The sequence below is a fragment of the Amphiura filiformis genome, chromosome 9 (assembly GCF_039555335.1).
Source record: "Amphiura filiformis chromosome 9, Afil_fr2py, whole genome shotgun sequence".
Classification (NCBI taxonomy): Eukaryota; Metazoa; Echinodermata; class Ophiuroidea; order Amphilepidida; family Amphiuridae; genus Amphiura; species Amphiura filiformis.
In genome coordinates, this window is record NC_092636.1 from 42,125,960 (window position 1) to 42,270,138 (window position 144,179).

General features: G+C 37.8%; 2 protein-coding genes across 5 annotated transcripts; one reads left to right on the forward strand and one right to left on the reverse strand.

The window, feature by feature from the left end:
* The first annotated feature begins 12,412 nt into the window (after positions 1-12,412).
* On the forward strand, positions 12,413-26,241 carry LOC140161015 (uncharacterized). 3 transcript variants are annotated; one of them, XM_072184395.1, is made up of 2 exons: positions 12,413-12,756; positions 24,510-26,241. In XM_072184395.1, exon 2 carries the CDS (start codon positions 24,599-24,601, stop codon positions 25,562-25,564), a length of 966 nt encoding a protein of 321 aa, XP_072040496.1. In that variant the 5' UTR covers positions 12,413-12,756; positions 24,510-24,598; the 3' UTR covers positions 25,565-26,241. The 3 variants fall into 3 exon arrangements, with proteins under 3 accessions (XP_072040496.1, XP_072040495.1, XP_072040497.1); XM_072184394.1 differs by having other exon boundaries at positions 12,413-12,745; XM_072184396.1 differs by lacking the exon at positions 12,413-12,756 and adding an exon at positions 12,826-12,844.
* A 1,690-nt stretch (positions 26,242-27,931) lies between these two features.
* On the reverse strand, positions 27,932-77,311 carry LOC140161013 (uncharacterized). 2 transcript variants are annotated; one of them, XM_072184392.1, is made up of 10 exons: positions 77,163-77,309; positions 59,956-60,120; positions 59,459-59,737; positions 58,615-58,776; positions 55,997-56,275; positions 46,345-46,506; positions 45,391-45,669; positions 42,354-42,443; positions 41,145-41,210; positions 27,932-33,024 (listed from the first exon to the last, which is right to left on the reverse strand). In XM_072184392.1, the coding sequence occupies exons 1-9, from the start codon at positions 77,221-77,223 to the stop codon at positions 41,170-41,172; spliced, it is 1,518 nt and encodes a 505-aa protein (XP_072040493.1). In that variant the 5' UTR covers positions 77,224-77,309; the 3' UTR covers positions 27,932-33,024; positions 41,145-41,169. The 2 variants fall into 2 exon arrangements, with proteins under 2 accessions (XP_072040493.1, XP_072040494.1); XM_072184393.1 differs by lacking the exon at positions 46,345-46,506 and having other exon boundaries at positions 77,163-77,311.
* Between the last annotated feature and the right edge of the window lie 66,868 nt (positions 77,312-144,179).

Below are 144,179 nucleotides of genomic sequence, written 5' to 3' on the forward strand. Positions count from 1 at the left end.
CAATTCAAACAAACAATTGCCTGTGTATAGCTCCTCTGATATCATGAGTGAACAGTTTTCCAACTTTTCAAGAGTAAAACGGACAAGATCCGTAGGGACTTAGATGCTGTTGTTATGCCCAATTATGACATTGATTACAAGATTGAAGGTGATGAGCAAGCAGGGCACAGGTTGAATGTTTTCGAACCTACGTCTCTGGAGGAAGTTGAAAAGGTCTTGGTCAAACTTCCTAACAAGACCTGTTCTATCGACCCGCTTCCCACATGGCTCTTGAAACAGAACCTGTCTCTTGTTGTGCCCATTATCACCAAAATTGTAAATGTCTCTATGTGCACCGGTAACTTTCCAACTATTCTCAAGAATGCTATTGTCACCCCCATTCTTAAAAACCGTCTCTTGATCCTAATGTGTTGAAAAATTACAGGCCTATTTCTAATATCCAATTCATATCCAAAGTAATTGAGAACATTGTTGCAGCTAGATATAAAGATTATTTGTCATCAAACAAACTCAGCGAGCCCCTTCAGTCAGCCTACAGGCAAGGGCACAGCACAGAAACTGCTTTGCTCAAAGTTAAAAATGATTTTATGCATGAGCTGGATGAGGGTAACGTTGTGCTGCTGGTCATGTTAGACCTCACCGCAGCTTTTGACACCATCGATCATGCCACCCTCATTCACAGACTTCGTACTATGGGTGTCTCTGGACCACCCCTAGAGTGGTTTCAATCATACATGTCTAACAGACACAGTCGTGTCAACATCGACGACACTTTTTCTGCTGCTGTCTCCCTTGACTGTGGGCTGGCTCAAGGATCTGTCATGGGACCATTGTCTTTTACAATTTATACTTTACCTCTTGGCATGATCATTCGTAAGCACAAACTTTCTTACCATATTTACGCTGATGATACTCAGTTATACACCGCTTTTAACCCTAAACAACCCATGGATCAAATTAATGCTATAAATCGGCTTCAGAACTGCATCCTTGATATTCAGTGCTGGATGACTCATGCTAAGTTGAAGTTGAACATGGAGAAAACAGAGTTCTTTGTTGTTGGCTCACCTCATAACCTTAAATCAATTAATGCTCTTAGTCTTAAAGTAAGTACAACTACCGTTAAATCTATTAATAAGGTCCGTAATCTTGGTATTATTTTTGACAGTACTATGTCTATGTCAGATCATGTAAATGGGTAATGCCGTACTCCTAATTTTCAACTCCGAAATATTTCTCGTATAAGGCGGTACCTCAATGAAGAAAACAGTACTGTCATCATGTTGTTCGAGCCCTTGTGAGCTCCCGCCTTGATTATGGTAACTCGCTGCTTGCTGGTATCACCGAAGCCCAACTCGCTAAAATTCAACGCATTCAAAACAAAGCTGCTCGCTTGATTTTCGGTATTCGTAGGCGCGACCATATATCACCTTACCTCACCCGTCTTCACTGGCTCCCAGTCAAGCAGCGAGTTAACTTTAAAATCCCTGTTCTCATGTATCAGTGTATTAATAACAGTGCCCTACCTACTTGTCTGAGCTAATTTCAATGTACAACACCCATTCCAGCAAACGTAATCTTCGCTCATCCAAGGACGTTACCAGACTTGCTATTCCCAAGACCAAAAGATCTGCAGGTGACCGTGGGTTCTCAGTGTACGGTCCTCGCCACTGGAATTCACTGCCTACTTCCATCAGAGAGGCCCCGTCCTGCAGATCTTTAAAAGGTATCTTAAAACCCACCTTTTTGAATTGTTGTAATTTCATTTGTTTTCTTTTATGTGAAGCGCTTTGAACTGCGAAAAAGCGCTATAGAAATATTGTATGTATGTATGTATGTATGTATGTATGTATGCACCAAGTGAGAGTGTACCTTTCGCGCCGCTCACAATCGCGCCGCTCACAGATTCCACAGAATTTTAAAATTGGCAGCAGAGGAGCTTGCCTCACCCCTCTCCATTGATTTTCCAGAAATCTCTGGACAGTGGAGAAGTACATGTTTCTTGGCTGAGAGCCAACATCACGCCCATTTTTAAAAAAGGAGACAGAACACACCCAGCTAATTACCGCCCCGTTTCATTAACTTCCATCACTAGCAAGATCCTTGAACCCATCATACACTCCAACATTATGCATCATCTCAACAAACATACAATACTCACTGACAAACAACATGGTTTCCGTCAAAAGCACTCTTGCGAAACTCAACTTATCCTCACAATACAAGACCTGGCAAGTTCTCTCGACAATAAGTCCCAGGTAGACATGATCATTATGGATTTCTCCAAAGCTTTTGACATAGCCCCCCACAACAAACTCATCACTAAATTACACAGATACAAACGGCATACAAAACACCACACTGACCTGGATCAGTAGCTTCCTCAAGCACCGTACTCAGAGAGTTGTCGTCAGCGGCGAGAAATCGGCCTGGTCTAACGTTCTTTCTGGCGTCCCTCAGAGTACGGTGCTGGGGCCGCTATACTGTTCCTGGTCTACATCAACGACCTTCCCGACAACATCCATTCATCCGTCCGTCTCTTTGCAGAGACGACTGCATCATCTACCGTGAAATAGCAAATGAATTTGACGCTCGCACTCTTCAGGAAGATTTGCATACACTTGGGGAATGGGGGATAAAGTGGGAAATGAAATTCAATTGCCAAAAATGTTTTGTTATGACTTTAACTCATGCTAGAGCTCCTAAGCAGTTTTCTTACACACTCAGCGGTGTCACATTGTCTGTTGTTAGTAATCATCCATATCTTGGTGTATCCATATCCAACAAACTAAACTGGAACAGTCATATTCAAAATATCTGTGCAAAAGCAAACCGTTCATTAGGCTTCATAAAACGTAATCTTTATTCATGTAACCAATCCACCAAACTTAGGCCTACTGCATACAGATCACTAGTCCGGCCGCAAGTTGAATATTTCTCATCCGTCTGGGATCCGCACACAAAAAAGAACATAGACCAGCTGGAGAGAGTGCAGAAAAGAGCGGCACGATTCATCCTCAATGATTACAAATCTAAATCTCCCGGTTGTGCGACCCAGATGGTCAAAGATCTTGAACTAGAACCACTCAGCACCAGGAGGAAGGCTAGAAGACTCTGCGTATTTCAGCAAGCAAGACTAGGTGACCTGTCCCTGCCCATCGGAAACCGCTACAGCCCGTCCAGCGCCAGTCACGGCATCATCATCCAGAATCTTATTCAACCATATCAGCCAACAAAGACTGTTACAAAAACTCATTTATACCAAAGACAATACGTGATTGGAACTCTCTTCCACCTCACCTAATCAGCATCACAAAACCGGACTAACCTTCAAAACTGCAGTAACAAAGTATCTAAGCAACCAAGACTAAGCAAGAATTTCAAAAACCACAGCGCAGATCACACATCCTGGCCGTTTGTCTCCATTCTGGAGTGTTGGACAGTACCAAACTCAAGACTCAAGACTGTTGTGTACTATGAAGTTGATGGCGGGGTTGATGGTAATGGCACGTGCCCGGAGGATTTAAACCATAATGAGATCTGGGCGACCAATCGCAAGCAGATCCATTTAAAGATGCATTACATCATGGCCAATTTTAGTAGGCCAGAAATGTGTCTATAGAGGGAGTACGGTGACTGAAAAGATTAGAGTAAGTAAGACTAACTTAGGCTGAGACCATTTCATGGTTCAGCAACTATAAACTCAACTATAATTACAACTACAATTATAAACGCAACTATAATTCCAACTATAACTACAACTACAATTACAACTATAAACTACAACTACAACTATAAACTATAAAAAGTTTAAACTCGCAAAAATAGTATTATTTTGAACACGATATAAATATATTGTATGAGTGGAAAACTCGGAGTTGACTATTTGTGTTTGAGAAATACAACAATCTTGTTAGACTTTACCAAGTGTTGTGCTGTAATATAATAGCAGATATTATGTGCTTTTAAAGTTTAGTATTTTGAAACCAGCTTGTGTTGCGTATAGCCAATGAACTATACTCATTTTGCCACTGGATGAGATTCGTGGATTACACCAAAAATGCGCATTAAAGATTTAATATTTGTTGACTTTACAAACAGTCTTTCCATTAAAAAGATTTATTTGGAATGTTTTACATTACTTTATACGAGAATTGGTCTTTTTCCAGTCTTTCCATTAACAAGAGCAGTTGAGTGATGCCAAATCAATTTGAAAAAAAAGAAGAAGAAAAAAAAAGATAAGAAAGAAATTGGTCCATCTTATTGCCACTAATCCTAACTTTCCATGCATATTGTCCCCGTGATAGTTGGTCCCTTTGGTGAATTTTATTTTTTGAATAAGCTTACAGGCTCATTTACCCATTCACTCACTGTATTTGTTATTTTAATTAACAATTAATGGTGTGGTGACAACTAATAAGATAACAGATGCATAAGTGGAAAATATGTGGATATTTTGGAAATCCAAACAAAATTACCTGAAAAAGGGGTCAAAGTGTGTAAAATCAAACCGGATTTTAACAATATTTTTAGATTAACTTTTCAGCTGGATTCTAACACAAATGTGCCGAGAAATTTCACTTGGATTGAGAACATACATGTAGATCAATGCAAAAGCACTAGCACTAGGAGTGTCAATTTTAAACAATTTGACCATGTTCAATATTTTAATACATGTAATTATTCTAATACATGTAATTATTTTAATACATAATTATTTTAATATATATAATTATTTTAATACATGAACTTTTCAGTTGCTTAAAAGCAAACAATGTCCAAATAATTATCATATACGGATATTGTTCTATTTATAATAACGCTATCGTACCTGTACATCTAGTAGTGTGGACTTTGGCAGGCGGTGATGGAAGCGATATCGCCAATTTTGAGGTCGCCATTGGATTAACACATAATCATGAAATCGTCACAAACAATTCTAAATTTGTTATGTGGTGTCAAAGCAAAATTATCTTACTCTAAAACCGTCGGGGTACGACAAAGTACCCCACAGCAAGTATGTTAATTTTCCATTTGTAATTGCTAACCGTGTATTTTGAATGGGGCTGTCAGCCCTGTATCTTCGCCAGCCTCGTACGTCACGTGTTGCGCTTCCTACGCCGCCTGGACTTTGGACTATCATGTACATAAAGTCGTGTACGTGAGACCTCACTCAAACAGTTTCACGTTTTATCTGTAAAATGAGGGGGTGAACCACGTTCCTGTCATGTCTGTGGTCCATGTATTTGGCATCATGAAGGCATGCTGAATTGCTGATCAGGAACAGTGAGTCGCAGTTTTAAAATTTATGTTCTTTCCACCCTGTGGCCTGTGTAGGCCTACAACTACTATATTGATACAAGATGACAAATTCACTCGCTACACAAATACCAAAAATATAGTTAATAGTTTAGTTTAGTTTAATCACTATTAACGTTTATACAGTCTCACATAGAGATAAGCCAATTCTGGCTAACAAAATGTATGAAAATGTATGAGTGACAAACCAATAATAGTATCATAATATTGATCATCATGCAGTTATTGTTGCCTACATGTATGCACACAACACAGGGGCACTCACAATATGCAATTGACACATACTGGTAGCTCTGTGTTGTAGATATAGGAGATGAACTAGTTAGCGTCATATATCCAAAAGTATAGAAACTATGATTTTAGTACTTGCTCTATGTTTCAATTACTTATTCTTTTCCAAATATCTGAATTTTCAAACCGGTACAAGCTTTAATAACGGGGGACCATACATTTGTATGAGAAAGAAATCCTACCAACACCATGACCATCTATCCAAACTCCCGTGTTATTCCAAGTGCACATTTTGCTTCACCGGGCAGCCCGGATTTGGAAGATTGGTGTCACGAACCCGTAATAGGTAAAAATCTAGTACTTTCTGTCAAACAAGTATGGTTTATTTTCTACATGTCGATCTTTAAATCATTAGCATAGTCCTTATAATAACGGGGGACCGCATTGATGAGTAAATGACAGCAAACCAGTGAAAAATACCCCAAAACTCGGTCAGTGGAGCTCCGCCCGTACATGTCAATAGCGTCATTATCGATTGGATAAGTCGACCGTAGCGGACAATTCGAACGCGCATTGGATTAATATTATCACGTGGTAATAAATTTTCATTGGACAATAGATTACTATAATGGTTTAGTACTGCATATATCGGTTTAATCTTCACTAAGCGGGTTTATGGATGGAAAGTACACGATGATTTTGCCGTGGACAAAACTGCACTACGTAGCACACATATGAGGTAGCAAGGTTTTCAAAAACAACACTCATTAAAAGAAAATAGCACAAGGAAATATTCCCGGGAAATATTAGCTGAATCCTAGATAATTTTCCCAACGAACCACTCTCACGTGCACTTATCCTTAAAATTTATATGTCATGTGCTGATGTGCAAGAGAGGGGGCAGCAACGATTTGTTGGCATGCCGGGGGGCATCCAAGAATTTTTCACGCCTTTCTGAAATCCCCCCGGGACTAATTGTTACACAGCCTCGTACCCGGCCCCGTATAACAAAATGGTATGTCTGGGAGACTGGACGTGATGGATGTCCACAACGAGCTGGCAACCCACATTCGAGATCAACGACTTCCGCAAAAAATGATGATCTTGTGCAAGACAGACGTGTTTGTGTTGCTCTGCTAATAAAACCTGCTTTTCAGCTTCAGTTCTACATTTAATCTCACCATCTGCCGCCATAATATAGTACCGAATGTGTCAGCTCTATGTTTTTTCAACTGAGACTTCTGCTTTTGGTCGCCAATTATATGTACTTTGGAAGCTTTTGGAGCCAGTTTCACCACTGCACTTGTGTTGTATTTTAAGCTTACTACTGACCAGGTCGCTGAATTTGGATCCAGTGTTCCCGCCACTGCCAACTAGCCCTTTGTTTATCTACTCACCTCCACCTGACGACAAACTGTATGTACCTTCTGTTATTCTATATGAGCCATCATGAAGATTCATATGAAGTATAATGTTACTCTCCACATAATATTTTTGTGCTCCCTGAGAGCTGGGAACATAACCCATGTCTTCAACAGTACTGACCCGGTGCCACGCCCATCTGATCATGGGCACAGTTTCCCGCCATCGTCAAACTTTTTTTACTTACTGGATAGAAATGATGGGTCTTCATTATGATAGCGCTTCAACCACCCTCTCATCTATGGTTGTTGAAGATAGGAATGGTTCGCCATGTATTTTCAACTCCTATAAGCTTCAGCCATTAAAGCCTTCATTTAAACTCAAAAACACTTCCACTCATGTCCTAATGTTGCTCTTGCTTGCTGGAGATACTGAAATCAATATGCAAGAAAGCCGCAAAATGGGGTCAGCATTGCCTTCAATGCGAAGAGTGTGAAGGATGGTTCCACATAGAATGCATGAGTATGCCAATGGATGTGTACCAATCATATGCCCAGAGCAGTATTACATGGTTGTGTTCTGAATGTGGTCTTCCTAACAACAGCAACTTGCCTTCAATTTTTGACATCTCGCCTGACCTATTGTCTAACTCCTTTAGCCCTCTTCAGGATTCCTTATCTGATGAGATGAGGAAGATACTAGTATAGGCCAACCTGTTGCTACGTCATCGCCTAACGAAAACCGTTATCCTAGCCGAAAACCTCCACCAACCAAACACAATAACCAGAAGCTGAAAGCCATTGTGGTCAATTGCGATGGTTTATACAATAAGTTACCCATTCTCGAAACAGTCATTGATGAACATAAACCTGATATTATTATTTGGACAGAATCGCACCTCAACAGCAACATTTTTTAATCTTAACAGCTCAGGACCTTGCCAAATCCATCGATAAACCCGAACAGGTCGACGCCATTGTCTTAGACTTTTCAAAGGCTTTTGACCGGGTACCCCACCAAAGACTACTACGGAAATTACAACACTAGGGTAGCTGCAGGTAATATGGGACAGCAGGTAATATGGGACACCTGTTTTCATTTTAACAAAAAGTAGCTTAGAGAAGGTAAACACTTTAAGTTGATTTGTTAAGTGTTTAGAGACATCAATTGTGCTTCTAGAAATGCAGTTTTGGAGTCTGTGTATCAAACTCTTGGAAATCAATGCCAAAAAGAGTGAAATTGCCAAAAAAATTATGTCGTTTTTTTGGCCTGATATAAAATCAATGACGTCACATTTTATGATTGTGTATCCAAAAACTCTGGTACTGAGGGGGCATTTGTCATTGTTTATGATCTTTAGGTGATGGGTTAAGCTTATCAGCAGGTAAAATTCCACTGACAAGTGGCACTTTCCTTTTATAAATGATTATTTTCTCTGATTTTCAACTGAATGGGTGCAGGTAATATGGGACACATAGGAAATTGTGTGCATTGTCAATGCGAAAAGCAAAACTATTTAGAAAATTGAATTTTCTTGTAGAAATTTGCATTTAACATTCAAAATCATGTAACAAAAATGTTTTTAGAACAAAAGAGTGATTTTCTGAACTTTTTGATTTTCACCATAGAGATAACACATTATCATACCACTAAGGGAAACATCAAAGAACACCGCTAACCTGATATATTTTCGTATCTAGTCAGTGAGTGCGTATTTTACGCTTTATATCTAGTCAGTGAGAGCGTATTTCGCAAGCCCGATACGCGTTTACGGCGAGGTACGCGTATAAAGGCGATTCGCGTAAACCGGGCGCGTAAAATGCACGCAATCTGTAATACGCGGAACAGTCATCTATTTCTTGCTGAGACGAATATTCTTGTAATGTTTTTTTTCCAATTTAGCAGCAATTAAAATGTTTAAAAACGTAATTATTTCAATATTTAGAATGACTTAGTGGTATGATAAATTCGTTATTAGGTTCAGCGTCGATATGGTACGGGAAATTATCGTGCACTCAGTGTCATACTGGGTTCAGCCTTCGGCTTCACCCAGTATGACACTTCGCGCACGATAATTTCCCGTACCATACCTCCGCTTCACCTAATAACTAATAGTGTCCCATATTACCTGCACATGCAGGTAATATGGGACACTTGACGATGACGTCATTTTGACGTCATAGCGTCCAAACAAACATAAAAACAAGGTAACATTGCCTGTTTTATTAATCTTAAAGGACAGGTTGTTCATCATAACAATCTCTTGTGGGCATATCTTCTTTAGTTTTTATGCAAATAAGCTAAACGTCCTTAATGGTCCCATATTCCCTCTCTCCTTCAGTGGACTAATCACTTCTTGACCCAACGTAGCCAGCGTGTGGTCATCGATGGACACGCATCGGAGTGGGTACCCGTTACATCTGGGGTACCACAGGGCACCGTGCTGGGACCACTTCTGTTTTGAACATATATAGGCCTAAATGATATACCAACTGGCATTACTTCCAATCTGCGTCTGTTTGCCGATGACTGCCTTTGATACTATTAGTTATTAGGTGAAGCGGAGGTATGGTACGGGAAATTATCGTGCGCGAAGTGTCATACTGGGTGAAGCCGAAGGCTGAACCCAGTATGACACTGAGTGCACGATAATTTCCCGTACCATATCGACGCTGAACCTAATAACGAATTTATCATACCACTAAGTCATTCTAAATATTGAAATAATTACGTTTTTAAACATTTTAATTGCTGCTAAATTGGAAAAAAAACATTACAAGAATATTCGTCTCAGCAAGAAATAGATGACTGTTCCGCGTATTACAGATTGCGTGCATTTTACGCGCCCGGTTTACGCGAATCGCCTTTATACGCGTACCTCGCCGTAAACGCGTATCGGGCTTGCGAAATACGCTCTCACTGACTAGATATAAAGCGTAAAATACGCACTCACTGACTAGATACGAAAATATATCAGGTTAGCGGTGTTCTTTGATGTTTCCCTTAGTGGTATGATAAAAGTCAATATCCAACATCAGTCACAGCATGGATCTCCAGAAGGATCTCGACCGGCCGTCTTCACTTGTGGTCCGTTAATTGGCAGATGCGGTTCAACACAGACAAGTGCCATCTGATGAGGTTTACCCGGCGCCGTAAGATCACCAATGCTCATTACCACCTGGGAGGCATCCAACTAACATCAGTCAGTGACTACCCGTATCTTGGCCTATTGTTTTCTTCTGATTTGTCATAGCAAAAGCACATCGCCAATGTTACCAACAAGGCTAATAGGATGCTAGGCCTGCTACGCCGGAACCTAAGATCAAGTTCACAGAGGATACGGGAGCAAGCATATTTTGGCCTGGTAAGACCTCACCTGGAGTATTGCAGCACAGTCTGGAGCCCCCACCACAAGAAAGACATCACAAAGGTTGAATCCATCCAACGGCGCGCAGCCAGGTTTGTTCTCCAACGCTACCAACGTAGAGACAGTGTCACCTCCATGCTGCAAGATCTGAGCTGGAAATCCCTGGAGTGGAGAAGAGATGCTGCAAGCCTGGTTATGATCTACAAGATCCAACACAACATAGTCGCTACCAACCCTGCCATCTATCTGTCTCCAATGACTCCAACTGTCACCAGATTGATCGATTGATCCAATATTGATATTATGGAGTACCCGCGGGCGCCCTGTTAGGCCCCCACTGTATTTTCTTCTTTCTCGCTTTCATTTTCTTTATTCTTCTCATCACGAGATTTTTTTTCGTTTTCTTCAAAATATTTTTTATGTAGTTCTTTTCGTTTTTATTCGATTTTTCATGATTTAATTTGTCATATTGTCTTCTCTTTTCTTTTGCTTGTATCTTTTTCTCTTTATTCATTTCTTTGTACGCATTTGCCTTAGGGCCTATTTGTTTACTCTATCATTTTTTCCTCTTTCATTTGCCATTCCACTAATTCTTTTTTTTTTCTTTATATATTATTTTTCTTTATTTTAATTTAGATTTTCTTTTTCTTTTCACCTCTTCTTTCTGTCTGTTTCTATATATGGTTCTTTTCTTCTTGATTTCATGGCCTTCTTCCTTTCCTCTTTTCTTCATATTTCTTTTCTTCATATTTTTTTATTCATTCAAAATATCTATTAACTTTCCCATTTTTTCCTTTATTTCCCTTTTCATTACATATTTTTGGCCTATTTTAACTTTGACCATACAGTTTTTCTTTATAAGATACAATTACTTTATTATAAGTAGGCCTAGGCCTATAATATTTTTACTTAACCTATTTTAATAGGCCTACTATTATGATATATTTCAGCTTATTTTATTGAATGTAATTTAATTTTCAGTGTGTTTGTTCTATTTCAAGATTTGTACAAGGATAATTTAGGGCGGGCCTAATTCTATTTTTTCTAATGTTTATTTTCTTTTAAATTATTAATTAATTAAATTTATTTATTATTATTATTTTTATTATTATACATAATACATGTATTATTATACATGTATAATATTTATTCATCATTTTATTTTCTCTTCTTTCTTTGTTTCTTTTAGAACTTTATTTTTTTCCAACTATTTCGGCATAGTCCGCCCAGCAGCCGGTACGTGCTGCGGGATACTGGTTTGGTTTGTGAAATTGTGATCCATCGGCCTATCAATGCATCGTGACCCCGACTTCCGATCGATGTTGATTGAATGGATAACGGTCACAGGCACAGAGAGAGAACAATAGCTGAATGCTTTGACCAGAGAGTAGATATTCTTGAGAGGGCACTCTATTCACGTGGTTTCTTTTCCAACGCTAAAAGATCACGAATTTTGGTGGTTTGCAAATGAAAAGTGTCCGCACTATCGATTGATTACGTAACTGTTATGAATAATTTATTAGGTTTTTCAATGCAGTCGCCTCGACCCATTAATACATATTATCTGTAATATCAAAGTACTTGGAATAGCAATCCGGTGAGTTCACTGAACTACGCCCTAATACTGATGGAGTTTTAATGGCGTTCGGGCGCTAATCCTCTCCATACACAGATGAACAAATACAATAGATGAAGGTCAACACGTATGACCTCCTATGTGACATGTCAGTATATGTGATGTACAAAAACCTGAATATCATAAAGATCAGTATTCGTTTGTGCATATGAACTGCACATTTACGTTGCTAAATATTACTCATTATATATAATGACAAATATTGGTATTATGACAATACGGTATATAGGGCCTACATTGTATATAAAACGACTAATAGATCCTACTATCATGGCGTCAGGTCAATGTTCATCATACCCCGTATGTTTCTTAAAATTCATTCATATTTGAGACAAATTGTTGTGCCAATTTTATTGGTGCACAGGTAGATCCGTGTTTTTTTAAATTTTCATTTCCTTTTAATGAAAGAATTAAGGTTTTCCACTGCACGGGGGCCACCGTGGGTGATACTAATTTTAATGTTATATTTTCAAAACGAATACGTGCTCGACTATAGCGATTTCACAGAAAAGGTATTTCTAGTGCAATGCAGCGTCGGACTCTAGCTGAGAGCGTAGCCTAAGTCATTCCGGACTCCAAAAAGGGCTCTCCATACACAAATGAACAAACACAAAGGAGGGTAGTCTCCTCCGTGACCAGCTTGATTTCGATGGAGCGGAACCAAATTGGCTGCGGAGGAGACGGGTCATTTGGATATGCAAATTAGGTAGTGTCGCTGCCCTGCTTTGACTGACAAGGTTACCTGTCGTCCCGTAGCCGCTTGTGCAACAGAGTGTATGGATTGAATCTGTAAGCTTCTGTATGAATGTTTGGTTGCTGATATTGGATAAGTAAGTATACCGTACGTATACAATGTATTAAAATTGTCTCAGCGAGTTGGGGTGCGTGTGTAACAGCTAACATTCATATATATTGCGTCCGAGGCTCGGGTATTAAAGCTTGGCACAATATATTAATGAGCGAGTCTAGCAGAATACAACTTTTATATGATAATCCATCAGCCTGAATACACAGTGTAGCTTGATAAGCAACATACACTTCCAAGTAAACTCACAGTACAGTCAGTCTCACAAATGTAGGCCTATCTTCTAAGCAAAGTATTCTTGTTCAAGTTAATAGCAATTGTATTTTGTAAACAGAGGCAAGTCATTTTACAAGTTACACTGACATTCATGGCATTGCATGATTTAAGTATAACTGTAGGTACGCGCCGCGCGCGATATTTTTTTTCCTAGTCAACATTTGCATCACATAATATATTTACATGATATAGGCCTATATGAGGCTGGATTGAGCTGTGTTCAGTTTTATACGGCGGATTTATTGCCACAATTATTACCTCTTACTTAACAAAATAAAAACAAATTTATTACAATTAAAATTCTACCAGGGTTCGAACCCACAACCTTTTGATTAACAGTCGAGATCGAATACCACTACGCTGTGAGTGCTTCTGCCAGAAATGCGTTTGTTCATCATACTTATTGATTACGGAATAAATCGCAAACACACGATATATATATATATATTACTTGTCTATTACTAATAAATATGTATATAATCTCCAATCAATAATGAACCTTGCCTCCGACTATGCGGTTCCTATGCAAATGTTGACTAGTAAATTAATATAGGCGCGCGCGCCGCGCCCAGACAGACAGGGCAATATCGTGTTTCGCTAAACCGTGACGTCATTCACTTCAGCTCTTGGGTAATCGATAGTATTTGATATGTGCGAACGCATCCGGTGCATGCAACATAATAAGGCCGTATAAAATTAATGTTTTGGTTCTCGTCCAGAGGATTTTCATGAATTGATGAGGAGGAGGTGTTTTTTTTTTTTTTTTTTTTCCAATGTAAAATTAGCATTGTCAGTAGTTTTCGGTCTTTTCCAACAGTGCTCGAGGAAACGATGAGGCCCTTTTTTTTTTTTTTTCAAATGTGAGATTCTGAGGATAAACCCCTAGAGTACCACAAAAGACTTGGAAGTGATGCTTGTTCTCTAATAAACTTATTTATATACATGTATGAAGATTTCATAAATCATTTCAAAGTCTAAAAAAATCTAAAAATCTAAAAAAAAAAAAAAAATCTGACAAATCCCAGAAATTGAGGAGGGAGGGACGAGAACCAAAATATTAATTTTACACGGCCTAATATAAAATGCTTCTTAAAAAGAGACAGGAGGTAACAAATAGGCCTATGTTTCAATACTCTCTGTAAATAATACTAATTGTGTTTAATGTCATATCAGTTTGGTTTATTCCGGGGAGGGTGCACTTACATTACGTGATGGACACCATGCTCAGGGCTAGGTATGGACTCTCGAAACATACCCTAGACAAGTATTTTGCCATTTTTTTAACACTAAGAAAGTAAAAATGCCATGCATGTTCAGGTTCTTGTTTAATATAAGTACTAGGCCTATAAGTAGTTTGATGTTTCTTAATGTTTTACCCTACGATGTGTTCAGATAGAAGCCAAACATACTGAGCCTATTTCACCCTTTTTTATTTTGCCATTAAACTTTGGTACCCTAAGCAAGTATTTTGCTTGGAAAAGTATACCCTTTTTCCTGATTTTTGACGTTTTTCGCCAGCCCATAGGGCTGGTACCTAATTCTGAGATGGGATTTGTGTACACTAAAGATTAGCTAAGATTATAGCCTTCTTCTATTGGTATGAATTATTTTTTTTATTTCTTGTGGTGGAAATGTTTTTCATGTCTGCTAATTCGATTTGCAAGGAAAAGAAAGTATGTTTTGCCGTTTCAACGAACGAAAACGATTGAGTATTGCCAAAGTTATGTTTGAATTAATTATGACTTCTTAAAAAGTTATCATAGGTTAGGCCTACACATATAAACATAAACTTGTTCAGCAATAAGAATAAACAAAAAATGACATGGTCAACAATTAGTAATTAGCGGGGAATGATCACTGGAACAAGGTCATATCATGCAGTGGACTACTGAGCATGATGTTTGGTTGCCTGTGAGTGCATAATTGATGTTGATAACAGATCTAATAATGTTGTAGAATCAAAATCTTCATTATATGGACCACATATATCCTATCCTGTATCGTTTTATGGATAAAATTGACTCAAAATGTTATTGATGATATTATTGCTATCTTTAACATTAGTTTTGTCTTTTCAACGGGAAAAATCCGATGGAAAATAAAGTTTTTAGGGGTTAGCTATAATATTGAACAATATATCCCATATTTTGGCATGCACTTATAGAAAATAAATAAATTATTGTCTTACTTTATAAATTATAAATACTGTAAATGACACATAACTAAAGTGAGGCCACTTTCTATCTTTTTTATTTGATTCATAAAATTACATTCAACAAAATGATTGAAGACTGAGAAAACACACAATGCAGACTATTACAGAATGGAGTAGGTAAGATGCCATGTCCATAGCTTTGCAGGAGTTTCGGACTAACAATCAACACATTCAAAAAATACAGTTTAAAAGTGAAGATTGTAGTGAATGATCAGTCCTTTTATCATGTGCTTGCCACTATCTACTTTATAGTAAACTATACATTGCGAAATAATATAAAATCATTTTAAAATAAAATGTGCATGTAAGTTGAGTTTACATAGGGAATTAACTAACAACTGCAGTGTATTTCTTGATTTTAATAATAAGCATGGGTAAAAAGCCGTAAAGACAAAAATACAGAACAATTTGGAGTAATGAATTAAAGAGTTGACAGGAGTTATAGGAGTTAATGTTTTTGCTGTTTCAGTGTGCATGTTCTCACTATTGATGGTTTGGTGAACTGTCATGTAACATGGATGTAAGCGTGATCCTAAACAATGCCTTTCACGGTGACCCAAACTATTTACAGACCTCTTCTGCATTGAGGCTGGCCTTCCCTTTTAAAGGGAATTTTTATTGACACCCTAAACAGGTACAGCGCTGTACTTGCCCAATGCTGAAAAACAACCATTTTTACTTGTTTTTTTACCCGAGCATGATGTCTACCTTGAAATACAAGTGGCCCCGGGGGTTTATTCCGCTTTCAAGACTATAGGCCTACTGTAACGTCGGTACCTCGCGATTAGGCTACAAGTAGGGGTACACTAGGATGTATATAATAATACTCTGCAACAATAAGAAGGCGGAAACTGTGCATATACTATTTGCTATATCTTGGTTATTTATTAGGGGATATTTCACATAGACTGGTGGACTATGGGGAAATCTTATATGTACTGGCTCTAAGGGAGGCGGGTGTATACCATTTGTCGGCCCTGTATCCTTCCCGGGAGAACCTCCGTAATATTAGCCTAGTAGGTCTTTCGGTGCTGGTTCTCCTGTTCGAGGGACTGGATCCGGGGACTGGATACTGTGTAGACTGTGGTATTAGACCGCCTCCGGAGCTGGGCTTGACTGTAGTTGAGATGCAACCGTGAATGCATGCTTGTTGGTTAGTTAGTTAGTTAGTTAGGTTCGCTCTCGTAGGAGCAGGGTCACTGCTTAAAAAAGCTTGTCCCTCTGGTTGCAAAAAACTGTTCAAAAGAACAGGAACTGGGTAACTTTTGGTCGCTGTATAAGCCGACCCACTCTGGTTGGTCAATCTGAAGTGACTTCTTGAAGACTTGTGTTTCAGCGTAGCCGCTGTGGCAGCCATGTAGGGCGCGTATCGGTTTTATACTAGCTCGCACTAGTCCGAGTCGTCGGTTCCCTTATAGCAAACTGCCAAGTCTTGTGAATAGTAAATTATCCCCCCAGTCCGTTAACCGGTCAAGCCAGTACAACGAACCATAATGGGATAATGTTACTATTCGGTATAACTTTGGTTCGACCTTATGCTGCTGGAAAGCTCGGGATAGCTTGGGTGCTTCGACACAACAGGTAGGCTCATGTGCAGTGACACGTCGGTATGCACATTCAAACGTCTAGCTGTCGCCGCCCTCGTCACCATCCTTAACCTTCTTAGCGCAATAGGTCTTGCCTCTATTGTACCTTCACGTGCTCGTACCGTAGTCACTTCCCGACCGCCACTCACGACGAGTCGGTGACTGAATGATTGATTGCAATTTCTGTCCCTTTTTATACACTTTTATTGACGTATTGCGCAAGCGCAGAATGACGTACTTATCATCCCAAACTACTAGATACATTGCTCTTGTGATTGGTCTATTGACCCAAGTACTTCTCCGGGAGTTTGTAATAATAAGCAGGTCATGTTTCTGCTAGTTACCATAGGAACCAAAGTTAACTAATACTGACCCTTAGATGCATTGCACTAACTTGACCGTGCATCATAATATCGTGCTTAACCATGTTAAGTATACTACCGGTGAGCGTTACATTCTCCCCACCTGAGTTCGATGCTCCGAATCGAAAAACTTTTTAAAATTAAAAAAATTCAGAAACAAGGCCTACTACATGAAAAGCCACAGTGTCTGTTGGTCTTATGGATAACCCATGGATCGTCACAGTGTCTTTGGGTCTTTTGACTCTCGCATGGGTAACCACAGGGTCTGGTGGTCTTATGACTCTTCAATTAGCTTAATACTATTAATTGGATAACATTTGCAATTTTGGTTTTTAGCATTATATACACACGTCCAGCATAAGCCACTGTTACGATAATTTAAAGACTGGTATAACTTTAAACTTGAGTGACTGGTCAATTCCTGACTTGTCAGTACTTCGAGCTACTCAATTTTCATTCATATCAACAAGTGGCCTTTGCTGGGCTTGCTTAATGTTTACTTTATCAAATTTTAATCATAACTGCTATTCCTACTGATCACCGGAATAGTATTTAAAACCTTTTACACAGAATAATTTTTTTTTGAAAACATTTAATAACAATATTAGCGGTGTAGTGACACGAATTGACCAAAAAAATGTCCTCAACTGACATGGCAATATGGATTCTTTTTGGCAAGCTCTAAATTATGTCATTATGGTTGCAATTTATTATAATTTGATTATTTAAACTTTTTCCTGTGTCACATTTCCACTGAAAAATCTGTAACATATATCCAGTCAATACTGCCAATAACCAGATAACATAATATTCAACACACCATTTAATTACTGGTAATGAAATCTTGTCTTAATTCTTCAGTCAGTTTCACATTATAACTTGCGAACATGGTTCTTCACTTGGTAGCGTGCGCGTGATCTTCTAGTGATCTTTAATTATTACATTAGAATTGGGCTGCTCCTAACACCACCGAGCCTTTCGTCGTATTAAATTTCCGACCTGTTGGTGTACCAATAATTACATAACTCCTCGAAGCGTTGGATTAGTACCTCAATGTCTTTACTTAAACACCCGAACTGCTACTGCTTCCTGGGGAGTCTTCTATGGCTGTACAGATCTCCTTGCTGCCTTAGTTCCATCAGACTACCCTGGGCTTCACCCTCTAGGCTAGCCAGTAGGAATAATGCCTTCTCGTTCACGTCCCAACCGTTAATGGCTGAAATTGTTTCAAAATGTATTCTGTAGTCTTCCCACGAGGTTTTTCCATTATATTTGTTTGCTTGTATTTTGGGTCTTTTGCCCCTATTGTCTTGTTGCGGCCGAACTGGTGATCTTCCACGAGTGACTTCAGCCCCATCTGAGGACTGTCTATTAGCCCTATCATCCAGATCGTATCCGGCATTATGATGCGAGGTTTGGTAGCCGTGGGCCTGCCGAGATCGAGAGAGACTGGAAGGTCTACTGCTTCCCCTTGCTCTCTCTCGGCGCTCTTCCTCGTGATCGCTATCCGAATATTCGTATGCCGCTTTTCGTGGCGCCATTCTCCTGCCTAGGCTGCCTCTCTTGGTCTCAGGCGACCTCCTACTGTTGTCACGGGAGTCGGATCTAGTTGTATCAGGGCTAGGCCGAGGGTCTAGCCGCAAAATTGGCTCTGGAACCATCATCGCTCCTACCGAGATTTCCGGGAACTCTTCTGGATGATGCACACTTCTGCTCCGTAGCTGCTTCGGTTCTGCACTCGCACCTGTGCTCCTTTGCCGCTCCCCTGGGCGGGTGATCATCCTTGCTTCCCTTCCCCGTGGCTCACCGGCTTCCTCTCGACGACTCCCGCGGCGTTCCGTCCCCAAACCACTGTCCGGGTGTGTTGTCATACTGATAAAGTCGTGGACCTGCCTCACATCACGCCTCATCTGCTCCAGAGATGCAGCGAGGTCCATACTCATTTCTATAAGCCCGTCCATCTTCCAATCCCTCGCCGCTGCTCCTTCTGGAGTTGACGTTCGTGGTCCTCCGTCCTCCTCCTTTGCTAGGCGAGAGATTTCTTCTAGTACCAATCGGAACTTCTCCGCATGCTCTTGTAGGCACTCCTCAATGTCATCATATCGTATTTCCATTCCTTATTCGTGATCTGCTTCCATTGTTGTCCTTTCTCTGCACTCCTACCCGCGACGGTTCCTGGGTTCGTTATCTGGGACTCTGCTAGGCGTAGTATCGCAGACTATGCTTTACCGTAGAATCCCAGCCAGCTGCCACCACTGTAACGTCGGTACCTCGCGATTAGGCTACAAGTAGGGGTACACTAGGATGTATACAATAATACTCTGCAACAATAAGAAGGCGGAAACTGTGCATTTACTATTGCTATATCTTGGTTATTTATTAGGGGATATTTCACATAGACTGGTGGACTATGGGGAAATCTTATATGTACTGGCTCTAAGGGAGGCGGGTGTATACCATTTGTCGGCCCTGTATCCTTCCCGGGAGAACCTCCGTAATATTAGCCTAGTAGGTCTTTCGGTGCTGGTTCTCCTGTTCGAGGGACTGGATACTATGTAGACTGTGGTATTCGACCGCCTCCGGAGCTAGGCTTGACTGTAGTTGAGATGCAACCGTGAATGCATGCTTGTTGGCAATCTGTCCCTTTTTATACACTTTTATGGACCTATTGCGCAAGCGCAGAATGACGTACGTATCATCCCAAACTATACGTACATTGCTCTTGTGATTGGTCTATTGACCCAAGTACTTCTCCGGGAGTTTGTAATAATAAGCAGGTCATGTTTCTGCTAGTTACCATAGGAACCAAAGTTAACTAATACTGACCCTTAGATGCATTGCACTAACTTGACCGTGCATCATAATATTGTGCTTAACCATGTTAAGTATATACTACCGGTGAGCGTTACAATACTAATCGCGTTTTACCACCCGTTCCCTGTATTCGCTGTATATGAAGGCACTAAATCTGACAATAGCAACAATCGCGCAAAGTAGCACAAGTTCATGTGAAAGCGTGATTCTTGTCATAAGAGCACAGAATAGCGCAAAGTAGCACAAGTTAATGTGAAAGCGTGATTCTTGTCATAAGAGCACATAATAGCGCAAAGTAGCACAAGTTATTGTGAAAGCGTGATTCTTATCATAAGAGCACAGAATAGCGCAAAGTAGCACAAGTTAATGTGAAAGCGTGATTCTTGTCATAAGAGCACAGAATAAATAGAACAGCAATTCACGCGATTTTGCGTTTTTGTACATCATCTTCCGTACGGTACCTCAAGCTTGTGCTATTCACGCGATTTTGCGTTTTTGTACTACCGTACCTCAAGCTTGTGCTATTCACGCGATTTTGCGTTTTTGTACATCGCCTACAGTACCTCAAGCTTGTGCTATTCACGCGATTTTGCTCATCTCGCTGATTCCATCACCTCAAGCATGAACTATTCACGCGATTTTGCGTTTTTGTACATCACCTACCGTACCTCAAGCCTGTGCTATTCACGCGATTTTGCGTTTTTCTAAAACCTCCCTAAACCAGATTTAGTTTTCAACCCCACAATTTAATTTTATGAAACAGTAAATGAGTATCTATTGGCTCCTTCTAATTTTATCCACGAACACCTCTCCTAAACATTATCACCTTTTTAAAATTGTCTGCAAACACCCCAAAACCGTCCACACCAGATTTTAAATTTCTCATTGCCGAGAACCGCTGTGTCTAAAGTCGCCATCCTCTGAAAGAGTTGTCAGGACGAGGATGTTTAGATATGAAGTACTTACCGACAAAAATCCCTTTCCCGAAAACCGCCCAACACCAAACATCACTTCTCTCAAACCAAAAACTCTGGATCGCACTGGGACAATATATAATATCAAGTGCCAGGATTGCCCATCACAGTATGTCGGTGATACTGAGCGTCCACTGTCCAAACGTGTTTCTGAGCACAAACGCGAAGCGTCACCTGTTGGTGCACACATGAGAGCCACCAAACACACCTTCGATCCTCAAGAAGTGCAAATCTTAGACTCGGACCCCCGATGGTATCAGAGAGGAGTGAAAGAGGCTATTTATATCGCCGCCACTAATCCAGATCTCAACAAAGACTTGGGACGGCACCCCCTCCCCCCCCCGCCTACAAGAAGCTGATCGGGTCTAGTGATTTGGGATCAATACCCAGGTCACGTGATCCGATTCGCGCTACCACGTCTAGTACCAGCAAACCATCAGAGTGCTGAAGAAGTGAGCTTGGATAAGTCACGAAAATTACACGTAAGTGTAAAATCAATTTGCTTGTGTGAATCAGTTAAAATTTACAGCAATATTATTATCACTAACTTAAAAAGCATTCGCAATTTGACCATTCACAATTTGAGCATTCACAATTTGAGCATTCACAATTAAATTATATGAAACAGTAAATGAGTATGTATTGGCTCCTTCTTATTAAATACAAAGCATTCGCAATTTGAGCATTCACAATTTTAATTATATGAAACAGTAAATGAGTATATAATTGACTCCTTATTTTATCCACGAACACCTTTCCTAAACATAATCGCTTTTTTTTCTGAAAACCGCCCCAACCCAAAAACCGTCCACCAGATTTTAAATTTCTCTTTGCCGAGAACCGCTGTGTCTAAAGTCGCCATCCTCTGAAAGAGTTGTCAGGACGAGGATGTTTAAATATGTTGTACTCACCGACAAAATACCCCTTCCCGAAAACCGCCCAACCAAACATCGCTTCTCTTTGCCGAGAACTGCTGTGTCTAAAGTCGCCATCCTCTGAAAAAGTTGCCCGCCCACCCCAAAACCCGCCACACCAGATTCTAAATTTTTCTTTGCCGAGAACCGATGTGTCTAAAGTCGCCATCCTCTGAAAAAGTTGTCAGGACGAGGATGTTTAGATATGTAGTATTCACGGACAAAATACCCCTTCCCGAAAGCCCAAACATCACTTCTCGCAAAATCGCGCGAATAGCACTACTTCTTAAGTACGTACGTAGGGGAAAATACCATAATCGCGCGAATAGCGCTTCAGTGCTAAGACATTTTCCCCATCAGAATGGACCAAAGTACAAAATCGCAAAATAGCGCGAATAGCGCACCCCCTATATAGATCTATCAATCAACCACCAAAATCGCAAAATCGCGCGAATAGCACTCTTTCTTAAGTACTTAGGGAAAAATAGCATAATCGTGCGAATAGCGTACCAGAGTTAAGGCATTTTTCCCATCATAATGGACCAAAGTACAAAAACGCAAAATAGCGCGAATAGCGCACCCCCTATATAGATCTATCAATCAACCACCAAAATCGCAAAATCGCGCGAATAGCACTACTTAGCAAGTACTTAGGGAAAAATAGCATAATCGCGCGAATAGCGTACCACGTTAAGCCGTTTTACTGCTGTAGAAATATTTTAAGTTTGAAAAATATAAGTGTTAATAGCACATTAATAGCAATTCTTCAAAATCGCGGTGCGATTATTGCGATTATACATACAAAGTAATGGCAGAAACGCGCGATCGCAAGGCATGTGAATAAGAGTGCTATTATTGCTATTGTCAGTTATAGCGCCTTTCTCTCGCTGTAGTAGACCTCTGTACAAAAGGATATAGAGCTATATAGGACGGGTGTTGAAACACGGTTAGTATAATACAGTCTCAAAAAAATTGTGCAAGTGAAAAGCGCCCTCTATGGCAATTAGAAAATACCGTTGTGACATGATGCTTACATCAACGTCAAAGGTGTAGTAGTCTTAGCTCTTAAATGCCGTTTGTTCTGTTCAATTTGCTTGTTTTAATCTGGAGATATGTTTAGTTAACAACGAAAGGGTAATATCACAATTGTGCCACTTTTACCAGGGAGGATCAAGAGGACTGTACATGTAAATCAATGATAGCATCAAGTTTATCGAGTTCCTTCGTGAAATCAAAAGAATGCAAAATTGTGTCTACTGTTTTTTCTATTTTATCATGATACAGGTATTATATGATTCTCTTTTTCCACTTAAAACAGATTAAAAGAGAAATAGATATTTCACATTCTGCTGTAAAATTAAATACAAGTGCATGTCTATGATTTTATCATGGAAAAGGCTGTTATCCTTGTCACTCAACATGTTAAAAGACAAACAAATATTGCAAACTTATAGGTTAATGAACGCGTATTACTTGTTGGGAGAGAAATTGGACAAAATAATGCATGCGCGCTGATTTTGATGCGTCTTATGCACGAGCCGCGAAGGGGAGTGCATTAGACGAATCAACATCAGGTATCATTGATTTACATACCACAGTAAAAGTGGCACAATTGTGATTTTACCCTTTCGTTGTTAACTAAACATATCTCCAGATTAAAACAAGCAAATTGAACAGAACAAACAGCATTTGAGAGCTAAGACTGCGCCCTTAACGTTGATGTAAGCATCATGTCACAACGGTATTTTCTAATTGCCATAGAAGGCGCTTTTTACTTGCACATTTTTTTAGACAGGCTGCAGTGTCTGGGATAGTACCAAACTTTATACTTGTAGTGTTTCATCATTATTTCAACGGATTAAAATAAAAACAACATCTTATTATATTTATTTTGAAACAAATAAGCAACATTCTGTCATATCTTGGTTTATTCCTTTTTCAAGACACTATAATACTAATTGTGTTTCACTACCCGTACCCGTTCCCTATACTCGCTGTAGTAAACCTCTGTACAAAAGTATAGGGACAGGTGGTGAAACACGACTAGTAAAGTATCAACTTATAGCTTCATATACCAAATTGATTTATTTTTTAACGGATTAAAGTAAAAACAAGTTAATTTTGAAACTTAAATTAGATTAAAGCAGCATTGTGAAATATCATATCATTGGCATGGTTACGGGCGGAAACCCCCCCCCCCCAAAACAACAAACAAACAAACAAACTACTGAGCCCCCCTTTTGCTGGTATAAATATCCCCCAAAAGAAATCCCCTTTTCTCACCCTCCGGGCGGTTACTAATTAAATTTGTTGATATCCAAGACCATGAAGAATCGTGTTTTACCAACCGTTGCCTATACTCGCTGTGTTAAATCTATGTGCAGGTATAGTAGGGACGGGAGGTGAAACACGATTAGTATATAGTATCGTGGATAGCATCATGCTTATCGTGTTTAATATGTTACACCATTACCACCCGTCACTATACCTTTGTACAGAGGTTTACTACAGCGAATATTCACCGTAGAAGTGACGTAATAATCGGATTAACTACCATAGTAATAGATGAATACAATTTTTGAATAGATCGCCCTGCACTTACCAAATTGGTTGAAATAACATCCCAAACTATCACTTTATATTTCCAGAACTTCCGCTTCACCAGTGACCAGCTCGTGTGTACTGCTGTCGCAGAGCCTCTCGTTAATGTCAAAACGAAGTCATCGCCTCAGAAGTAATGTCGAAAAGTGAGAACCCCAAGCCTATCCAACACCACTGGAAAATCAAGGAGAATGAGCGATGCATTGTCTATATTCATGAATATCCTTCTACTCCAGGAGTCATTGTTGTCGCATCAAAATCAGACAGTAAAGGTGCCGACTTGTTCCAACTTCCCTTTGACGATTATGAATGCCTGATGATGGAAGCCCGTGACATCGCCCCTGTGCTGCAACAGAAACTCAAAGTACAGAGATGTGCCTTGATTTCAGAGCCTTCGACCCTTCCAGCGCACTTGAAGATTATACCTATGCATGGCTTGGACAACGTCTGGGAACCTGTAACGTCAGCAGAGGAAGAATACAATGAGGAGTACCCAGGGTATGTATCCTCAAAAAATGGTCCACGACGTTCCAACGAGGAACTTGATCGAATCAAGAAAACCATTGTATCATCATCATCATCATCATCATCAAAAGGAGCTGTAAGCAATGTCTTCCATGGTGAGGCGTCGGACAACAACCTATTTGCCAGAATTGTGCGCAATGAAGAGGAACACTGGAGAGTATGGGAAGACGATGACCATGTTGCCTTCCTAACTCCTTTCCCAAACACTCCTGGGTTCACAGTACTGGTCCCAAGAAGACATCTCTCAAGCGACATATTTGCCCTTGAAATTAAAGACTTCAAGAAGCTTGTCACTGCTGCACGTGAAGTGGCCAATTTACTCAAGACAAGTCTTGAAGCTCAGCGTTGTGCAATGATCTTCGAAGGTTATGAGATTGATTATGCACATGTGAAGCTTATACCGGTATTTGGTTCTGACATCATCGAGAAAAAATCTAAGATGACCTCCAAGGCAGTATACAATAAGATTTATACTGGTTTCGTCTCCTCTGCAGATGGTCACAAAGCCGATGACAGTGAGCTCCAAACTTTGCATTCTCACTTAACAACAGATCCTATTAGTGCGCCCAGATCATAGGAATACCCCTACCCCATACAATTATTGCCGCTATCCACAGTCATTGGTACCAAATTGTCTTACAGATACAGAACACACTGTTCCATGCCACAGTGGCGTACTTCTATGAACAATGCAAATACAACTTTGCCTTGACCACAGACAGTATCTCTTCTCCAATGATATTGGGATCCGATTCAGAACTCGGGTAAAAGATCTACCTTTAAAGATTCCATGCAATTCATCATAGAATACTTTCTGCGCTTCCCGGAGGCCTCTCTGGAACATGCTACATATCTCCAAGCTTTGAAGAGAGGATCCAGATGATACTAATCTGAACCAATTCTACCATGTACATGTAGATTGTAAGATGGACGATACATCTACCAATGACTTGCTGAAATCTCACAGACAGTTCATCCTTTCTACAGTAGGGACAACAAAGCATTTAGAGCAGCTCATTGCTACTATGAAGGGTTGAAAACCATTTCCTCGAGTCACAGTGGATGATGCCATTTCAATGTTTCCATCTGAAGTTGATTGAAATGTTTGGGCAAGCTGATTGGCTGACAGAGATGGACTACTTGCATGACTTGGCAGTTCCATTTTATCAATGTTATACCAATGCAACTCGTCAGAAATCCCTGTTTGCTAATTTTGATAGGAAAATTAAGTCTTTGGGTGAAAGCCAAAAGAAGCTTCAAAAATTGAATTTTAGTTTCAAATGGCTTTGTTGTTTCAAAAGAAGTAACAAAATCAGTGATAGATGAATCGTTGCTGTTCAAATGGAGAATAAGGATCAAGGGCGATAGATCGAAATGAAAAATAAGGGATCTTTTTGTGACAGAAGCTGACAGAGCATGTCAAAACACACAACGTTTTACAGAAAGTGATAACAGTAACATCATTCTGGATATTGACACTTGTGCAAGGATTTTTGTCTGCCAAGGATATAATATTGTGTCTTCATTAAGTCTACAGTGGACTTCACTGGATAATGTGATTTAGGAATGTACATCGGAGAGTCGTGAGAAACTTTGAGTGCATTAGAATATTGCATCAAGAACAAGAGCCTGGTAATATTTAGGTATGATTTAGGTATGTGAAAACATTGTCCAACCATCGTGTACTTATCATTAAACATATTAAAGATTTCATTTTTGTTGACTTATATAAACACTGTGTTTTGTTGTGCATTGTTAAGTGAACTTTGGTTAAATGTGTTTTTGGCCTTCGTCTTTCTAGATCATAAGACTGTCAGGTGAATATTATTAGTAGTATTAGCTGAGAAGATTAAGTTACTTAGGAAAATTCTGATGTCCATTATAGTTGCTTAAATATCGAAATACTTGTCCACATCAAAGAGGGTGTCCTGTTCTGTAACAAAAGTCAACCAATCGCAAACGTTTTTTGTAATTATCGCGCATGCGTTCTAAATCACCGTTGTGAGGACCAAAGGTAATTATTGAATAAATGTTTTGTCACAAGTTGGCGCAATTTCAATTTCAGTTATAGCAGGAACTTTCAAAATGTCAAGTAGAAGGAAACAAAAATACACTTCAGATACCGTTATTCCATGTATGCATGACGTATATATTAGCAACCACCATTGTCACCTGAGTCATGGAAAGGTCAGCAAATTTTCCTATCCGTTGTGGAACTTTTGGCTTTGATATTTTGTTAAATCAAGTATTCAAGTAGGAATCAGAAATGTAATTTGGTCCCATGAAACCAAGAATGTGTATATTGCCGAACTGGGTATTTTTGAACCCATTTTGAATTTGCATTTGTGACATTACTTTATATGAGAATACAATGTATATCAAATAGCAAATTTGAAAAAAAAGAAAAAAAGAAATTGGTCCCTTTTATTGCCAAAAATCCCACAGAATATATTAACTTTCTACACAGATTGTCCTCGTAATTAGCTGGTTCCTTTTGGTGAATTTTATTTCTTGAAAACTTAGGCTCATTAGCTTTAAAACACCCTGTTTTTCAACTGTCACTTATCATTGCTTATAATTGCATTTAGATGGCATTTAGTGTGTTGTGGCCATCTTTTCGTTTTTGTAAAACGTACATAACTCATTAACAGCAATAAATTAAGCTTAAGTTTTCAAAGTATATGATTTGTAGACTTTTGCAAAATACCAATGTGTTATTTTTCAATAATATATTGATTCAGATAATGAAAATCAATTTTTTTCGCTGCTTCGACCAACAATACCTCGTATAAAAGTTCTTTTACCATGATGCAAGAATCAGACAATTGATTTCATGCGGCTGTTTGGGTCACATAATTTATATTTTAAGAATATGCATGTAAAAGCAAAAAGCCTACCTCGGTGACAACAATAAAGAACACATTTTACTCAAGGCACACGACAATAATGATAAAAATGCAATTTATTTAATTCTCACTACATATTAACAAGAACTGGATAATACAGGGAGAGTAAAAAAAAACTGCAATAGAGCAAAGAATCGATATTTATGTAAGAACAAAGTCGAACTTTCCCAATTTTGTAAAATCCAATAAATGCCACACTCAATGGCCATATTCTGTGAAAATATGAAGTAAATCACGACTACCGTTTAATTTCTATGAGTCCTTTTGCTGCGATACCCAATTTCGTTGTTTGTCCACGAGATACCATGTATTTTGAATGAGACTACACAGTGCACGGTAAAGGCACCAGATCTGAAACTGACTTTAACTTAAATAAGGTTGATTTTTGCGTTATTTTAAGTACTTTTTTTTCTGTTCAAACAAACTTTCTAACATTACTTTAAGTCCTTCATACCTCACTCGACTCCAACTACAGTTTTTTTTAAATCCCAATATGTCCAACTTACTGGATATTTTGTAATTCACTCCACTTCAATTTGCGCGCATTTCATTTTGACATTTGAAAAACCCGCCTACAAATTTGTATGCTTTTGATAGAGAATAAACATCTTTAAAGTAAAGGTAAAATGAAAATAACAACAAATAATGTTTCTTCTCCTTAAACAAAACCGATGGCAATAACACTTTGGGTGCTCCATTTTATTTCAATGCCGATGAGGTTAAGAAAATGGCAGTTGTTCAAAATTTACCTTGCACAGAGTGGGCTGACATTCAAATATTAGATGTTTCTTGGACAAACATTAAAATTAGGTAGCGCTATAAAATGTGTCATAAAAACAAAACGGTAAATGCTAATTCCTTAATTTTTTCACACAAGGTCACTGATTGATGTATCATATATTAAATGTTAAAAAAAAATGAAAATGGATTCTTTTCTCTATTGCACTTTTTTTTGACTCGCAGTGTATTAACCTTAATTTTATTTGTAACAACAACTAAAGGTGGAGATTATACATTTTGTACATTGTACCTATAGAAACAGATATATGCACGTGGACGCGCGCTGTACATGATGTGATTATTAAGTTCTGATTGGTTTGTTTATTTGTGTGTTTAAATGGTCTCTCCGTGCTGAGACTTAATATTTGGGTCCTGATGGGTCCAGGCTCAAACAAAATGCTTAAGCCAGGCTGAAAGGCCTATATATAAGTATGCTGGCCTATGTGGAAAGAGAAGCGAGGAACAAATTTCAAGTACAGCACTTGAAGCGATAACCCAGCAAACACAAAACGTTTTAGAAATTATTCGCAAAAGGTTATAAAAGGTTGCCAGAAAACGTTTAATTGTCGGGGTATATAAAGGGTATAAAATGTTCTCATAACATTCAACAACAATTTGAAAAGTTATTGTAAAATATTAATAACATAATGTTATTAAAATGTTGACGAAACTTGGCAGAAAATATTTGCAAAAATATTTTAAAATATCATTTTGATAACATTTTAAGAAAATGTTGTTATAGTTTGTTTTTTATAAAACTTTTTAAAAACATTTTCTTGACCTACATTGTATATATAACCCGACATTTAATGTCATTAAAACGTTTTTACCAAAACCCAAATTATAACATGTTTAAAACGTTCCTAAAACATTTTGTGTTTGCTAGGAAGTTGATGTCATACACGTTCACGCACCGCGTTCACGTGTGAAAAATCTAATCTTGTGTAATATAGGCATATGTTTGAATGGGTTAATGTTTTGACAGAAGGAAAGGATTTTGGAAATCTTTTTTTCAAAAAGTCAAAATAACACGACCAGTTACGGGGCGGGGTGGGGGGGGGGTATATGGAGCATGGTATCTAGTGGGGGCATTTATATTTGGGATGTTTCCCCCTGAAATCAAAAGGATATTTGTTCTGGTATGCTGAATTTTTGTTTTTGGCACAGAAAATACACCCGGTGGGAGGGGGGGGGGGTGGGTGAATGATACACTTGTAAAACTTATAGTCTCCATCATAATTTCATGTTGCCCCTTTTGCTACAAAAGATTGTTTTCTGGAAAGAACTCATCAACAGAAGTATTTTGGTGGTTAAATGGTCAAAATCGGTCAAAAACATTTCGAATTATGAATTTTCAAAGTTTCCCATTCTGACCGGTCATTGGAACGAAATAAATTGACAAAAGTCTAAATATAGCAATGTGAGCAAAATTGGTATAAGCATATATTTACCTTTTATATTTCTTTATTTTAATATATATGCAAACATGAAACAAGCATATTGTGAAAGTATCAAAGGGTTTCTTATGAAATGGCACTTTACTAGTCAATAGCATGAAGTATTTCTTCAAACCGAGGCACTGAAATCATGCTTTTAGAAAACATTTGCCAAAAATCATCCATAATGGCCAAAGTGGCACAAAATCAAAAGTCCAGGTGAACTTTTTTCCACAACAATATACACTACACATAAGAAAAATACTAATGTACTACAAGGGATTTTCAACATAGGAATCCAAACAATCAAGTACCAACATGCACAGCTTTGTCCTGATATCACTTCTGGGGTTTTAACAAAATGTTTCTCTATTGTGATTGGCAGCAGCATAAGGTATCTCTTTGATAGCTGATAATGCCCAGCCATTCAGCAAGTGGCTAATAACTGACCTTGATAGGCTTGAATGAATACTGTCATGTGCTACAAAACCATAACACTCCAGGGCCTGGTCACTCCATATGCACAGTACTTTAACAATGGAGTGAAAGACTCATTATTGATTAGGCGCGTATTTTAAAAGTACAGCTCCTGTGCGTGTATAGCAGCAAGTCAGTGCAGATGGTATAAATATAAGAAAATGTTTAGGGTTGAGATCAGGTGAATAATACAACAAATGAGCATGAAACTTCACATTTATGTTCAGAAAGGTGTCTATTTAACATGATTCGAAAGGTGTTTGGAAATTCCAAAGGGAAGCTGGTGATTTAATTTTTAACTCGAGATCTACTAGTCCGTTTTTTTCCTTTTTACAGAGGGCATGATAGAGGTAATAACAACAACTCTGCCAAATTACAGCTCAGTAGGTCAAGGTGTTCACCTGATCTTATTCATCTGAATATTTTGTGCCATTCTGAGCAGTGCTGCACTGGGCCACTGGCAATTAAGCGCACTGTGGCGATGGACCAATTTTGACTCACACTTACAGAAAAACCAAATAAGTTATGATGCTGTAATTTGCAGGATAGTTACAAAACATAATTGGCATTAACATCTCCAATTTTTACAGAAAAATTATGAAAAATAAAAGAATGAGGTCAATTTAGAAATGTCTGTGCAAGCAGTGCACAGTTGAGCTCCCTGCATGTCTATGGGAGTGTTCTAATCAAGTTGATGGTTCATTGGTCATCCCTACTTATAGACATATCCATTTAAAGGGCACATCCTGTACGCCAGATGTCTCCCCTCTCTTTTTTTTGGGTGGGGTGGGGGCATCGCGCCCTTATGGGTTAGCCCCTGATATAACCAAACAATTATTCTTACACGGCCTAAACAAAAAATGTCATTATAGTCGTTGAGATCCCGGGTTGAGATCATGGCATATTGACGACCTTCCAACTGAAAAACCGTGATGTTTGTATCATATTATAGTTACCATAAGGGCAACGTTACCAATTTTGTTTACAGTACAAAGTTAATTTTACCAATTCAAGTTGTTGAGTGTATAACCATCGTAAGTGCTGCATTTACGATGGTCTTGCACTGAACACTCATTTTTTGTTGAGTGTAAAGTGCCATTCACGATGGTCTCTCCGGCAACAGCAAAACTTAAATGCACTTACGATATCATATTCTATTAATTAAAAAAATATTTTGTCAATTTCTGCACATCAAGTAAATTTTGAGTTAGCAAATGTACGGTATTCGCCAAAATGTCACTTATGATGATCTTGAACTCTGCCAACCAAGTATTCATGTCTACAAAATGATAAAATGACTGTACATGAGTAAAGATAACAAATATAGTACTGAATGTTATACACCAAATATATCAATATAATACTGATCACAACTGGAAGCCCATCATATAATGCTCCCATTGAGCAATGAAAGACAATACGTATTTGACCAGATCGAGCAAAATGAGGACAAAGTTCATGAACATAAGTCAATTTCCATCGAGATAAAGAATTTTCAATCAAATTTTATTTTGATATAAATTTCATCATAATGTATTAAACGAGAGTCAAGCAACAGTTCAAACATTGGGCATTAAAAAAGAAAGAACATGTTGTTTTAATGACAATTAATTCGGTACATACTTCGCAAAGAACTTATTATCCACCTTTTGCTTGATTGGATTAAATGTAACCCATCACAAGGAAAATAAGTTTGGAAAAATAAAGAAAATGATAAGAAATATTTGTACTGTTACAAATTAAATAATCTACATCCGACACCAAGGTGTGAGATATTAGGAGATATTTTCTGTGAAAAATCTGTGACCAGTTGAAATATCCGTGAAAAATTTGTGTTAGAATACATATTTTTCATGGGTTTTTCAACTGTCAGATGTTTGTCCCCTAGAAGATAAAGCAAATAAAGCAATTCTCTATAACGGTGTTAAGGGGGTACTACACCCCTGTGGTAAATTTGTGACTACTTTTGCATTTTTCTCAAAAAATAATAACACACTGGTAACAAAAGTTATGTATATTATTAGGGCAAGGAATCCAATTACTACACTGAAATTTCAGTGAATCAAGACAAGCGGTTCAGTATATGATAGGAAATGAGGTACATCCTAGCGGTACCTTATTTCTTATCATAAATAACGAACCGTTTGTCTTGGGTCACTGAAATTCCAGTGTAGTAATTGGATTCCTTGCCCCTATAATATGTATAACTTTTGTTACCACTGTGTTATTAGTTTTTGAGAAAAATGCAAAAATAGACACAAATTTATCGAGGGGTGTAGTACCCCCTTAAGACATCTTAATTTACATTTTGGAAGACAATTAACTGCCTTGTTTTGATGTGATATCATCACCATCTCTCCTTCTGTCCATTGTCTCCAGTGATTAAATTTCATGCCATGCCATGGTTGCCATTGGTTGCTCACATGGAAACTCTTCCCCTGTAATGAGACAGTTTAGTTTCATAAGGGTTCAACCATGGAGCAGTTTCGCTGTTGTAACATATGTTTTTAGGAACAAGACCTCGTGATTTATAGGCAGACTGTAAAGTCAACATTTACAATGTTTAACCATTCATGTCTTCCTTGATAGCTCAGCTAGATATGGCGCTGGTTAGATACCTAAGGTTAAATACCACTAATATAGGCTTGGGCGATACATTGAAATACGACGAGTAACTATTTTTTTCATGGCATCTGAAAAGACTGCATTAAAATCGCTGAAATTGATCAAGTTATATAGCCAAAAAAGTACTTTTTAGGGTTTGATGCTTCAAAATGATACATTTTCTCTCATTATATGACTTTTTGTTGTAATAGTACCAAAATTCATACGCTCGGCTTCGGTTTTAGTAAATATTCGCCCTACCATATTGTAACTTTCAGTTTCGAGGGCGCACTGTCATTTTAAGGTGTTTACGGTTCAGTGCGTTAAAACAGGAAAAGTCTCAGGTCAACCTATATGTTGAATTTTTGATCATTTGGCATCTAAGTCATATAGTTTCACCTAATATTAGTGTCATTTAACTGTAAGAGTTCTGAATATGAGAAAATTCCACCCGAAATTAGCCATTTTCCCATTGAAACCCGTGTAATACATAATTAGTGGTATTTAACCCTAAGGGACGCACCATTTGATTGTCAGGGGGGGGAGGGGAGTTTGGGTCAGGTGGAATTTTTTCCGCGAATTGTTATCTGTAACTATCAGTTTCGAGGGCGCACTGTCATTTTAAGGTGTTTACGGTGCAGTACGTTAAAACAAGAAAAGTCTCAGGTCAACCTATGTTGAATTTTTGATCATTTGGCATCTAAATCATATAGTTTCACCTAATGTTAGTGGCATTTAACTGTGAGAGTTCTGAATACAGTATAGGCCTAGGCTAGGCATTTTGCTTAAGCTTTAAGGCGCATGTAAGGCCCATAGTCACGTGTAAAATAAAACCTAGTCTTTGTGCATCCTGTATGGCCTCACTCTATCCTAACTCAAGCCGGAACCCTAACTTTTATCCACGAGCCTAGCCCTATAAGGCCCATATGACACAAGGGAAAACGCGGTAAAATGAGCAAAATCGCCCAAAAAAGCTAAAATCGCCAAAATTTCCCACAAATTCTGCTAAGTAAGCTTAAAATCTGGAAAAAGAGGAGAGATTCTGCAAATAATGTGCAAATAATGTGCGATTTACCGCGTTTTCTGGGGGGCACTCACATTTCCCAGCTATACGGGTATGTGCCGCGGCGACGACCCCCTTTTACAGAGCCGCTAGCCGTTCCTTAGACCCTCTGAATTCATTGATTGCCCGCTCTGAAGCCCGAAGCCCCGAACATTTTCTAGCCGTTCCATAGACCCTCAGATCATCGATTTCCGCTCTCATTGGCATCTTGACAGGCGTGTTTTCTGTCCTACTATTTCAAGCCCAAAAGCTACTTTTGCGAGCTCAAAAACTTCAAAGGGAATTTTCCATAAATTTCTTCCCCATTGAAACACATTGTATTAGGAGTAAGGTGAACTTTGGGCGGGATTTTGGGCTCCTTTAGTAGTGGCAACACTGGTTTGTTGTTAAACAGCACTGCACTGTCGAGTGCCTGCCGCGATGCCGATGCCTTCAGCTGATGAACATTTTGCTAGAAATAAATGATTTTGAGATCTCTTTTGGGAATAAAATTGCCAAATATGAGAAAAAGTACCTCAAATAATTGTGTGCACATCCTTGCAGCTAGCCATAACAGTGAATTAAAAGGTAATTTACGATCTACTGGTCTAGTGGAATGGTGTCAAATTCTGCACACTTCACTCAATCATCTCATGCAGTTCAATGTAGTCAATGTTTTACTTTTCGGCACTGAAAAAAATATTTTTGTGGGTTTGTTTTTATGGTGGGCTAATATGTAGTGCTGCTAGCTGCTGCTATAATTATCAGTAGGCTAATAGCATAGATTGTAGGTCTGCAGGGTCTAGTAATTTGATTCGAATGCTGTTTTGCTTTGCTGAGATTTTCATCGTAATAGGCCAAACAGACCTATTTTGCATTAATGGTTTTCCTGATTTAATAATTTAATGCACAATTCAGAGTGAAATCGATTCCTTCAAAAATCTGTGGCAAAAACGCAACAAAATTGAACCCTGGTTTGGCCTGCATGGTTTAGTTGCCGAGATTTTTCAGATTTTGGCGGCTGATCAGTTCCCAAGACCCCCTTTTGGCCGGTCAAACAGTTCCCAAGACCCCCTTTTGACCGGCCGATCAGTTCCCTAGACCCCCTTTTGGCCTGCCGATCAGTTCCTTAGACCTCAAGTTCGAAACTGGCGGTGGCACACCCCTACCCAAAAAAAAATTGAGTGCCCCCCCCCCGGGGTTTTCCCTTGTGACATGGGGGCTCTTACTTGCAGATGATTTTACATGCAGAACTCAAACAGGTGATTAAACTATTGGGCTATTCCAGTTGAATTCCATACACCCCCCTATGGAAGACATGCCTTAATCTTCCACACAGGGAGTGTGAATTTCAAATGAAGTTACCTGAATTGGTGATTCCATTTGATATCTACACCCTGTGTGCGCGATTGAGGTCATGACCTCCATCTAGGGGGTGTATGCATGTCAAATGGAATAGCCCATTGGCTGCAAGAGTGTGGCAGTCAAATTTCACTGTAACAGCTACACATTGAGTATGTACAGTACACAACCTGTGGAGCAAAATATCGATTTCAATTTGTTGCCGCTTTTTTTTTTTTTTATCTCGAAAGTAATATGCGCGTTCTCGTTGCGAAACTTTGATCCGGAATCAATTCTAATTTTTTGACGCCAGAGGAAAAAAGCACTTGGAATTCCAGAACAATGCATTTGAAGTTTTAATTTTACATGGAACCCTATGCAAAATATACAAGTTGGAGTCCAAATTGAGCTATATGCTACACATTGGCTGCCTTGAGATTCCAGTGGTTAAAAATATATATGAGTGATTTTGAACGTTTCAAATTTTCTGTGCAAGATTGACGTCATGACCTCCATCTAGAGGGTGTAAGGATTTTAACTGGAACAGCCCATTAAGCATTGGCTGCATTTCACACATCGGACATACAAGGTAGGCTGGTAAATCACTGAGTGTAAGCACATTGTGTACTTTGGAACCTGTGGAGCAAATTTGATTTAAATTTCCCGCTTCTTTCGAAAGCAAGTAATATGCGCGTTCTCGTTGCGAAACTTTGATCTGGAATCAATTCTAATTTTTTGACGCCAGAGGAAAAAAGCACTTGAAATTCCGGAAAAAGTCATTTAAAGTTTGAATTCTCCCATTGAACCCTGTGGTAAAGCCACATTTTGGAACTCAAATTGGGCAATATCCTGTATATTGACTGCCTTAAAATTGCAGGAGTTGAAAGTATGGGCAATTTCAAACATTTTATTTTTTTGACCCCCAACACCCCCCCACACCCACAATGCATTTTTTCCCCTTCAAAAAATTTGGTGTATGGCGGGTGATACAGGCCCCATGACACAAGGGAAAACGCGGTAAAATGAACAAAATCGCCCAAAAAAGCTAAAATCGCCAAAATTTCCCACAAATTCTGCTAAGTAAGCTTAAAATCTGGAAAAAGAGGAGAGATTCTGCAAATAATGTGCAAATAATGTGCGATTTACCGCGTTTTCCCTTGTGACATGGGGGCTCCTATAAAACCCTATTCCTAATGCGAACCTGACCCTAATCAACAATTCTAACACTAATCAGCAAGCCTAAATCGGAACACTAACCCTAAATCAATCTTAATCTGATCTGATCGTGCTAGGACAGGCTACAGATACGAATCTCCACATATAGTCCTAGGTTGAAGCAAAAACAGCGAAACAGTCATCATACAGGGTGTCCGAAAATCATTAATCTTTTACTCGTAATGCAGTTTTCCAGAAATTTTCTTGTTAAAACATGTATTGCAAATGTCAATGTTTACATTCATGGCATTTTACCCGAGTTATATAGCCAAAAAAGTACCATTTAGGGTTTGATGCTTCAAAATGGTACATTTTCTCTCAGTATATGACATTTTTGTTGTACTAGTACCAAAATTCATACGCACGGCTTCGGTTTTTAGTAAATATCCGCCATATTGTAACTTTCAGTTTCGAGGGCGCACTGTCATTTTAAGGTGTTTACGGTGCAGTACGTTAAAACAAGAAAAGTCTCAGATCAACCTATGTTGAATTTTTGATCATTTGGCATCTAAATCATATAGTTTCACCTAATATTAGTGGCATTTAACTGTGAGAGTTCTGAATATGAGAAAATTCCACCCGAAATTAGCCATTTTCCCATTGAAACCCGTGTAATACATAATTAGTGGTATTTAACCCTAAGGGACGCACCATTTGATTGTCAGGGGGGGGGGAGGGGAGTTTGGGTCAGGTGGAATTTTTTCCGCGAATTGTTATCTGTAACTATCAGTTTCGAGGGCGCACTGTCATTTTAAGGTGTTTACGGTGCAGTACGTTAAAACAAGAAAAGTCTCAGGTCAACCTATGTTGAATTTTTGATCATTTGGCATCTAAATCATATAGTTTCACCTAATGTTAGTGGCATTTAACTGTGAGAGTTCTGAATATGAGAAAATTCCACCCGAAATTAGCCATTTTCCCATTGAAACCCGTGTAATACATAATTAGTGGTATTTAACCCTAAGGGACGCACCCTTTGATTCTCAGGTTGAATTTTTTCCGCGAATTGTTACAGATTAAAGATACAATTTTTTTTGTTAACGAATATTGAATATACACGTGACATGTATTCTCCACAGCAACTATGAAGTTCATACTTTATTTACTTCAAACGTTATATCTGTTTTAATAATTGGCATTTTTGGTTTTAAAAAAAGGAAAAAATCATCACAAACACTGCATGTTTTAACCTAAAAATCACAGCCCACGTCACTTTTCAGAAATGTCAGCCGGGTAAAACGAAAAGAACCGAGTGTGCAGATACATTTTAACACCATAAGAAGCATTGTCAAAAGGAATTCAGAAATAGTTACAGAGACAAAGTTTGCATAGGTCAATAATCTCAATAGGATCAAATGGCAACAAATGGTGTTTGACCTTTGATATTCCTATCTTAGTAACTTTACATTGTGGATAGTGCAAACTATTATGTTTCTGAATCCCTTTTGGTAGATAAACACCTTTCATGAAAATCGAAACAAAATCATCTGTTGTGAACATGTGAATGAAGTAATGGTCTATTAATAGATGACGGGTATTTTGCATGAGTATAAAATGGGAGAGCTTGAATTGGCTCCTTACAGAATATGAAGAGAGGGTAATCTCTCAATGTGTTGGTCGAAGTTGTGCTTCAAAAGGAGGTACATTTAACCAGTTTACATAGCCAATAATGTGCTATTTTAATACAGCAACGAAGGTTCTTCTGTCGACTTCCTGGAGTCTGGTTTTTAAAACAACACATATGTCAAATACAGTGGAGCAGTGCAGAAAGAAGGCCTGTTTCCTGGAGAAAGAGTGAAAGTCGCACCATTTTTAAAGAAAGCAGCGAAAGGAGATAAACGTTTGGAGAAAGCAGCGCAAGGAGAAGTGTTTGGAGAAAGCAGCACCATTTTTGTGTGAGGAGTTTATTCGCAAGGGTATTTATAAATGCAAGTGTACAATGGACTTCGCTGATTTTCGCCGGACAAGTGAATAAGGATGTATACACCAGCCGTCCAGAACATTGCAAGAACTCTATTACCATCAAGAAGAAGAATGCTGGCTAAGTACTGATTAGTTAAAATTGTGATTATATTTGATTGAATTGTATGTACATTTGTTGTCATATATTGTACCAATCATATTTTACTTTCAATTAAAGACTTTTTTTTAGCTTAATCAAACAGTGTATTTGTGTTGTGCATTCGTGTGAATTTGGGTAAAAGGTGATTTTGGCCTTGAATCAGTACGACTCGTAACAAGTGACTTTGAGTGAACAACTTAAGGGCATACTACACCCATGTATTGGTTTGATTGGTCTAAAAAAATATTTTTTCATTTATATACCGTGTGTCATAAGTCTGTTCCTCCCCCATAGGAAAACCATTTTAACATGCTTTAAATTAAACTTACACAATTAATTTGATATTAATTTGTTACTGGTTATTGTTTTGGATTAATATAAATGTCACTTAGCAATTTATTTGAAGTTGTTGTCTTTTTATGGTCGATAACCTCCGAAAGTCTGCAAACCTCGGTTATTATTGTTTTTCCATTGAAAATCAAGGTTTGCAGACCTTTAAATCTGCCATAACATACAAAATTAGCTCTAAAATTCTAGAACAACGGCCGACATATTTTTTTTCGCTGCACTGAGCCTTAAGGTTCATTGCAGCTAGTAGCCCAAAGGCAAATAAACAGAGGGGGTACTTCCATATTGAGATTAGCTCCTGGAGAAGTCGGAATATAGGGCGGAACGGACTTTCGACACACGGTATAGCTAGGCGATATATGCACGGATCATGTGAAAATAAAAAAAAAATAAAATAATAATAAAAAAAGGTGCTTTTAAACCATTGTATAGTAAGTCATTTTAGCCCTATATATTTTTTGTTTACATGTATCCTGGTAACTCAGATGCGTGTTTCATAACAAACCATAATTTATTCTTTTCAACATGTTCAAGTAGGGTGCATGAATAGAATACATTAAATCCTTTGTTATACCATCTATAGAAATGTACTCACTGATTATAACACTGAATAAATTAAATAGGCCTAATCTCTTCCACATAGACAATTTAATTCTACACCATGTATTTATCTTCTATAATGTGGTGTTAGGAAAAGAGATTAAAAAAGGCTATAAGGTCATCAAAGGTCAGGTTATAGGTCAATTGGTTCAGGTCAAATTCAGGCATCAACATGTGGTAGTCTGTGATATCATACATGTCATAATGAGGCATCAATTTTGATATTTTGTCTGTTACTGGATATATAATGGAAATATGTGAGGTGGATATACTAAAATACCTTGGGATGTAAATGGTGAGTACAATTTAGATTGCCTAGTTGAGATGAATTGGGCAAATAAATATAAAATAGTTACCAAAATCACAAAATGAAGCTTACGGAAAACTACCTAATATGGTGGTATGGGTGACAAAAAATACAATCTTTTTCAACATTGCTGTAGTGTGGTTGTGGTAACCTGTTACCTATGGCTTAATTAAGTTTCAGTGAAATAGTGTCGCAAGTTCAAAATACAAAATGTAGCTCAACATTGAAAATAGAAGCATTTTAACCGGTTTGTTTTTTGATAGTTGTGGAGCACCAAGTTCATGAAGTCATAAAAGAAATCAGGGACCGCTTATTCCCATTTTACATATCAACATTATTTCCCTAATGTGTTAGCAACACATATCCAAAATTTTAACGAAATCCGTTGATAGTAAGCTTTCCAAAATGAAGTGAATTTAAAACATCAGTGATGTACCACCTTTTGGCTTATATCATTAGAAGCATGTACGCTTCATTGATACTGATGCCACCAATTGAACGAGAAGATTTGCCCCTTCATTTTGCATACCACTTTGTCCAATTTCTTTTTCTCATTTCTTCACAAAATGCAAAAAAATGCAAAAAAATGCAATGGGTGTAGTACCCCCTTAAACATGTTTAACTTCATCCGATTTCATGTTTAGAGTTCTTGGGAACGACTACACACTCGCTATGATTATTTTAAAGCATTAATGGTTTAACCATGTATGAACAACTCATAATGTTAACATAAGACAAGCAGCTGCTGGTCAGTTGGCTTTGTCACCTTTACTTCAGTTAATGGTTATGATATGTTTTAGATCATCGTTCAGTTATCAGTTACCTTCGACTATATTTATAAATACGTATTTGTAACTACGCACGTGACCCATATGGGCACGACATACCAAGACCAGCAATCGTGACCAAATCCTCATGCCATTGAAAAGGATAGGAGCTCAAATTTAAGTATTACTTGAATAGCAAAATTATTACACATGGGGGGAGGGGATTCCGAATTTGTTTTATGTTATCAAAAACAACATTTTGAAAGTATTACCTTTTTCTTTCCACCATTACACTTATTAACCGCAACAATATATAGCAACCGCTCCACCAATAACACCTATAAAATAATGAATAACAAAATCAACTGTCATTTACTTGTATGGAATGAATAGGGACACAAATACACAATACACCCCAACGTCACACCCCCTCCCCCACCCACCCCTACACACATAAATGTTAATATGTGACCCGAATTCGAAACGCAGCTGTTGTCGAAATTAACTTCCACATTTAAAGATATTTAAGAAAGCATATCTGAAAAAATAATGAAAATAACTACTATTTATTTTATTGGTCACATAAAATCTCTATTTATACTGGAGCGAGCAGTGTAGCATTCTTCTGGAAGAGTATAGCAGGTGCATATATTTTGAAATATAACAAGTCATAGGTTGCGTTTGGTAAGAGAGGGGTAGGGAGGAGGAGATTGGGGGCATTGGGAGTGGACAGGGAGGTGCAGTGGCGGTGGCCAATGGGGGGGGGGTACAGAGGCAGAGTTTTTTTGTCTTGAAGTGTGACTAATAACCCACTTGATCAAACAAAAGGGAGACATTTTGATGCAGTAGTTTACAAGCTCCTTACACATGCCCTTCTTTTGATCGCCCAATTGGTACACATGTCCCGAGTTTAAGCGACATGTCACTATTGGTGTAGTATTCAGACGTTCGCGATAAAGTAAATTTGAGCAAGAAATCCAATCGATATTTCTGAAGTTGCCGTTGCAGTTGTAGTAATTTTTCAAACTTCACTTCGTGAAACTCTCTGATGTTGGCTTACCGCGCTTACGTATATGTACGTGACTATTCTCTGAGACCATGATGAATATGCAACTTCAAAATATTGGACAACTTGATATGAACACAGCAAATGCAAAACAAACTCTGATTTTAGTCAAAATATTTTTTAAATATAAAATTATTGGGTTTATATAAAGGTCATGAAAAGTTTTGTATGAAAATCAACAACATTTTTCAAAATATTTTTTGAAATATTATCGTTTTGCAAAATCTTTAAATATTTTGTCAAAAACAACAACACTATTAAATATTGTTCACATGTTACAAATATACGGTCAACACATAAGTAACATCATTTTAGAATCAGGCCCGTATAATAGCTGGGGATACGGGGTGCGACGACCACGGATATATCTATTACTGCATTATGGATATAAACATGGTTAAATTATATCACTCACCTACAACAGCTACAATGATTGGTACGACTATATATAAGATAATTTCTTTCCTGGTCAGTCCAGATCCGTCTTCTTCCTCTCCTTCTGCCCCTATAAAGAATTTACCGTAAAATGTATTGAATTATTTTGCCACCGTTAAACCATGGACAAGGTGGACATGACTGAAAAACATTTCTCTCTATATCACTAAAAATCACATCTCCTATGGGCTGTTTAAAAATATACCACCTTTTTCTCTGTTACAATGTTTCAGGTCTATTCACAGTCTCCTCCCCGTACGTGTTTCTATCAGGCGGAGGACTGAGTTCCGAAGCGCGAGCCATGAGCATGCGGTCCTTATTGTATATAAATTACTTGGTGATTCAAGTTTTTGATATACCTAGGAAACATCACAAAATAGGTCGTGGTCAATAGGCTGCAATGGGGGTTGACCTTAATTCATTGCCGGATTTTGTCAGTAACGAAGCATTCTAGATAGTGCAAACTATTCCTTATTTGATTTGTTTTTACATGACGAGCAGTTTGAGACCATTTTCGTTGTAATCGGAACATTTTGAATTTGTGACCTGTGTGTGGCAAAAAAAACAGACCAGCCCCAGTTTTGACCTTTTTAAAACTATAATTCAAGAACGGTATGTTGCATTTAGGTCAAACTTTTCTGAATCCTTGAAATGATAGAAATACTTTGGTATGGTTTTTAACCACATGCATGATATGTAAGCAATTTGACATCTGTGTTGAGCTTTGATCTTGAATATCGCGCGGGGGATTTCTATTGGACCATAAAAGGAAGCTACAAATTGTTTTTGGTAGAGTCCTGTACTGGACTAAAACTGTTGTGTTCCAATAACGTATTTTATCGGATGGTTAAATTTTGTCATAACTCAAAGGTACTTCACATAAATCACAACATGTAGCACAACCTGTTTCCAACAAATCAGAGTAACTTGCATTTGATTTGGTGTAATGGTTACAATTAAAGAAATGCATGATTATTTAATGCAATGCCGTTTATCCAAAATTCATTATGAACTATGCTTCTCATTCTGATCAGACTTGTTTAATGTCTTTACTGAGGTATATTAATAATATCTATGTTGGGTTCAGATGATGCGCTAGCTAACTCCAGGATGGCAAACCCGCCATTTTGTCATGAATAAATGAGTGAAGAAAAAATGCTGCTGCCACCAGTAATATAGTCTAAGTAAAATAGCGTACAGTATTGATATCAAGACTTATTTTCAAAAGTATGACGTTACTGTCCTCAGATCGCTGTGTCAAGTCTCCGGTCCATTATACATTATATTATAGGCTAATATAAAATCTAAATTAAAAATCAAAAGCATGCTGTATTGAATTATGTCGATGGCTCGGTAACCATTCAATTTTCAATCACTATGCCTCTATTGACCAGTATTGGCCAGATTAGATGTTAATCTTTGTTCCAATCGCCTTGTTCTCTTTCGTTACGAATGAGCACAATCCAGTTTGGATAAGCACCACGTATGTAACATCCCAATTGCTCTATTGTTGTATTGCTATACCAACGCACTGCAGGGTCCATTGTTATATTGTATCCGATTTGAGCGCTGACATATTGGAAAATAATGCCAAATGAATATCCATGAGAGTGTACATTCAACGTCCAATTTTCGAAATTGGGTGACTTGTACTTGGCAGGTGTGAAGTACATGACTGTACATCTGACTGGGCGTTTTAATTACGTAACGCATAAACGCATTGACATCATCGAATGGCTGCCTATAGTACTGTTAGTGTTAGGCCTATGTGTGGGGTGGTGTTTAGTTTCTATAATAATTATTATTAGACCTTCATTTATTTATCATTCCTTTCTTTTCCTTTCTCTGTTCCTTCCCCGATTTAAATATCAAGTTCTAAATGGATTTCGATCAAACTTCTCAAGGGGCTGTAGATTTACCCGATGTTCACATAATGTAAGGTAGAAAAACGAGAACGGCCGCATTCTCCTGTGAGATTCGATGAAAGTGCAAAATGTGACCACTTTAAAACTTCAACAGACATTATTTCATTGTTCATTTTCTCGGTAAAATGACGATTTAGGTACACGATAACTCAATAGAGCATCTATTCATTTTGATGCCTTATATGTGACCGTACACCACGAATGAGCCGTAAATGTCCTCAATTGTATTCTGAGTTACAGTGTAAAATGGGCATGAAGGTCATATTCATAGGTACCTCAATTTGGTGCTACGTGTACCTCATTTAATGAGATACACGTAGCACCAAATTGAAATACCTATGAATATGACCTTCATGCCCATTTTACACTGTAACTCAGAATACAATTGAGGACATTTACGGCTCATTCGTGGTGTACGGTCACATATGGTCAATATCTCACAAAATAAGGCCAATATAAAAAAACCGGTTTTTGAATGGAGTCTCAAGATTAAGAAAAAGAAAACAAATTGTGATGTACCAAAAAAATGACCAAAAATTCACAAATTTTTTGTGATTTTCTTCCAAATCTGTATTTATATTCAGATTCCTTGATGTCTTGCCGTTAATGCCCGATTGAATATTCAATCAAAAAGATTGAATTTTCAATCGTATACCGTCCCGAATACGTTTTTGATTGTATATTCAGTCGAGTGATTTGAATTTTCAAACCTTTTTTCAATCATAAGGAGTGATTTTGCAGAATATGAACAGAATTTCAAACCTGTTTCTATAAACAATGTTAGCAAAATGTCAATCCATATTACGATATCAAGACGATGAGTACTGATAGCCCTTGAGCATTTTACATTTATATGGATACAATAACCCCCATCCCATACATGATATCAAACTTATAATTTTGCAGAATATGGACAGAATGTCAAACCTGTTTCTATAAACAATGTTAGCAAAAAGTCAATCCATATTACTAGAATGTTAACAGATTGTCAAGCATATTTCTAAAAAGCAGAATGTCGAATGGCAAGCACCGCTCTGTGCAGAATGTGAACAGAATGTTAAACCTATTATGTGCAGAACGACTTAGGCCTACCTGTTTCAAAGCTCCAGTCCCCACAAAAATTCCAGCTACCATCGCTTCCAAAACCGGTTAATATTCCGACATACTTTACGTCAATAGTGTTGCGGTTTTTGAAGCTCATAAAAGGAGCTTCACCAACTCGGCTGACCTCCACCAAGTCGTTGTCAAACGAGACACGAAATTCGCGGTATTCTGTGGCGCTCAAAATCCCAGGAGTATGGATATAGGTTTGTACTTCGCATCCTTTGCAAAGACCAATAGCTGAATTCTGATTTCCCCAACCTCCAATAACTGCATAAACAAATAAGGAAATGTTATTGTATCCAGTTGTTAAAGTCGTGAAAAAAGCCCCGATAATAGTGGTAAACAAACAATTAATGATTAATCTCTGTCACAAATATGTGATAGGGAAAATTTGATAATATTATGTGTCGGTATATTTCTGCTTTCTGACCTCTATAATAGCGATTGAACTCTATTTTTACAATGTATAGATGAGTTTGACGTCAATGCCTGGCAGTATGCGCACGGATCATCACTATTTCCATTGTTTTTTGCCTGGCTGTATGCCAGCGCATCATATTTTGTTCAGGGCTCGTGTTTTTAAAACTCCCGCCACATCACAATAAGGCTATTGAACAGTGTAGTGGTTACATGGGGTTCACTCAGGCATATCGATATACCAGTCCCTTGCCTTTGCTGATAAACATTGAGGTCAACTCATCTATTCGCTGTCGTAGTACACGTTAGTAACCATTGGTTACTGCCCCAAGCCTGGGCTCATACACCTGTTCCGAATTTTGATATGCCGTAGGCTTTGTCTCTGGCTTTGTGTTGTGATCATTTCGATCAGTGGTTCGTAACAAAGAAAGCGTGATCCAGTTGACATAGCAACGGTCATATAACGTGCACTACGACAGCGAATATACAAAAGTTGCAGAAACAGTCCACTGATTTTAAACGTACCTATCTCATACATACTCTGGGCATCTCCGTGGATCGGCGACAAGGTGATATGTACATTGTTGGTAGCACGAACACTAAATGAAAATCCCGTCGCTCCTACTGGTATAGCAGGCCACACGTATTGGTAGCTATTTGCATCTGGTGTGGCAGTAGTCTGGCAGTCTATTCAATCAAATGACAATGGGGCATACTTGTGAAATAGATGAGTAAATGGCAGCGTTCACTACAACAAAATCTGTCCCTTTCTTTCTTTTCAGTTTCTGCTACATGGGTCTATTTTGTTCCCATTCTTTATAAATATTTGCTGGTTAGCTTGTGATTTAGCTCCGTTTCCATTATTCTAGCTTCCTTTTTTCTGATTTTTCCTGATTAGTTTCTTATTTTAGCTTCTTTTTTTTCTTACATTTCCTGTTTAGTTTCTTTGTTTCCTTCTTTATTTTGTTTCCGTTTTCATTTTAATAGTTACTGTAACCATAGCAAATATACCCGTACCTTTTTTATCCTCATTTTCTTTTCTTTTTTATTTATAGTACCGCTTCATGTTGTTTATACTTTTTTATTTTATTAACAAACACACATCTTTTTCCCGTATTTATAACGTCCTCTCATAGCGTGTCGTCGGACGTGTTCACCCGTTAACATAACCCCGTACATGTGACCCGTCCATGTACCTTTTGTCCTCCTTTTTATTATCATGTCTAATGGTCTCTGGCTCGTAAATGCGTGGCTTTGTGTCGTTTGTGGCGTAGAGCGCATTACGCACGCGGCGCCGACGCGCTGGCTGCAAGTTACGTGACGAGTTTGACTGGCAACCGATTTTCCTAACAAAAATCCCATTTTTACACATATTTTCACTGTTTTTGCAGTCAATTCTTGACCAATTTCAACCAAATAAAGTGCATTGTATTTCCCGTATATTCCTCAATCTCCCCTATAAATTTGGCGACATTGCGATCGAAAATGACAGAGCCTTGCAATCTTCATACTTATATACCCAGACACAAGCAGACAATACAACTTTTCCCTATTTATAGTAAGATAATAGATCTTTTGGTACAGAGTTAGGGCTTCGCATATTTTTTGTTACTCATTTAGTGAAGTTTTTTTCTCACAAATCTTTCAAACCCCCTGCGGCCCCAGCCCCATTAGTGTAATGGTGCGTATGATCAATAACTTTCAATTTGCCCACTATCACTTTTACACGAATTGGCCTTCATAACCGTGAATACAATAATGCATGAAAATTAAAAAAAAAACTTTGGTAAAAGTAAAATTGCCCTGGTCCCAACTACCCAGCCACATCCCTCCAAATTATAATGGTTCGTCCCTAATAAAGTGGGAAGGAATGACTGATGTGAAACTCCCAATCAGCATGCAGCATGTGCCCTATTGTTATTAAAACAGCGTATTGTTATTTAAATGTTGTGCCCTGTTCGTTTGAGTCACTTTCTAAATTATATAAAATGGCGGGTCCACGGACAGAACCTGCTTCCAGTCAAAAGCTATCTCATTAGGCGATGAAAATAATATATCCGAAAAAGACATAAATATCCAAAAACTATGGAACAATTTAGAGTCTCATTTTTGTAAGGAATTTCTATCTGGAAATCCCTCGGGTAATTCTGGCTAGAAATACCCGAAATATCGAATCATGCTGTAAACATCTAGACATGTTAAACACCATCTGATCTCATCACTATACGCTGTAGAAGTGACGTCATAATCGGATTAACTACCATAGCAATAGATGAATTTTTGAATATACCGCGCTGCACTGCAGCAGGTTGCACTCATCACCTGTCTTCAATCAAATAATAGATTGAATACAATACCGCTCTTTTCAAGGAGACTAATCTTACAGGTGCAAGTGATTAGCATTTCTTTGAAATCTATGGTTCAATGCATCGGTACCGCATGAACGTTGTAGTGCCGGGCGATATTGCCAAAATTGTATTCATCTATTGCTATGGTAGTTAATCCGATTAACTACGTCACTTCTACGGCGTATACCGTATACCGTGTACATGGTATAACAATATTGATTAATCGAAACAACTTTGTGAGAGATCTGTGTTTCATGTCTTATTGGCTTTTAATGCGGCGTTCTGAATAGTAAGCGTGCTAACTAGGAATTAAACAAAATATTAATTCCGTACAGCTTAAAAAACATAGCAAAGACTTGCAATTAGTGGTTTGAGTTATGTTTAACATGTTCAATGCAGTTCAATTCAGTTCAGTTCAGTTTTATGTCGCCACACATCAAGATAAATAATACAAATACAGAAAAGTATTATTATTCATATATATTAACAAAGATAATTTGCAATATGAAATGTGACAAAAATAATGACTTTAATTAATGGAAGCAAGTTCGCTTCCAGTAGCGAAGTTAGTCTTGCTAGCAGTCTCCAACAGTGAATTATACACGTTACATAGATTGTAATACTTTCGTGGTGCGGTTTTATGACAACACAGCTAGCATATTCATTTGAAGGACAAAGTCAAATCAGAAAAGTACTTGTCAGAAGATATTGGTAAGACAATCTCAACTATGCTTAGCAACAAATCATTAATGTTTACAACAAATCATCAATGTATCCGATGGGGTTTGAAATGGGGGCAGATCGTCATCATCCCTATATCTTCGTGTTAAAAATTGCCGTGATAGTACCGCGAATCCTCTCGTTTTTTAACAGCTACGACTCGCGATTTTGTTCGAGATAGGACGAGCGACTCAGGCTAAGCATACCATGACTATCATATGAGATACCACAGCGTTTCTATATTCTACACATTATTACGATTTGTGCATGCTCTAGTACCCCATATGATGTTTCTATTACAAGAAAAAAAATTGTTTTCAGGTAAAACCAGGGTTTTGTTTCCAGTACACTCACTCGAAAAGCAGTACACTAATTAGCGAGGCCTTGCAGCTTGCTGTGGATATCTTTTACTGCATTTTTAAAGTAAAAAATTGAAATCCAAAGTAAAAAATGAGATATAGGCCTAGTTAATTTTGAGAATGACAATTATACTTTATAGGTATAAAGGAACGCGTTTAGCCCATTCAGTTAAGTTCCAGGTGCACGTCCTATAACACAATGCATATGTAAACTTTCTTTATCTGTGTCAATAATAGAATATTGATTTCAACGGAGTATTGAGCTGTATGGAAAAAAAATATTTATAATACAGGGTGTTGACACTGTGTGGGGTCACGGACACAGTAAAAGCTATCCTACCGAATGATGCAAATGATCAACCAAGTGCTATCTATGTCCAATTTCATAATGCAACTTGCAAATGTAAGACACCAAAAAAATCTATCAAATGAATATGCTAGCTGTGTTGTCACAAAATGATCGCACCACGAAAGCATTGAAATATATGAATATAGCCATCAAACTAAAGTCTGCACAAAAGGTAACTCAGCTGTTATAAATACGTAATTCACAATATTTCAACATAGAGAGAAGGATGATTTATTTACACGCATTTTGATACCCCATTCGTCAAATGTCGTTCAATATTTTAATATTTTAAAACAACACAGTAGTGCTTTTACAGAAAAATACCCGAATTTAAAAGTTGCAGTTTACAGCGATCAATGGTTATATTGCCAGCACTGTAAACACGTAAAGCCCGCCATTATCTTCGAGCTTACTTCAAATCAATACAAATAACTGCAACTTTTAAATTGGTGTATTTTTCTTTCAAAACACTGCTGTATTGTTAATATTGAACACAATTGGACAAATGGGGTATCAAAATGCGCGTGAATAAATCATCCTTCTCTTTATGTTGAAATATTGTGCAAACAATTATTAGTTCTGAATCTATAGGCGTATATATAACAGCTGAGTTACTTTTTGTGCAGACTTTATACATGTATAGCATACGTAATCAATATCCACTGCAATTCGCCTGGGCAGTCAGTATACTCAAGGTACAAAGACAAACAACAGATCAAGCAATAAAGGAATAAGAGCATATGATCAATGTAGACTACCCCGTAGTCCACTTGCCCATTGTGCATACTCTGGATATTGTATTTAAGCTTAAAACTCTGATTTTAATTAATGTGTGCACAATTGATAGATTTTCACATCTGATCAGTCACCCTACTCCCTCTGTTTGTTAGCTTCCCAAGTGGAAATTTCGGGGTTCGCTATCAATAAACTGGTTGATTCCAAAATCAGAATTGTTCAGTATTAAAGTGAGCCGTTATAATTATGCAAGATAATGTTGCATTCAATTACTTTTATTGTCACTAATCGTCTGATATTTTTAACTCTTTATGACCATTTTACTATTGAATACTTTAATTTTAATAAACATCAGTATAATTTTGAGTTCAACGAAATGGGTTCATCATGACTAATAATAACATATTTTTCATAAAATTCGACTATGGCATAGTCTAATGATCAATGTAGCAAATCAGCATAGCTCATATCATAGCCCTATCAGACACACAGGTTGAGTGCTGATCAAAACATACCTGGATATGAACTTGTCACCACGACGAAATAACATGAGCAAGTTTGAGGCACTAACATGTTCATGTTCCATTTACTGCATTATCACTTGAAGTAGATAAATGGGATATACAGGCTATAAGAACCAATGGCAATCAATCAATTGTAATTATGACAGTCTACATACCAGACAGAAGGCGTGTTCACATTTTGAGTTACACCCGGCCTAAACTTACGCTAACATTGATAAAAATTCCACAAATATTTTCGCTACTCCTACCGCGTGTCCACACCTAGCCTACTCCTAGCCTACTCCTAGCACTACGCCGAGCAGTTCCACCAAGCATTTACTTCTGGTCGGCGTAAACATCGGTGTTTCCGTGACCTTTTTCAACGACGCAATATGTTATTTCTTAGTTCCAACCATCAAAAGGTCAAAGTTACACCGGGTGCCAGGAGTAGCAGCATTCACATTGCAACTTACGCCTGGCGGAGGTTACACCCAGCTCCCTACTCCTGACTTTTGTCAGGAGTAAATCGTCGGACGTACGCCTGGCGGAACTTACGCTGACCATCGTTCACACTGCCACTACTCCTGGCAGCGCCTACCGCTACTCCTAGCAACTTGCTAGGACCAATCCGACAATGTGAACACAACTAGTAAAACCATTACTGTACTTTCCGATTTGCTATGAAAACAACTTGTACACTCAGATAGAGATGCTGAATGTTGACATAATCCGGAAGAAATTTGGAGCAAGATCACAATCTTCATCAAAGAACAAAACTGACAGTAGACAACATCATGGAATTGGTTAAGTTAAATCAGGGGGTACTACACCCATTGATATTTTTTTTGTGCATTTTTTTGCATTTTGTGAAGAAATTACAAAAAAAAAAAAAAGTGGTATGCAAAATGAAGGGGCAAATCTTCTCGTTTTATTGGTGGCATCGGTATCAATGTAGCTTACATGCTTTTAAAGATAGAAGCCAAAAGGAGGTACATCACTGATGATTTAAATTCACTTCATTTTGGAAAGCTTACTATCAACGGATTTCGTTAAAATTATGTGTTGCTAACACATTAGGGAAATAAAGTTGATATGTAAAATGGGAATAAGTGGTTCCTGATTTCTTTTATGACTTCATGATCTTGGTGCTCCACAACTATCAAAAAAGGAACTGGTTAAAATGCTTCTATTTTCAATGTTGAGCTATATTTTGTATTTTTAACTTGCCACATTATTTCACTGAAACTTAATTAAGCCATAGGTAACAGGTTACCACAACCATACTACAGCAATGTTGAAAAAATTGTATTTCTTGTCACCTATACCACCATATTGGGTAGTTTTCCGTAAGCTTAATTTTTGTGATTTTGGTAACTATTTTATATTTATTTGTGAAATCCATCTCAACTAGGCATTCTAAATTGTACTCACCATTTACATCCCAAGGTATTATACAAATATTTACTGCTCATGAGGGATCTGGTGGAATCTATTGGTCCTCGAGGTGAACTGGAGACCGTGAGCCTACTATTTCCCGAGACCGCCAGGTCGAGGGAAATAGTAGGCTCACGGTCTCCAGTTCACCGAGGGGACCAATAGATTCCACCAGATCCCGAATTTAGAGCAGTAAATATTTGTTTTATATCCTTCATTAATATATTCTTTGTTCATTAATTGGTTAAATAATAGAAAGGCCTTTATCATAGACATAGGCCTAGGCATAAATGTAGGCTAAGCCCTAGCATAATCAAGGCTAGGCTAGGCTTGCCGTGCTTTGTTTTGATTGAATACACGTAGGCATACATGCACAAAGCACGCACACAATTGAGTGGCTATAAAGCTTACCGTTGTAATGTTACAATACCGCCGTGAAACGAGTAACCATGTTCTCTGTTATTTCGCCGTCAATATTAAGATATTGTTCCTGATGTAACTCAGATTATGTCATTAAACTGCCGTATTTTAGCTGCACTTCTGTGCTGCTGCTTGTGTACTTCGCAAGACAACACGACTTGCTACACATTAACACCCCAGAACCGGTAGCGATATCCCGCGTATGTGGCGAGTTGCACCGACCGCTAGGAACTACGACGCGGCTATGAGGTCATACGCGCTCAGAGGGAGTATAGCAAAAAATATATCCCGGGGAAATAGCACTTTGAGTCGGCTTTTTAACTGCTTTGCAAAATAGCAAAACTATTTTTGGTCACATGATACTCGTTTAACCAATAATGAACGAGAATATATTAATGAAGGATATAAATTAGTATATCCACCTTGCACTTCTCGATATATTATACAAATATTTACTGCTCATGAGGGATCTGGTGGAATCTATTGGTCCCCGAGGTGAACTGGAGACCGTGAGCCTACTATTTCCCGAGACCGCCAGGGCGAGGAAAATAGTAAGCTCACGGTCTCCAGTTCACCGAGGGGACCAATAGATTCCACCAGATCCCGAATTTAGAGCAGTAAATATTTGTTTTATATCCTTCATTAATATATTCTTTGTTCATTAATTGGTTAAATAATAGAACGGCCTTTATCATAGACATAGGCCTAGGCATAAATGTAGGCTAAGCCCTAGCATAATCAAGGCTAGGCTAGGCTTGCCGTGCTTTGTTTTGATTGAATACACGTAGGCCTACATGCACAAAGCACGCACACAATTGAGTGGCTATAAAGCTTACCGTTATAATGTTTTAACCTCTACAATACCGCCGTGAAACGAGTAACCATGTTCTCTGTTATTTCGCCGTCAATATTAAGATATTGTTCCTGATGTAACTCAGATTATGTCATTAAACTGCCGTATTTTAGCTGCACTTCTGTGCTGCTGCTTGTGTACTTCGCAAGACAACACGACTTGCTACACATTAATACCCCAGAACCGGTAGCGATATCCCGCGTATGTGGCGAGTTGCACCGACCGCTAGGAACTGCGACGCGGCTATGAGGTCATACGCGCTCAGAGGGAGTATAGCAAAAATATATCCCGGGAAATAGCACTTTGAGTCGGCTTTTTAACTGCTTTGCAAAATAGCAAAACTATTTTTGGTCACATGATACTCGTTTAACCAATTAATGAACGAGAATATATTAATGAAGGATATAAATCCAGTTAAAGACAGAATGTCAAAAATTATGCCTCATTATGATATCACAGACTCTCACATGTGTATTCAAAATTGATGCTTAAATTTGACCTGAACCAATTGACCTATAACCTGACATACGGTGACCTAATAGCCTAATTTATTCAGTGTTATATTTTGCATGCACCATTAGATTTTCTATAGAGAGTATAACAAAGGATTTAATGTATTCTATTCATGTACCCTACTTGAACATGTTGAATAGAATAAATTATGGTTTGTTATGAAACACAGATCTGAGTTACTAAGATACAGTAAACAAAAAATATATAGGGCTAAAATGACTTACTAAAATGGTTTGAAAGCACTTTGTATGTAGATATATTTTATAAGTTCAGGACATGAGGTGATGAACATATTTATGTACTTCATAAATTTGCAAGAGAAAAAAAGAAGAGGGGTACTGATGAAAACCAGGGTATTATTCCCCCTTAATCCTAAACTACCACTTATTTAGAGAATAAACGATAGGAATTTTTATTTTGCCTATCCTCTACCGTGTGATAGACGACAGGCAGGTCCAATATTTTGAGTAGTGGATGCCGGCGCAGCCGGTATCCACTACGATAAAAATATTGGACCTGCCTGTCGTCTATCATAGGTAGAGGATAGGCAAAATAAAAATTCCTATCGTTTATTCTCATTCTTAGTCAGTTAAATATTATTTTAATAACTGTAAACAATTTTTTTTAAAGCAAAAACTAAGTTACCGTCATAAAACTCCCCTGATTATAAAATGAACGAAACTTGTTTACAACTTCACGTATTCTGTTGCGCGTACTGCTAGCGCGTCGCGTATTCCGCACTAGTCTACGCATTACAGCGCAATACATACGCGCACCTCTACAAGCGTGTAAGGCATTATCAAGACGCTTGATGACGTGGGGTCGTCTACGGCCTGATAAACGGCACCCGAAATCTTGCGATTGTCCAATCAAAAATGTGTCTACGAACTAGACCACTCCCACTGACTAAGAATTCACTTTCAAAGGTATCGTATATCAACAGAAGATAGGCGCAGCCATGGGCAGCCCCTGAGTCCAACCACTGTCGACTTGTTTATGGAATGGTTAGAAGTTCAAGCCATAGCCACTGCACCAGCTGCTTGTAAGCCAAAGTTTTGGAAGCGTTACGTGGATGATGTCCTTGAAATTATCAAAAGGGGTGAAACAAAGAACTTGACAGATCACCTCAACCAAATAGACCCCACTGGCTGCATCAAGTTCACATATAGAGAGGAGATTGATGGCAGCATCCATTTCTTAGACACCCATAAACCAGATGGCACCACCAAATTATCTATCTACAGGAAACCCACACACACTAATCAATATTTGCAATTCCAGTCCCACCACCCCTTACACCAGATGCTGGGAGTTGTAAGAACCCTTTTAGACAGAAAAGATGCTATTGTCACTGATGATGCAGATAAAGAAGAGGAAAAAAGGAAGGTAAATGAAGCACTGACACAATGTGGTTACCCGAGTTGTGCCATCGACAAGGTAAAGGAGCAGAAACAACAACCGAAAACCAGTAAAAATAGGGAGACAAAAGACACCAAAGACAAAACAACGGGCTCTGTCGTCGTTCCCTATGTCGAGGGCCTTTCTGAGAGGATGTCGAGAGTCTTAAAAAACATGGTTTCTCGACAGCAAACCTAAGTCACGAAAGTCACTATTTTCGGCACAAAATCATATCAAAGATCAATTTAAGACCAATATTCAACTTATGCAGAGTGATAGGCCATATTTGCGCACTTGTTTCAAGAAATGGGGAGAGGGCGACATTATGTATCATTAACCCTGGGCGCCACAACACCTAGCTATGCCACTGACATAATATTAAACTTTAATAATATGCAGAATGTGAACAGAATGACAGAACCTGTTTCTATAAACAACGTTAACAAAATGTCAAGCATATTTCTAAGCAGAATGTCGAATACCAAGCCTTGCTATGTGCAGAATGTGAACAGAATATCAAACCTATTTAGTGCAGAACGACTTACCAGGTTCAAAGTTCCAGTCCCCACAAAACTTCCAGCTACCTTCGCTTCCAAAACCGGTTGATATTCCGACATTCTTTACGTCGATGCTATCGGTGTTTTTGAAGCGCATAAACGCCGTTTCACTAACTCGGCTGACCTCAACCAAGTCGTTTTCAAACGAGACACGAAACTCGCGGTATTCTGTGGCACTCAAAATCGCAGGAGTATCGATATAGGTTTTTATGTCGCAACCTTTGCAAAGACGAATTGCTGAATTATTATTTCCCCAACCTCCAATAGCTGCAGAAACAAATAAGGAAATATATGAAGAGCTTATTTCCAAACCGTGTTAAGTCCACAACCACATGTTTCTCATTTACTTGTGTGATACAATCACAATTACTTTGACAAGTTTGACATTAGCAACAATGAGTTGTACCATCAACAAGCCATTATTTACCATAACAATGCTGCATAACAATATGCAGACTATTGTTCTCATTTGGGAGCCAAAGGGTCAGTCCATGTCAAAACAGACTGAGTGTACACCCACCCTCTTGGATTATGCTCTCCTTTGGCTCAGGGGTACCTTTCATGGACCCCTAGGTGAGGTCACAAGAAAAAATTCAAATTCAATTTCGTTTCCGAATGGCGGGCCATCTAAGTTTGGCGACCTTGACCAAAATTGGGAATTTAAGGTGTCCAAATGACAAAGCGCTCTCTTTGAGAGGCATTTTCTTCTTAATTAAATCAGTTGTGACCCTCTTTTTGAATGTGGTCACTCACTGGCTGTGTCTGAAATGCCTAATGCCAAAAAAGATTGATTTCGGAATTTCGTTGGGATTTCAGGGGGGGGCACAATAAGCACTGCATACTGTTCAATCAAATTATCTTTGATTTTGAAGGACCCATGATAATGCCACAGTGCACTTATAGGTCCTAATTATGTTCAGAATGGATTAACCATGTGCCAATGTCTATGAGCAATTCAAAAAAGAGAAATTTCTAGACCCCTACAGAATTTTAGGCCCCCTAAAGTGGTTCAGCCACAAATGGCGCTTAAAATCTGCAATTTTGACACCTAATAACTTTAGGTGTACACCAGATATGAATTTCTAGTCTTTTGCATCTGAAAGAATGTGGTCTAATGTTACTAGGAACATAAGATTTGTTTTGTATTTTTTGTGTTTTGATACTTTCAAAAAGGTCGTTGACCTATGAACATTTTTCGTCATAGCGCCCTCCTGAAAGGTCTGACACATAACAAACTATAAATTTTTGGAATCCTCATGACCATACGAGTAATTTGATATATTACTTGACATAATTGGGAGCATTCTGAAAATTTGACCCCCATAACCTGTACTTTGCATGTGCATCGTTGCCGGGAAGTGCATTTTTGACCCCCTTAAAAATCCATACAGAGGATTAGAAAGTAGTTTTTTCTTATTACTTGACTCAAGAGCAACTTGAAATATCAGGATAAATAATACAAATGGCTATAAAGTGATCAAAAATATAAAAAAGTATCATACTAAAATTGGCATTTTGTACCGTATCCTGTATGCATGGTATGTTAGGCAAAAATGACTATTTTTGAAAGCGTCAACTTAATACTAAAACACAAAAAATACAAAACAAATCTTATGTTCCTAGTAACATTAAACTACATTCTTTCAGATGCAAAAGACTAGAAATTCATATCTGGTGTACACCTAAAGTTATTAGGGGTCAAAATTTGCCGACTTTAAGTGCCATTTGTGGCTGAACCACTTTAGGGGTGGCCTAAAATTCTGTAGGGTCTAGAAATTTCTCTTTTTTGAATTGCTCATAGACATTGGCATATGGTTAATCCATTCTGAACATAATTAGGACCTATAAGTGCACTGTGACATTATCATGGGTCCTTCAAAATCAAGATAATTTGATTGAACAGTACGAAGTGCTGATTTTGACCCCCTCTGAAATCCCAACGAAATTCCGAAATCTATCTTTTTTGGCATTAGGTATTTCAGACACAGCCAGTGAGTGACCACATTCAAAAAGATGATCACAACTGATTCAATTAAGAAGAAAGTGCCCTCAAAGAGAGCACTTTGTCATTTGGACCACTTAAATTCACAATTTTGGTCGAGGTCGCCAAACTTTGATTGCCCGCCATTCGCAAACGAAATGGAATTTGAATTTTTTCTTGTGACCTCACCTAGGGATCCATGAAAGGTACCCCTGAGCCAAAGGAGAGCAAAATCCAAGAGGGTGGGTGTACACTCAATCTGTTTCGACATGGACTGACCCCAAAGGCTTCACCCAGTATTGTTACTGTGCATCCATCTACTGTTTGCTTTGTAATGGTGCATCCAACTGAAATTATAGTACATATAGCATCACAACCCATTGCAATATCAGAAACATGTGTTTGTGGACTTAACACGTTTTGGTAAAGTAGTGAAGAAAAACGATAATAGTTGTTAACAATAAATGTGACAGGGAACATTTTGATAACAACTGGCGTATCGGTATACATCTGCTTACAGACCTCTATAGCGACTGAACTTTTTTACTTTTACAAGTTATTTTTACTAAAGTAGCTGAAACATTCCACTGATTTTTAACTTACCAATTTCATACATTACACTTACTAATTTCATACATACTCGGGGCATCTCCGTGGATCGGCGACAAGGCGATATGTACATCATTGGTAGCACAGACATTAAATCTAAATCCCGTCGCCCCTACTGGTATATCAGGCCACACATATTGGTAGTTATATGCAATCGGTGTAATAGTAGTTTGACAGTCTATTCAACAAAATGAAAATGGGGAAAATGTGGACAATCAAAATCATATTCCATATTTTTTTTTTTCGAAATTTGAAATTATAATAGACCTTTTGGCCAGTTAGGGCTTTGCAGAGACTTAATGATTATATCCAGTGCATACCTCTCACACAAATTAAATATAACACAGAGCTAAAGATGATACTTGCACATATTCCTTGCCTTTAGATGGGGCACAAAATTTATACTCAAGACTCCTATGTGGGGTTAAAACGTGATTTCAACTCAAAATACATTAGAAAAAGTTGGAGGACATCTCCCATTCACCCGTGTGTGGTGAATTGACTACGTAATAATCACACACTCAAGGGTATGGGCCAACTGCACGTATCCACTCCTTTCGAAAGCCGTATCTTGCTAAACAAATGCATTTAATATTGATTTGAATATGTTTTCTTCATATTTCATGCAAAAAAAAAAAATTAAAACTTCATACTACAGTTCATTCATAAAAATATCAAACTCACTCGATAGTATCGACCATAAGGTATATTAGAGGCAAATTTGGACGCCATCCGGGTATTTTGCTTTCAGGTACCATGCAATATTCATAATAATATACCACTATTATGCCCATATTTGGCAAACCATTACACAAATATTATACACAAGTGCGCTAGAAATTCGAAATTCGGTTACTTACCAGGTTCAAAGTTCCAGTCCCCACAAAACTTCCAGCTACCTTCGCTTCCAAAACCGGTTGATATTCCGACATACTTTATGTCAATGCTGTCGGTGTTTTGGAACCTCAAAAAAGGTGCTTCACCAAATCGGCTAACTTCAACCAAGTCGTTTTCAAACGAGACACGAAATTCGCGGTATTCTGTGGCGCTCAAAATCGCAGGAGTATGGATATAGGTTTGTACTTCGCATCCTTTGCAAAGACGAATCGCTGAATTCTGATTTCCCCATCCTCCAAGAACTGCACAAACAAATAAGGAAATATTATTGTATCAAGTTGTTAAAGTCGTGACGAAAAACGATATTAGTGGTAAACACAAATTAATAATTAATGTGTATCAAAATGTGACACTAAGCATTTGATAACAATGTGTCGGTATACTGCTTATAGACATCTATAGCGATTTCTACAATATTGATACCAAAGTAGCAGAAACAATCCACTGATTTTTAACGTACCAATTTCATACATATTCTGAGCATCTCCGTGGATGGGTGACAAGGCGATATGCACATCTGTTGCAGCACGAACATTAAAAGTAAATGTCGTCGCCCCTACTGGTATATCAGGCCAGACGTATAGATAGTTATATGCATCATCCGGTGTAACGGTAGTTTGACACTCTATTCAAAGAAATGACAACGGGAGAAAATGTGGAAAATTGTCTTCAAAGTTTGAGACTATAATAGATCTTTTGGCACAAAGTTAGGGCTTTGCATAGACTTTATAACGATTTTGGAGTCAAAGGTGATTTAGGGGTTATTCTTGGTCGCCTTCAAAATGCTCCCTCTCACACAAATTAAATATATCACAGACGTATTATTTGAACATATTCTTTGAATTCAGCTGGGGGCGCAAAAGTTATACTTAACGCCCCTATGTGGGGTCAAACATAAAACACAGTACTGTTCTCTACTGAATCATAGCAAAAAATTGTTAATTTTTTGTGAAAAGCCCACAAATTGGCACAGATGTAGCTCTTGATATGCTTAACAAATTTAGGGGGATGGCCAAAAATATTCCAATATGGCCGCCATAGAGGTAATCGAACTTTATACAGAGAAAACAATTCAAAGTTGTTCAAATTGAGTTATAAACCATGCCAAAGTGTTCCTCTGATCACAAGGATTCAGAAAAAGTATAGTTTGACCTATCTGTGATGTACGGTTCTCAAGTTATAAGCAAAAAGGTCAAATGTCAAGGTTTGATCTCTACAGTGGTCAAATTTGAAAAATTGCTCCGATTGTTATCAAAATGGTGTCAAATTGTTCCTCTCAGCATACTATTCCATAGTAGGATAGGTTTTACATATGTGGGAAGTTTGCTTCCCAAGGTTGCAGTGGCAAATAGGTCAAGACCATAAAGCTCCATATCAAACGTTACATAGACCAATGTTTGGGTGTAACCTTGGGAAGCAAACTTCCTACATTATGTGAAACATATTATTATGAATTATTATGACGAGAGGAAGAAATTGAGACCATTTTGACAACAATCGGAGCAATTTTTCAAATTTGACCACTGTAGAGATCAAACATTTATACCTTTTTGCTAAACTTGAGAACCGTACATCACAGGTCAAACTATACTTTTCTGGATCCTTGTGACCAGAGGAACACGTTGGCATGGTTTATAACTCAATTTGAACAATATATTGCTTGAATCTTTTCCCTGTATAAAGTTCGATGACCATATTGGACAAAATATTTTTTGACTCTCCACCAGACTGAATACTACATCTCAGCCAAATTTCACACTTTTCACAATACTTTAACAATGGTTTCACCATTCTGCAGCACTATGCAATCCATTGATAAATAATATGTCAATATTGTTGACAGGGAAAGATTTATATCCCCGTTCAAAGGTTTCCATGGAAACGTAAGAAGCATAAATAATTTCCTTTATATTTTGCGATGATGCAATGATCCGTGAATAAGTTCTGTACAGCTAAGATTTAAGTTCATTACAGGTAGAATAGGACTGTTAAAATTAGTTACGGTAATAAAAATATCGAATCACTTCCTCTTCCAATTTTTGCAGTCATCAAACTTTTAAAATATGTAACCATACAGTTAGGCAACGGATTAACTAAGCAAACATTCAAAGATATAAATTAATTTACAGTGCAGTTTTCATTGGTTATTTCTGGAACGGCGAGTTAAAAAAAAGGTGCAAAATGACAGATGAATAAACCCGAGGGGAGACATCGTAAATTTTTGGTGGGTATACTTCTCCGGAATTTTGAGGTGGTGGGTCTTTGAGAGCTGACGGCGTAACGGTAAAGGGGGTCTTTTGGAGCTGCGAACAGTCAAAATCAAGGGTCTTTATTGGCTTCATGGTCGAAAATCGTCTGATGAGGAATGAGCGATTTGTGGGTATTTTAGAGAAAAATCTGAAAATTTTGCTTTGGACCTCGGAATATTCCTCGAGGCTATGCCCCTCGGGATATTCCTCGGTTCCAAAGAAAAAATCTTCTCTTTTTTTTGATCTCCAAATAACTGATGCACAGGTATAAACCTCAAATTAGCATTTTACTTCGAAAATCAATATACTGGGCTGTTGTGCTCGTTAACATGCCCCTCCAGTAAACATATTCCCATCCTACGGGAGTATATAAAACGGGGACCCCAAAAACGGGGACCCCTTAAAATCACCCCATAAAGCTACTGACAAATTTCTAGGGGTCCCTGTTTTTCAACTTTGGGGTCCCCGTTTTACAGATTGACCCAGGGTAATCTGTAAAACGGGGACCCCAAAACGGGGACCCCTATTTTTCCCTCTATTTTAGGACTGATGAGTCTCCAAATCTCGTCAATATATCCACCATGGATATACTAATATTACAAATGTAATTTATGAAAGTAGTAAGCACTTCTTATATATTTGTCCAATATAAAAAATTGGGGTCCCCGTTTTAGGGTCCCCGTTTTACAGATTGACCTAGGGTAATCTGTAAAACGGGGACCCCAAAAACGGGGACCCTTAAAATCAACCGATAAAGCTACTGACAAATTTCTAGGGGTCCCCGTTTTTGGGGTCCCCGTTTTACAGATTGACGCAGGGTAATCTGTAAAACGGGGACCCCCAAAACGGGGACCCCTGTTTTCTCTCTATTTTAGGACTGATGAGTCTCCAACTCTCGCCACTATATTCACCATGGATATACTAATAATATTACAAATGTAATTTATGAAAGTAGTAAGCACTTCTTATATATTTGTCCAATATAAAAAAATTGGGGTCCCCGTTTTAGGGTCCCCGTTTTACAGATTGACCTAGGGTAATCTGTAAAACGGGGACCCCAAAAACGGGGACCCCTTAAAATCAACCGATAAAGCTTCTGACAAATTTCTCGGGGGTCCCCGTTTTTGGGGTCCCCGTTTTTATATCAATTTTGATTTATGAAAGTAGCAAGGACTTCATAATTATATTTTTGTCCAACGTACAAAACTTTGAGTCTCCAAATGTCGCCAATATATTGACCATGGGTATAAGAACCAAAATTAATTCACACAAGGCCCCGTGACCTACCACGGACTTTGAAGGGGTCCCCGTTTTTAGGGTCCCCGTTTTACAGATTTAGTCCCAATGCCCCCGCAACCCACCCCTACCCCTTATAGTAAAGGGTTCACAAAAAATAACTCCCCCCTTAAAATTACAAGACATTTCTTTGCATAACTTGACATACATTTCGTTGATTTGAAAAATCTAAAACCCTGTGAATAAATGAATCATTTTCCTACCCTCCCAAAGTTCTTTCCTTAAAAAATCTTTTTGTTTTGGCCAAAAATAATCACATTTTCCAAAAATCATGCTTTCAGAAAAAGGTGCACTTTTCCATATCCTATACATTTAATGTACTAAACCATTCTCGATATCAATGTTTTGATTTATTTAATGGTGTTTTTGTTTTCTTTAATTTTTATGTATACGATTACCCAATCACCCATGCAATCATCGTGCAGTATAAAACAATGACTAATTGACATGTACGGGTTTTTTTTATTGAGCCGGTGTTTCAAAAATAGTAAATTAATTTAGGAGTTACAAAACATTTCTTTGCATAACTTAACATTCATTTTGTTGATTTGACAAATTTAAAAACCTGTCAACAGAGGCATCTTTTTGCTACCCTACCAAAGTTATCCTTTCTCAAAATCTTTCTGTTTTGGTCAAAAATAATCACATTTTTCAAAAATGATGCTTTAAAAAAACTTGCGCTTTTCAACATCCCATACATGTAATGTACAAAACTTTCTCGGTATCAATGTTACGATTGATTTAATTGGGTTTTTTTCCTTCACATTTTTGTCTCTGAACTCTTAGCCACCCATGCAACCACCACGTAGTGCAAAATAATGATTTGTTGAAGCTAATTTTGACATAAATGAGGATGTTGAAAAGTGCAACTTTTTCTGAAAGCATCCTTTTAGGAAACATGATTATTTTTGGCCAAAACAAAATGATTTTCAGACGAAAGAACATTGAGAGGGTACGAAAATGATTCCTTTATTCACAGGTTTTTAAATTTTTCAAATCCACGAAATGTATGTCAAGTTATGCAAAAAAATGTTTTATAATTTTAGGGGGGAGTTATTTTTTGTGAACCCTTTATTTGAATATACACTTCTAGTGCCCGTTTCTATTCATCGTTATGTATTCTTCTCCCGTGCATTATTTTCGCGAACTACCCTTCACAGCCCAAATTATATAAACCTGCACGCTAAACAATGCATTATCTAAAAGCTGCACGCTAAACAATAGATTCTAGATAATACGTGCACGCTCAAATACTAGAAATACTACTTTCACATAACCATATAGTAGAGTTAGGTGACGCTTTCGACACAGAGGTCACATAACTATATAATTGTCTGTTCGATATATATACCATCAAAAAGTACGAATATACATTCTGTGGTGTTAAAATGGTATAGTTACAAACGGTGTTCTAGAATAGGGTACAATTACCGAATAGGGTGCAACTCGCTAGACTTGAGTCCAGTCCTCGTTTACGGAGTTTAGGGTTAGGGTTGGGGTAGGGCAGTCTTGTAATAAGACTAGTAATAAGACTAGTAGAGTTGCACCCTATTCGGCAATCGCTCGTGCAAAGATCATTGTCATACATTATGATTAATGACCTCAAATAAATCAAACATCAAATGAGAATAATCGAGCTTCTATTAATTAAAAAGGGCCAAAAACAGGTGGATCATAATTATACAAGATGACACCATTGCAAAATATTCAGCATTTTACAAATGAAATACATGTAGGCCTAGGCCTATATCTAAAATAACATAGCCGGGTCCGGGAAACACACACTAGCGCATAATATCATGATCATGCTTTATAATACCATAGGCCTTCAAACACATGTGTTTGAACATGGCCTATGATAATACTGAACAAATTGTTAAATCCCAATTTCGTGTGTTTTAATATAAGTAGATTTTAAAGTTCAAATTATAGAGCTATAAAGTCCAGTTGATATTCACCGTAGTACTAGTCGGACATCTAAATCGATCGTTTCCTGAACTGGTTCAGTGCTCTGAATGATCACAACATAAAGTCAATTGGTTACAAACCATGCGTGAATAAGTTACTAAAGTATGACGTATGGCGCAATCGATACCATTGATAGCTAACTTTTCAGGGATTGATTTTATTTACCAGTTAAATGCTACGTAGCTGGTCAATGTCCTGACGGTGTTTTTAAAATGTAAGATATTTTCCTAATATTAAAACTAATATAATGAATGCAGCAATTAATATTGCCTATTGTTTTAATAGGCCTACACTCAAAGTGTATGACGGATAATGTACTCGTGCAAATGCATTCGTCAAGATAATTGCACTTGCCATGGAGTTATTGCATTTAGCTCTTGAGCCTATCGGCTCTCGAGCTAAATGCAATAACTCCACGGCGCGTGCGATTATCTTGACGAATGCATTGCACTCAGTTCATTATCCTTATCATACTCTATTTAAGAAATGTTTATTCCATGGTGTCATTTCAGCACTAAGGAGTCAGAGGACCAATGCATGTAGGACATACCCTCGACAAGGGTGTGTACAGTGACGGTGTCTACTAATGAGTGTTATAATTGTATGCTATACTCGTCAGAAAAAGATAGAGGTGATCTAGCGAGTTTGAAACCGTGAGAACACATCATTATCACTATAAAATGAATTAATGAATTACATTCACAATACGCGGACATTGCTTACAGTCTAGATTAGTAGAAGGAAAGCCCGCCTTACGAAAGGTGCACCACTGAAGAACATGGCCAGTATACGAAAGAGTTTAAAACAAAGTTAGTTCACAGTTTCTAGGAGCTTGTATGAAATGATTCCACAAATCAACAACACAGTCAAGTCTTATGCATTGTACATTCTCGATGTAGGCCTAAATGTATCTAATTATGGACTAGATATTTTCGATAAAACCAGCAACGCCACCCGGGCAACGCCTATGAATGTTTCTTTCTTAGGGAGTGTTCATAAATACTTTGGTAGGGGGCTGGAAAATATGTAGTGGGTCATAAAATTTTAGGAGTTCTGAATAGGGGGGTAAACAAGTTTTGTTGGGTGTATGAACAGGGGTGGGGGGGGGATAAAAAGTTTTTGGGCACGTAGAGGGCCAAGGGGGGGTAAAAACTTAAGCAACATTAGTCCTGAAGTTAAAAAAAAAAAATACAATATAGCCTGAAATTTTTTCGAGCGCTACGCGCGCAAATATTACAATAAAACCAATACAAAAGTACATTCCAGATAAGGGTATTTGATCCTGAAGGCATGTCAGGTGCTTTATTAATTTTGATAAGTCATAGGCCTATAATGTATGAAGTGTTAAAAATTGTCTTGTTGTCTATAACTTAATTTTGAGGTTTGTGTCAGTTCCTTCTGGTCTGCTCTTTAAATCTATAAAAAGCTGCAATATCTTTGCTCTAATTCTTTAGTGTTGACAATTTTTACAATAATGTTTCATGCAGTACGATGTAGTTGTTAGGTGGACAGGTGTTAGCTGATGCTCACTATTTTGAGGTCCCTGGATATTTTTAAAGGTATTTTTGCTCATTTTTAGACTTTAATCACTAAGATTGAAAAAAATGAGGTGAATATGCAGCGTAACTCGGTAAATGATTAGGTTTGCAAAAGTGAAATTTGCAGTTGCGTCACCTCCGTTCGAGTTTTTATCCCGAAAAGTTTTGCAACTCGGTAATTTGTTATAGATTATTCTCGGGTCGGGCGCTTCTCGTGATCGGCCTATTTCTAATTACCCAAACCCATATACCTGCCCTGATTTTTTAAACTATGAAATGCGTCTCTCAATGATCAAGACCCAACTTGACACAACTTAATCAATGGCGAGAAACGTGAACGCAAAAACGGTTCATATGCCTTCCGGAAATAGTCATGTTCTGCTGAAATAGGCCTATATGCACGTGTTTGGTGTGTGCACGTGTTCGGTATTGAAATATATGTTGAAAATAAAGGCCTATAATTATTGGTCCGATGAGATGCACCTGTTAGTCACACTGTAATGCTTTTCCGATGCGCGCACTGTACTCCGCGCACACTCCCGTTGATACTCCGCGATAGCAAACTGCGAGCACGCGATAGTGCACCGCGTGAACGCGAAACGCGCGGACGCGAACGCGATAGCGCGCGGACAGAGGACGGACGGACGGACACGCCGTAATTAGTATTAAGATAATATATACATGCACAACTAAATCATGTTGCATTACATTATAGGCGGAGGAAGCTTGGAGAACCGGGGTAGGCCTACACGTTTCCACTCCCTACTTTTTCCATGGGGGACATCCCCCTAAAAATAGGATTTTAAAAAATGCAATAATTGCCCTATGCAACTTTTTAGCACATCGAAAAGCACTGTGTTTTGGGCCCAAATAGGTCAAAATTGCACAAATTTGCGCTTCGCGATCATGCGAACTTTAAATAAAAAATAAAAAAACACCATTTCGGCAGTAATATAGCCACTGGGCAGGGGGGAAAAGTGCCCCTGACAAAGATGAAAGAAATATTTCCCCTGACAAAAATGAAAGATAACATCTGGAGGGCACAGGAAAAGGAAGTGTAATAGTGTAAAATACAACACGTTTGCTTGCTGTGTGCGCACATTGTCACAATAAAGGCATTTTCATCCCCATCATGGGCGAAAATAGTGTAGTGCTCAAATACAGTCTCTCTAAAAAACAAAACCAGTATGTATTAATTTTGCAACTGCCATTTTTTTGTCGACTGTGCCCCCGAAATTTTATCTCACCCCCCCACCAAGAAAACTGGCTACGCCCCTGCATTTTGTGTTAAAATGGTCTAAGATTTTCGCATGCTTCGCCACAACAAAAAGTTCGAGTAAAACCAAAACAATAAATATACTCGTCCCCCGATCCCCTAAATTTTAATGCCATCGCCACTGATTCCAATAATAAATGGATGGTTTTTAAGGTTGCATAAAACGTACTTATAAGCTACTTTACAAAATGATAAAACATTTCCACAATTTCACATATTTTATATCAATGACATGGACGCGCAATTTCATTGAATTGAAAATTTAGTATCATTAATATGTTGTACATTATAATGGGGGGGCAAAGAAGTTTTAGGTCTATTAAGAGGCGGGACAAAAATTGTGGGCTCACGAAGGGGGGGGGGGGTAAAAAAATTTCGACATGAAAAAAATATTTTCCAGCCCCTCCGTCCTTTATACGCCAAAGTATTTATGAACACTCCCTTATTAAGCACCAGCTAGCATTCACTACAACAGCATACGCCATAGGCCAAGTGTTTTTAAAATGCGTAAAAAACAACTTGATTTTAATGCTAATTTATTGCACATGATGAGGAAGTCTGATTACCTTTTTGAAATAACCCAATGGGCGGGTTTTCAATGAAATATTTTTTGTGTAAAATCTGAATCTTCCTATGTATAAAAGAATATATGAATATCAACTGCACATCATATATAACGATTCGTGATACCCAATTGTGGTACAGTTGATGTCGTTTAGGAGGCAGAGAATTTTATTTCAATTTTATATACGCCAAATTTTTTTTTTTAATTTTAGTGAAAATAAAGATTGAAAAGATGACGAAAATGCTATTAAAAAATTACATTAGACCCCGCCAAAGATTACTGTTTCATATCTAATCTAATCTTTTCCTGAAATAAATTTTGGGGTTTTATAGTGTGGATGTTTTAATAGATTATAAAAACATCGAACCTGAGACCATAATACCTAAATATGGCCTCCGGATAATAATGGTGATGATAATGAGGAGGAGGAGTGACAGATAGGCCTAGAGGAAAAGGAGGAGGATGATGATCATCATTATCATGATGGCGACGATGATGACATGGATATATAAGCTTATAAATACAGCGTGTCCCAAAAGTAACTTAACATTGTGAATTGGCCATATCTTAAATATTTCCTACTTCATACCAAAATGGAGAACATATTCACATAGAGTTTTTTTTAAGAATTATTCTGATACCAAAAACAGCATCATTGATGACCCATTGACCTTACTGTGCGACTTTACACATGTGTGTATCAAACCCACAAAAGCAAGCACTATTATGTTATTTGTTCAAGCACATGAATGATGTGCTTCCCTGAACAATAGAGTTGTTTCACGCACTGCACATGCTACATTTAGGCATGAACATTTATGAATTACATGGCTTAGCGTAAGCGTGACTGCTGCACAGTGTCTTCGACCCTATATCTTCATGGCAGGAATCGCCATGGTAGGTTAAATCCACAGCCACGATTAGCCATTTGGTTCAAACCTTTAAAGCTCTTTTAAACTAATAATTAGTCGAGGGACATAACTAAGGCTACTCACAATAGCCGGGTAATCGATCTTGGTTGTGCGTGATTAAGCTTGTATACCCCATTGAGGTCAATGGTCATCGACTTTTATACTGCCTACAGTGAGTGCAGCTGTACTACACGCTGCACGCTGTAGTCCATAACAGGACCAACGCAATATAAAATGGTCAAATTTTGAGTTCAAAGCGCACGGCCAATTTTCAAAGCGCATTCTAGCGACTATCATATCTGTTCAACACGTATTTCCAAGTTTATGAGACCAAATCTGGTTTCTTGAGAAAAAAATCATGACGGGAGATATTCATCATTTTCTAACCCGGTATCAGAAGATTTTCGTCTGATATCAAAATCGTGCATAGCAATTCACGTGTATCGATCCCGTGTATTCATTTTAGTGTCCTTCTGCACCAAATAATTATTAGCCAGGCGGTGTCGGTGTGTGCTGTTTTAGATTATAATCAGCATAATTATATTGACAATATTAAACATTACTTTAAAACAGTTGAAGTGAAGATGAATTTCCTATAGATCAACGGATTCAGATCGCATGGTTCTTTGCCGAGAAAAAGTCGGACAAACTCACTCAAGCAAAGTTTAAGGAACATTTTAATGTAAATTATGCACAACCCAGCCGAATACAATCCAGCAACTAGTGCAGAAATTCCTATCAACTGGATCTGTTCATGATCTTCCTCGGGCAGGACGTGGAAGAACAGGAAGATAGACTACAAACATTGATGTCATACGAAGAGCGTTGGCGAAAAGCCCAAAGCGATCAGTACGCCGACTGCAATGGAGAACAACGTACCCCGTACAACTGTTCATCGAATCCCCCGGGCGAATCCCCAGAAAAGATCTCAAGCAGTTTCCATATAAAATCACGATAAAATGAAGATTATGCATTGAAAACAAACAAACAAACAATCAAACAAACACAGCCAAATTAAACGAAACATTTAAAAAGATTTTAAAATGATAACACGTTATATCGTGTTCACGTCTCATATGACGAGACTTATTTTACGTTTATAAAACTTTAAAAGTGGGTTTTACGGTACGGTAGACAACCGTTAATTTCATGCCAAAGAATCATGACCACATAGGCATGTGTGGTATCATAACATTTCTAAAAGTATTATCTACATACTGTGCAATTTTTGTAACAACACTATTAACCCAACGCAAGTTATGGCAAATTCACAATGTTAAGGGACTTTTGGGACACCCGGTATAAATGTTAGTTCTTCCGCTTGTTTTTGAGATTTTTTATTTAGCCCAGCCAATCATGGTTACAAGAGGGGGGGATGATGATGATGATGATGATGATGATGATGATGATGATGATGATGATGATGATGATGATGATGATAATGATAATGATAATGATAATAATGATGATGATATGATGATGATGATGTTGATTGCGATCATAATATTGACTGTAGGCCTACTATGTTGCATGTAGCAGATGATGATGATGATGATGATGTTGATCGAAAGGTCATTAGTTCAAATCTGCCTCCAGAAGACATGATGCATCATGCATGGAACAAGTAGGCCTGCAAAGCAAATGAGTCAATCAAAATCATTTCAACTGGGCTTTCTTTTGTGCTTCATGCACGCAATGTCTTCAGGAAGCATATTTGAACTAATTACCTTTCGTGAAATGATCATCATGAATGACGCCCTTCCCCTTTTCTCTTCACTTTTTCACACTTTCTTTCCTTGACCTGGACCCCCTCCCCCACTCCAGCTTAGGCGTAAACCATAGGCTACTCTTCAAATCAATGGACGAACACTTTATTTTGATTGTCACCTAATTTGGGTGTACTTTGTCTTGGGTCCAATCTCTATCATGATAAATTTGCTACACCTTTCTAAATATAATGAGTGTTTGTTCTAGATTTGTGTTTTAGCGTTTATATATTTGAAAGAACTAATGTTTAATTGCAACATTTCGAAACCACAAACCTAAACTGGGTGCTATGGTGTACAAGATTGGGCTACGAGTATGCATTTTACCAAGTTAGCAATATGTATTTCTTTCATGTTGCCAATGCATGACTTTCTTTATTACATTCAAAAACGGATTTTATTATACTAGAAAGTTGTTTACGTGCATGTAGGCTCCTTCACAGCCGGTTTCTGTCGTGTATGTTTACGAATGAGCTACATGCAGACTGGGTTGCCAGGGACTACCAGGACAAATATTAGCAAGATTTGGATCTGACCTCCTATCAGATTTACTGGTAACATAATTAATTGGAAATCTGAAATAAACACTAATTCAACGATAATAATGAGCAATTATCTGACCAGACAGGAACCAAGCTGGGTATAAACAGTGCAGAAGGCTACTACCATCACTATATAAATTGATGTTGGGAGTGACACTGGTGGTGATGGTGGTGGTGGTGGTGGTGGGGGGGGTTGGTCAATACCAGTAAGTGGGGTAGATAGTGGCTTTGGTTTTACACATTTTTGGTATAGCAACTGGACAGTTTATAGTAGTAACAATATAATCAACACATTCAGACTTATAAAGATTGGTTTGAGCCCAGGAATCCCTGGGATTGAGTAATCAGTCTTTTTGATTATAATGTGATCAGTGTAACTACCAATAAACTATACATTGCGAATAAATATCTCAATGGATTTTAACTGTAATTTACCAAACATTGGTAAATGGTAAAAATAATGGTAAAACACAGAAGAGGTAAAAGGATAGAGATATGGAGTTATGAATTGATATGAAATCCCTTAAGCAGCAAACATTCTTAAGGTTGCCTGAATATAGATTGTTGTATAACTCGGATGATGTGATTTCAATTGAATATGAATTAAAGGAGTATTTTGTGATCCTAGCATCCTCTTTTTGTGACATTTTTCAGTACATATCCACGAAAAAAGCTTATTCCAAAAATTTCAGTTGATTCCGATTTTGCGTTTGCGAGTTATGCATGATTATGTGTATTACAATGCTCCATAGACAATGTGTTGTAATTTCGTTAACGAAATTCAAATTTCACGATATCTTTGCAAAACGAATTAATCTGCAAGAAATATTTTGTAAATAAACATTATGTAGCCAGAGGTTTCCAGTGGTATAAAAATCTCAACTTTTTTTGAGAAAAGTGGGGGGGGGATGAGGCTGTGGATCACGAAATGCCCTTTTAAATGTAGACCTATTTCGCACACATTTTTCAATTCAGCTTTCAACATGAAAATTGTGAGTATTTCCTAGTATGTCATTGGTGGTGTATTTACCAATAAATGCCAATATTTCACACCCGGTTTGTTGTGCCAAACATTCAAATTTACTAGCATTCCAAGTACTTGCAATTCAAAGTTATGAAGTTGATCTGCATCCATGGCGTTGTCTTTTTAAAGACATTTCTTGTTATATGTAATTTGAAGGAAATTAGGCCTATGCTTGGAAAAATTAAACGATTTAATATTTACGGGGTTTATGGTTAGGGTATGGCACACTTGTAATAAGATGAGTAAAGTTGCACCGTATTCGAATAATTCGATATTAATGAATCTGCAAACATTTCGCTCAAAATTAATTTGATTACGCGATTGCCTGTTGCAACATGGCACACCATGCACCATAGATCATCTAAGATTACACACGTCTTGACAACAGTCACATGGTGAATATTTCTACATATCTCTCACTTTCAAGTTTGCCGCGTGTGCCATGTCTGCACCCAACTCTGCATGTTTGTTTACATTTTTTGAGCAACTTTATGAATGAAACAAATTTCCAGGCGCAGACCGCGACCGTGCAGCTCAACATGAGCAATATTACATGTTACTAGATAGTAAATAGGGGTTCCGAGGGTAATCTGTAAAACGGGGACCCTAAAAACAGGGACCCAAAGTTTTGTATGTGTTGGACAAATATATAATAAGTCCTTACTACTTTCATCAAATAAAATTGATCTATTCATGACGTACTAATTTAAAGTGGTGTAATGGTGAGATCACGTGGCCTTGTGTGAATTTAATAATTGTGGGGGTGCACGTGTGGATGTGTGATCCTTCCGATCCCCAACTCACATTTGTAATATTAGTAATTAGTATATCCAGCACCAGTGAATATATTGGCGAGATTTGGAGATTCATCAGTCCTAAAATAGAGAAAAAATAGGGGTCCCCGTTTGGGGTCCCGTTTTACAGATTACCCTGGGTCAATCTGTAAAACGGGGACCCCAAAACGGGGACCCCTAGAAATTTGTCAGTAGCTTTATGGGGTGATTTTAAGGGGTCCCCGTTTTTGGGGTCCCCGTTTTACAGATTACCCTAGGTCGATCTGTAAAACGGGGAACCTAAGGGAACAACCCAAAAGTTCGATGAAGCCCTATAAACGAAAGTCCTTTCGTTAGAAGGCTAACCCCCTCCCCCCTCCCCTCTAACGTAAGTGACAAACATCGAAAATTCCAACCCGTATATTCATATAGGATACAGGGGACAGTGCTAGGATATTGATCATGTTTATGGAAGAAACGAATATTGCATTCTATTTTAACATATTTTTTCATTATCTTTTTGGCACGGAAAAAATAGAACTTGCTGGATTTTCAAATAAAAAAAAATGTGGTATGAAACAAAAAAATAAAAAAATAACAATATAAAGGGTATATAAAGGGTAAAAAACATTTTCATATTAAAGATGTGAAAACATTTGGACAACCTCCTGCAAATATTCTAACATAATGTTCTTTAAACAATATTTTACAATAACTTTTTGAAAACATTTTTAGAAATAGTTTTGTAGTATGTTTTCCGTTTTTTCATGACGGTAAAAATGACGTTTATATAACCAGGAGATGAGACTGCTCAGGTTAAATGTCGGGACCTAGGTCACAATTTGAGAAGAAATGATAAGTTCGAAGTTCCCTAATCGGTCCATGAGTGACCAAACCGTTCCTGGTAAGCCGTATACTTCTATTACAGTATATGCAGTCTACATGTTCTTTGTTGACAAGGGGCAGTCTTCAGTGAACAGCTCTCTTTTTCAGAGCCAACAAACCTTTAAATTTAGCAGATCGACGAGGTCTGCTTGTTTTCTATTGACAAGGGGCAGTCTTCAGTGAACGGCTCTTTTCAGAGCCACCAAACCTGTAAAATCAGCAGATAGGCGAGGTCTGCTTGTTTCTGTAGACAAGGGGTAGTCTTCAGTGAACGGCTCTTTTCAGAGCCACCAAAACCTTTTAAATTAGCAGATAGGCGAAATCTGCTTAATCTCTGTTGACAATGGGCAGTCTTCAGTGAACGGCTCTTTTCAGTGCCACCAAACCTTTATATTCAGCAGATAGGCGAGGTCTGCTTGTTTCTGTAGACAAGGGGTAGTATTCAGTGAACGGCTCTTTTCAGAGCCACCAAAAACCTTTTAAATTAGCAGATAGGCGAGATCTGCTTGTTCTCTGATGACAAGGGACAGTCTTCAGTGAACGGCTCTGTTCAGAGCCATCAGTAGGCAAGGGGTCAGAGCTGTCCTGAAGAAGTCAGAGCTACTCTGACGAAAGCTTGACCGTTCTAAATGTTATTAAAACGTTTTTACCAAAACCAAAACCACAACATATAACATGTTTAAAACGTTTTGTGTTTGCTCGGACAGTTGCTTTAAAAATGAACTTATATGACGTTGCAGGTTGCGAGTACTGCACTCCATATTGATTTGAAATCATTTTGAAGAAACCACTGTAAAATCTAAATATCGCACTTCAGAAAATACTAAAATTTGAAAATTATATTTTAAATCCATAAAAAAAGATAACCTTTGACCGATGTTTTAACTATTTTTTTACAAACGTAATCGGACTTTCTGACCCCCTCCCCCCCCTAACGAAAGGACTTTCGTTTATAGGGCTTCATCGAACTTTTGGGTTGTTCCCTAAAAACGGGGACCCCAAAGTTTTGTACGTTGGACAAAAATATATGAAGTCCTTACTACTTTCATAAATTAAAATTGATATAATCATGACGTAGATAAAAGTGGTGTAATATAATGTTGTTGAGGTCACGGGCCTTGTGTGAATTAATTGTGGGTGTGGCCACGTGGATGTGTGGTGCGCCAGGGTCTTCCGATCCTTAACTCACATTATGTAATATTAGTATATCCATGGTGAATATATTGGCGACATTTGGAGACTCATCAGTCCTACAATAGAGAGAAAAATAGGGGTCCCCGTTTTGGGGTCCCTGTTTACAGATTACCCTGGGTCAATCTGTAAAACGGGGACCCCAAAAACGGGGAACCCCTAGAAATTTGTCAGTAGCTTCATGGGGTGATTTTAAGGGGTCCCCGTTTTTGGGGTCCCCGTTTTACAGATTACCCTAGGTCGATCTGTAAAACGGGGACCCTAGAAACGGGGACCCCAAAGTTTTGTACGTTGGACAGAAATATATGAAGTCCTTACTACTTTCATAAATTAAAATTGATATAATCATGACGTAGATAAAAGTGGTGTAATATGTGTTGAGGTCACCGGCCTTGTGTGAATTAATTGTGGGTGTGGCCACGTGGATGTGTGGTGCGCCAGGGTCTTCCGATCCTTAACTCATATTAGTATATCCATGGTGAATATATTGGCGACATTTGGAGACTCATCAATCCTAAAAGAGAGGGAAATTAGGGGTCCCCGTTTTACAGATTACCCTGGGTCAATCTGTAAAACGGGGACCCCAAAAACGGGGACCCCTAGAAATTTGTCATAAGCTTTATGGGGTGATTTTAAGGGGTCCCCGTTTTACAGATTACCCTAGGTCGATCTGTAAAACGGGGACCCCAAAAACGGGGACCCCCTAGAAATTTGTCAGTAGCTTTATGGGGTGATTTTTAAGGGGTCCCCGTTTTACAGATTACCCTAGGTCGATCTGTAAAACGGGGACCCCTATATCCATGTTGGTGAATATATTGGCGACATTTGGAGACTCATCAATCCTAAAAAGAGAGAAAAAATAGGGGTCCTTTTTGGGGTCCCCGTTTTACAGATTACCCTGGGTCAATCTCAAAACGGGGACCCCAAAAACGGGGACCCCTAGAAATTTGTCAGAAGCTTTATGGGGTGATTTTAAGGGGTCCCCGTTTTTGTGGTCCCTTTTGTTGTGTACAGATTACCCTAGGTCGATCTGTAAAACGGGGACCCTAAAAACGGGGACCCCAATTTTTTTATATCGGACAAATATATAAGAAGTGCTTTCTACTTTCATAAATTACATTTGTAATATTAGTATATCCATGGTGAATATATTGACGAGATTTGGAGACTCATCAGTCCTAAAATAGAGGGAAAAATAGGGGTCCCAGTTTTTGGGGTCCCCGTTTTACAGATTACCCTGGGTCAATCTGTAAAACGGGGACCCCAAAGTTGAAAAACGGGGACCCCCTAGAAATTTGTCAGTAGCTTTATGGGGTGATTTTAAGGTGTCCCCGTTTTCGGGGTCCCCGTTTTTTGGGTCCCCGTTTTCGGGGTCCCCGTTTTATATACCCCTACTCCCCTATCGTACCCGGGACATTATGCATGAGGTGTCATTATAAGTTACTAAATTGCGAGAATAACAGGGAAACCTATAATTATGGGTTAGTAGTAAAATTGTGACCAACAACAGCAGACCCAATAGCAACAGGTTAACTAACCACTGTCACCCTAATTGCTCTACGTGCAGCTGTAGAAATTATTTTTTAATGAAATTTAATGAAATTGCTGAAGTTTAGTTAAATATCCGATTAAAAATGACGCAGAATAACGCGGGAACGGCATCAAACATAAGTACTTACTTACCCCCGTCCGCATGAATAAAAAGGATGATGAAAATGAAACATCTAAATAATCTTATATCCATTTTGAGTGGCTGAATTTGATGCGACAGAACTAAGCGTTAATATTCGCTAGCGATGGTCGTACAGAAACAATGTATCCACTTTTTTGCATTTACAACTATACACGCAGCGCAAATGAAAACTAGAGCTACTATGGCTCAGAGCCCCACATATCAGGCGGCGGCTTCTGATGGACCTCATTTGACCTTTGACTATTTTTTCACGCTCCCTTATATCAAGGATAATTTGCACAAGTTTGAGCCCAATCAGGCCCATTTTCACATTTGATTTCATATGACCTTTGACCTCCGGTGACCTCAGGTTGACTTTCATACAGACTTGACATTTAATATGGAATATTTTTTGCAAAATTCCAAGACTGGTTTGGCGGAGTCTGCATAGATATTGCAGTTAAGAGGCTGGATGCTGACATATTAATTGGGGTGTGTCGGGGGATGGTGTAAAATAATAGTTTGATAGAAAATGTGTTTTCCATATGTTTACATTATGGTGCTCATAATGTAGCGAATTTGCCTAAAATGGCGGAATTAGGGAGGCTGAGTTTTGTGGGGGACACAATTTCAGACTTTATGCAACATGGTTCTGTTATTATCAAATTTATAGGGGTTTGAGGTGATATTTCTTAAACTTCGTCAGCAACTGGCATCACAGCTGAAATACACTTACAATGTACCAAGTTTTTGAACAGGTGAGGAGCTTAAAATGGGGCTCTTAGAAGCTGTACGTACTCAGAAAGTTTGAATGGCCCCTGGGGTCAAATGTTATAAACTTACGGTACAAAAAGAACTGTGTGGATTCCTGGATGTCCAATGAACTCACACTGTTTCTTTGTGTATAGTAATTTCACTTATTGGTATTCAGGTTCAGTAAAATCGCCTTAAACCCCAATGAATTTGATAATATCAGAATAATGTTGATCAAATTCAGAAATTTTACCCCCACAAAATCAAATTCAGTCTCCTTAAATCCGCCATTTTAGGCTACTACAGGCTCACTACTGGTCTTCAATAATCATAGCTTGGATCAGCGGTTCTTATGGCCACGTATGGTCGAAATCGGGTCAAGCGTCTGGCACTAATAGCATTTTAAAGATGTTCACATAATGACCTCCAATAGCCCCTACATGACCTTTCACCCTAACTGTGTATAACTTGGGTCAGTGCTTCTTGTGAGCAAGTTTGGTAGAGATTGGCGCAAAACATTTTAAAAGATGGTTTGACGAAAGAAATGGAAGAAGAAGAAGAAGCAGATTCGCCTGCTCAACGTTATATCAGTGTGGCATTTGATGCCACCTGATAAAATAACAAAGCAACAAGACGATTTATGAAATATTATACGTACCAGAATACTAAACATATTAAAGTACGCAATGAACCCAGATATAACAACAAAGGTACTGATAAACAGAATGCTTGGCATTTCCATAATTAGTTCACTAGTGTATGCGATGTTTTGTATTTCAAAAGAATATATGGCTTATTGCCAAATATTTTTTGACACATGCACAAGGCTCATGTATGAAGCAGGCGGCGGATGACATGATCGAGCCGGCAACTTGTGAAACCGCCCGGCCGTATGGCATTTTCCAATATACTCGGTTAGTTTTGTGGGGTTCATTATCGAACCCCAACGGTTTTAGCTTATATTTATATTATTTATCAACATAGGCCTATTTGTTTGTGACATTTCAAGCGTTTTAAAATTTCAAAATAATCCCATTCAATTACACGGTTGACGATGAAAATTTACTGAATTTAGAGAATGCAATGCCGCCACCACCTGGTATGAAGCTTACCCAGAGAGTGTAATCAAATCAAATCAAATTAAAACAATTCAACTTTATTTCCAAATCAAAACAATAAATAACAAACAAGAGAAATGGGGCCGGGAGGTAAGAAGAAAGTCAATAAGGATCACAGGAATAAAATAGCCCAAATTACCCAATAAAGCAACAAAGGATAAAACTTACCCAACACACAAAACATCACAAAAGACATACACAACAACTTCTTTGTTTTTTTATTCAAGAATGGAAAAATCACTATAGGAGTGGAAATAAGGTTGTAGTGTGATGCTTAGTTCTTTCGTTGGCAGGAAGAGATGAAAATATGTACGTTCTAGAGCGACTGTTCTTGGATAAAGGCGCGCGTACAAGCAAGGGGATGACACTAAATTCACGGTTGTTCTATTAGCAACGCATATTCTGCTGGTTTACTAGCTAGAAAGTGAGGCCAGTTATCTATCCGTTATGAATAATTCATGTTCGACCCCTTGGATCATGTTAATTGATATTGGCAAATAACAACGTTGTTAGTTTTGCGAACTTTGCCTGTTCAATGAGAGTATAGCGCGCCCCAATACATCTGGGCACAAACCAGGCGAAAACGATCCAGTTTCATGAAATGGCGGACGGGTATTCCCATCAGGCAAAAATTGACATTTGATATGAAATGACATTTTGCAATTGTAAAGTCAAAATTAGGACTTGCTGTCAATAATATGAAGGAAATATGTGACAGAGGCAAGGTGTGAAATACAAGTAGTATTTGAAGTTACAATAACCTTTGATACCCGACCTGACCTTCCAGCTACTCCTTCCATCATGGCGCCTTATTCGTCTTATGTATTTCTATTATGCTCTCAAGTAAAATAAAATACCAATCTGCACTAAGCAGACAGAATGTTACTTGGCTCCCAGCATGAATTATTGATTTTACACGGAGGTAAAGAAATGCACTGACAGTGTATGTGCAAGCCGTGCAATAATACTCCAAATATTTACGGTAAATCTGAATAGTGGTCACATGTTGACATATCATGTGTTCGGGAAATCACGTGGCAACATTTTAAGATTTCAGGCTTGTTTACTAGTTAATTGCCATTTGTATTCTTTATTATTTATCTCTGTTAATTAACATATATTTTAAATGCTGATAAATCGTGGTTGGCTGCCCATGATATCTGTTAAATTCAATGTTTTATGAATATAATTCTACCACGTAGAGGGGGTCACGCAGCAGAATTTCACACCACCTGACTTAGCTAGATTTCGAAGCTCTGCTCTTCAAATTCATGTAAATGTCAAAGTTTATACACTTAATATATATAATATGATACTAAATTTTTGTATAACCAACTGGTACACGAAATATACTAGCTTATTACCTATACAGAAAGGTGGTTATCAGCCTTCACTCAGCAATTTGACATGCCTGGCATATGCAGCCATTCTCCGTCTGGATAACATGACTGTCGCCCTCAATACGTCTGGGCACAAATTTAAATAACAATACGCTATTTACATATCAATGCGGCCTCATGCTAATTAAAGCTGCCGCTTCCAGGAGTTCTTCTATGGTACAAGTCAAAGAAGAAATGGCCATCAGAGATTGGTTGAATTAAGAGGTTCAATGTCAGCATCCAGCCTCTTAACTGCAACCAACCTCTTGTGACCATCATGATTGTTACGCCTTTATCCAAGAAAGCTACCACTTTCGATTAAGATGCATGATGAAAGATGCTTCAGCCTACCCATGACTGGTAAATGTTCACCGTTTTGGTCAATTAATGTATGCGTGGAGAACTAATTTTGTTAATAGTGTCATTAATTTGTGGGTAAAATGGATGCCGAATGGGACTTCTTTTGCTTTACTTGCTATTACTTATTTTTTCTTGGTTATTTATGCCTTTTTGTTTCATTATGTGCTTACTTTCTTACTTTGTTGTTTCTTGCTTTTTTATTTTTTTATTTACAACATAAGTCATTTCTCTTTTTAGGATTTAAGGTAGCCCTAAAAGGCTGTTTGGTTTGTCTTTAGTTCTTCTGAAGTGAGTTTTTTCAAAAGTTTTCAAAGGTTTTCAAAAGTTGAAAAAATAACGGTTAGGTTATGAAATAACAGTTAGTTTATGAAAAAGAATAAGTGAAATTTAGCAACGCGACGAGGTTTATCAAGTTTACCCGAAATAGAGTTCTATTGAATCTGCTATTGTATCCGTTATTGTATTCTATTCATAAAAACTAATGTAGGAATCGCGTGAAATCCTGAAATACATAATTATTGATTGTCTCTACAGCCGGCGTTTCGTAGTTAACAATAGTCATCAATATGTTGTTTCCAGTCCCTGGCTGCACTATGGGGTCATTTATTAAAAGATGTCTCTGACAATCACAACATTATGCCTTAAAGACGAATCCAACGAGCCAAGTGATGGTCAGAAATCAGTCGGCCATTCACCAGCGAAGTGGTTACGCAACTCCCTGGTAACTGGATCACGCACCTTTTGGAATTGATAGTACATGCCATAGACTTTGTTTTGCGATCATTTCGATCGTGTTGTAGAACTCAAAAGTGTGATCCAGTTGACATGGTGATAATCGGATTACACGTAACACTTCATTCTTTTGTCTACGTGTAACACGGGTGATAGAATGCAGTTTAAAGCTATGGCTGTCATTGAGGTGTAGGAATGCGTGAAATTGGATTCGTCTATATGTTAGAAAATTAATTATCAAGCATGAATCACGTGGTTTTATTTTAAACAAACTCATATTAGCCATAAAAACGAATTAATATGTGCAAAATTGGTTAAAATAACATCCCAAACTGTCACTTCATTTTTCCAGAACTTAACTCTTCGCCAGTGACCAGATTGTGTATACTGCTGTCGCAGAGCGTCTCGTTAATGTCAAAACAAAGTCACTTATTAACTCAAATATTTATTAACTCTCTTAAACCCTAACCCTAACCCTAACCCCCTAACCCTAACCCTAACCCACTAACCCTAACCCTAACCCACTAACCCTAACCCACTAATCCTAACCCACTAATCCAGTATCCCTAACCCTAACCCTAATCCACTATCCCTAACCCTAACCTTAATGTAACATTGACCAACAGTAACCTTAATGTATAAAATTGGCCAACAGCAACATTAATGTAACACAGAGGGCGCTAATTACTGCCGTGCTAAATATCAGGGGGCCGGCCAAGATTGGCTCAATTTTGACGTCGTCATTGGTTTTACACGTAAACACAAAAATGTCTCAAATTATTCCAAAACTGTACGTATGTTATTAAGCACTATTTTATCAGTCTAAATCCGTTGAGGTTCGCCAGAGAACCTCATTGTAAGTACTGTTTTTTTTATTTTTCTGTATGAATAACGCACGATATGTTACGATATATACTGAAAATTTCCCCTATGTGTACCAATGAGTTTTCGTGGTCTAGTGGTTACGGATCTCGCCTCACACGCAGAGGGTCCCGAGATCGATTCCCATCCCCGGCGATGATTAAAAATTTTTCTTCTTCTTTTTTCTTTGAATTTAAAATTATTTATTTTCATGTGAAAATGTATATTCATATTCATATTCATATTCATTTATTTCCATAAAAAACTGACATTCACAAAAACAATCAAATTAAAAATTTACAGAAAACAACACATTATGGAGGAAGAGGCTAGAAGGCCAATAAGGCCAGATATATCGCCTCCCCCTAGAAATTATAAAGTTACAAATAACATTTATACAAAAAAAAAATCAATCAAACATCACATAAAAAAGGAATCACTAACCAAAAGACAAGACAAGGACGGTGCCATATATTGCACTGGGAAATATATTTTGTGCATTTTTTTTCTGTAATGGGGCCACCCGGCCAATAGAGCTAAAAACGGATCTTGGCTCCGGGAAAAAATAATTGCGTCCATCGTGCAGGCAGTGTTGCCGTCATATTGTCTGTTTTGTTTACGCTTTTGGCTGTTGCCACATTGAATAATGTAGTCCACCGTCGTCTGCTAAATATACAAAATAAGCATCATCATCACTTCAGTGAAATGCGCAGAAGTCGGATTTTTCTTAAAATGTAATATATTTACATTTTAATCTTTCTATTGCGCATGCCTTAAAATGTATCATATAAACAAAATTAGGTGTTCACGATTTGTAACATATATACAATTTAGCTAGAGAATGACTTGCATCATCATCATCATCATCATTATCATCATCATCATCATCATCATTATCATCGTTATCATCATCGTTATAATAATAATAATAGTAACAGAAATTCACCTTTAATTCTCCCGGTTGATTCTAAACATCTTTTCAAAATTGTCCCACACAAATATGCAGTGAGTAGTGAGCACACACAAACTACAGACATCCTATAGCCCTATAGAACAGTACCAATTTACTGAGTGGGAGCTGAGATGTATGGCCCAGTGTGCATGTTTCTCTCTTTCAAGAGTTTAATGAATTGGAAAATTCCATGAAAGATATTTTTATATAGTCCAAATATTAAAAAATTTAATGCATTTAATTAATTATCAATTATTTCATTAATGATAACAATTAAATTATAATATGATTCTGCTAAGTGACAGATAAATCTAAATAATTTGGTGGATATGTAGGATATATGACAGATCACATATTTGACAGCCCCAATTAATTTGGAAAATGGCCAAAGTCAACAAATTTGAGATCTATTTTGACATATTTAGATAATCATTTCACATTTTACATTTAATTGGACTGGACTCGGTCCGGACTCGTCTTCGAGTCCGAGTCCTTTTGTGTCCGAGTCCGAGCCGAGCCGAGTCTTTTTATGTCCGAGTCCGAGCCAAGTCCGAGTCCAACAAAAAGTGGACTCAAGTCCAGACTCGAGTCCGAGTCCAGACTCGAACGATACATCACTGATAAATTGCTTAAAAGTGAAGGATAAGTCATTCAAATCGTCATTTGGTATTTTAAATTTGGCAAAAAGCGAAGAAAACAGCAGTACTGACGAAGTTGAAGGCCCGTTCAAATACATGTAGCTAATTTAGATACTGTCAGTATCTAAATTACAGATTCGTGTAAAATGTCTCATTTTGTCTTAAATACACGGCTTTCGGCTGAACCACTCGCAGGCTTATTATCTATGACAATGACAAAGGTACCAAAATCTGAATTTGGATGATTTTTACGATCGTCCGGATGAGCAAATCACCGAATGGGCCTTTAAACAACGTCTTTTTAAAAAGCAAATTTTGAACAGTGTTTTTGTAAGTTGCTGAAATATCATGGACAGTTCATCCTTTCCACAGCAGGGACAACAAAGCATTTGGAAGCCATTCCAATGTTTCCATCTGAAGATTGCTATGAAGAGGTGGTTCCTGTTCATGCAGAAATGGGACTAAATAGGCCTATAACCAGAAAAGGTTTTTGATTGAAATGTATGGGGAGCTGATTGGCCGACAGTGATAGACTACTTGGCAGTTCCATTTTATCATTTTATACTAATGCAACTCGCCAGAAATCCCTGGTTGCTGATATTTCGATAGGTTTAGGAAAATTGGTTCTTTGGGTGAAAGCCAAAAGAGAAAAATATTTAAAACAAACACCCTTACCCCAGCCCTTAATTTATTTTGGCACACAATATTTACAATAGTAAGACACCTTTTGCGCTAATGTTATCTCTCAAGATTTATTACTGAATCTAAACTTAAAAACACCGGGTTAATCGTCTCTATTACCAGTCATGGGAGCAGTGTTAAAGACTGTTTTGCACTAAAATGATGGTGTAGCATTCGTGATTTTGTTGTTTAGGGCCAAATAAGTAGCGTATGTGGCACATACAATGGTCTTGCAGCAGACTAGACTTCTTTGTATTACTTTGTGGGCAATTGATAGATTTTCACATCTGATATTTTCAGTCACCGTACCCCCTCTGTTTGTTAGCTTCCCAAGGATTTTTACTCGGGCTTTTGCGATCAATAAACTCCGGGGGGGGGGGGGCACATCAAAAAATTTTGGTGGGTATGTTTCCCGGAATTTTGAGGGGGTGGGTCTTTGGGAGCTGACGGCGTACCGGTAAAAGGGGGTCTTTTGGAGCTGCGAACCGGGCTGAGAACAAGTAAAATCAGTGGGGACTTTTGGAGCTGCAAACAGTCAAAATCAAGGGTCTTTCTTGGCTTTTTGGTTGAAACTCGCCTAAAAAAACAGAAATATGAAGAATGAGCAGTTTTGGGGTCTTTTAGAGCTGAAATGATCAAAATCAAGGGTCTTTCGTAGCTCTATTTTGGTCAAATATAGGGGATCTTTCGGAGCTGCGAATTCCAAAAAGGGGGATCTTTCTGGGGGAGCATACCCGTATGGTCATTTGTGTTAAGTGCCCCCCGGAAATAAACTGGTAAAATCAGACTGAACCTCAGGGCTGTTATTGAAAATAGAGACGAATTTCATAGTTCTAGTCCAATAAAGTGCTGTTTTTATTGGACTAGAGTGCTGTTTTTATTGGACTAGAACTACATTATGAAATTCGTCTCTATGGTAAAATCAGAATTATTCAGTATTGAAGTGAGCCATTATAATTATGCAAGATATGCTGCATTCAATAATTTTTACTCTCATGAATCATATAAACACTTTCTGACCATTTTACTATTGAACACTTTAATTTTAATAAACATCACTATAACATCAGCGTTCATATTTTTATTTATCAAAATTCGACTATGGCATAGTCAAGTAGCAGACGGAAAACAAAATTAGCGTGCAAGACTATCGTAAGTAGCACATTCGATAGTCGTGTACGCATTAATAAAATTGCATTGCACTTACGATTTTTTATTTTATTAATTACAAAATAATTAAGTAATTTAAAAACTTAAAACATGATTTAAAATGTGTGTTTTTATATGGCCTTCAATAATCCGTCAACATCTCAAATTAGCCAAAAGTGTCACTTATATGTAGCCTTCTGCCGTCGAGTTATGCTCTCCGTCGTTGAGAAGGATCGGTGATACTTTCTTTCAAGTTTGGTTTCAAGCTCAATATGAAGCCTTTCTTCCATGACGTTTGGAAGGCGTTTGATAACTTTCTTGTACAGTTTCTTTTCATACATGTTGGTAGTAGATTTCCACTCCTCATACAGAACATTTATTTGGGAATAGTGTGATACCTGGAAGAAGTGGAGGACTGGGTGCAGCTAGCATCCATTCTGGACGGATCTGCTGTTGATGAAGACGGAGTGTCTGGTTCGGATGTAGCCATCTTTACCAAAATCGGCACGGTGGTAGTTTTTGAAGGAAAAATAATAACCTACGACGAAATACGCGGAGAGGTGGCAATGATCGAAATCTATAGAGCAAAATGATAATGCATGGTACTAATATTTATAAATTCTATGTATATCCATGAAGTACATCCATGAATTTCAAATTACAGGAAAGTATTAAACCTCAGACTCAGAGTTGGGAACAAGTCATTTTAGTCAATTCCAAGTCCAAGTCATTTTGTTTTAAGTCACATGTAAGTCATTTTGCAAAAGTTGCAAGTCAAGTCATACGTTACTCGACTCTAGTCTACAACTTTGGTTATATAACATCAATGGGTCTGGAAACTTTTAGAACTTTGATCAGTATGTTATTGTAGTGCATGCGTTAGTTTATTTCTTTTATCCCTGGTATAATGTTAATATTAATATGAAGCCAATTGCCGCATGTCCGCTGTTTCTCAAGGTCAATTGTTAATAAATCAACTGTCGTGTATTGGCTGCAGATGGCACTTGATCACCATAGTAATGGTCATAGCCAGACATCTAAATCTATTCATATTTCTTCTCTCTGCTTATATTTTACATTGTTTTCCCACCACCAAATCAATCACTCCGTTGATTGATTACACAAAGCAGATACTAATAAAATCTTCCCATGTCCATGGTCATAGCATGACATCTGAATTTACTCACGTTAATATCTTCTTTGTTTTATGTTTAGGATCGTTTTCACAGCAAATCAAGTTACAACATAGAGTTAATTATACACAAAGCAAATACCAATAATGACCATAGCGTGATTATATTCCTTAGAAGACAATATTGCTACGTGTAGTAAAATTGCATCATTTTTACGCTCTCCCCGCCCGCACTGGTCCATCAAATAGCAAACACACCTTTATAAAATAATCCAGAAGAAATTTTAATGCTTCCATTGCCGCTGATGCTAATCATAAGTGGATGTTTTATTTTAAATACTGGGTTGCAAAAACATGGTTATGAGCTACAAAATGACAAAACATTTCCACAATTCCACGTCTTTTGACACGAGTGCAATTTTAACGAACTGACTAAACATAAAAACAATTAGGAATACAAAGTTCATTTTTCAAAACCAATTAGATATTTTAAACTGACAGTTTCGAGTGTCATGGGGGGTGGGGATGGGGCATTCCTCTTCAGAGTGAGCTATGTCCACACACCTTCCCCGTCGAATTTCGACCTGTAGAGTGCGCACTACGCGCGGAGATGATTGGATCATAGATGTGACTTAGAAAATGGGCCTTCTCGTCTCTGTTCATGACTTGCGGGGATTTCTTCCTTATCCAGATGGATTCCATAATTCTTCTCGATTCTTTTTTCGGACTTTACAATAGGGCTGTTAATAAATTAATAAATGTCGCGCATCTATCAATCTATTCATTGTTCTTCTCTCTGCTTATATTTTACATTGTTTTGCCACCAAATCAATCACACCGTTGGTTACAAAATTAGATGCTAATAAAATCTTCCCATGTCCATGGTCATAGCATGACATCTAAATCAATTCATGTAATTATCTTCTTTGTTTTATGTTTGCGATTGTTTTCACAGCAAATAAATTACAACATAGAGTTAATTATACACAAAGCAGATACAAATAACGATATGATAGCGTGATATTTAATTTTATTCCTTAGAATAATGGACGCAAGGCTTTGGAAAAATTCCTGCTCGCTATAGTATTATGCTCGCAAGACATAGAAAGGGGCGAAGATGTTTTGAAAGGCCGAGAGGCGGGTGGCAAACAAGTTTTGGCAGGCTGAGAGGGGCTGATATTGCAAAAACTTGGCCAAAATTCTCGGATCCTATATACTACTTTGTCAGTCTCAGTCCACCAAGGGGGAGGGTTGAAAAAATGATACCTCCTTTGCATTGTCACAAAATTAGATATATCCCCTTTTCTCGCTAATACAACAAAGTTTATTTTTTCAAAACCAATTAGATATTTTAAACTGACCTGACAGTTTCCAGTGTCATGGAGGACATTCTTCTTCAGAGTGAGCTATGTCCACACACCTTCCCCGTCGAATTTCAGCTGTAGAAGGCGCACTACTCGCGGAGATGATTGGGTCATAGATGTAACTGCTGCTTTGTCGAATTCCCCTTTCCAACATGGTATCCAATTCATTACGAACTTCATCTCGTACTGCATGTGGTTTTAGGTATCGCTTGTATTTAAAAAAAATAAGCAAAATAAATGCTGGTGATTTAACGTGCGCTTCAGCTAGTCAGGACCTAGTTATCAGCACACTTCAACAATTATTATGCTGCTATTAGGATATACCAAGTCCGCAACTGATGCGCAGGTACTCTCAGCGACTTAGATTGTGATTACCCCCATAGCTCCCCATTTTACACCTGGGTGGATTGAAGCAATATTGTGAATTAAGCTATCTTGCTCAAGGACGCAACACACTTGCCGCGGTGGGGCTCGAACCCGCAACCTTCCGATTATGAAACTCGCGCCATAACCATTGGGCCACCGTGCTTCCCACTAATTGAGTTAATCTCTTTAATTACAATCACCCAGAGTGGATCCTAGAATCACAGGAAGCGAAACTGTGTGACATCGAAATAAAAAATATAGAATAAAAATATTTACTGCTCATGAGGGATCTGGTGGAATCTATTGGCCCCCGAGGTGAAGTGGAGACCGTGAGCCTACTATTTTAGTAGGCTCACGGTCTCCAATGATACTCGTTTACAATTTTAGTAGCCTCACGGTCTCCAGTTCACCGAGAGGACCAATAGATTCCACAAAGTCCCGAATTTAGAGCAGTAAATATTTGTTTAATATCCTTCAATATATCCTGGCACAAAGTGGCTAAATCTTACCGTTACAATGTTGTAACCTCTGTAATACCGCCGTGAAACGAGTAACCATATTTCATCGTCAATATTAAGATACTGATCCTGTAAACTCAGATGATGCCATGGAACCGACGTATTTTAGCTCCAGTTATGTGCTGCTTGTGTGCTACGCAAGACAACATGACTTGCTATACATTAATTAATACCCCCAAACCGGTGCTGAAATCACGCATACGTGGCGAGTTGCGCCGACCACTAGGAAGTGCGACGCGGCAGCGAGGTTATACGGGGTCAGAGAGAAATAGTAGAACTATTTCCCGGGGAAATAGTAATTCCAATATTGCCCCGTTCTCTCATCAATCGGAAGTTGCAAAATGGTTACAACATGGTTTTGATCACATGATACTCGTATAACCAATTAATGAAAGAGAATATATTAATGAAGGATATAAAAGGGAATACTTGTATTTTAACTATGAATAATTTGAACAAGTAGAGAATTATACATGGCGAATATTAGCGGCCCCATTATCGACCCCTGAGGAAACCATAATCGTACAGTTAATAAAAATCTCAATGTCAACCTGGTGACAGACATGCATTCATTCAAGAGGACCAGGACCAGAGGAACATTTTTTTTTCGTATTTTAATTTTCATATATTTGGCATAAAATTCGCAAACTATTTTGCCTGTTTGTAATTCATATCGCACAACTCTGGCATATTAGAAAATAAGCCTGGCAAACCTTACAAATCATTGTTTACCATCGTGTTTTGTGGTGAATTTGCGTTTTAAATATTCGATGTGGCTAAATATATATTTAATAAAATTACTTTACCAAACCGGTGTCCCTGACTTTCTGACCATGTAGCTTCATAGGCAATACAAACTTTTTCTTATACATTGTAGATTATAGAGAATGTTATAGCACCAACAGCGCGGTGATTTTCAAATCCAAACGAATCCAGTGAAACTTGCAGAGCGCATGATCAAATGGCCGTGGGTGACAAAGTCCTTCAACATGTTTCAGTAGCATTTGTAGCATTTGTAAGCGTCAGGAATATAAAAATGCTATACAACCAATTAACGGAATCATTTAGATAAGAGAGGCAAGATACAATGGCTTGCCCAACACACGATATCCGGATATGGTGGTGTTGCTATGTGTTTATTTTTACTATACAAGTCGCCTTTGTTATGAAAGCCGTGACTCGTGCCGAATCCACAAAGACAGATGTTATTTGTTACTCTTCGACCACAACGCACTGGTATCCGCCTTATGTCTTGTCTTATGGGAACTTGCCAACGGGATTGATTACTCTAAATAATGTCACCGCATGCGATATTTCATGTCCTTTGCAGTGCGTCTGTATTCTTGGTAGTAACTCGATGATCAAACAATGCAAAGATTTTATAGAAGAGAATCAAATAGCTTTTCCTGCAGGTGTGACAACGTTGTTCTTAGCGAACCACTCCCTAAATGACATAAACCAGTTTGCTTTTACAGAATTAGGCGAAAGTCTTCGGGACCTGTATTTGAATAACAACAGTATAGCTGGTCTTCAAGCAGGTGTGTTTGAAGGTTTAATTAATGTCGTGCACTTATACTTATACAACAACGCGATCAGATATCTTAAACCTGGAACTTTTACGGGGCTTGATGCATTACTAGCACTGCACCTTGCGCTGAATGAGTTACAATAACTAAAACCTGCTCAATTGTATGGATTGCCACCGCAATTGGAAATTCTAGACGTACGCGCCAATGCATTACAATCTATGTCGCTAATAGGTTTCGAAAAGTTGACGCGATTGTCCCTAAAGTGGAACAAGTTGACAGAATTTCAAGAAGGGGTATTTGATGGAATGGGAAGGCTTCGGGATTTAGATCTGGATTATAATAGACTTAAGTTATACCCCAGTTTGTTTGATGGATTAGTCAATCTAGAAGAAATTGATTTAGACAACAACGACCTGCAGACCGTCGAGTTGCATATACTAGCAGGACTATCTAAGTTAGAGCAATTGGATATGATGTCGAACAATTTGACAGAGCTTCAACCAGGAGTATTTGATGGATTAGGACAGCTTCAGTACTTGAATCTGAGGCATAATAGATTTGAGGGATTATCACTAGGAGTATTTGATGGATTGGGAGAGCTTCAGATCTTGCGTCTGGAGTACAATAGACCTCAGAGATTATCGCCAGGACTATTTGAAGGATTGGGAGAGCTTACGAAATTGTATCTTTATAATAATAGTCTTGAGAGCTTATCACCAGGAGTATTTGATGGATTGGAACAGCTTCAGTACTTGAATCTGGGGCATAATAGATTTGAGAGATTATCACCAGGATTATTTTATGGATTGGGAGAGCTTACGGTATTGTGTCTGGAGTACAATAGACTTGAGAGATTATCACCAGGAGTATTTCATGGATTAGAGGAACTTCAGATTTTGCGTATTTATAATAATAGTCTTGAGAGCTTATCACCAGGAGTATTTGATGGATTGGGAAAGCTTTGGGAGTTGAATCTTGGTTTCAATAGACTTGAGAGATTATCATCAGGAGTATTTCATGGATTAGAGGAACTTCAGTTTTTGCGTATTTATAATAATAGTCTTGAGAGCTTATCACCAGGAGTATTTGATGGATTGGGAAAGCTTTGGGAGTTGAATCTTGGTTTCAATAGACTTGAGAGATTATCACTAGGATTATTTGAAGGATTGGAACGGCTTCCGATTTTGATTATTGAGCGTAATAGTCTTGCGAGCTTATCACCAGGAGTATTTGATGGATTGGGGTGGCTTCAGCACTTGTATCTTCCGCGTAATAGTCTTGAGAGCTTATCACCAGGAGTATTTGATGGATTGGGGGGGCTTCACCACTTGTATCTTATGCGTAATAGTCTTGAGAGCTTATCACAAGGAGTATTTGATGGATTGGAACAGCTCCGGACGTTAGCTCTGGAGTTTAATAGACTTAAGAGGATACCATCCGGTTTGTTTGATGGATTAGTCAATGTAGTACACATTGATTTAAGTACGAACTTAATCCGGACCGTTGACTCGCACGTATTTACCGGACTATCTAAGCTAACTGAATTGGACTTGGATCACAATGTGATTGAAGATCTGCCACCTGATGTGTTCAAAGATCTGACTGACCTTTTGGAAATCGAAATGGACGATAACCTACTCAAAATAATCCCTGCAAATTTATTTGAAGAACTCGTAAGCATTAAAAGAATTTCTTTTGCATCTAACGTACTGTCTGACCTGGCGCCGAGTGCATTCAACGGATTAGGTAACCTGACGGACCTATATCTGTCCAAAAATGTTATCAGCGAGCTGCATCCTTCTATATTTCAGAAATTATCTAACTTAGTACTACTTTTCTTAGATAATAATCAACTTGTAAATTTAGCTGATGAAATATTTAATGATCTTTACCATCTCGAAGGATTGCACATTCAACAAAATCAACTAACACATCTAACCCCTAATATTTTTCAGAATATGCGTGAGCTGAGAGTTCTAAACATCTCAAGAAACAATTTTATGAGTCTGCCGTTTGAAATCTTTAGAAACAACGGATTCCTTACCACCCTTGATTTGAACCAAAATCCACTTTTGTGGATACAAAAGAAGATGTTCGCTAATTTCAGCAAATTTGCGACGATTTATGTATATAAATATGGGACCTGTTGTTTTATAGATTCAGCGCGTTGTTCCTCTGAGTCACCACCATCCCCCTTTATTTCCTGCAAACGATTACTACCATACACGATTCTAAGATCGGTTAATTGGATAGTGGGGATTGCCATAATTGTAGGAAATCTTCTTGTTCTTTTTTCTCGATGTAGGCAAATTCATGGCAAAGGATATGTCCAATTGTTGTTGATTTTAAACCTATCCATGTCGGACCTACTTATGGGCATTTACATGATAATTTTAGGTTCTGCTGATCTGAAGTATGCAGATTACTTTCCGTCTCATTCAGATTCTTGGCGTGAAAGTATTCTCTGCAGATTAGCTGGAGCTTTGTCAATACTATCAAGCGAAGCTTCAGTATTCTTTATAACCCTCATCAGCATTGATCGATTCATGGGTGTCAAATTTCCATTTGCGGAAATTCGGCTTCGGAAAACCTCGTCCAAGATCGTCATCCTTATCTTGTGGTTTGTTGCTGCGCTTATAAGTATTGCGTCAGTTTTAATACCAGTAATCGACCCTACGCTTTATGACGTGTCAGAGGTTTGCGTAGGATTGCCCATATCAAGAGCCAATTATTACGTTATCGAAAAAAAGACATTTAGTCTTAATTACACAACTATATTTGAATTAACACACCACCGTGACTATGGTCGAATCTCCCAAGCCAAGATGGTCGAGAGTGGGCCATCTATGTGTTTTTCGATTTCCATATACACTGCTCTAAATCTCATTTGTTTCATTATAGTTGTGTACTGCTATGTGAGTATTTTTATCACCGCAAAGCAGACGGCACGCTCAGCAGGCAGGACCACAGCAGTAGATGATGAAATCAGTATGGCAGTCAAAATGGCGGGTATCGTCTTCTCTGATTTCATTTGTTGGATTGTTGTAATCGTTCTATCTATTCTTGTACAGAGTGGAGCAATCACAATTGACCCTGTTGCCTATGCATGGATTGCAACATTTGTTTTGCCTATAAATTCCTCCCGCCAGACATATATGTCCTGCTTGACCCCTACACCCTATACAAATCCTTTTAATGTTGGTTTTCCGAAAAAGATTTGTATACATTTTACAGAAAATTACAAAAGAGCATGGTTTTGACACACATACACAATAGTGTTGCTTGTTAAAATAGCTAAATGTAGTGATGGTAAATTCTTTTTAAATCTTAATACTCATGGAAGGCTTCAAGGAGTACCAACTTCCCTTGACAGTCACTTTTGTGGACTTCAAAAAAGCCTTTGACTCCATCAACAGGTCCGTCATGTTCTCAGTGCTGCGGCATTATGGAATACCAAAGGTTGTGGTCAATGCCATCCAGGTGCTCTACAAGGACTCCAATAGTGCCGTTATGGTAGATGGAAGTATCTCAGAGCCTTTCCAAGTAACAACTGGAGTGCTTCAGGGTGATGTGTTGGCACCATTCCTGTTCATTATCCTGGTAGACTACCTCCTGAAGAAATCAACTTCTAGAATTGATGCTGGAATTGTTACCTATCCACGTCGGTCAAGCAGGTATCCTGCTTGGATGCTGAATGACCTGGATTTTGCTGATGATATTGCCCTGTTGGAATCTTCTATAGCCCGGGCCCAGTCACAACTTACTAGGACTGCAACAGCAGCAGCAGATCTAGGCCTTGCCATCAGCGCACCTAAGACCGAATATATGACTGCAAACTGTAACACTCAGCCAGCACCCGAAGTCTATGGTAGTACCATCAACCATGTCACAGACTTCAAGTACTTGGGTTCCAAGATGGGCTCCAGTGCTGGAGACCTAAAAAGAAGAAAAGCACTAGCCTGGGCCGCTTTCTGGAAACTGGAACGCCTCTGGAGAAGCCCATCCCTGCCAATCAAAACAAAAATCAAGCTGTTTGAGACAACTTGTGTCACTATCCTTCTGTACGGGTGCGAGTCATGGGTAATCACCAAGGACATGGAAAACAAGATCAATGCCTTTGCAACATCTTGCTACAGAGTCATGTTAAACATCAAGCGTGTGGATCGGATCCCAAATGAAACCATCTATAATCTGACCAACACCACTCCACTGGTTGCCAGAGTCAAGATTCATCAACTCAAATTTCTCGGCCATATACTGCGTCTTGAAGATGATGAGCCTGTGAAAGAATATGCCCTTTATATCCCACCACATGGGAAGAGGAAACCGGGACGGCCGCGGACACTGTACTTACAGTATGTACAGCACCTCCTGGGAGATACTGACGGGATGCTGCAGTCAAACAAAATTGTTTCGCTTGCCCAAGATCGCAACAGTTGTAGAAAGCTTGTAGTCGCCTGCTCCGCAGCCGACTGATGATGATGATGCTGAAGTACTCGTAGTGTTGCTTGAAATAGATTCTTATCAAATCTTGATGCTTGTAATAATTGAGAGTGTTGAATGTTTAAATAGCTATACGTAATATATTCGTATTAAATCTGGATGCTTGTAATTGATATTGTTGCTTGTTAAAATAGCTAAACGTAATCAGGTAATGACAAATTCTTATGAAATCTTGATGATGGTGTTAAAATAGCTAAAAGTAATATAATGAAAGACGGAGATAAAAATAGATTAGTTCGCGTCTGAAATTCTGACAACTAGACAGAAAATGCCGTACTGCGCAGGTCGGCAACCAATGACGGTGCGCCTTTGTCCTGACCTTAGACGCGAACTAGTCTTTTTATCTCTGTCTTTCATTATAGTGATATAATTCTTGATGCTTGGAATTGATACTATTGCTTGTTAAAATAGCTAAGCGTAATGGTGAGAAAATGTGATGCGGTCAAGCAAAATCAGTCGGAACTCGGAAATATTGAGTTTGAGATACAGCCAAGCAAAGGAAATATTTCCTTTTGTTTCCTGTTTTTTTAAAATTCTTTAATTGCTCATTATCTTTGAAACTGGTTGTTAAATTTCAATAGAATATCCAGTTTTGTAAATGCTTTTTGCCATACTAGAAGAAACTGAGCATTTTATATTTCCGAGTTCCGACTGATTTTACTTGATCGCATCACAAATTAAATTAAATTAAATTAAATCGTTAAATGCTAATGATTATTCTTATTGTTTAGAGGTAAATAACTACATATGATTTTCTTGCAATTCAAATAAAATAGCAATGTGCACATACACCAGGCACAAAAAGAAACTCGTCAGTTATAGCCATCCTTACTGTTCAACAACCTGATAATGTTGGATTACTCTGAAAATCAATTTTCTTAATTGTACTGTGCTTTCTCATTTGACACCCTGTTCGTGAAAATCGAGCAAGAATTGACCAATATATGCGCCTCCAAACCCTCAAACCCCACAAATCAAAAATTGCAATTTTAACGATTTAATTGTGACTATTACATTGTGTGCTTTATTGATTGGCCCGTGGTGCTTGAGTGCAATACAAGGATGCGTTCCCATTGAAAATCGTTGAAATTGCAACTTTTGATTTTGGGGCTTGAGGGTTTGGAGGCGCATATCGTGGTCAATTCTTGTTCGATTTTCACGAAAAGGATGTAAAATGCGAAGGCAAATTCTAATTAACAAAATGTTTATTTCAGAATAATTATCAGGTTGTTGAACAGCAAGGATGACGAGTTTCTTTTTGTGCCTGGTGTAGTTTAAGTTCTTAACAGAACAGTATCCGAGGGAGAGGCTTTATGATGGAAAACAATAAAAAGAACAGTATAAAATGCATTGATACTTGACATTTGAAAGTCAACAAAATCATATCTAAAAAATAGTGTTGTTTGTTAAAATGGCTATACGTAGTGATGGTAAATTCTTATTAAAACTTGATACTCGGTATTGATAGTGTTGCTTGTTAAAATAGCGAAACGTATTAGATTCTTATTACATTTTGATGTTTGTAATTGACAGTGTTGAATGTTTAAATTGATGATCGCATTACCGCGAAACTCAAAGTTACAACTTTCGTTTCACAAGTTCTAAACGTATCTGCTTTAATGCATCGAGCACGAAGATGGTCATCTTTCTCTAAGTAGCTAAACGTAATATAGTCTTATTAAATTTCGATACTTGTGATCGATATTGTTGCTTCTTAAAATAGCTAAACGTAATCAGGTTATTGTGCTAAATTCTTATTAAATGTTGATGCTTGGAATTGATAGTGTTGCTTGTTAAAGATAGCTAAACTTTATCGTGATAAATTCTCGTATAATATTGCTGTTTATATTATTGACAGCGTTGCTTGTTAAAATAGCTAAACATAATAGCGATAAATATGTATTAAATTTTGATGCCTGTAATTGATAGCTTTGCATGTTAAAATAGCTAAATGTAATATTGGTACATTCGTATTAACTTTTGATGCTTGTAATTGTTATTATTTGAAAAATCTTGGTACTCTAGGTCGGTAAACATGAGTAAGTTTTAATCTATCCCGTAGAGGGCTGAGCTATTTGATGATGAAAATAAACTAGCACATGCCACGGACACAGACTCCACAATACCATACTGACCAAAGTTTCCAGGCCCATTGGTGTTTAATGAGCAACAATAACAAGTACAGGTATACAGCTGTTTTAATAACGGCAATGACTATCCATTACAAACATCAATATTTAATACGAATGCAGCACCATTACATTTAGCTATAACAATAACAATTACAGAGAAGTCCTTTTCAGAGGGCAGAGCTTTCGGAACTCTAGCGAGTGCCATCTTCAGAGCAACTAAAAAAAACATGATGATGCGCCTTATATACACACTAGGGTATATCAAAGTGATTGACATAAAGTGTCAAGAGGGGATGTCAAAATGATTAACATCGTAGTAAATCTTGATGTTTGTTTTCATTCGTTAATAAGACATACATGACCAATGACCAATACAACTCAAATGCGACATGTCAATACTGGTGTAATGGGATATTGAAAGGTATCTCTTTAATGCATAAAATAAAACCACTGTCTACCAATTATTAGAAACACCCCAATTATACTGCCCCCAATTATGCAAATTAGGCCCTATAAAACCCAGTGCACAACCCAGAAAGATTCAGACTGTGTGTCCAGACTGTGTGGCTCGGTGTGAGCAGAAATAATTAAGATTTTGAACTGTGTGAGGAACTTGAACTTTGTGAATAACTTAAACTGTGTGTTGAACTTGGAGCTGTGTGCTGGAAAGAAGATTTTATATATTTTTTTGTGCCCTGGATAATACTGAGGGTTCGGTATTCTGGTAATATTACGGGATTATTGATTGTGAAGAGTTTGTTGTGAGAAAAGGGAGTAAATAAAGCTACCAATTGAAATAGAAAAAATACATGTGTGAAACGTGTTGTTATCTCTAAGGTTTGTGCCAAGTCTACTAGCCCACACGGTGTGTTCTGCCACACCAACGAACCCGTGGTGGTGATAAAACTAAACCAGTAGCCCGTACCAGTCTCCGGTCCCGCCACAAATGGTGGCAGCGGTGGGATCGTGTTAAATTTGTAGACACAACCTTAGAGATAAAGATCAAGTAACTGTGTGTAAATTCCGTAATGGGAAAAACTGTGTGTTATCTGTGTGAAAACTCAGTGGATGAGAGAAAATAATTGCTTTGTGCATGTGTCTGTGTGGAAACTAAGTGAACTGAGAGTATTGGTCAAACCAAATGTTGTTTTAAATATAGAAGATATTTAAAACAAGAGAATTAATTAACTTAGTGTACATAAGCGTGTGGTATTATACTTTGTGAGAACAAAAGAACCCCTGGTGTGACAGTCTGAAGTTTAATGGACTCTGTTAGCCATGAGTGCAGATAAAGAGAGTGAGACTGGAATAATGGAGAAGGAAGGTTCTGTGCATGATGAAATGGAGGTTAGAGGCGCAGAGTAAGGCCTCTGAGACCATTGTGCACAATGACTCTGAAGGAGTGAGTTCTAAAGAAAGTGATTTGGAGAGTAAGAGATCAGAGGAGAGATTTAGTCGATATAACCTACGGTCAACTAGAAGTAGAGAAGAGATATATGTAAGAAAATCTAAGACAAATAGTGACAGTGATGGAGAAGAAAGCGTGATATATAGAGAAAGGCATGAGTTGCGTGAAATAAAGCGATCAAGACAAAAGCTTGTGAGTGAGAGAGAGATGTTGGGAAGACAAAATGATGAACTTGAGAAGGAGAAGAGGGACCTGAGAAGATTAAATGATGGGCTGGAAGAGGAAGCTATGAGACTTGCTAGGGAGGCTAGAGCTAAGTCATCAGAGATAAATGAACAAAATGCCTTGGTACAAGAGTTGAGATCCGTTAGTAGAGAAATAGAGCGGGAAAAAGTACAGTTGTTGGGAAGAGTGAAGGGAATGAAGGCGGAATTGAAAGATGTCCAAACAGAGAAGCAAACCGTTGAATGGGAGTTAGAAGAATGTATTCATAATATCAAAAAGGCTCAACAAGAGCGAATAGAATATGAAAGTAAGGAAGAGGGGGAGACAAAAGAATGGGAGAAGGCAATGAAAAGAAAGGCAAAGTTGAGGTTTAGAGAGTTTCGTCAGAGAGAGGAACTTGCAAGGAAAGAGAGAATGAGGCAATTTGAGAAAGAAGACAGTAACTTTGACGCAAATCTTGCATTGCTTGAAAAGCGGTTACAAGAAAAACGAGGAAGAACAATGAGTGAATCTTGCAGTGAAGCAAGTGAAAAGATCTATGGTGGTCTGGAAAGATTAGAATCTCGAGTGAGTGAGGGAAAACGTGAGTTAGGCAATAGAATTAAGAAGTTAGCATCGTTAGCCTTTAGAGGCAAAGATACAAATAGTAAGGCGACGAGAGAAGAAATGAGCTTGAATAGCTTTACCTTAGCCTTACATCATAAAGATATCAGAGAAGCTCAGAGATGCTGTGTTTGGTGCAGAGTTTGCCAGTCTAAAACAGGCTATTGATAAGGCAGAGTTTTTAGAGTCATATCATAAGAGGGATGAAGAAATTGAACATGCGCCTGTAAGAAGACGTGAAAAACATGTGTCGTTTGTAAGGAAATCTGGAGTCGAACATGTAGACGAAAAGCTGTGTGAAACTGAAGGTGAGGAGTTGGAAGAAAGAATTATACAGAAGTTGCTCAGTGATGTTAATGTGCGCACGCTGATTAAGTCAGCCCGAAATGCGTATGAAACTCCAGCTGTAGCAAGTAGGCCTACAGGCTCTTATGTTAAGCCCTCACAGTTTCATGAAAATAGAATACCACAGACTGGGTCAGTGACATGCTATCACTGTGGCGAACCTGGGCATGTGAGACCAAATTGTCCTTTCAGATCAGGAGGTGGCAATGAAAATAGAAAACCTCAGACTGGGCCAGTGTTGTGTTATCAGTGTGGTGAACCTGGGCATGTGAGACCGAATTGCCCGAATAAATCAGGAAAAGATAGTAGGCCCAAGGTGCTATGTATGAATTGTAATAGCCCTGGTCACGGATGGGTATCCACCATTGTGTTTCGTATGCCATGAAGAAGGGCACCGTTCACGAAACTGTCCCAAGTCGGGAAACGAGGGGAGGCTAAACCACTGACCCACAGTAAATAGAGAAACGGAGAGTGTGAATAATGTAGAGGATGAGAGTGACGAGTTTGTCAGATTAATTGGGTCTGAGTATTTTGATACAAAAGATGAGATTGATGAGTATTCTGAAATCAATGAATTGTGGGTCTCAGCTAATGTGCAGGGTGAGAAAATAATGTTTTGTTTGGACAGTGGTGCGTCACGAGTGATTTTGAAATCCGAACAGTACTTGTGTATTCCTGAAAGTAGACGGCCCAAATTAATGTCAAGGAATGTTGTGTTAAAACAAGCTGATGGTACTAAGGTACAAATTGATGGTGTGGCTAATATGAATATACAGGTTGGAAATTGTAGATTGCAAATTCCAGTATATGTAGCACCTGTGAGTGACAATTTATTAGGCCTTAATTCCTTGCGTAAAGCTTGTGCGCAAATTGATTTTGACAAACTCCAGTTAGTAATTGGAAAGGAGAGAATTGATTGTCGGACTCGTGATGACAGGCCGTTATATTCAAGAATAATGACGGATAGTGACATCATAATACCTGGTGAACATGAGTTGATCATTCCTTGTCATGCGAGTGGTGATTGTGGTCGTGCAAAGTTTGGTATTGTCGAGTCCATAGATAGAGGAATGTTATTAGAGAACGGAATCTTGGTTGCTCGCAGTCTAGTTGAAACTGAGTCCAGTTTAGTACCAGTGAAAGTAATGAATGTGTGGCAGGATGAGTATGTTATTAAAGCAGGTACGGTGTTGGCCAGAATATATTATGTACATGATGATGATGTTCAAGTTATGCATGCAGCAGAGGAACATGCTAATGATATAAAAAGGGACTTGCCAGAATATCTGTGTGATATGATAGAGCGGTATACTAAAGACTTAAATGTGATGCGATCAAGCAAAATCAGTCGGAACTCGGAAATATTAAATTTTTAGTTTCTTATAGAATAGTAAAAAGCATTTAAAAATCTGGATTTTGCAGAAAACCCCATTGAAATTGAACAACCAGTTCCAAAGATATGAGCAATTAAAGCATTTCCAAAACAAGAGGAAACAATAGGAATTATTTCCTTTGTATGGCTATATCTCAAAATCAATATTTCCGAGTTCCGACTGATTTGGCTTGATCGCATCACAAATGAGGACGAGATTAGTGAAGTGGTGAAATTGGTTATTGAAAATCAAGATGTGTTCTCTAGTGGTGAGTTTGATATTGGTCGTACGAGTCTAATCAAACATCGTATTGATACCAAAGATGCAGCCCCAGTTAGGCAACCTTTGCGACGCTCTTCCCCTGAGCAAAGAAAGGAAGTTGAAAGACAAGTGAATGAATTGTTAGAGAGAAATTTAATCCGTCCATCAGATAGTGCTTGGGCAAGTCCAGTTGTGTTGGTTAGAAAGAAAGATGGTGGTACTCAGAGGGTATGTTTGGATTATTGCCGTTTAAATGAATTAAGTCTGAAGGACGCGTATCCACTTCCTCGTATAGATGATTCGTTAGATTCGTTAGGTGGTGCAAAGTACTTTTCAACTTTAGATCTTGCCGCAGGTTACTGGCAAGTTGAGATGGATGACGATGCTAGAGCTAAGTCCGCATTTGTAACAACGAGTGGGTTGTATGAATGGAATGTCCTCCCTTTTGGATTATGTAATGCGCCCTCAACGTTTGAAAGATTGATGGATTATGTGTTGGCAGGATTAAGGTGGGAAACTTTGTTAGTCTATTTAGATGACGTCATTGTTTTTGGGCGAACAGTGCAAGAATCACTTGATCGTTTGAGGGAAGTTCTAACGAGGTTCCGAACCGCTGGGTTGAAGTTGAAACCTTCTAAGTGTAATCTTTTTCAGACAAAGGTACATTATCTGGGTCATGTTGTTTCGAGTGAAGGCATTCACACTGATCCTGACAAGATTGAGGCAATTAGTGATTGGCCAACACCTATTACAAAGACGCAAGTGAGAAGTTTCTTAGGTACCACAGGGTATTATAGGCGTTTTGTGTTTGAGTATGCAAAGATTGCCCGGCCATTGCATAAAGTAGCTGAGAAGAGTGCTATTTTTGAGTGGAATGATGAGTGTGAAAAAGCATTTAATAAGCTCAAGACAGCGCTAATTTCTGCTCCGATTCTAGCTTATCCAAGGGAAACTGGTGACTATATTCTAGATACTGATGCCAGTAACTATGCAACTGGCTGTGTGCTATCCCAAATTCAAGATGGGCAAGAGAAAGTTGTAGCATATGGAAGTAAGTCCTTGAGTAAAGAGGAGAGAAATTACTGTGTGACACGCCGCGAACTTTTGGCGGTAGTTGAATTTTTGAAGAAATATAGGCATTATTTTGGAGGCCGGGCAGTAACCGTGCGCACTGATCATGGGTCTTTGAGATGGTTGTTTAACTTCAAAAACCCGGAGCAGCAATTAGCAAGATGGTTGGAAGTTTGTGCTAGTTTCAATTTAAAGATAGAACATAGGGCCGGTAAACAACATCAAAATGCTGATGGGCTGTCACGAAGGCCTTGCAAACAGTGTGGAAGGTGGGATGGATTGTTAGCAAAAGAAAGAGAAGAGAGGGAGGAAGACAGAGTTGAGGCTGAAATTTTGTTTGGTAGAGCGAAAAAGGAAAGAACTAGGGATATGGGTGTGCAAACTGTGTGTGAACTAGAAATGATGAAAATTATTGTGGTAGACGATTTAAAGAAGCCAGAGGAAAGGTTGCGGGATACAGATACCTCTGAAAGTGAAAGTGAACTGGTAACTGTGAGTGAAAAGCCACAGAAAAGGTTGTGGGATACAGATACATCAGGTGAAAGTGAAAGTGAATGGGTTACCACAAGTGAGTCTGACTTGTCGGATGATGAAGTTGTGAGTGTAACCAATGAGGAAGGAGAAATCCCTATTCGTAGAGTTCAGTGTATTCCCGAAGTGTCATTTAAATCCCTGCGTGAAGCACAACTGTCGGATGAGACTATGGCCCCTGTGTTGCATTGGAAAGAGGAGGGAGATAGGCCTGAGTGGAACACTGTGTCAGATAAATCCCCAATCTTAAAGAGTTACTGGAGCCAATGGGATATGTTATCAGTGCAAGAGGGTGTCTTAGTGAAGCGTTGGGAGAGTGATGGTGGTAAAGAATTTAAGTGGAAAATAGTGCTTCCCCGTTCCTTCCGTAAACAAGCTCTAGATATGTTGCATTCAGACAAGACTGCAGGTCACTTAGGTAGAGAAAAGACTATGCCCAAAGTTAGAGACAGGTATTATTGGGTTGGCATGAGTGCAGATGTAAGGTCTTACTTAAGGCAGTGTGTCCAATGTGCTCGTAAGAAAGGAACGCCAAAGAAACATAGGGCGCCTTTACAGCAAGTTCGGGTAGGTGGACCCTTAGAGCGAATTGCCATAGATGTGCTTGGTCCACTGACAGAGACACACCATGGTAATGTGTATATCTTGGTGGTAGGGGATTATTGGACAAAGTGGATGGAGGCCTACCCCATTCCGGACCAACAGGCTGAAACTGTGGCGTCCAAACTTGTGGAAGAGTTTGTTTGTAGATTTGGGGTGCCCCTTGAATTACATTCCGATCAAGGACGTAATTTTGAATCTGCAGTGTTTCAAGTAATGTGCCGAATATTAGGTATTCGGAAAACCCGTACCACCCCTTACAATCCGAAATCTGATGGGCTAGTTGAGCGCTATAACAGAACCATTGTCAATGCTGTCTCCCTCATGATACTGCCTCACCAAAATCAGAAAGATTGGGATGAATATATACCATTTGTTGGTATGGCTTACCGGTCTAGTGTACAGGCTTCGACAGGTGAGACTCCTAACATGATGATGTTAGGACGTGACGTGGCTACCCCTATTGACATGATGTTCGATTCACCCCCTGGTGAAACTGAGTGTACCACAGACTATGCTGAAGAGTTACGAGATAAGATTCGAGAAATGCACGAGAGGGCGCGACACGCTTTGCATGCCAGTGCCAATCGGCAGAAGCGATTCTATGATAGAAAGATTTGTGGTCCAGTCTATATCGAGGGTGAATTTGTATGGTTGTTCCGCAAGTCTAGAAAGCCAAATTTGTCCTCTAAATTGATGTTGCCATGGGAAGGTCCTTTCTTAGTGGTAACTGTGCTGTCAGACGTCACTTACAGAATTCAGAAAACGGCAAGGGGTAAGCTCCAAGTGGTACATGCGGATCGTCTGAAACCTTATATGGGCCCCCCGTTAAAAGCGTGGAAATATGAAGCACCTGTGCCAGTAGAGAGTGCTGACATGAATCAAGTGAAGGGTGAAAGTGGTAAAGGTGACAAGAGTAAGAGTGATGGCGATAGTGGGATTGTCAGTAGTAGTGCAACAAAAGAGAGTGAGACCAAGAGTGTAAAGGTCCCTGATCCTGCCCCTGTGTCTGTGTGTCACGAAGCCCCTGAATCAATCCCACCTCTGGGCCGCCGAAACCCAGCAAGAACTACCCGGCACACTAGTAGATATACTTATTGATGTCTGTGTGAAAGTAATGTGTTATCAAACAACATGTGTGGAAAATGTAATTGATTTATCTGTCATTTCTGTGGTTTTTTTTTATGCAGATAGATTATGTGTTATCAAATGACATGTGTTGAAAATGTGAATAATGTATTCTGTGTGTTTTTTGTAGATAGAAAAAATGTGTTATCAAATGTGATTTACTTATCATGGCATTCCTGTGTGGTTTTTTTTTAATGCAGATAATGAATCGAGGTACATGTAGAGGCGACATGACGTGGCAGGGGCGTAGCCAGCTTTCTTGGTCAGGGGGGGCAAAATAAAATTTTGGGGGCACAGACGAAAAAAATTGCAGTTGCATCATACAATACATAGAGACTGTATGTCTTCGAGCTTCCCGAAAAGGGCCTTATTGGAATGAAGTGTGCGCGTAGCGCGAAAAAAATGGTATTTTACACTATTTTCGTCCATTATCCGGCTAAAAAGGGCTTTATTGTTACAATGTGCGCGCGTAGCGCGGAAAAATGTTGTATTTTACACTATTTTGGCCCTGAATTTTGCTAGAAAGGGGATCCTTGCCCTTTTCTTTTCCTTTGCCCTCCTGATTTTCTCTTTCATTTTTTGTCAGAGGGGCACTTTTTCTTTCATTTTTTTGTCAGGGGGGGCACTCTGCCCCCCCTGCCCCCCGCTGGCTACGCTACTGTGACGTGGAGAGGCAGAGCAGTTGGCTGGGGCACGCCTCGCTCCGAGCGCCGATGCTATGCTTGCCGAGGGATTGGTCACGTGGCAGCTGACTGCCCCTCACCAAAGCCACGACCTACATATAAGCCCCGTAACAGCAAACCAAACCCTGATATAACTGACCTAAAACGAAGGTTACAACAGCGAGAAGCACAGATAAAGAGACTAAGGGGATGTGAAGAGGAGACGGAAGAGGAGTTGTTTGCCAGATTGGAAAGGAAGTATAGAGGAGTGCCAGAAGTAGAAAGGAAAGCGACGGACTGTGTGGGGGATAAAAGGGTGGTAGAGAAGGAGAAGAAGGAGGACGACAGTGGGAGTGACAGCGACAGTAGCAGTAGCAGTTCAAGCAGCAGCAGTAGCAGTGACAGTGAGAGTGAAAGCGAAGAAGAAATTAAAAGCAAAGCGAAGTGTTCAAGTATAGGTAGAAATATGTTCCTCATGGATGGCAAAACTGTCACACCAACTCTTGTGAACCCAGGGTATGTCGTGAAGAAATACGCCCTACTGTTAGAGTTTGAGGAAATCAAAGAAGTAACAGAATGGACACTGACCAGAAAGGACTAAGATTGGAACTATGTTGGGATTTATATTATGTTATGTTTCACTTGTGTACATCTATTTTATTTTTTGTATGAGTAGTTTCAAGGTAATCTAGACCTGGAGAATAAGGTACTTTTCAATACCCATTAGTCTGGCCTCCCAGTTGTGACGATGTGTGTGTGCCGAGGACGTCACACTCTGGGAGGGGGCTGTGTAATGGGATATTGAAAGGTATCTCTTTAATGCATAAAATAAAACCACTGTCTACCAATTATTAGAAACACCCCAAGTATACTGCCCCCAATTATGCAAATTAGGCCCTATAAAACCCAGTGCACAACCCAGAAAGATTCAGACTGTGTGTCCGGACTGTGTGGCTCGGTGTGAGCAGAAATAATTAAGATTTTGAACTGTGTGAGGAACTTGAACTTTGTGAATAACTTAAACTGTGTGTTGAACTTGGAGCTGTGTGCTGGAAAGAAGATTTTATATATTTTTTTGTGCCCTGGATAATACTGAGGGTTCGGTATTCTGGTAATATTACGGGATTATTGATTGTGAAGAGTTTGTTGTGAGAAAAGGAGTAAATAAAGCTACCAATTGAAAAAAAAAAAAAATACATGTGTGAAACGTGTTGTTATCTCTAAGGTTTGTGCCAAGTCTACTAGCCCACACGGTGTGTTCTGCCACACCAACGAACCCGTGGTGTGATAAAACTAAACCAGTAGCCCGTACCAGTCTCCGGTCCCGCCACACTGGCAACCAAAAATATGCGTTTCTCGTCGAGAATTATAAAATTTAATTTTAGACTTCGCTATTCGCCTTCTTTTCTAGTAAAATTTTGAAGAAAAAATCTTATCTTATTCTGTTATGATATGGTTGATGATACATGTATATTGAAATCATTTCTTCATAGAATTTCCAATCTAACAATGGTTATATAATATTCAAATAGAAGTTTCAATCTTGGCACTGATCACACTGATAATGAAGCAGCGACTGAAGATCAAATGTGACAAATAATGTTTAGAATATGCCTTGACTTTGGAACACTTGTAATGGAAATACGAGAACTGTTTGATATTTGCAAATTGAATTGAACGGGGGACATTGGTCTAGAACTTGAGAGGAGGTAGTGGATACATGGGATCCGGAGATGTGCTGTAAGTTTATTGTATGGTTTTGTTTGTAATATGCCCAAATGTTTCACCGTAGATTATTTGTTATGCTTGTGGGTTTATATATCAAATTTGGTGTTAAAAATTGCGCGAGTTTTCTCTTTTCGAAGATATCTTCGCTTTTGTTGTCGCATGCTGTATACTGGAGTTATGGACGTTTAAAATGGTATCGAGACTTTTGGACACCCTGTACTTGAAACTTTGGTCAGTATGATATTGTGGTGCCTAGGTGTCCGTAGCAGGTGTCCATGATATAATGTTAATATGAAGCAAATTGCCGCATGTCCGCTGTTTCTCAAGATCAATTGTTAATAAATCAACTGTCTACAACATGCACTTTGTCACCATAGTGATGGTCATAGCCTGACATGTAATTTTATTCTATGTATGAATTTTTTTATTCTTATCCCAGCATTCAATTCCACCATTTTTTGCTTTCACAATGTAAATACTACCGGTAATAATGAATCTCATAGCCATTGTCACAGTCTGACAGCTAAATCCATTCTTTTTATCTCCTTTGTTTTATTTTAGATTGTTTTCCCAGCAAATCAATTCCACCATTTTTTGCTTTCACAAAGTAAATACTACCGGTAATAATGAATTTCATAGCTATTGTCACAGTCTGACAGCTAAATCCATTCTTTTTATCTTCTTTGTTTTATTTTAGATTGTTTACCCAGCAAATCAATTCCACCATTTTTTGCTTTCACAAAGTAAATACTACCGGTAATAATGAATCTCATAGCCATTGTCACAGTCTGACAGCTAAATCCATTCTTGTGTATCTTCTTTGTTTTATTTTAGATTGTTTACCCAGCAAATCAATTAAAGAGGGATAACAACAACAAGATTGCCATTAAATGTTGCTCAAATTCAATGATTTGTGGAAAGTGTCTGCCTTTAGTCTTTTTCGCCAATACAAAATAGGCCTACTCATTATGCTTGTAGATGGGATTCAACGGTATGTACATCTAAATGAGTGTTTTATGAAGAAAGAGTCAAAAGGCAGACATCCTCCTCAATACATTACAATATATTTGTCTTACAATAATACATGTTTGTACAACCGCCTGTGTCAAGTTGGTCATGTGGAAGGTGTCTGCCTTACGTTCTTTCGTCTAATACTCATTTAAGGCATATATGCTTGTAGATGAAATTCTACGGTAGCTTTAAGGGCTGGGGTAGCAACGTTGACACAGTATTTATTTTGGGACCTGAGAGCACATCAGACACATCAAATTATTGCATTCTTAATATGAAGAATGTCCTTCTGATATCAAATAATTTTGATTTTTTGAAATTGGCGCTATAATACAAATTTTATGGCAAATTATTAAAAATTGATATTTTTAACATTTCACAGTCCTCGAAGTCCGAAATACGGAAGGTCAAAATTTTCATATAATCGTCGCAATTTCGTCTATATTTCATACACATTAAGTACATAGCATTAGATTTATGAAGACTTACCTAGTTTTGGTGAAAATGTGCATTTTTGACATGACACTCGGGGCCGAATACAGCGAGAATATGATTTGTAAATATAACAGTTGAATGCTGAGAAGTTTGCGCCCCGTCACTTTCACACCCAACCATTTACACATCCTGTCACACCCATGTCACACCCGGCGCTTTCGCGTATTAGTCATAACTCATTACGGCAGCAAACGCCGCTGGGAGTGGAATGCACAGCACGGGGCCAAAAATATCTCACGTTTGTTTTGCTGGTGTGCACATTTGTCTTTAAGACATTGGCTAATTATTGGTTTTTTTCTTTAGGCCTACAAAAATATTGGTAAAAGATGGGATGTTAAAAGAATTTTGTTGGAACTATAAATAGGCCTATGCCTACCGGATAACAATTGATTTAAATTTGTGACAATTTTTCTGTAACAAAGTATCTTCTCTGATATAATACTCGTAATTATGTCTATAGGACTATCAATAACATTGTAAATAAGAAATCAGATTCAGAACTCATAATCGACCCAGGCACAGCTGAAAGGCACCAAGCCGTGCAAAAAAGAAATAGCAATTATCATAGTTGGCTCAGTGATGGTCTCCCGTAGAACACCATAGGCCCCATACTAAAATTGTGTTGAAAGTAATGTAGGCATATTTTGCACTTTCACTCTATACCTAGGTAATGAACCCTCGTTCAAGTGCACATTTCGCTATATGGAGCTATATGGATAGGCTATGGGACTGTAGAATTAGTAGGAACCTATATTGAACTAATTTAAAATAATTATATTTCCGGGGAAACAGCCCTAAATTAATAATTTAAAATCTTCATTCATGAAAACATACCTGCAATTTGAAATTAAGTGCAGAAAGATTTTAACATAAATAAATATAGTTATAATGCTGTGGAACTGAAACAGATTTAATTTCCACATTATTATTTAGAATTAGAAATTATATCACTAATGCTTTAATTTTAGACATGAATTATTTTTCATGAAAATGCAATGTGATCAATGGTCTATGCAACGAGTGTGTATTAAATAAACTGAAGTTATGTGCATCGTTTCATTATATCCACATACCGCAGTTAGTCCGTGCACATCGTGCATTAGGCCTACTATGTTTATGAATATCAATTTTCTTCATTCGAAGCACATCGTCCCGGAGCACATTACACATGTAGGCCTACCGGACATGTAATCAAACCGGAGAGCACCATCAGCATTATAATAGGTCTGCCACTTGTTTATTAGTACACACCTGGGCCGGGCTTCAAGCAATCGATCATGCCGCTACCCGCAATATAAAACGGGGTGAAAAGTGCACAGGAGTGTGTAATTGAATGGGAGTGAAATTGCGAAGGTGCGCATTGGTGCGAAGGTCCGCATAGACTGTACGGTGTATAATTACGAGTTACCAAAAATAGAGCGTACAGTGCAAAGTGAGTTCACGGGGTCACGTCGGAAAACTTGGATTTATTTAATTATTTTATACTTTGAAACACTATATGCACTTTATAGATTAATATATTATTTACTGATATAATACTGTACTTCTATTTGATTTGGCATCGTAAATTGCTGGATTTTCGATCCAACAGTATTGATCACTTTTGCTAAGATTATTGTATAATTAAATCGCTTTCAATTCAGCGTGCCGGTGTATAGGGTGCACTACACCAAATCCTTCCGCATTTGGTGTAACCCTTCATAGTTCCGGTAAAAAATAGCACCTATGCGAAATATATCGGCGTCCGAGGGAACCAAATTTGAGTGACTCTTGGTTGTTTTGATAAAAAAGATAGAATAGGAGCTCAACATTACATATCTGTTCAGAAAATTTTCTGAATCGAATGTGCATGGGTAATAGGCCCTCGGAACAATATCATGGCCGGAACTGGTAAGGAGGCGAGCGTGTCGGCTGAAATTCGGGATGGCGCTGTTCAGGAGGTCGTATCTCTCAAGTTTGTCTTAACTTGTCCCGAAAAATTAAATCTAAATAAAAGTTTAATCTTTATTTAAGACATTGGTTTGATCAAAATATTAAAAATGTTGTTACATGGGGTAGAAAAACAAACTTACTTTCTTGTATTTTCCCGTGTATTTCAATGGGACGATTATTTAGTGGTGTGTGCCCTATAGTGTAGTGATTTGATCGCTTGCATGTTGATGCAGGAGTCCCGGGTTCGATTCCCACCAGCGGCTTGTTGAAAATAATGAATACTTCATCTTTTTTGAATTACGAAAAGGAAAAATTATATTGTAAATCAAGATGTGTGATTATTTATTAGCCTATTTTGCGCTCACTTTTAGTTCATACTCTTCAGTGGCTATTCCGTTTAAAGACAACCCTCCCTCTGGAATCTACCGGCGGATGGGTACATTCTACTGCCCTTAATAGATAAATTCTTATCAAACCTTGATGCTTTTAATTGATATTGGTGCTTGTTAAGTCATAATATTATAAATGTGGAGATCATTTTCATGGCATTTTAGTAGATATCTACGAAAAGAGCTTATTCCGAAATTTTCAGTTGATTCCGATTTTGCGTTTGCGAGTTATGCATAATTGTGTGTATGCAAGCTCCATATTTAGGCCACTGTGTTGCAATTTCGTGCTGTTAACAGAACATAAATATAAATTTGAAGATATTTTTGCCAATGGAATGAATTTGCAAGAACATTTTGGCACACAGATAGCGTAGCCAGAGAGAAGCTTCCCCTTTTGAGAAGTCATGCCCCCTATTGTCCCCTGTGGGCTGTTTTCTGCCATGATATTTAAGATTTGTAAGCCTTTTTTTTAAATACCATTTGTAACATTTTTGGTCAAATCCACCACCCCTTGTAAGTTGCCTTGTCCCTGGCCACGCCACTTATCACTACGAGGGTTGACAAACAGAAGGCCTTAACCAAAGATCTTTTAGTAAAGCTAGATGAGAATAAGTATATGTGTTCACGTAATCTCCTTCAACTCATTTGCATAGAATTGGATACCAGGGTCGTATTCTGATTAGTCGAACTTCGAATTAGCATACTTTTGGATACCTCCATATTTGGGTTTACCTAATTAATTAATAATGACAATTACGTTGTTTACATCATGATGTCATTAGAGCTTGTCACTCGTCCGATTTGAAACACGAAAAGCATTTGCACTTTTCTTTCCATTAATGTTATATCATGAAATACCATATAGCGGAGGTTTTAGTTTATAAGGAAAATATTCAAACCGATGACCCATGTTGATAATGGCTAGATATGCTGTATTAGTTCTGGAAAGGATCCGGCGACGGGTCCGCCATTTTTTTCCTTCAGATTTTGATGTAATTTAGTAGACTTGCTTACCAGTCGTTTTCGTTATCCTAACTAAAGATTGCAAAATTGGAAGGTGAACTTCGACGTACGTGATGCGAAAAAGTCTTGCCGTACCTTTTTTGATTCATTTTTCAGCCGGGACGGTTACGTTTGCGGCCACGCAGCGGTATAGGGATGACCGGTTCTTGTGTATATAGAATTCTGTTACCTTAACTCACTTTTGGCCATTTTGAGATTGTGGTACCAAAATAATCATTAAAATCATAAGCCTTAACTCAATTCAACTTCCTATTGCATCTATAGGACAATAATACTTGGTCACATCTCAATGCAAAATATTTTTTTTACTCATTTTGCTCAAAAAGGCACTTATTGATTTAAGGCCTTATGTTTGTCAACCCTCGACTAGTAAATGTCAACAGAGGTTCTGGACAGACAGCTATATATTGACGAATGAAGGAAGGCTTAATTAAGCATCTCTGTATTTGTTTGGATGAAGGGAAAAGAAAGAAGATAGGAAGAAATAATATGAAGAGAAAGTTTGTTTTCTCCATCCCGTTTTGGAAAAATTAATATAAAACACGTATCTTAACAAACTGGTAGTGAAATAATTAGTACCGTACTACCGCAGAGGTGGAAAGGCGTGAATTAAATACTTATGATAGATTTAATTTGGCGGAGGCGTCGTATTTAGGGTTACCTTTGGGTACATACTGCAGTTACTGTCCGTTTTCCTATACACAATACACAGTGCTCTCACCATTGACGCGTGACCCCTACAAATGATGTATGTTGGAAGAATGGGCACTTGACTAGTTAACATCACTGTGTGAGAAAAACAACCAGCCAATATTTAATTTATTCTCCAAAACTTCTAGCAAATATATTTCTCTAACATGACCTAAAATTACAGCTAGGTTAGATGTTCAGAAATGGTCGCACTTTTGTAAAATATGAGTGAGGGCAAGGCATAGCTAGCCAACTCCCCGTGTTAATTGAATGGAGATTTGACCGAAAATATTGGTGTCGGACCGCTCACTTCTGAAGGATGCCACAAAAAAACGGTAAAAGCTACATTTTAATTATTCTCTGGCAAACCTTCATGATGAGTTTCTTATATAGTATGCCGAAATTGGGTACTGTAGGTGATTGACAAAGGGTCTCACTTTTCTGATAAATAAGTGACAGTGAACATGAAATATCAGCGCCCATAAACCCAAGTTAGTAGCTAGTTAGTGGAGGCCGTCACGGGACTGATTATTGATTATTGAAGTGCCTTATTAATAGATACGCACGATTTAGGGCAAGAAAAAAAAACCGGGACACTTTTGGAGACATCATCATCATCATCATCATCATCATCATCATCATCATCATCATCATCATCATCATCATCATCAAATCATCATCGGGACACATTTTGGAGACATCATCATCATCATCATCATCATCATCATCATCATCATCACCATCATCATCATCATCATCATCATCATCACTTTCTACATTTTTTCTAAACAACATAGGGCCTACCGTTTTAATAAGATTTTTTCTTGAAATGCATGTAACTATAATTATTGTTTAGAGCGTGATGAAATAAAACATCACGATTTTCATCACAAAACAAATATAATGCATAAGAAATCGTTTGTTTTAGAGCCTGATGATGAAATAAAACATCACGGTTTTCATCACGAAACAAAGTAATACATAAATCAATTTTTCGTGAGTGATGAAATAAAACATCAAAATTGTCATCACGAAACAAAGTAATACATGAGAAATCGTTTGTTTTAAAGCGTGATGAAATAAAACATCACGATTTTCATCACAAAACAAAGTAATAGGCCTACAAAAGAAATACATTTTTCGAGAGTGATTAAATAAAACATCACGATTTTCATCACGGAACAAAGTAATACATAAGACATCGTTTGTTTGATTGCAATCAACCGCGACAGTTCGTCTCACACACATAACAATGCACTGCGATCAAATAGGTTGATGACAACATTTGATTGAATGGACTGCACTGCGCCATGATTACGTGCACCGGTTCAAATCCTTTGTTTGGAGCCAATCAATAATTTCACGTACAGCCTCTATGCAAATTAGAGTTTACACACGCTGCAGCTGGGGTGATCGAATGCATGAGCTTATTTGCTTTACTGAATCGATTTACTGGATTAATTTCCTGTTAACTGGGTTTAATGCCACAAAGGTCGAATCGGGCTTGCCATGGACCATAAGTGCATCATGACTTAATTATATTCTTTATTTTTCACCCTCGTAAGTTGGGCCGAAAATAAAGAAAATAATTAAGTGTCCAAACTAAACGCTAATTCCGGCGCCACCGCCTAATGTTAACATAATTTACATTCATTGATGTAAGAGTACTGTGAACCTTAGAAGACAGTCTGTTCCACATTGAGGCATCCCTGTGAGAAAAAGTTCGTTTACCTGAATTGTTATTCCAAGATGGAAAGACAAGTGTATTACTAGATTGAGCTCTGGTACATTTCGAATGAACTAAACAAGTAAAAATAAATTGCCATGAGAGGTAAGATGGAGCATCATGATGAAGACATTTGAAAACAGTTACGAGAACCTGTTTCTCCCATCTTTCGTTTAATCTGTCCCAGGAAAGAGTGTTCATCATATCAGAAATGGGTGTTCTAATGTCCGCAGACAAAAGATAGATAGATAGATATTTTATTTCCATGCCAAAGTAATACATACATAACATTACATACATTTCATTGATTATTTCATTGATTATTTTTAGAATAGTAATAGTAAGTGAATAAGTTAATTAATATGTCGCTAATTTGGCATGGCGGAGCCGTCCAAAAGGCCAATGGAGGCCAGAGGTGGACAACACCTTCCATCTTACATTACGTTATATTACACCTATGTTAAACCAAAGTACGAGAGAACACAAGGACAGAACACATAAAATTATGCCGACAAACAATTGAAATTACCATCACATAACTTAAAACATGCCATAATAATTGTGTATTGTTAAGTTTTTTGAATAATTATATGAAGTATATGAAGTATTTTTAAATGATTTGAAAATTTGTACCTTACTCATAGAGACTTATTAAATCTGATTTATATTTGGATTTAAATATGTTAGTAGAATTAGAATTTTGTGTCTCATGAGATATTTTATTCCATAAAATGGGACCTGATGATCTTATTCCTCTGGATGAGAAAGCCGTTTTATTTCTAACCAACTGGTAATCGTTCTTTCGTCTTGTGTTTATGGTATGGACATTTTTTCTTTTCATAAAATAACATTCAAATAATTTTGGTAATAAATTAACAGAATGCTTATACATAAAGATGCCAAGATAATATTTGTACATGTCAGAGATAGTGAGAATCTTTAGACTCTTGAATAGTGGCGCTGAATGAGCCCTAAAATCACTCTTACAAATGTTTCTTACGACTCTTTTCTGTAATTTGAGTAATTTGTCCAAATAAATCATAATTTCCCCAAATCAAAATACCAAAGTTTGTTCTGAAGAATTTAGAGAGAATTACAATGCTCAGAAATGCAGTTTGACCAAACATGACTGCAGTAACAAAAATTTGGGAAAACCAATGCATTGTCTAGTAAATTATGTGTGGCTGGAGGAAGATAAACTTAACTCTGCGAATTACACCAATACGTTTAGAAATAACATAAGAAATATAATCAATATGTTCAGTCCAAGTTCATGTTCATTCATAAGTGAAATGTCATCAAAAGTTTTCAAAGTATGATTTGTTCCAAAAAACATGTACTTAGTTTTCTTTAAACCATAATGTAGGATTTGCTCCACATTTGCTCTAGTCCTTGTGTAGATGTGAGCAAGATTTTAGATAAATAGCGCCATTATTGTTCAACTTTTCTTTAAAATGACTCTGTTAGTTTCACATGCCATCATACAACCGTGCTGTGAAAGACTATAAGATCTCCGGTTTTATTCTGAGCTCACCGATCGGGTGCTGGATAAACACATTACGTACGTGTGTATCATTGAATCATTGATTCACTAACGTAACGTATAAACTGTTTGCATATCGCTATTCTTTATGTCTTGTTTGATCGTTCTAACTGTGTAAAGCTATGCCAATATTCATGATAATAATAAGATCTGGATTTTCTACGTTTTACCTTATTTGTTTGGCTCGAAACTAAAAGGGGGCAGTATGATCAGGTAGCTATCAGTGAAAACCAACATTTAAATAGAATCTATTCTTTATGCAAATCAAACATTATTGCTTTAATTGTAAGCGTGTTGATTTCAAACTACCGAGCATTTTAAACAAGTATCATTCATCTGAGACTGAAGAGCATTTGGGTCTGATGACTAAAAAAATAAAGTAATATCATCAGCATACATAGCACAATTGCAATCAATACATTCAGGAAATGAATTAACATAAATTATAAACAACAGTGGACCTAAGATCGAACCCTGCGGAATGGCGATGTTAACATTCTTAAAATCGGAGAGTGTAGAATTAACATTGACTGATTGTATGCTACCACTTAGTACTAGTTAAACCAATTTAAAGTATTACCAGTACCAGAATTTCAGTATTTTTTGAGGTCCATGAGCAATACAACACCGTGATTCACGTTATTTTAAATGTAGTCGGAAACATCAATAAGAGTAGTAGCAGTAGAGTGATTACAAAAAGACAAAAGAAAAATCTGGTGACATCATTTTAGTCCTGTGTTATTGTGATAATTGCTCAGGAAAAGCGAAAATAATTTTCAATTGTACACCATTTTAGCCCAAAATTAAGGTGATATTTTTTAACTATGCCAATATTCAAGTTTACATTTGCCCAAATAAGGGTAAAATTGTGTTTACCGGGGCAAATTTCAATTTGTAGGTCAGGGGGTTCAATTTACAGATGTTTGGTATAAGGGTGATGAAATTTCCTTTTGTGAGGTTGGTTTTAGGGGGTTGGAATTTTATTTTCTGCGGGGAGGGGTCGAGTTAGCAAACCTACTCAATAAAAGGGATTAATCCCCCCCGCAAAGGTCACCGTGGTATTCGGACATAATAAGCCGCAAATAAGGGTGTCATTTTGAGGCCTTTATATAGTTTTAGTATAAAAGGTTTTTTTCTTCAAAAACATCACAAATTTCACCTAAATAAACCGCAAGGTTTGGAATAGCATAGTTCTGCCGTTATCAGGTTAAAATAAAAGATTATTATCATTATGATTTATCCATCGTTTAAAAGGATACGAAATTGTGTGCCCCTATATGTGTCTATTTTTGTCTGTGGCACCATGTGACAGTTGTTTCGTTTTAGTAGTTCTTTCTTTTTAGTCATAATAATACAGCTGAAATTTTAATTTAGTATTACATTTTATACAAAAAAGTCCCCGACGACACTCGTTTTTCTTTGTTCCTCTGTGGTACCCTTCAAGATGTTTTTCATACCTTTACAAAAACATCCATATCTTCTTTTCCTTGTTCCGTGTTTCCGCTGTGTCGGCCGCGGCGATATTCGTTTTTTCTCAGTTCCGCTGTGACACCCTTCTAGGTGTTTTTCTTTGAATGTAGCACACACGTACTTACAACTTTATATCTACTTTTTCTGGCACCGCTGTTCCGCTGTGGCGGCCGCGGTCACAATTTTTTTTGCGCTGTGGCACTGTGGCGGCCGCGGCCATATTCGGTTTTCTCTGTTCCGCTCTGTTCCGCCGTGGCACATGTGGCGGCGCACATGTACTTACATCTTTAAAAAAACATCCATATCTTCTTTCCTTGTTCCCCTGTTCCGCTGTGGCGGCCGCGGTCATATTCTTTTTTTATCTGTTCCGCTGCGCTGTGGCGGCCGCGGTCATTATTCGTTTTTTCTCTGTTCTGCTGTGGCACCCTTCAAGGTGTTTTTTACAATGTAGCACACATGTACTTACAGCTTTACAAAAAAATCCATATCTTCTTTTCCTTGTTCCGCTGTGGCGGCTGCGGCGACATTCGTTTTTCTCTGTCCCGCTGTGGCACCCTTCAAGGTGTTTTTTCTTTAATGCAGCGCACATGTACTTACATCTTTAAAAACATCTATGTTTTCTTTTCCTTGTTCCGCTGTTCCGCGGCCACATTCGTTTTTTCTCTGTTCCGCTGTGGCACCTTCCAACGTCTTTAATGTAGCGCACATTTATACTTACATATTTACAAAAACATTCATATCTTCTTTTCCTTGTTCCGCTGTGGCGGCCGCGGCCACATTCGTTTTTCTCTGTTCAATTGTGGCACCCTCAAAGGTGTTTTTCCTAACAATGAAATATACATGTACTTAAATCGTTTTACAAAAATATCCATATCTTCTTTTCCTTGTTCCGCTGTTGCGGCCGCTGCGATATTTTTTTCTTTTAATGTAGCACATACGTACTTATTACATCTTTGCAAAAACAATCCATATCTTTTGTTCCTTGTTCCGCTATTCTGCTGTGGCGGCCGCGGCGATATTCGTTTTTTCTCTGTTTCGCTGTTTTTCATACCTATACAAAAACATCCATATCTTCTTTTCCTTGTTCCGTGTTTCCGCTGCGTCGGCCGCGGCGATATTCGTTTTTTCTCAGTTCCGCTGTGACACCCTTCTAGGTGTTTTTTTTAAAATGTAGCACACACGTACTTACAACTTTATATCTTCTTTTTCTGGCACCGCTGTTCCGCTGTGGCGGCCGCAGTCACATTTTTTGTTGCGCTGTGGCGGCCGCAGTCATATTCGGTTTTTCTCTGTTCCGCTATGGCACCCTTCAAGGTGTTTTTCTTACAATGTAGCACACATGTCCATATATTCTTTTCCTTGTTCCGCTGTTCCACTGTGGCGGCCGTTTCGACATTCGTTTTTCTTTGTTCCGCTCTAAAATGATTTAGCTTCGTCAAGGTTTTACAAATTTTATTGTGTTGGCAGCGGTACAGTGCTGGTATTAACTTTGGGCCTCTTATGAATTGACTGTCATTATCTGGTATACATTAATATAAAATAAAACTCGAATAGAACATTTTAAAATGATCAATTATACATTAACACCGTATACCTGAAATATATATGGACATTTGGGTGATATATTCATTTAGTCATCACGTCATTCAAATAAATAAATAAATAAATAAATAAATAAATAAATAAATAAATAACAACATTTTACTCAAGTTAGACTATCTTTTGAATAAAGTGCTCAATCCCAAAAGGGAGAGCGTATAAAAATTCAAAGAACAGACCTTCCAGAATAGGTAGTCGTTACTCTGAGTTTCATGCCTAAAAGGCAATCGTCAGACGACACGTGTCGTCTGACGATTGCCTTTTAGGCATGAAACTCAGAGTAACGACTACCTATTCTGGAAGGTCTGTTCTTTAAATAAATAAATAAATAAAATAAATAATAAAATAAATAAATAAATAAATGTGTCAGTTTTTTCCAACCCCAAAACGTCATTAAATAAATAAACATGGAAATCAAAATAAAATAAAATAAAATAAAATAAATAAATAAATAGATAAATCAATAAATAGATAAATAAATAAATAAATAAATAAATAAATAAATAAATAAATAAATAAAATAAATAATGAAATAAATAAATAAATGTGTCAGTTTTTTTGAACCCAAAAAATCATTAAATAAATAAACATGGAAAATAAAATAAAATAAAATAAAATAAAATAAAATAAAATAAAATAAAATAAAATAAATAAATAAATAAATAAATAAATGAATAAATAAATAAATAAGCACTTTTTTGAGACATTAATACAGCACCGAAAACTACAGTTTTCCGAAAAAAAGCCTCAAACGCTGAATTCAGAGGTAAATTTTTGGTTGCAATGAATTCAAAGTAATCATATCATGAAAACGCCCATCGAGAGGAATACGATACTTATTCAGAGCCAATCAGCATTCAGTTATTTGCAAAAGCCGATGATCAGACAGAAATTCTAAAAGAGCATGATACCAGCGTTAATTCAACGATAAGCTCAAAACGCATTGAAAACACACAATTTATAATATATATTACTAAATCACCAAAACGAATCGTATAGTAGGTGCAGAAAAGAGTTGTATTAACAATAACAAAGTATGTGCCCAAAGACTTGTACTTTTACTTCGGCCCTTAATTTATTTTGGCACATAATATTTACTATTGTAAGACACCTTTTGCCCTAATGTTATCTCTCAGGATTTATTACAGAATCTAAAATTAAGGACACCGGATCAATCGTCTTTATCACCAGTCATGGGAGTAGCGATGTGTTAAAGACTGTTTTGCACTAATATGATGGTGTAGCATTCCGTGATTTTGTTGTTTTGGTCCATGAAAATAGCGTATGTGGCACATAAGATGGTCTTCCAGCAGACGAAAAACTAAATTAGCGTACAAAATTAGCGTACAAGACAATCGTAAGTGGCACATGCGATAGTCGTGTAGGCATTAATAAAATTGCATTGCACTTACGATATTTTTATTTTATTTTTTATTTAAAAGATAATTAAGTAATTTTAAAACTTAAAACCTGTTTTAAAATGTGTGTTTTTATATAGCCTTCTATAATTCGTCAACATCTCAAATTGGCCAAAAATATCACTTATATAGTGTACATTCTCCGTCGAGTTATGCCCTCCGTCGTTGAGAAGGATCGGTGATAATTTCTTTCTAGTTTTGAAGTCTGGTTTCACGCTCATATGGATCCTTTCTTCCATACAGTCTATGACGTTTGGAAGATGTTTGATAACTTTCTTGTGCAGTTTCTTTTCGTACTTGTTGGTAGTCGATTTTCTCTGTTTCTCAAGATCAATTATTAATAAATCAACTGTCGTGTATTGGCTGCAGATGGCACTTGATCACCATAGTGATGGTCATTGCCAAACATCTAAATCTATTCATATTTCTTCTCTCTGCTTATATTTTAGATTGTTTTCCCAGCAAATCAATCACACCGTTGATTGATTACACAAAGCAGATACCAATAAAATCTGTCCATGTCCATGGTCATAGCATGACATCTAAATCTATTCATTTTAATATCTTCTTTGTTTTATGTTTGAGATTGTTTTCACAGCAAATCAATTTACAACAAGAGTTAATTATAAACAAAGCAGAAACCAATAATGACCATAGCGTGATTATATTCCTTAGAAGACAATATTGCTACGTGTAGTAAAATTGCATCATTTTTTACGCTTCGCCCGCCCGCACTGGCCCATCAAATCGCAAAACACACCTTTATAAAATAATCCAGAAGAAATTTTAATGCTTCCACTGCCGCTGATGCCAATCATAAGTGGATGGGTTATTTTAAATACTGGGTTGCAAAAACATGGTTATGAGCTACAAAATGACAAAACATTTCTACAATTCCACATCTTTTGACACGAGTGCAATTTTAACGAACTGACTAAACATGAAAACAAATAGGAATACAAAGTTCATTTTTCAAAACCAATTAGCTATTTTAAACTGACAGTTTCGAGTGTGGGGGGGGCATTCTTCTTCAGAGTGAGCTATTTCCACACACCTTCCCCGTCGAATTTTGACCTGTAGAGTGCGCACTACTCGCGGAGATGATTGGGTCATAGATGTGACTTAGAAAATGGGCCTTCTCGTCTCTGTTCATGACTTGCGGGGATTTCTTCCTTATCCAGATGGATTCCATAATTCTTCTCGATCTAGCGTCACCTTCCTTGCTAAGAATTCTGGAGTCTTTCCAATTGATGACATGGTTTTGTTGGACAGAATGATCGGCTATCGCAGATCTGACACCCGTCAGACTAGAAAAGAATCTTAAAGCGAACGTAGCAATATCACGTAACTAGTGCGGTCCCTCAGAGTAGCGTGGCCAGGATTTTAGTGTGTGTGTGTGGCGGGGCCAAATTTTCCTCCCAATTTGTCAATTTTTTATCCCATTTTTAGTCATTTTATGGATTCTTTACTCAATGCCGTTTCCATTTTATCCTTGAAAATATTCTGGGGGCCAGTTTGACCCCCTCCCCCCTGACTACGCCCCTGGGTGCCCTCCGTAACTAATCACAGGCCGTAAAAAAATTATTTGACAGGGCAGGTCAGGTTTTTTTTCTGACTTTACAATAGGGCTGTGTCTTCTCAAGATCAGTTGTTAATAAATTAATAAATGTCGCGCATTGCTGCAGCAAGCACTTTATCACTTGTCATAGCCAGACATCTAAATCTATTCATGTTTCTTCTCTCTGCTTATATTTTTTTGCCACCAAATCAATCACACCGTTGGTTACAAAAAGTAGATACTAATAAAATCTTCCCATGTCCATGGTCATAGCATGACATCTAAATCAATTCATGTAATTATCTTCTTTGTTTTATGTTTGCGATTGTTTTCACAGCAACTCAATTTACAACATAAAGTTAATTATACACAAAGCAGATACAATAACGATAGCGTGATATTTAATTTTATTCCTTAGAATAATGGACGCAAGGCTTTGGAAAAATTCCTGCTCGCTATAGTATTATGCTCGCAAGACATAGAAAGGGGCGAAGATGTTTTGAAAGGCTGAGAGGCGAGTGGCAAACAAGTTTTGGCAGGCTGAGAGGGGCTGATATTGCAAAAACTTGGCCAAAATTCTCGGATCCTATATACTACTTTGTCAGTCTCAGTCCACCAAGGGGGAGGGTTGAAAAAATGATACCTCCTTTGCATTGTCACAAAATTAGATATATCCCCTTTTCTCACTAATACAACAAAGTTTATTTTTTCAAAACCAATTAGATATTTTAAACTGACCTGACAGTTTCCAGTGTCATGGAGGACATTCTTCTTCAGAGTGAGCTATGTCCACACACCTTCCCCGTTTCAGCTGTAGAGGGCGCACTACTCGCGGAGATGATTGGGTCATAGATGTAACTTAGAAAATGGGACTCTCGTCTCTGTTCATGACTTGCGGGGATTTCTTCCTTATCCAGATGGATTCCATAATTCTTCTCGATCTAGCGTCACCTTCCTTGCTAAGAATTGTGGACCCTTTCAAATCGATGAGATGGTTTTGCTGGACAAAATGATCGGCTATCGCAGATCTGACACCCGTCAGACTAGAAAACAATCTGAAAGAGAACTTAGCAAATCTGCGATAGCCGATCATTCTGTCCAACAAAACCATTGGCTATTGTCTGATATCACGTAACTAGTGCGGTCCCTCTACTCAAGGTAGCGTGGCCAGGAGTTTAGTGTGAGGGGCAAAGCCAAATTTTCCTCCCAATTTTTCAATTTTTTTATCCCATTTTACTCATTTTAAGGACTCTTTACTCTTTGCCGTTCCCATTTTATCCCTGAAAATTTTGTGATGGCCAGTTTGACCCCTACCCCTGGCTACGCCCCTGGGTGCCCTCCCACAGGCCGTAAGAAATTTATTGACAGGGCAGGTCAGGTTTTTTTTCTGACTTTACAATAGGGCTGTGTCTTTTTGACCGAGTGCGTTAGGTCGAGCTGACAACGGCTATTTACAGGGTGTCCCAAAAAGAGGCCCCATATTGCGCCCTGTTTTTCTCCTGTTTCAGAAAGGTTGATCAAGTATATGTTGACATGTAAAGAAGCCTTTACCCGTTATCTTTAATAAACCGAAACAATTGTTTCAATCGGCTCATAACTTTTGAAGATATGTTTTTTTAAAGAAATGTATCCGTTTTTCATTATGTCCATGGAGGAGGTTTGGCTACTTCAAAGATTGAAAATTGCATATACCATGCATGAATATAAAACATTCCTCGATGATAACTTGATAAAATAACAACTTTATTTTAGGGAATAGGCTTTACCAATGGGCTTATGGATTATGGATTTTGTTAAGTGTCATTAATTTGGGCGAAATCGATGTGGGATGGACTTCTTTTGCTATACTTGCAATTACTTACGTTTTTCTCGGTTATTTTATGCCTTTTTGTTTGATTATGTTTCTTACTTTCTTACTTTATTGTTTCTTGCTTTCTTTTTATTGACAACATAAGTCATTTATCTTTTTGGAATAAAAGGTAGCCCTGAAAAGGGCTGTTTAGTTTGTATTTGGTTCTTTTGAAGTGAGTTTATTGTGCTGCTCTGCCCTCTACCTGGTTGCCTCCTTGACGAATACAGGTTTCAGCGATAGTCCTCATCGTATCATTGCATCAATTGCGTTGCGTACCATCCTTGTGCGCCGGATACTTGCGAAAGTAGCCCTGAAAACATATATATTCTGTTAAATATACCAATTATCACACCAGTGAATGTGTTCCGCGGCATTATCTTTCCATGTCATTGAACTCTTTTTTCATTAATAATCTTTGATGTAGCCAAACCTCATCTGTGGACAGAGTGAAAAACGGGTATATTTCTTTAAAAGAGCATATCTTCAAAAGTTATGAGCTGATTGAAATAATTGTTTCGGTTTATTAAAGCTAACGGGTGAAGGCTTCTTTACATACCAACATATACTTGATCAACTTTTCTGAAAAAGGAGAAAAAGAGGGCGCAACGAGGGGCCTCTTTTTTGGGACACCCTGTATATAATTTGACATCAGAATGACATCCTTTAAGTTATAGTGTGCTATGTTTATAGAGATATGAGATATCGGTCTTTGACCAGAGCACCCCGTTGTCACACTTTAGTACGCTTCGTAGCGATCGATAGGTGTTTTGATATTCGCTTCGTAGCGTCGATTACCCAGCAAACACAAAAACGTTTTTAAAACGTTTTAAGGGATCTGGAATGAGCGTTTTGAGCGTTTCGACAGTATTTTAGTGGGACATGAGAGCACATCAGACATATCGAATTGCATTCTGAATACGAAGAATGTCTTTCTGATATCAAATAATTTTCATTTTTGAATTTCACGATATAATACAAATTTTATGACAAATTATTCAAATTTGATATTTTTCACATTTTTGATATATAACAGTCCTCGAAGTAAATTTTATAAATCTAATGATATATTCTTAAAGTGTATGTAGCTGGGAGGAAAAGCCGACGATCAATTGAAAATTTTGACCTTTCATATTGAAGATATGGATTTTTTCCCAAAAAGACCTAATTTTTTTTTGGGTGTTTTGGGAAAAAAATCCATATCTTCAATACGAAAGGTCAAAATTTTCAATTGATCGTCGGCTTTTCATCCCACCAACATACACTTTAAGTATAAATCATCAGATTTATAAAGTTTACTTCGAGTACAGTTAAATATAAAAATATCAATTTTAATGATTTGCCATAAAATGTGTATTACATTGCGAATTTCAAAAATCAAAATTATTTGATATCAGAAGGTAATTCTTCGTATTCAGAATGCAATTCGATATGTCTGATATGCTCTAATGTCCCACAATAAATACTGTCCAAACGTTCATACCCCATCCCTTAAATAAGTTATATTTTGGGGTTTGGTTTAGGTAAAAACGTTTTAATAACATTAAAATGTCGGGTTATATAAAGGTCATGAAATCGTTTTAAAACGTTTTGTTTGAAAACACACTATAACAATATTTTAAAAATGATTTCGAAATGTCATTGTAAACTATTTTTGCAAACATTTTTGGCCAAATATTTTGTCAACACTTAAATAACATTATGTTAAAATATTTGCACCCAGCAAACATAGAAATGTTCTTAAAATGTTTTTACAAAACGTTTTAATAACATTTAAATGTCGGGTTATATAAAGGTCGTGAAAACATTTTAAAAACGTTATTGTAAATATTTTGGGCAAACATTTTTGGCAAAATATTTTTTAACCCCAAAATAACAATCTGTTTAAAATGATTTGTACCAAGTTTTCAAAAATGTTTTTGGAACGTTATTAAAACGTTTTTATACCCTTTATATAACCCGACATTTAAATGTTTTCTGTAAAACATTTGTGTTTACTGTGCAGTAAATACCAACAAATGTTATTAAATGTTATGAAAACGTTTTATACCATTAATGTACCCTTAATATAACCCGACATTTAAACGTTTTGTGACAACCTTTTATAACCTTTTGCGAATGATGTCGAAGAATAATAACAATAAAAAATAATAAATAACGATTAGTTAATGGATCGTTAACGATTAGTTAGTCGCCGGCATCCACTACTCAAAATATTGGACCTGCCTGTCGTCTATCACACGGTAGAGGATAGTCAAAATAAAAATTCCTATCGTTTATTCTCATTCTTAGCCAGTTAAATATTATTTTAATAACTGTATATTACTTTTTAAAGCAAAAAATTACGTTACCGTCATAAAAACTCCCCTTTTTCTAAAATGAACGAAACTTGTTTACAACTTCTCATATTTTGTTGCGCGTACTCATGATGCAGTCATGTCTACAGTAGAATTCACTTCGACCTTTGCAGGACTTAAACCCCATTAAAAGCTATTAAACCAAGATAACACTCATTGAAACATCTCAACTGATTAAATCGGATCTTCTCTGGTTGTGCACATGTGTCTGTTTTATATGTGCGGTATCGCAATGAGCTGCTATAATACAGCTTCAGTTGGGTAACCGATTATAAAGGAAACGCAAGGAAACAATGGTATGTGGACCTTTGTTCACGAAATGAGACAATGGCCTGCTTTTTATTAACCAGCATTCTTGAAAATGAGCAACATAATGATTGTTGACTTAACACGGTTTGGAAATAATTTCTTCATATTTTTGGTGTTATCTGTCGTTTACATATCCTTCCTAAAACACAAAAGTACGACTATTTCCAAACACCTAAATTAGCTAAAAATTTAGGACATGTTACAAAACTATATTTTCTAGAATTTCATAGAATAATTTAAATGTAGCTTGTACCGTTTTTTTGTGGCATCCTTCAGAACTGAGCGGTCCGTTACCAATATAGCTCAATATTTTCGGTCAAATCTCCATTCAATTAACACGGGGAGTTGGCTATATAGCTATGAGCTAGCTATGCCTTGCCCTCACTCATATTTTACGAAAGTGCGACTATTTCTGAACATCTAACCTAGCTGTAATGTTAGGTCATGTTAGAGAAATATATTTGCTAGAAGTTTGGAGAATAGTTTAAATATTGGCTGGTTATTTTTCACACAGTGATGTTAACTAGACAAATGCAATATACTTCTAACATACACTATTTGTAAAGGTCGCGCGTCAATGGTGAGAGCACTGTGTATTGTGTATAGGGAAACGGACAGTAACTGCAGTATGTGCTAGCGCGTGCGAGTATTCCAGACTGCGTCTACGCATACAACGCGTCATTTCAATCTAGCAACGTATAATCCGCAAACAATGCACATTTTTAAAGATGTGATCCTAGGTACTTTTACAATGCAATTCAACTTAATCCATAAATCCCCTTAGCGTTCTAGAGGATTACAATTAAATTAGAAGATAACGTGGGTTAAATATTTCTACTGTGATTATAGGTCTTCTAAGATATGCATATGGAATGAAACTAATGTAATTAATATGGTCATTATAGCCTACAGAGCTATTCGACTGCTGCACATTAACTAAATAATATTTATAAATCTATAATATAAAAGTACATGAATCTTAATCAACTCCTAAGTTTGATGTTTTCATGCTCCGTCCGTGGAAAGTATAAAGTGCGACAGGCTAATCGGCTGTAGGCGTTAAAACGGACGTCCCCTTTTAATCAAGCGACAATTTGGCTGCTACTTTCCCATTGAAAACCAGACGTGAAAATCTCAAGTGTTCCCTTCATCCAATCAGAATTTTTTTTATATCGAACGAAAGTTATCGCTTCCCCCAATAATACTTTTTCTCATTAGATCAACAGAGAACACAATTCAATGTTTATAGCAAGGCGAATATGGTACATCTGTTGAAAACGACCTATCCCAGCACAATTTTTGACCAGAACAAAGGTTTTAAAAGTCAAAACCTCAAGTGTTCCTTACAATATTTTTCAAATTTTATGTCATTCAATATTGTCCATATACTAGCATCATTAGAACTATGACTTTGCTAAAGAGCGCTTACAAATTGATATGTGTGGTATGTTTTACTTGGTATTTGGTTTTAGAGCGGAAATACTCCTTATTGATATTTGACCTCAAATTTGTGAACAACCTATAGACATTGTTTTTAAATGTCAATGTGTGCAAGTGGCGTCACTCTGCCCCCGGGGGGGGGGGGGCACTTCCATGACAGATATGCATCATGTGCCTCAGGATAGACCCCTTTTTCAAACCGGCTTGTACCCAATGACCCCTTTTTTTGTGTTATGGTCCTACCTATTACCCAATGACCCCCTTTAAAAAAATTCATGTACTCAATGACCCCCTTTTTCTATTTCCTGCTATACCCAATGACCCCCCTTTTAATTCCCAACTTTAGGTGGTATTTGTGTTCTCCTCCAGAAATAATGAGATTTTTCACATTTCCCAGGTGGCCAAGTTGTTTTTACGCAGTTTGGCACTTATTTATGTGTACTTAATGATACTCTTTTGGCAATCCTGTACTCAATGACTCCCATTTTACTTTTTGTTACCCCTATGACCATCCTTTTTTCAAAGTTTCATACCGAATGACCCCATTTTTATTCAGGTTGTGTACTGAATGACCCCATATTTTTGTAATTGTACATTTGACCTGAATGCCCCTACTTTTAACATGGCCGAGGCACATCCCTGCCATTTCAGATAGAGAGTGCCTCCCCCGGGCACTCTGCTATGTTGTTTGTGACAAATGAAGTATTTTGAATATTTTTTGTCTTGGACCGGAAATGACCCCTTAATGACCTTTGACCCTAAATTTGTTAACGCCTAATAGACATTGCTTATGTGCAAATTTTAGACATAATTTAATTTTTGATTAAAAAAAAAATTCAGACCGGATATGACCCCCTTAATGACCTTTTACCACAAATTTATGAACACCCCATAGGCACTGGCTAATGTCGATGCATGTGAGCAAGTGGCGTCATTGTGCTATGTTATTTGTGGAAGAAGCATTTTGAGTGTCAAAAATCACGTTTTTGGCCCTAAACTTTGACCCCAAATCTGTGAACACCCTAAATGCACAGCGTGAAAGTCCACCAAACCATCAATGATGAGAACATGCACACTGAAACAGTAAAAAGCATTAGCTCCTATAACTCCTGCCATCTCTTTAATTAATTACTCCAAATTGTTCTGTCTTTTTGTCTTTTCTGCTTTTTACCCATGCTTATTAAGGAATACACTGCAGTTATTTTAGTTAATGCGCTATAAACTCACCTTACATGCACATTTTATTTTAAAATAATTTTATATTCATTCCCAATGTATACTTACTATAAAGTAGATAGTGGCAAGCACATGATAAAGGACTGATCACTCACTGCAATCTTCACTTTTAAACTGTATTTTTCTGAATGTGTTGATTGTTAGTCCGAAACTCCTGCAAAGCTATGGACATGGCATCTTACCTACTCCATTCAATAATATATAGTCTGCATTGTGTGTTTTCTCAATCTTCAATCATTTTGTTGAATCTAATTATGGTATGAATCAAATAAAAAAGATAGAAAGTGGCTTCACTTTAGTCATTTTAGATATAATTAATGAAGGAAGACAATAATTTATTTATTTCAAGTGCATGTCAAAATATGGGGTACATTGTTCAATACTCTAGGCCTACATGTATAACTTATGCCCATATAATAGCTAGCCCCTAAAACTTAATTTTCCATCGGATTTGTCCCGTTGAATAGACAAAACTGATGTTTAAGATAGCAATGATTTCATCAATAACATTTTGAGTCATTTTTATCCATAAAACGATACAGGATAGGATAGATAATTACTTTGACTTCAACGTGGTCCATGTTATGAAAATTTTGATTGTACAACATTATACATGTAGATCTGTTATCAACACTACCATCACAAGGAGCCAAACATCATGCTATGCTCAGCGGTCAAGGATACAGTACATGATCATGGAATGCCACTGATATCACCACATTGGTGATATAATTTTCTCATTGACCATGTTGATATGCTGTAGAATAAGCTATTGTTATATGTAGGCCTAACCTATAACTTTTGAAGTCATAATTAATTCAAACATAACTTTGGCAATACTCACTCGTTTTCGTTTGTTGAAACGGCAAAACATACTTTCTTTTCCTTACAGATCGAATAGCAATACTTTAAATTATTTACACCACAAAAATTAAAATAAAGTAATTCATACCAATAGAAGAATGCTATAATCTTTTGTGTACACAAATCCCATCTATGAACCAGCCCCTATACGCTGGCGAAGTTACGTAATTAATCGGATTAATTACCATAGCAATAGGTGAAAACAATTTTGAACATATCGCGCTGCACTACAAGCAGGTTACACATATCACCTGTGTATGTCTGCAATCATAGATTGAATACAATACTGGTCTTTTCAAAGATACCAATCTTACAGATGCAAGTGGTCAGCATGATAATGGTTCAATGCAGAGGTTCCGCGTGAACATATCAGTGCAGTGCGGTATATTCAAAAATTGTTTTCACCTATTGCTATGGTAGTTAATCCGATTATTACGTAACTTTGCCAGCGTATGGACTGGCGAAAACTGAATTTAGTATCAACAATGCTTCGCTATACGATGGTTTGTCCTTGGCTCAACGGTGTAGAAATCCATATGCCGGGTGGAAAGATTGTCGCAAACATATTTATATCATTAACGAAAATCAATGTAACCGTAGTTTACCCTAGTTTTCAGCCGTGACTCTAAAAATCAAAAATTTACTAAGAAATGTATCATATCGAAATTTCAATACTATTTTGATAATTAAAATTTAAGACAGGATATAGTGTACGTGTGTTTCTTGGAAAAGTTGATAATACAATTTTGTGCGACTTCTTCGCTGAGTGAACGATTTGACGGGCTCATGAATTGAAAGGTTTCGAAGGTCTTGCGGTTAGTCCTGCCTTTCTCAATTTTCTCATTACGTCTCTCACGAGTTCCACATATTCTTCCCATGTTGTAGTATGGTTTAATATATCACCTATATACTAGTAGTTGTGAACGTTCTTCAGTCCATGAAGATGTTTTCTCATGATCTGGCTAAACGCTTGTGCCGAATTCACCAATCCAAATGGTATAAAGTTGAACTCAAAATGTCCTCCTTGTACACCTGGAACTATGAAACCTGCATACTTCTTTGACTTCTCTTCCATTGGCGTCTGCCAATATCCATTGCTTAAGTCTATTTTGGAGAAGAAGTTGTCTTTTAAAATTTATTAAAAAATATCCTCCTGGTCCCATATAGGCTCGGCGTTAAACACGCTTTTTGCGTTCAACAATGTGTCACAACAAATCCGAGATGATCCGTCTGGTTTGGCTAAAACAGTCAATGGACATGCGTATGGACTGCTGCTTTGTCGAATTCCCCTTTCCAACATGGTATCCAATTCTTTACGAACTTCATCTCGTACTGCATGTGGTTTTGGGTATGGCTTGTATTTAAAAAAAAATAAGCAAAATAAATACTGGTGATTTAACGTGCGCTTCAGCTAGTCAGGATCTAGTTATCAGCACACTTCAACAATTACTCTGCTGCCATTAGGATATACCAAGTCCGCAACTGATGCGCAGGTACTCAGATTGTGATTACCCCATAGCTCCCCATTTTACACCTGGGTGGATTGAAGCAATTGTGAATTAAGCTATCTTGCCTAAGGACGCAACACACTGGCCGCGGTGGGGCTCGAACCCGCAACCTTCCGATTATGAAGCTCGCGCCATAACCATTGGGCCACCGTGCTTCTCACTAATTGAGTTAATCTCTTTAATGACAATCACCTAGCGTGGATCCTAGAATCACAGGAAGCGAAACTGTGTGACATCGAAATAAAAAATATAGAATAAAAATATTTACTGCTCATGAGGGATCTGGTGGAATCTATTGGCCCCAGAGGTGAAGTGGAGACCGTGAGCCTACTATTTTATTTTTCTCACGGTCTCCAATGATACTCGTTTACGATTTTAGTAGGCTCACGGTCTCCAGTTCACCGAAAGGACCAATAGATTCAACAAAGTCCCGAATTTAGAGCAGTAAATATTTGTTTATCCTGGCACACAGTGGCTAAATCTTACCGTTACAATGTTGTAACCTCTGTAATACCGCCGTGAAACGAGTAACCATATTTCATCGTCAATATTAAGATACTAATCCTGATGTAACTCAGATGATGCCATGAAACCGACGTATTTTAGCTCCAGTTATGTGCTGCTTGTGTGCTACGCAAGACAACATGACTTGCTATACATTAATTAATACCCCAAACCGGTGCTGAAATCACGCATACGTGGCGAGTTGCGCCGACCACTAGGAAGTGCGATGCGGCAGTGAGGTTATACGGGGTCAGAGAGAAATAGTAGAACTATTTCCCGGGGAAATAGTACTTCCAATAGTACCCCGTTCTCTCATCAATCGGAAGTTGCAAAATGGTTACAACATGGTTTTGATCACATGATACTCGTATAACAAATTAATGAAAGATAATATATTAATGAAGGATATAAAAGGGAATACTAGTATTTTAACTATGAATAATTTGAACAAGTAGAGAATTATACATGGCGAATATTAGCGGCCCCATTATCGACCCCTGAGGAAACCATAATCATACAGTTAATAAAAAAATCTCAATGTCAACCTGGTGACGGACATACATTCATTCAAGAGGACCAGAACATTTTTTTTTCGTATTTTAATTTTCATAAAATTCGCAAACTATTTTGCCTGTTTGTAATTCATATCGCACAACTCTGGTATATTAGAAAATAAGCCTGGCAAACCTTACTAATCATTGTTTACCATCGTGTTTTGTGGTGAATTTGCGTTTTTAAATATTCGATGTGGCTAAATATATATTTAATAAAATTACCTTACCAAACCGGCTGTCCTTGACTTTCTGACCATGTAGCTTCATAGGCAATACAAACTTTTTCTTATACATTGTAGACCCTATATACAGAATGTTATAGCACCAACAGCGCGGTGATTTTCAAATCTAAACGGATCAAGTGAAACTTGCAGAGCGCATGATCAAATGGCCGTGGGTGACTAAGACCTTCCAACATGTTTCAGCATTAAGGAAGCATTTGTAGCATTTGTAAGCGCCAGGGATATTAATATGCTTCAACCAATTAAAGGAATCATTTGGATAAGAGAGGCAAGATACAATGGCTTGTCCAACACAAGATATCCGGATATGGTGGTGCTGCTATGTGTTTATTATAACTATACAAGTCGCCTTTGTTATGAAAGCCGTAACTCGTGCCGAATCCACAAAGACAGATGTTATTTGTTACTCTTCGACCATAACGCATTGGTATCCTTACGAAGCCTTGTCTTATGGGAACTTGACAACGGGATTGATTACTCTAAATAATGTCACCGCATGCGATATTTCATGTCCTTTGCAGTGCGTCTGTATTCTTGGTAGTAACTCGATGATCAAACAATGCAAAAATTTTATAGAAGAGATTCAAATAGCTTTTCCTGCAGGTGTGACAACGTTGTTCTTAGCGAACCACTCCCTAAATGACATAAACCAGCATGCTTTTACAGAATTAGGCGAAAGTCTTCGGGACCTGTATTTGAATAACAACAATATAGCTGGTCTTCAAGCAGGTGTGTTTGAAGGTTTGATTAATGTCAAGCACTTATACTTATACAACAATGCGATCAGATATCTTCAACCTGGAACTTTTACGGGACTGGATGCATTACTAGCACTGCACCTTGCGCTGAATGAGTTACAAGAACTAAAACCTGCTCAATTGTATGGATTGCCACCGCGATTGGAAATTCTAGACGTACGCGCCAATGCATTACAATCTATGTCGCTAATAGGTTTCGAAAACTTGACGCGATTGTCCCTAAAGTGGAACAAGTTGACAGAACTTCAAGAAGGGGTATTTGATGGAATGGGACGGCTTCGGGATTTAGATCTGGATTATAATAGACTTAAGTTATACCCCGGTTTGTTTGATGGATTAGTCAATCTAGAAGAAATTGATTTAGACAACAACAACCTGGAGACCGTCGAGTTGCACATACTAGCAGGACTATCTAAGTTAGAGCAATTGGATATGATGTCGAACAATTTGACAGAGCTTCAACCAGGAGTATTTGATGGATTGGGACAGCTTCAGTACTTGAATCTGAAGCATAATAGATTTGAGGGATTATCACTAGGAGTATTTGATGGATTGGGAGAGCTTCAGATCTTGCGTCTGGAGTACAATAGACTTCAGAGATTATCGCCAGGACTATTTGAAGGATTGGGAGAGCTTACGAAATTGTATCTTAATAATAATAGTCTTGAGAGCTTATCACCAGGAGTATTTGATGGATTGGGAGAGCTTACAAAATTGCGTCTGGAGTACAATAGACTTCAGAGATTATCGCCAGGACTATTTGATGGATTGGGAGAGCTTACGGAATTGGTACTTTACAATAATAGTCTTGAGAGCTTATCACCAGGAGTATTTGATGGATTAGAGCGACTTCAGTTCTTGGTTATTTTTAATAATGGTCTGGAGAGCTTATCGCCAGGAGTATTTGATGAATTGGGACACCTTGGGTCGTTGTATCTTGATTTCAATAGACTCGAGAGATTATCACCAGGAGTATTTGAAGGATTGGGAAAGCTTGAATTATTGACACTGAAAAGCAATAGACTTGAGAGATTATCACTAGGAGTATTTGAAGGATTGGGAGAGCTTAAGTTTTTAAGTCTGGAGTACAATAGACTTGAGAGAATATCGCCAGGAGTATTTGCAGGATTGGGAAAGCTTTCTCATTTGACACTGGAAAGCAATAGACTTACGGGATTATCATTAGGAGTATTTGAAGGATTGGGAGAGCTTACGCAATTGCGTCTGGAGTACAATAGACTTGAGAGATTATCGCCAGGAGTATTTGAAGGATTGGGGAATCTATGGTACTTATATCTTCAGCGTAATAGTCTTGACAGATTATCAGTAGGAGTATTTGATGGATTAGGACAGCTGCGGCAGTTGCTTCTGGATTCTAATAGGCTTAAGACTGTATCACCCGGTTTGTTTGATGACATAGTCAATGTGAACAAAATTTATTTATCTAAGAACTTAATCCGGACCTTTGAATCGCACGTATTTACCGGACTATCTAAGCTAACTAAATTGGACTTGGATCACAATGTGATTGAAGAACTACCATCTGGTGTGTTCAAAGAACTGACTGACATTTTGGAAATTGAACTAGACGACAACTACTAAAAACAATCCCTGCAAATTTATTTGAAGAACTCGTAAACATTAAAAGAATGTCTTTAGCATCTAACGTACTGTCTGACCTGGCGCCGAATGTATTCAACGGATTAAGTAACCTGACAGACCTATATTTGTCCAAAAATCGCATCAAGAAGCTGCATCCTTCTACATTTCAGAAATTGTCTAACTTAGTACTACTTTTCTTAGATAACAATCAACTTGTAAATTTAGCTGATGAAATATTTAATGATCTTTACCATCTCCAAGCATTACACATTCAACAAAATCAACTAACACATCTAACGCCTAATATTTTTCAGAATATACGTGAGCTGAGAATTTTAAACATCTCAAGAAACAATTTTATGAGTCTGCCGTTTGATATCTTTAGAAACAACATTTTCCTTACCACCCTTGATTTGAACCAAAATCCACTTTTGTGGATACAAAAGAAGATGTTCGCTAATTTCAACAAATTTGCGACGATTTATGTGGATAAATATGGGACCTGTTGTTTTATAGATTCAGCGCGTTGTTCCTCTGAGTCACCACCATCCCCCTTTATTTCCTGCAAACGATTACTACCATACAAGACTCTAAGAGCGGTTAATTGGACAATTGGGATTGGCATAATTGTAGGAAACCTTATTGTTCTTTTTTCTCGATGTAGGCAAATTCATGGCAAAGGATATGTCCAATTGTTTTTGATTTTAAACCTATCCATGTCAGACCTACTTATGGGCATTTACATGATAATTTTAGGTATTGCTGACCTGAAGTATACAGATTACTTTCCGTCTCATTCAGATTCTTGGCGTGAAAGTATTATCTGCAGATTAGCTGGAGCTTTGTCAATACTATCAAGCGAAGCTTCAGTATTCTTTATAACCCTCATCAGCATTGATCGATTCATAGGTGTTAAATTTCCATTTGCGGAAAATCGGCTGCGCAAAACCTCGTCCAAGATCGTTGTCAGTATCTTGTGGCTTGTTGCTGCGCTTATAAGTATTGCGTCAGTTTTAATACCAGTAATCGATCCTAAGCTTTATGACGTGTCAGAGGTTTGCGTAGGATTGCCCATATCAAGAGCCAATTATTACGTTATCGAAAAAAAGATATTTAGTCTTAATTTCACAACTATATTTGAAACAGGACACCACCGTGACTATGGCCGAATCTCCCAAGCCAAGATGGTCGCGAGTGGGCCATCTATGTTTTTTTCGATTTCCATATACACTGCTCTTAATCTCATTTGTTTCATTATAGTGATGTACTGCTATGTGAGTATTTTTATCACCGCAAAGCAGACAGCACGTACAGCAGGCAGGACCACAGCAGTAGATGATGAAATCAGTATGGCAATCAAAATGGCGGGTATCGTCTTCTCTGATTTCATTTGTTGGATTGTTGTAATCGTTCTATCTATTCTTGTACAGAGTGGAGCAGTCACAATTGACCCTGTTGCCTATGCATGGATTGCAACATTTGTTTTGCCTATAAATTCCTGTATCAATCCGTTCCTTTACACATTGATTGCTAGTATTTCAGATCATGTGAAGCGAAAATAAATAAAATCGTTTGACGGCACACCGAGGTACCACTCAATCAGATCGAGAAAATACAATCATAATAAAGAATAATTAAGAACGGTATAGCACATTAAATACAATTGTGAATGCACTTTTCTAATTGATGCGTCGTAGGTCCTGTAAAAGTTAAAGCTTACTCCCTTTCCTCGATTGAACGACGGTTCCTCCCGCCAGACATATAAGTCCTGATTGACCCCTACACCCTATACAAATCCTTTTAATGTTGGTTTTCCGAAAAAGATTTGTATACATTTTACAGAAAATCACAAAAGAGCATGGTTTTGACACACATACACAATAGTGTGGCTTGTTAAAATAGCTAAATGTAGTGATGGTAAATTAAAATGGCTAAACGTAGTGATGATAAATTCTTATTAAAACTTGATACTCGGTATTGATAGTGTTGCTTGTTAAAATAGCGAAACGTATTAGACTCTTATTAAATTTTGATGTTTGTAATTGAGAGTGTTGAATGTTTAAATTGATGATCGCATTAGCGTGAAACTCAGAGTTATAACTTTAGTTCTACAAGTTCTAAACCTATTATTAGCTCTGCTTTAATATTAAAATAGCGAAACGTATCAGATCTTATTACATTTTGATGTTTGTAATCACCGTGAAACTCAAAGTTACAACTTTCGTTTCACAAGTTCTAAACGTATCTGCTTTAATGCATCGAGCACGAAGATGGTCATCTTTCTCTAAGTAGCTAACCGTAATATAGTCTTATTAAATTTCGATACATGTTATTGATACTGTTGCTTCTTAAAATAGCTAAACGTATAATCAGGTTATTGTGCTAAATTCTTATTAAATCTTGATGCTTGGAATTGGTAGTGTTGCTTGTTAAAGATAGCTAAACTTTATCGTGATAAATTCTCGTATAATCTTGCTCTATATATTATTGACAGCGTTGCTTATTAAAATAGCTAAACATAATATCGATAAATATGTATTAAATTTTGATGCCTGTAATTGATAGCTTTACATGTTAAAATAGCTAAATTCGTATTAACTTTTGATGCTTGTAATTGTTATTATTTGAAATTACTTGGTACTCATGAGTAAGTTTTAATCTATCCCGTAGCTATGTATTAAATTTAATATGTATTAAATTTTGATGCCGGTAATTGATAGCTTTGCATGTTAAAATAGCTAAATGTAATATTGGTACATTCGTATTAACTTTTGATGCTTGTAATTGATCACACTGATAATGAAGCAGCGACTGAAGATCAAATGTGACAAATAATGTTTAGATTATGCCTTGACTTTGGAACACTTGTAATGGAAATACGAGAACTGTTTGATATTTGCAATTGAATTGAACGGGGGACATTGGTCTAGAACTTAAAAGGAGATAGTGGATACTTGTGCTGTAAATTTATTGTATGCTTTTGTTTGTAATATGCCCAAATGTTTCACCGTAAATTATTTGTTATGCTTGTGGGTTTATATATCAAATTTGGTGTTAAAAATTGCGCGAGTTTTCTCTTTTCGAAGATATCTTCGCTTTTGTTGTCGCATGCTGTATACTAGAGTTATGGACGTTTAAAATGGTATCGAGACTTTTGGACACCCTGTACTTGTAATAAGTTGCTCATTAAACACCAATGCGCCTGGCAATTTTGAAACTTTGGTCAGTTTGGTATTGTGGTGCCTGTGTCCGTGGCAGGAGTCCATGATATAATGTTAATATGAAGCAAATTGCCGCATGTCCGCTGTTTCTCAAGATCAATTGTTAATAAATCAACTGTCGTGTACTGGCTACAACAGGCACTTTGTCACCAAAGTGATGGTCATATCCTGACATGTAATCTATTCCATGTATTAATTTTTTAGTCTTATCCCAGCATTCAATTCCACCATTGTTTGCTTTCACAAAGCAAATACTACCGGTAATAATGAATCTCATAGCCATTGTCACAGTCTGACAGCTAAATCCATTCTTTTTATCTTCTTTGTTTTATTTTAGATTGTTTACCCAGCAAATCAATTACACCATTGTTTGCTTTCACAAAGTAAATACTACCGGTAATAATGAATCTCATAGCCATTGTCATGGTCTGACAGCTAAATCCATTCTTTTATATCTCCTTTGTTTTATTTTAGATTGTTTACCCAGCAAATCAATTAAAGAGGGATAACAACAACAAGCTTGCCATTAAATGTTGCTCAAATTCAATGATTTGTGGAAGGTGTCTGCCTTTAGTAAATACTACCGGTAATAATGAATCTCATAGCCATTGTCACAGTCTGACAGCTAAATCCATTCTTTTTATCTCCTTTGTTTTATTTTAGATTGTTTTCCCAGCAAATCAATTACACCATTGTTTGATTTCACAAAGCAAATACTACCGGTAATAATGAATCTCATAGCCATTGTCACAGTCTGACATCTAAATCCATTCTTTTTATCTTCTTTGTTTTATTTTAGATTGTTTCCCAGCGAATCAATTACACCATTTATTGATTTCCCAAAGTAAATATTACCGGTAATAATGAATCTCATAGCCATCGTCACAGTCTGACAGCTAAATCCATTCTTTTTATCTTCTTTGGTTTATTTTAGATTGTTTACCCAGCAAATCAATTAAAGAGGGATAACAACAACAAGATTGCCATTAAATGTTGCTCAAATTCAATGATTTGTGGAAGGTGTCTGCCTTTAGTCTTTTTCGCCAATACAAAATACTCATTATGCTTGTAGATGGGATTCAACGGTATGTACATCTAAATGAGTGTTTTATGAAGAAAGAGTCGAAAGGCAGACACCCTCCTCAAATCATTACAATACATTGGTCTTACAATAATACATGTTTGTACAGCCGCCTGTGTCAAGTTGGTCATGTGGAAGGTGTCTGCCTTACGTTCTTTCGTCTAATACTCATTTAAGGCATATATACTTGGAGATGGAATTCTACGGTAGCTTTAGTAGATAAATTCTTATCAAACCTTGATGATTTTAAATGATATTAGCTGATATCGGTGCTTGTTAAGTCATAATATTATAAATGTGGAGATCATTTTCATGTCTTGGACTTACTTGGACTTATTGCTTTCCTCCCTCGGATCCTGGGAACCTTGGAGCTAGCAGCCGTTTCACCATGGAAGTCCATATGCCTCTGTTTGTGACCATACTCCTTGCATTGTAGATTGATGTAATCCCAAGTTCTTGGCAGCTGCTTTTTATGTTGTCAAGCCAGCGCTTTGGGGGTCTACCTCTAGGCCTGTGTCCAGGTATTCTACCTTCGAGGGCATGTTTAGGGTATCTGTCCTTTGGCATCCGTACGATGTGTCCAAAGTAGAACAGTTGTTTTGCTTTGATTTTGTCTAGTATTGTGACCTGGCTGCTTGTTGCCTCTCTTATTGATGTGTTCCGTAGCCTATCTCTTCTGGAGACTCCCATTATCCACCTTAAACAAGACATCTCGAACACCAACAATCTCTTCTCGTCTCTTTTCTTGAGCGTCCAAGCTTCTGCCCCATATGTTGCTATTGACAAGATTAGCACCTGGTAGAGTTCCATTTTTGTGTTGATACGAATTTCTTTTGACTTCCATATTGTGGTTAACTTCCGCATGCTTCCCATTGCCAGTCCAATCCTCCGTTTGATGTCTTCCGTACTGGTTGAATTCTCTGTGATAACTCCTCCCAGGTAGGTGAAGGTTTGGACTTGCTTCAGTTGGTCACTTTCTATGAAGATGGTTATTGGGTGGCTGACTTTGTTGATGATCTGGACTTCAGTTTTCCCCTTGTTTATAGTGAGGCCAAATTTCTTGCTTTGAGTGTGTACTAGAGTTACAAGTGATTGAAGATCTTCCTCTGAATCTGCCATTAAAACAATGTCATCGGCAAACCGCAGGTTGTTGAGGGTTTTGCCTTGGATTTTGATGCCAGTGTCCAGGTCCTGGATTGCTAAACTGATGACTAATTCCAGTAGTATGTTGAATAACTGTGGCGATAGGATGCAACCTTGCCTTACTCCTGTGGCAGTCCTGAACCACTCTGTGATATCTTTGTCCACCCTCACTGCACTTTTCGATGTGCCATACAAAGCCTGTAAGAGTCGAACTATCTTGTCCGGGTAACCTAGGTGCTTCATTGCTGCCCATAGTCCATCTTGCCACACGGTGTCAAAGGCCTTCTGGTAATCTATGTAGCAGAGATACAGCGCCTTGTCTATTTCAGTGTATTTTTCTGTTATTTGTCTTAGTGTAAAAAGCTGGTCAACAGTGCTACGGCCTGGTCTAAACCCTGCTTGTGATTCGGAGAGTATCTCCTCGGTTTGCTTTTTCATCCGGCTGTGAAGTATGCTGCAGAAGACTTTCCCTGCGAGACTTAGTAGGCTTATGCCTCTATAGTTGGCACAGTCTAACTTGTCCTTCTTTTTGAAAATGGGGACAATGATTGCTTTGCCCCAGTCCTCTGGTACACATTCGGATTCCCAGATCCTTCGGCATAATTTATGAATCATGTCTATTCCTGTATCACCAGCAGCTTTTAATTCCTCTGCTGTGATACCATCGTGTCCAGCTGCTTTCCCTTCCTTAAGGTGTTTCAAGGCTAGTTCCACTTCCTCTCTGAGTATTCCTGGTTCAGGATCACTGGATTGAGTACTGGATAATGTCTGTAGTATGGTTGAGTCAGTTGGACCTGGCATGTTATATAAGTCCGAATAATTTTCTCTCCATCTATCCTTGATTTTTTCCTCATCAGTGAGAATATTTCCTGCTTTATCTTTTACACTTTTCATCCGGAGAGTTTGTTTCCCTGTTAGGGTTTTGATTGTTTGGTAGACCTGTCTAGTTTTAGAGGCTTGGTGGCAATGATCTACCTCCTTGCACAGATTGTTGATCCAGATGTCCTTACACTGTTTTGACTGTCTTTTGATCTCTCTGTTCAGGAAGTTGTATCTACTGTTTTTGAGTTGTCTGCAAGCTTTTGTTGCTTAATCTCTCTCCTTTCGTCACATAATTTGAGTACTTCTGCTGAAATCCAAGGCTTTTGTGGCTTTGGTTTCTTGAGGCCAATACGTTTTCAGATGTTTCCTTGAAGCTTTGCTTTATTGAGTCCCATAGGTCTTCCACCTCAAGGTCTGTGTCTGGTACATCTAGAAGTGGTTCAAATCTGCCCCCTATTTGGATCTCAAATGATCTTCTGGTTGTAGAATCCTGAAGTTTTTGAATATCATATTTATTCTGTCTCAATGGTTTGGGCTTGACTTTAAGTCTAAGCTTGAAGTTGGCGAGTACCAATTGGTGGTCGGAACCTGTGTCAACACTGGGAAAACTTCTGGCCATAGAAATGCTACTTTTCCACCTTTGCTTTATCAGGAGGAAATCAATCTTGTTCTTGGTTTTACCATCTGGGGACTCCCACGTCCACTCTCTGCTTTCCTTTTTCTGCTTGAAGCAGGTGTTAGAAATACACAGGTCATTTTGTGCACAAAAGTTTAGCAGCCTTTCTCCTCTTTCATTGGACTCTCCATATCCAAATTTACCAAGTATTCCATTCCATGATTTTCATGTAGCAGCCGACAAATGCATCGTTTTGATATGGATGTACACATATATTCGTATTAAATCTGGATGCTTGTAATTGATATTGTTGCTTGTTAAAATAGCTAAACGTAATCAGGTAATGACAAATTCTTATGAAATCTTGATAATGGTGTTAAAATAACTAAACGTAATATAATGAAAGACGGAGATAAAAATAGATTAGTTCGCGTCTGAAATTCTGACAACTAGACAGAAAATACCGTACTGCGCAGGTCGGCAACCAATGACGGTGCGCCTTTGTCCTGACCTCAGACGCGAACTAGTCTTTTTTTTTTTATCTCTGTCTTTCATTATAGTGATATAATTCTTGATGCTTGGCATTGATACTATTGCTAGTTAAAATAACTAAGCGTAATGGTGAGAAAATGTGATGCGGTCAAGCCAAATCAGTCGGAACTCGGATTTGAGATACAGCCAAGCAAAGGAAATATTTCCTTTTGTTTCCTGTTTTTTTTTAATTCTTTAATTGTTCATTATCTTTGAAACTGGTTGTTAAATTTCAATGGGGTTCTTTGGAATATCCAGTTTTGTAAATGCTTTTTGTCATACTAGAAGAAACTGAAAATTTTATATTTCCGAGTTCCGACTGATTTTACTTGATCGCATCACAAATTAAATTAAATTAAATTAAATCGTTAAATGATAATGATTATTCTTATTGTTTAGAGGTAAATAACTACATATGATTTTCTTGCATTTCAAATAGAATAACAATGTGCACATACACCAGGCACAAAAAGAAACTCGTCAGTTATAGCCATCCTTACTGTTCAACAACCTGATAATGTTGGATTATTCTGAAAATCAATTTTCTTAATTGGACTGTGCTTTCTCATTTGACACCCTGTTCGTGAAAATCGAGAAAGAATTGACCAGTATATGTGCCTCCAAACCCTCAAACCCCCAAAATCAAAAGTTGCAATTTTAACGATTCAATTGTGCCTATTACATTGTGTGCTTTATTGGTTGGCCCGTGGTGCTTGAGTGCAATACAAGGAGGATGCATTCCCATTGAAAATCGTTGAAATTGCAACTTTTGATTTTAGGGCTTGAGGGTTTGGAGGCGCATATCTTGGTCAATTCTTGTTCGATTTTCACGAAAAGGGTGTAAAATGCAAAAGCAAATTCTAATTAACAAAATGTTTATTTCAGAATGATTATCAAGTTGTTGAACAGCAAGGATGACGAGTTTCTTTTTGTGCCTGGTGTAGTTTAAGTTCTTAACAGAACAGTATCCGAGGGAGAGGCTTTATGATGGAAAACAATAAAAAGAACAGTATAAAATGCATTGATACTTGACATTTGAAAGTCAACAAAATCATATCTAAAAAGATAGTGTTGTTTGTTAAAATGGCTAAACGCAGTGATGGTAAATTCTTATTAAAACTTGATACTCGGTATTGATAGTGTTGCTTGTTAAAATAGCGAAACGTATTAGATTCTTATTACATTTTGATGTTTGTAATGGACAGTGTTGAATGTTTAAATAGATGATCGCATTAGCGTGAAAATCAGAGTTACTTTAGTTCTACAAGTTCTAAACGTATTATTAGCTCTGCTTTAATATTAAAATAGCGAAACGTATTAGATTCTTATTAAATTTAGAGGTTTGTAATTGAGAGTGTTGAATGTTGAAATTGATGGTCGCATTAGCGTGAAACTCAGAGTTATAACTTTAGTTCTACAAGTTCTAAACGTATTA

Coding starts and splice junctions, on each gene's coding strand:
- LOC140161015 (XM_072184395.1), top strand. CDS start 24,599: ATGTCGAAAAGTGAGAACCCCAAGCCTATCCAACACCACTGGAAAATC.
- LOC140161013 (XM_072184392.1), bottom strand. CDS start 77,223: ATGGATATAAGATTATTTAGATGTTTCATTTTCATCATCCTTTTTATT. Junction 60,121..77,162: donor TTTTATTCATGCGGACGGGG/GTAAGTAAGTAC, acceptor TTCTTTGAATAG/AGTGTCAAACTACCGTTACA. Junction 58,777..59,458: donor GGACTGGAACTTTGAACCTG/GTAAGTAACCGA, acceptor TTTGTTGAATAG/ACTGTCAAACTACTATTACA.